The sequence below is a fragment of the Eulemur rufifrons genome, chromosome 27, assembly GCF_041146395.1.
Source record: "Eulemur rufifrons isolate Redbay chromosome 27, OSU_ERuf_1, whole genome shotgun sequence".
Taxonomy (NCBI): Eukaryota; Metazoa; Chordata; class Mammalia; order Primates; family Lemuridae; genus Eulemur; species Eulemur rufifrons.
The window spans coordinates 23,344,913-23,489,091 of record NC_091009.1 but is presented as its reverse complement, the minus strand read 5'-3'; the positions used below and the strand labels follow the sequence as shown (position 1 = coordinate 23,489,091).

Below are 144,179 nucleotides of genomic sequence, written 5' to 3'. Positions count from 1 at the left end.
ATCCTAAGCCCTGTGGTGTTGGTATTAGAAGGTGGGGACTTTGGGAGGTTACTGGGTCATGAGGACAGCACCCTCGTGAATGAGATCAGTGCCCTTATAAAAGAGGCCCAAGGGAGCTCGTTCATCCCTTCTGCCATGTAAGGATACGATACAAAGTATCATCTGTGAACCAGAAAGCTCTCACCAGACACCAAATCTGCCAGTGCCTTGATCTTGGACTTCCCAGCCTACGGAACTGTGAGAAATAAATTTCTGCTGCTCATAAGCTACAGCAGCCCAAATGGACCAAGACAGTGGCAGCTAACTAATATTTATGAAAATATTTTGGAAGCTGTAACGTCCTATATAATTGTTATTATTATAACCACGACTGGCTTAGTGAGACCCAACAACAGTCCTGGAAATAGAACTCAAAGGACATGCCCTCCCTCTGGTGACACACCTTAGAGTTTGAAGGGCTGGCTATGTGTTCTCAGCACCTAAAGGGTCTATTCAAGTGTGTGCTTAATGATTACTATTCTGATTCTGACGTAGGTGGAGATAGCACAAGAACCGCAAGTAAGACTGACTGCCTTCCTGCATGTAGTAGTCCTTTCTCATTCTCCTGACATTTGGTTGAATTTGTTAATGATTCTAGATCTCAGCCTCTTCAGAGCTCAGCCTCTTCAGAGCTCAGCCTCTTCAGAAATGCTTGGCAGGAGAATTGCCATACACCTTAGATGCCAGGTTGGAATCTGCCCAGACTCTCAATAAGAGGGCACTTCCAAGCACTCTGCCCAGGCTCCCTTATCTAAGATCCTTTCTTCAAAGGACTGGTAGGAGGCAGGGAGATGGGGGAGGAAGGGAATGGGGAAAGGTAGCAGATGTGTATGTGTGTGTGATCTCCACGGCTGATCATCCACTTTCCCATTTGACTATATTCTCTCCCACAGAGGAAAGGAAAAAAAAATCATAATGGAAGTTTCAGGATACCCTAATTTTTCCTTTCCTGGTCTGTACCTCCTCATTCTCATCTCTTAATTTGTCCCCTTCTTTCCTGTGATCATAGCTACCACCTCTGGCTTTAGTGGTTCTGTTATTTTGTCCTCAGATCTCAAACCACAGGGCTTCTGGGATCAAGTGGCAGACTCCATTAGAGGAAAATGGGACGTGTGCTCTGGTACTGGAGAAGTAACCTTCAGGCTCTCATAGTTGCTGAGAAAAAAGGCCAACAAGTTCATCTGGATGATCTCAAACAGCCTACTTTGGTTTAAGTTTAGGTATAGCTGTTCCTATGTCTTCATGGACTTGTGTTCCTAACCCATCCAAACCCAGTGGAACTCTAATCCTCTTTCAACATGTAGCCATCGGCTATGTCTTAGTCCATTTTGGCTGCTATAACAAACTACCATAGTCTGGGTGGCTTATAAACAAAAGAAATCTATTTCTCACGTTCAGGCAAGTCCAAGGTCAAGATATCAGCAGAGCCAGTGTCTGCTGAGGCCCACCTCCTAATTCATAGATGGCCATCCTCACATGGAAGGAAGGGCAAGAGAACTTTCTGGGGTCTCTTTGATAAAGGCACTAATCCCATCAATGAGGGCTCTACCCTCATGACCTAATCACTTCCCAAAGGCCCCACCTCCTAATACCATCACATTGGGGATTAGGCTTCAACATATGAATTTGGGGGACACAAACATTCAGTCCATACCAAGCTAAATTCATCCTTCACCTCAGGATCTTTAGCTATTCCTCAACAACTGCACCTGGAGTCCCAGCTGTTGGGGAAGCTGAGGCAGAAGGATTGCATGAGCCCAGGAAATTTTTGGTCCTTTACACCCTTTAAGAAAAGAGCCTGTTTACTGCCTTCTAAAGCCATCTCTTACACGCTCCTGAGATGAAGTTCTTGTGTGTTCCAGTCAACACAGACGTTTTTTGTTAGTTCATTTAGAATGGGGGTGGCGGTGCAGGCTCCATGTTGTATTATTCCTTCCTCCTTCTAGAAGAATCTTTGCAGCCCTCTCTGTATCCATGGCGTGAGGCGCTTAACTCAGCATTCTAACATACCCTGCATCCGCAGTTGTAGCAAACAATGATTTTTATGCATTAACCAATATCTGGCAGTGCCTGGGACAAGATCCACAGGAGTGGAGAAGAAACAGGAAACGGGGTTCTAGTTCCAGGAAATTCAACTTGATTCGATCGAGGCTGACCAACACCTGCCATGTCCAGGGCTCTGAGCCTGAGCGGTTGGTGCAGGGTGGGCTGGCAGAAGCTCTTCAGCCTGGAGCTGCACCACTGGGCCGGTGCAGGCCCAGTTAAATGTGAGGAAACTGTACATGTACGTCAGAGATATGTTTTCTCTCTTTCCCTTTGGGAAGATGTTCTTTTGCCAGGAAGTGGGTCACTTCCTGCCCACATGGTGAGGTTTCCGAAAGGCATAAATAGCTTCTCTTGCCACACGGAATTGGCTACAGATGCCTCCGCGTGCCAGAAGGCAGGTCTCGGGAGGGTTCTCTCCAGCATCAGGGGAGGGGAGCACATCAGGGAGCTGAGGGACAGGAGGCCACCGCTGCCAGACGAGCAGCACCAGCTGGGCCCAGTGGGCTCCAGGGCTGAGGGCAGAGGGCAAAGGGCAAAGGGCAAAAGGACCTGGAAAAGTTGCAAGTCTGCTGGAGAAACTGCGGGAAGAAATGTGCTGAGAGTGTGGGGAAGCACACATGAGAAAGAGCTTAGTAAATGACGAGTAAAAGAAAATGTGTTTCTAAGAATCTGCAGAAGGAACAACAAAGGCTCCTAGAAATATCAGTAACTAGTCAGTCTCACAGGGCAAGCCACACACAGACAGGGGTCCGGGGTGCAAAGAGGGGAAGAAAATGACAACTTATAGGGCCGAAGGCTGTGAGACTCCACTGCTCATGCTAGACTGAAGAATTCCCCAAGTGTAGTTGTGGATGCTACATTCAAATTTGTGTTGCACAAACATTTTTTGCGTATAACTTAAATGTGTACTAAATTCTATTGGTAATTTATCCATGGGAGTGACTGAGTTATCATCAAACATGTCCTTCTTTGCTAAAGGTCTCAGTCTGCCCAGGCAAGAGGGACCTCTGCCTTGGGCCTATGCTTTAGACCTTAACTATGCAAAGCGTGGTCCTTGTACCACCGTGTTGGTGTCACCCCGGAGCTTGTCAGAAATGCAGAATCTCAATCCTCACCCCAGACCTGCTGAATGAGACCCCAGGTGATTCATATCACATTAAAGTCTGAGGACTGTGCTTTCTCCAGCTGTGTCTCTCCTCGCTAGACTCCGAGTCCTCAGGGCTGAGATGGGGCCACCCAAAGCCCACCCCCTTCTAGCTCTGCTCCAACTAGCTAGGACACCAGAATCCTCTCCACAAATGGCCCTCTCTGACCCTGCCTCTAGGGTCTTCGTGGCCTTTCTCCAGGCCCATCCTCCCAGGGCTGAACTCACAGCTGCTGTCAGATCTCTGGGCCTGAGAGGTGACCTCAGGGTGGCTGTTTGCACAGATGCGGACAGAGGTTGGGCTGCATGTGAGGCCCCTTGGACAGAACCAGACGCAGGAAGAGAAGCTGAGGAAGGGGGGGTCATCGTGTTCTGTGCCACCACATTCCAGGAGGATTCCAGGGAGTTTAAGATTCTACACTGGAAATTGTCCTTCCAGGTCATTCTGAAGATGTATTTGTCAAGCTAGGGAAATAAAACATATCGTATTTAACAGCTTATTCTCTCAGTTCATCACTTTGAAATATTAATATTTAGACATATGGGACCCCATTTATGCTTTTGCTTATGGCCTGCAATGTTTTTGTTGTACTCCAAATACACAAATCTGGGGGGAGAAAAATGACGATCTTCTGTTTCCCAAACAGAGCGGGACTGTACCCAAATGGGTCTGTCTACAACCCACCTACCCAGGTGGTAATAAAAGGAGCAAATATGTTTCATAACTTGAAAAGGGGTGTTATAAAGGAAAATACAGATTCTAGAAGGTGGAGCAAAAACAGATGAAGACCAAACCATTATATAATTTGAAAAGTGCTGTAACAGAGGATAAGTAGAATATCCTATTATCCCAGAGGAGATAGAGATTACCTCAGCCAGGGCGGTTTCCGGTGTGAAAGCTGGATGAAAGGTTTTTTAGAAAGTGGCCACTTCAGTAGGAATCAGGTGGGAAAGGTCAGCCGTAGCTCAGTCGGTGGGAGGACCCAGTGTGTAGAGAGCACCGAGGGCCAAATCTGCAGAGGTGGGAGGCACCAAGCCGTGGAGGGTCTTTATTTAGGAGAGCGACATTTCCCAAGCTGCTCTGCAGTCATCTGTGTGCCAAGTGAAGTTAATAAAATATTGCCAATATTTTTCTTCTAAAATTTATTTAAACATTTTTATAAAAAATGATGTTCCGGGGGACAAATGGTTGTCCGCATGCACTAATAGAAGAATCTAGACACAGACCTTCCTTACAACCTTCACAAAAATTAATTCAAAATGGATCCTAGACCTAAATGTAAAACCCAAAACTATAAAACTCCTAGAAGATAACATAGGAGAAAATCTAGATGACTTGGAGTCTGGCAAGGACGTTTTAGGTGCAACACCAAAGGCACAATCCATGAAAGAAATAATTGGTAAGCGCACCTTCAATAAAATTTAAAAGTTTTGCTCTACAAAAGATGTTGTCTAAAGAAAGAGAAGACAAGCCACAGACTAGGAGAAAATATTTGAAAAGAGTCGTCTAATAAAGGACAGTTATCCAAAATATAAAAAGAACTCCTAAAACTCAACAATAAGAAAACAAACAACCCAATTAAAAAAGGGCTAAAGACCTAAACAGACACCTTACCCAAGAAGATATACAAATGGCAAATAAGCACATGAAAAGATGTTCAACATCATATGTCATTAGGGAATTGCAAATTCAAACAATTTGCAATTAGAATTTTTTGCAAACAGAATTTTTGCTGTGAGAATGGCTAAAATTTAAAACACTGACAACACCAAATGCTGGCAAGGATGTGAAATAATAGGAACTCTCATTCTTTGCTGGTAGGAATGCAAAATGGTTCATCCACTTTGGAAAATAGTTTGGAGATTTTTTACAAAACTAAATATACTTTTACCGTACAATTCAGCAATTGAGCTCCTTGATAGTTGTCCAAATGAATTGACAAATATGTCCACACAAAACCTATACATGTATTTTTATAGTAGTTTTATTCATAATTGCCAATCAAGCAATCAAGATGTCCTTCAGTAGGTGAATGGATAAACTATGATACATCCAGACAGTGGAATATTGTTCAATGATAAAAGGAAATGAGCTATCAAGCTGTGAAAAGACACAACTATGTCTTTTCGTGAAAGAGGCTAAGTGAAAGCCAATCTTAAAAGGCTATATACCATATGATTCCAACTATATGGCATGTTGGAAAAGGCAAAACTGTGGATGCAGTAAAAAGATCAGTAGTTGCCAGGGAAGAGGAGGAAGGAAGGGATGAAAAGGCAGAGCACAGAGGATTTTTAGGGCAGTGAAATTGCTCTGTATGATACCGTAAAGGTGGATGCATGTTATTATACATTTGCCCAAACCCATAGACTATGTAATACTAAGAGTGAGCCCCAATGTAAACTATGGATTTAAGTGATAATGATGGTGTCAATGGAGTGATTAGTGGTGACATACCATGTGGGAGTGGGATGTTGACAGTGGGGAAGGCTGTGTGTTATAGGGAGAGGACAGGGAGTACATGGGAACTCTTTGTATTTTTTTTCCAGCTTAATTGAGGTATAGTTGACAAATAATTGTGTATATTTAACATATACAACTTGATATTCTGAGATACCTATACATTGTGAAATAACTACCATAATCAAGCTAACCAACATAGCCATCATCTCACATAGTTACCTTCTTTGGGGGTGTGTATGGTAAGAACACTTAAGATCCACTCTCTTAGAAAAGTTCAAGTATACAATACAGTATTAGTAACTGCAGTCACCAGGCTGTATGATAGATCCCAGAACATGTTCACCTTGTGTAACTGAAACTTTGGACCCTTTGGCCAATATCTCCCCATTTCCCTCCCACCCCCAGCCCCTGGCAAGCACCATTCCACTCTGCCTTTATGAGTTCAACTTTATTAAATCCATATATAAGTGAGCTCATGCAATATTTGTCTTTCTGTGTCTGGCTTATTTCACTTAACACGATGTCCTTTGGGTTCATCCATGTTGTAAATGGCAGGATCTTCTTTTTATAGGGCTGAATAATATTTCATCATATTATATATATATTCACACACACACACATCCATACCATATTTTCTTTATCCACTCATACATATACAGACACTTCAGGTTGTCTCTATATCTTGGCTATTGTGAATAATGCTGTAATGAACATGGGCATGCAGGTAACTCTTTGAGCTATCTATTCCATTTCCTTTGGATATATACCCAAAATGGGATTGCTGGATCACATCATAGTTCAATTTTTAATTTTTTGAGAAACTTCCATAATGGCTGTACCAATTTACACTTCCACCAACAATGTATGGGGTTCCTTTTTCTCCACATCTTCACCAACACTTGGAATCTTTTTGTCTTCATGACAACTGTTGTAACAGGTATGAGGCCATATCTCATTGTAGTTTTGATGAGTTTCTCTGATAATTAGTGACGTTGAGCGCCTTTCATATGCCTGTTGGTCATTTGTATGTGTTCTTTTGAAAACTGTCTCTCTTCAAGCCCTTTGCCCATCTTTTAATTGGGTTATTGGATTTTTTTTTTTTTTTGCTAACTCGTATTTTTTTACTCAGCTTTGCTGTGAACCTAGAACTGCTCTAAAAAATAAAATTTATTAAAGAATAGATCCTCCCCTAAAAAGATTTTTGTGAATAAATAAGTAAATGGAGAACAGCAAGTCTCCCCAGAAGAATTCCAAATATTTTATGTAGATACTCCACCCTCAAGGAGGGGAGCATAGATCCTCACTCCTTAAGCGTGGGCTGCATACAGTGACTTCCTTCCAAAGGGTAAAGTATGGAAACGGGGAGAGGGAACAACTTTACAGGAGAGATCTGACAAACGCCACCTCAATCAGGTGGTCAGGCTCAACCAAAGTCAACAGTGCTACATCATGTTGATAGCATGTACCCTTGATATGATGTGATGAGAATAACACCTTACCTCTGTAACCTTCCACCTAACAAACCTATAATCCCAGTCTAATTATGAGAAAAACATCAGACAAATCCCAATGCAGAGATATTCTATAAATTACCTGACCACTACTTCTCAAAACTGTCAAGGTCATCAAAACCAAGAGGAGCTTAAAGAGACACAACTGAATGAGTTATGGCATCCTGGATAAATCCTGGAACAGAAAAAGGATATTAGGTAAAAGCTAAGGAACAGTGAATCCAGTGTGGATGTTAGTTAATAATAATGTATCAATATTGTTACATTAATTATAACAAATGTATGATACTAATGTAGCATGTAAACAATAGGGGAAGCTGAGTGTGGGTATGCGGGAACGTTCTGTACTATCTTTGAAATTTTTCTGTAAATCTGAAACTGTTCTAAAAACAATATTTATTTTAAAAAAACATATTGAACACACTTAAATGGTTTTTACCCTACAGTGTCGACTTGCCTTTAGAAACGGTGAGTCTACACAAACATGGTGGGTGATGCACCCACGCCTGTGCATGTTGGGGGCAACACTTATCAGTCAGGGATCATCTCTCATTTGGCGTCGTGTATTATGATTTCAGCACATATGGTTAATGCTAGTCAGTGTTCATTATAGCCCAAACATTTACACACCCGTTCCCTAAAATTCTGTTGGGGGGTAGAAGGTGGGTGTAGAGTATTGGTTATTTTAGTCCACTTTGCTGCCTCAGCAAAATCAGCTGGGTGAATTAAAACAACTGAATTTATTTCTCACAGTTCTGGAGGCTGGGAAGTCCAATACCAAGGGCTGACAAGGTGGGGTTCACTCTGAGTCCTCTTCTCTTGGCTGCCACCCCTCTGTGTGCTCACGTGACCTCTTCTCGGAGTGCATGTGCAGGAGTAGGGGAGAGTGCTCAGGTGGCTCTTTTATAAGGGCGTTAATCCCATAGTGAGAGCCCCACCCTCATGACCTCTTCTAACCCTAATTACCTCCCAAAGGCCCCATCTCCAGATATCACACATCAGGGGTTAGGGTGTCAACATATGAATTTTGGGGGGACACAAGCATTCAGTCTATAACAGTAGAGAAGGCCTCTAGGCTTTGCAGTCAAACTACCTTGATTGAAATTCTGACTTCACCCCTTACTAGTTCTGTGAACTTGAACAATTTACTCTGTGCCTGTGCTTCCGTTTCCTCGTTTGTAAAATGGGGGATATTAACAATGCCTACCTTGCAGATTGCTTTGAGGATTAAATGCATATAAAGTGCTTAGAATAGTGTTGGCATGTATCAGTGAACGCTGACTATTATCATTATTATTATGATGTAATTCATGAGCTCCAAGTAATATTTTTCTTTTTATATAAAAAGTGTTGTGAAGTCAGATATGTTGGAGAAATGGTACAACAAACAATGGGGACTTTTTTTTTTTAAAGGTTTGAGCAGGGAGGGTCCGCCTCTAGAGTTTCACTTTCTCCACAGATGTGCCCATCAAAGACACCCGGCCAAAGTTGGTCATTTCCTTCCTTTGTTCCATACTTCATGTGTCTGGCTGGAATATTATGTACTTGGCACATTCTGATTTTAACTTAGGGGAAAAGGATGAAGTTACATATTCAACTATATAATATTATTGTTCTCAGTTCCACTTCATAATTCTTTTTTAGAGAATATATAAATAAATGCAGACATCTAATAAACATATCACTTAATTATACATTCAATTCCATTTGGATTCCAAGTACAATTTTAATTTTTTAACAAATGCCTACTTTTATTTCATGATTAATTTTAATGGTCCTTTTTCCCCCCTTTCTTGACTTGTGCATATCATAGTTTTAACCTGTACTTACCCCTCCGTGAGGCTTAGTCCAGCTTCCAACCTAAGTTTGTGATTTCACAATTTCCATTTTCAACTCGCTACGCTTTTTTAATGCTTGGTCTCATACACAGATTGGTGGGTTTTTAATTTTTATTTTTAATTGTGGTAAAATACACATGCCATAAAATTTATTATCTTAACCACTTTTAAGTGTACAGTTCAGTATCACTGTGTTTTTATTGTTAATGCTTGTTTTATGGGCCTACCTGCATTTAACTTGTGGATTATGTAAATACAATATATATATTATATCTACTTTAAAAAAAAAAGTCCTCAGAGGCCTGGTAACCACACCCAGAGGGAGGCTATGGAAAATTTTTCTTTGCTTCTTTTTTTTTAATAGTTCAGCTCTGTTCAACAGGAAAAGGTCTAGTTTTCTAAGAAAATTCTAATAATGTGTATAATGATAATTGCTGTCATAACCCCCCTAGACAACTGACACTCCATTATACCTTGTCTTTTGTATAAAAAGATAAACATCTCTTTGGTTATCTCAGCCTTCTGGCGAGGAAAGAAGTAGCACAGATCAATGCTGATTCCGCTCTGTCCAAGAAGGGAGCCTGGGAAGGAGTCGGTGACATTGGGAGCCCCAGGGCATGCTGGGAAGGAGAGCGGAGAGGCCTAGAACATGCTAGAGAGTCTGCTCTCCTGGGTGCCTCTTGGAAGCTGTGGGTTCAGCTCAGCTAAGTCCCTGTGACTCACACAGCTCTGCCGGTGAAGTCTAGTCAGGAAGGTAAAATGCACATATACATTAATAGTATATTTTAAAACTGCTCATGCCTGTAATCTAAGCACTTTGGGAGGCTGAGGGGGGAGGATTGCTTAAGGCCAGGAATTCAAGACCAGCCTGGGCAACTTAGCAAGACCCTGGTCTCTGTAAAAAATAGAAAAATTAGCCAGGTATGCCTGTAGTCTTAGCTACTGGGGAGGCTGAGGTGGGAGGATCACTTGAGCCCAGGAGTTGGATGTTACAGTGAGCTGTGATCGTGCCACTGCACTCTACCCTGGGTGACAGAGCAAGAACCTGTCTCCAAAAAAATAAATAAAAATAAAGAGCAGTTCAAGGCCATATTCAACTGTGTCAGCAGATGAACGATACAGATAGTAAAAGCAGAAATGCTGTGGGTTGGAGGGTTAAAAAAGCTTCCCGGGAGTAGAATTCCTGACACATCTTAAAAGATGGGTAGATTGTTGGAGAAACAGAGGGACAGTTAAGGTCCCGCTGCCAGGGAGAGGAAGAGGAAATGAACATAGCATGGTGGGAAAACCTATATCTCCCAAACCATTTTATTATTCGTTTTCATCATCTCCTGAACTTTGGTTGGTTGGATTGGTCTTTGCCATTTTGCTACCACTCCTCAAATCCCTAAGGCAACCTCCTGCATTTATCTTTCTATATTTCTGTGGGTGAGAAACAGATCTGTCTTTTTGCCTTATTGGTTTCCTGAGGGCAGAGTTCATGAGTGTGATGTGCAATGTGTCTGGGAAAAATACGAGGATTACTCCTTGGATTCGAGGTTACATTTCTGTCATGGCAAGAGGTGCCTGGGAGTAGTGTTTGACAGCAGTCCTACCCGCAGACACTTCTGGGGTGCTTGGGACTCGCTAACTTGGGGGTAGGGGTCTCCCCTGTCACCGATCTTGAGTTTCTTCAGAAAGAGATCACACGTGGAGTTTCCATGACTGTGTTTACTCTACAGCAACACTGACCAGTCTGGCCTCAGAATCAGGACTGGCTCAAATCTAGACCCTGTAGACACTGATCAATTTTGTGGTCTCTCCTGAGCCTCTGGGGTCTCGACCATTCATCTGGCTGCTCAACTTACCCTGGCCATGTGGTTTAGCCAAGAAGAAAGGGATTCTGGGCAGAATGCCAGCAGGAAGGTTGTCCCCCAGGAAACAACACACCCTTTATTTATGGTCTTTTGCTTTTCCCCCATCAAATCAGATTTTGCTTTCTCCCACTACTGAGGTGAAAGAGACAAAGACCTGTGTTTAACATGCAAAAGCAGTAGCTCACATCCAAATTGCTATTATCCCTGCAAGAAGAGTTCTTTCAGTGCTTTAACATTCTTCAGCTATTTACTTTCATTGCGTGGGTTACATTTACCTATTTTTTGTTGCAAGTTTTATATAGCATAATCACAAGGAAAAGGAAGCAGTTCTATACTACTGTTTTTTTTCCTAACCAGTCATCCCATTGAATTTTTATTAAAAAAATTCTATCTGGATGTGAAAAAATTTCATGTAAAGGAATTTCAAATAAGTATAAAATATGGGTAAAATTTTATATTTTATCTTATTTTCCAAGACAGACAATAAAATCACTGATATATGCAAATATAAAAGTATTATTTGCGTTTCATTTCTTTTGGTTTCCTCATCTGTAAAAGGAAAGGTTTGCCCTGAATAGATTATTTTTAAGTTTTCTTCTAGTTTAATATTCTGTGGTTCTACAGGAGGATAATGGTGCTACTTTTGTTGGAAATTCGAGATGGTAACATCATACAAAAAGAGGATTAGATAGAGAAACAAAAATTTGGCCTGGAGTAAATTGGTAGCCAATACTTAAGACCCTTTTCTGTCTGGACAGGATCTAAGAATGGTCAACATTAGCATAAGTGGAAGGAAGAGGCAGCAGTTGTTGCATATCTACCTGGAGTTTAAAATTTGCAGCCAAAGGTTGCAAACTCAAATGCTTCCAAGGTTTTGAGGCTGGTGATATAAATGTGTGAAGTGGTGACCTGGGTGTCCAAGGGGAGTGGTAGGAGCCACATTCTGTAGGGGAGCAATTGTTCCCTCCCTAAGAGTATGTAAATAAAGAAATAATAAAACACTGTGGGCCCATAATCCTAGCACTCTGGGAGGCTGAGGCGGGAGGATCCCTTGAGCTCAGGAATTAGAGACCAGCCTGAGCAAGAGTGAGACCTTGTCTCTATCAAAAAGAAAAGGGGGGAAAAAAGAAGAGGAAACAAAACAAACCAAAACAAAACACTGTGGTGGCCAAAACACACAAACAAATCTGTGGCTATATTTGGCTCACAGGCTACTAATTTCCCACCCTTAAATTCTAATCCAGCCAATCTCTTTATTTTTTAAGTAAAGAATCTGAGGTCCAGAATTGGGCAGTAATTTGGCCAAGGTCACACAGCTCTTTGGTGGCACAGCATGGTGCAGAAGCCAGGTTTTTTGCTTCCCAAGTCAGTATTCTTCCATTGGATTATCCGTGAGCTCAGATCTGCTCCAGCCGAGCAAGCCTGCTGATCGTCCAAACACTGAATAGGTTGTGGCCTTGCTGCCTCACCTGAAAATTGTTTATGACAATACCGACTTCATAAAGGCAAAAGTAGATTGCTATGATTTGAATATGTCCCTCAGAAGTTTATGTGCTGGAGATTCGATCGCCGGTGCAAGTTTGGGAGGTAGGGCCTAATCCAGCTGTTTAGCTGCAGAAGCTTTTCTCTTTCAAACTTCCACAAAAGGATTAATGCCTTTATAAGAAGGGCTCATGGAAGTGGGTTCCCCTCATTTCTCTGTCTCTGCCTCTCCCCCCTCTGTCCCCCTCCCCCACTCTTGCCTTCCACCTCCAAAGGATGCAGCAGGAAGGCCCTCGTCAGATGCCAGTACCTTGATCTTGGACTTTCCTGTTCCAGAACTGTGAGAACATAAATTTCTGTTCTTTACAAATTACTCAGTCTCAGGTATTCTGTTATAGTAGCACCAAATGGACTAAGACATAGGTCTGTGTTAAAGTCACTTTCAAAAAGTGTTGATATGTTGTCATTATGAAATCATGAACACTCGAGAACAGTGCTACCCAACAGCCACATTGGTAACTTTAAAAGGCCAGTAGCCACATTAAAAAAAAATAAAATCAATATGCCAAAAATATTATCATTTCAACTTGTAATAAATATAAAAAATTAATGAGATATTGACCTTCTCTTTTTCAAGCAAATCTTCAAAATCTGGTGAGTGTTTCATAATTATAGCATGTCTTAATTAGGACAGCCACATTTCAAGTGCTCAATAGCCACGTGTGGCCGGTGACTACCATATTGGGCAGTGTGGTTCCAGAAGGTTCTTTGTTGTCCCATTCTTACCCCGTTCACACCCAACCAGGGAAGAGAGAAAGTCTCCAGAGGCTTGTCTCTTTCAAGCCTTCTATTGCTGGTTAATCAAATCCCTAAGCAACGGCTGAGTCACTTGCAACTACTGAAGACAATTTAAGGAATCTGTCTCAAAGCCAAGAACGAAGTACCAGGAGGGGAGACAAGTCCGTTGGGCTCGATGCCTTGAAGGAGGAAGAGTCTTCACTGAATCAGGTGCCCCTGTGTCAACAAAAAAGAACCCAAAATCTATAAAATAATTTAAAGAAGTTTATTCTGAGCCAAATATGTGTGACCATTGCCGGGACAGCCACGCCCAAGAAGCCTTGAGCAAGTGGTCTCACCGTGGTTGGGTTACAGTTTGGTTTTATACATTTCAGAGAGACAGGAATTACCTGTGAAGCCATAAATCAATACACGGAAGGCAAATGTTGGTTTGGCCTGAAAAGGCAGGACATCTTCAAGCAGGTGATTCCAGGTTATAGGTGGGTTTAAAGATTCTTTGATTTGTAATTGGTTAAAGAAAGGAAGCTTTGTCTAAAGGCTTGGAATCTTTTAAGATAAGAAAATCTGTTAATCACAGACAAGGACGATACAGGACATATACCCAGACTCAAGTGATTGTTAAGTAAATTGATGACTTGCAGGTGTGGTTAACTTTTGTCTTACATAGCCTTAGGCTTGTGAATGATTATATATCTTATGGTTACAAAAAAATAACTCCAGAAGGGACAGGGCATAACTAGGCATGTCTGACCTCCCTTCTCCCTGTGGCCGGCAACTCAGCTTTAAGGGTTTTGGTTTTTTGGGGGTAGGGGGAGGCTCCCTTGGCCAAGAGGGGCTCCATTCAGTCTGCAGGGGAGCTTAAGATTTTATTTTAGATCACACCCATGTGGGAGGGAAGGAGATAAGTCATTGCCAAGGGGATGGAGAAAAGTTGAGAAGAGAAATGGGTCCCCTTAGGGTCGTTTCCCTCCAGAGCCACTGTGAAAGAGGGTCTACAGTGCTTTGCTCACGTCCTCACCAGCCCTCTCATTTTATAGAGAGGAAGATAAGGCAGGAGACGTCATGCACTTGCCTGAGGTCATGTAGCCAGTAATCAGCAGAGCTGGTGCTCAACACCCAGGTCTGGCTATGTTGAGAGGGTCTCACACTACTGCATAAAATGCGCAGGAGTGTTTGGTGATTACATAGAATGGTTTATTGTCTGCATGATCGAATGGTCTATTTTCAGGCAATTTTTAACCTAAAACAGTATCAGTGCTTCCCAATACAGTGGTTGTTTCTTAATCTTTCTCTTTGCTGTTCCTTTTCACCCTCTCGATATTTCTGGTGGACTCCTGTGAGCAAAACTGTATGGGGTGGAGGATGGGAGGCTCAGATAGCAAAGTAGTAGGAGGTGAATGGCAGGAGTCAGCAGGGTGGCTGCCCACATAGGAGCTGGCTTGTCTGTGGCATCTGATTTGGGCTGGGAAGGGAGGGAAGTGTCACATGCTTTGTCTCAGCATATCCTACCAACCTCAGTTCTGTGGTTGGTGAGTTCTTCCCACTAGGTAATTTGTTTCACCGGAGGGAAGGCATTTTCTCCAGCACACCCTGTTATAATGAAGCAGGCCTAAGCAGGAAGCCAGATGGTGTAGCGGCTGGGCCTGCGGTCTTGGGGGCCTTGTTGCCTGTGTCTGACACCCTGGCCGCCACTTTCCAGCTGGAGCACGTTGGACAGTTTAGTGACATTTCTCTGCTTGCCTCAGAGTCTTCATTTAAAAACTGGATATAAACATCGTTTGACCTGATAGTGTTTTCAGGAGGATTAAATGAGAGGAGAACTAGCAAGTGGCGGAGAGTCAGCCCTCCTTAACCCCAGGCTGCACACGGCAGGAATGCCTAGCTCAGCAGTCCTCACCCGGGATTACCCATCAGGATTACCAGGAGAGTTCATTCAAACACAAGGGCCCAGGCTGATTTTCCCAAGAGGGGGAGGGGTTACAAACAAGTCGCAATTGTCCCCCTGCCTTGGCTGGCGCTGGTGTACCAGAATATTAAGTCTTTATCCGAGCGGTGCCAAAAATACCAAAAGGCCAAGTGATGTAGTGGGAAAGGCACAGACTTTGGCGTCGGACAGGTCTGTGATGAAACTCGGGCACAGTCACTTGCTGGCTAAGTGACCTTGGGGAAGGCACTTCATCTCTCTGAGCCTCAGTTTCCCCATCTCTGTGGTAGAGGTCATTATAGCTTTCTTTAAGCTTGTGGCAAGGATTAATCTAGGCCCAGCAGTGCCTAGAGGTCACCAACGTGGTCAGCATGGAGCCCTCTCAGAAGATGGGAAGTGGGGCTTCTGGAAGCATCTCTGGTAGCAACTGGGCCGTTCAGCCATGCAGCTGGCATTGAATGGAACGGAACTTTCTGTAGGAGGAACAGCTGCCAGGTCATGGGTGGGCGGGTCACGGAGGATTGGTGCCAGCTCAGTCGTGGGGAAGCTGAGTGGGGCAGAGATAGGTAATGGAGGGGTCCCTTGGCTTCTGCCGTACTAAAAAATAAACTCCTTCCATTTCCTGGAGCCAGCATCCTTCATATTAGCCTAAGGGGTATTCATTCCCTCCCTGCCAGTGGAACAAAAACATCCCACCCAGGCCGAACCCTTCCGAAGACACAGGCGAGCCCTGTGCGTGGTGGAGGTGGAGGTGGAGGTGGAGGTGGAGATACTCCCTCCCACCCCACCAGGGCAAGACTCTCTTTGACATCTCCCTCTATTCACTGCCGATTTACAGTCTCATGATGGAATGATTTAACTCTCAACATTAAATGCACAAACAGATTCCCACACATTGTGATACAAAACCAACAATGCACCGGCAAACCAGAAGTTCCGAGCCTTAGTCTAGAGACGAAGAGATGACAGACACAGCGATTCTCCCCTCCTCTATTTCCCGTATTGTACCCTCCACCCCACCCCCAACACCCAGAAGTGGGTCCCTCATCCGTCCAGGGGAGGAGGAAGCCCTCAAAGGGGAGATGTCCCCTGCTGCTTCTCAGGATAGGGCCAGGCATTATCAAGTTCTCTCTAGCCACAAGACAATCTAACAGGGGGTCCCAGGAATGGGGGCAGAGGAGGGCACTTTGGAAGTCAAATTCAGCTTTCTTTGCAGTTGTCTCTTTGCAATTCGCATTGTGACTTTTCTTGTGCTTGAGCCCTTGTTGACGTTTTGCCTTTATTCTGGCCATGGCTGCCTCCTGGCCTGTTTCCGGAAGTACACACGCCCCATCTCTCTCTCAGGGGTGCTAGAATGTAGTTCCTCGTCTGACTCACACCTCTTCCCATCCTCTTCACTGGGCACCGAGTCTCTCCTCTACCACAGCTGCTGACCCTGTGAGCGGCTTGTTACTACACGGGCAGGGAGACCCGCTTGGAGAAGGGCGGCTCTGTTACAGTTTCCCTAAAAGGTGACTGTGTGTCTCTGGCTTGACCGGGCAGAGGGCAAACAAGGGGCAGTGGGGACAGAGGCACCACCAGCTTCCCAGCTCCTTCCCCAGGCAATGGGGAACACCTGAGGTTTGCAACCTGAAACCCGAATTGAAGAGACAGACCTTTCACTTACTATAACCGCATGAACCTTGGGCCATTCAGTCAAACCCACGAACCTCAGTTTGTGTATTGGTTTATTTCCTGGAAAATGTAATAAGATTTTCCCTCCCTGCCTTACAATCTAAGAAGTAAGTTGTGACAAAGAAATAAGATTTATGAAAATGCTCTATAAAGAAATATGTGAATGACAGCTATTATTTTTCATAGTGTTCTCCCTGGTGGGTTCGTAGTGCTGTGGTTCAAATGGAACAGGCATCTGCTCTGTGCCAGGCCCTGCACTAGGGCTTTCAGGAAGTGCATCATTGGGATGTGAAAAGAGTGTTGTGAAGGCAGCTCAAAGAAGGGAGCCTTTCATAGGCAGCACCCCGCCTGGGGGCGTCCTAGGTGTTCCTGTTGCTAAAGCAGTGTGCAGCCTTTCATCTTTGAAAGTTCCAAGTAACACGGAAGTCATCCTCGTTTGGCTTCAGGACGCCCCTAGGCCAGTCTGTGAATGGCTCCCTTCTTTGGGCTGCCCCGGTTTGCACCCATTGGTGCTGGCCACCAGCTCCGGGAATGCTGAGAAATAATCAGATGTAGTCTCCGCTGAAAGCCTCGCATGGATCATGGAGACTGTGTGATTTCAAGTATCAGTATCCATTCTAACAGTAGGTATTGTAGGAGGAAAAAATGATAGTGTTAGCTAAAACTTGCTTTTCTCCATAGGCCTGGCACTATTCCAAGTGATTTACGTACACTAACTCATTTAATCTTTACAAGAACCCCACCAGGTAGGTCGTATTATTATCTGTATTTTATAGATGAGAGCACTGGGGCAGAGAAGGTTTAAGTAACTTGTCCAAGCCTCTCAGACTTGAGTGGGGGTCCATGGTTTGAACCCAGGCAGTCCTGCACCAAAGAAAACTGGGCATGCTGCCGACCTCGAGTGCATCCTCTAGGATGGCACCTGGACTCTGACCAAGAGGGGCAGCACCCTCTGACAGTGTGAGCTCTGAGTGGCCTCTTATTGGTGACCACCTCTTCCTCAACTTGCCCTCCAGAAACACCAGGTCATTAGCAGTTTTCCAAGAGTTGAGGAGGAAGGAGGCTCTTTATTCTAGCTCATGATACTTCTTGTTAAAGGACAACTTTAAAAAAAACAAAAGGTAAATTTATGACTCTCCTACAGATATAAAATGAACACGTTGCTATGTGGTTTGAATGTGTCCCCAAAAAGACATATGTTGGAAACTTAATTCCCAGTGCAACAGTGTTGGGAGGTGGGGTCTCATGGCAGGTGTTTAGGTGACGAGGGCTCCACTCTCATGAATGGATTAACAGTGGCTATAAAAAGGCTTGAGTCTGCAAGTTAGGTCTCTTGCTCTCACCACGTGGATCCCTCCGCCTTGTGACACAGCCGGGCCTCTCCAGATGCGGCCCCTTGATCTTGGGTGTCCCAGCCTCCAGAACCAGCAGCCAAATATATTTCTCTTCATTATAAATTACCCAGTCTGTGATGCTCTATTGCAGTCGCATAAAATAGACTAAGACATGTGTTAGAGATTTAAAAACCTCATTATTAACAAGAGGACTAGGTGGATGTTACAATTGGTTCAAAGGAATCCAAGGGACAGACACATTTATAGATCAGGAATATTGAAAATAATTTGCAAATGAATATAAAACTGGTTTTTCTAGGGTGAGGAATGGGGGCATTCTCACTCTACTGGACAGAATTTATTTGCATGTCTAGAGATAAGAATTATTTTGCATTGCTATCAGTTCTCTACTAATTACAGAGTTGTAAAATAGAGCAAAGGCAATGAAAAGCTAGAATCACATAATCCTAAAGGATGTGCCCTAAACAACGCATAGACAACTGGTAATTTTTTTTGTAGCTTATTTCAAATTTCCTTACATTCAGCATTGCTAGAATATTTATAACATGCTTATATCATTGTATTATTTTAGTAATTAGTATATGATATGTTAACTGTATTTTTTTAAAAAGCATATAAGCTCGACACTCCATTCTTTCACCTTTTTCCTGACCTTAGGACTTCTTTCCTTTCCTCATTCCACTGACACTAACTTTACTTAATTTATATTCTGGTTTGATAATTCTGATATCTGAAGTATTTATAATCTGATTCTTCTGTTTGTTGTTTCTGTTGACTCTCACTCATGGTGCTTTGTTTTCTTACGTACTTTGTGATTTGTTTTTGAAAACTGTGAGTTTGTATGGTTGGAGACCACCAGGAACCCCAGAGTTGATATAAAGATAATTTTAAGCTGAAGACATTTGAGATTCAACAGATGCAGGGAAAAAAAGCCTTCTTGGAGCTTTCTTTATCCTACTAAAAGCAGCAACTTCTGGGAAATAAGGCTGCTATAAATTCCTCTTCAGGACAGATCTACTCCCAGAAGGGAAAATGTGAATAAAACCTCCCCCAAATCCCTTCTCCAGGGCAGTTTTATGGCCCTGAAGGGGCCAAAAGGACCACTGCGTAAGTATTAATAAATAGACAAACATTATCACTAGGTTTCTTAGCTCCTGGTGCTCTCCTGAAAATCTGTCTTTCCAAATCATCATTTGTTTTCTGTAAGCACCTTTCTCCCCCTCCCTTTCACCCATGAAGATGGGATATAAGCCCCAAATTCTAACCACTCCTTGCAGGTTACTCATGACTGAGTTTTGCCATGTATATGGGTGTTGCCCACAAAAATACACTCTGCTGTTTCCTGCTGTCAATCTGTCTTTTGCTGGTTTAATTTACAGGCCTTCACCACCGAACACAAGAGGGTAGAGGAAAAATGTTTCCTCCCATACAGTATTTCCTTGATCTTTACCTACTGAAATTTTTCGAGCCCTGATGGAGGAAGGTATGTTCAGAGAGGATTTACATTTTTGCTTCTCCTGGGCACCCGGAATGATATATATCCAAGATCAATTGAAATGAAATTCTTGACTTGAGGTTTTCCAGAACATGCAAGTAGAGTGAATTTGGACCCCAAATCTGAGTTGAGGGCCGGCTTCTGGTCACACATATCTCAAGGGGAATATTTTTCCTTCTCGCAAACTGAGAACCAAAACAAGTACATTCCTTTAAGTCCCTTTGCGAGGTCCCCAGTCCCACTATAGCTCAGCCCTTTAGAAGTCCCAGCTTTGTGCCGGGGTCTCTGATCTGATCCTTCAGCTTCTGTTGTCGCTGGAAATTGATAGGTTCCCCCTCGGAGTGCCTCTGGCTTTAGCATTCACTTACCTCTCAATTTGTGCTATTATTACTTTGATTTTTTTTTTTCCTTTCAGTTTTCTTCTGGTCTCTGTGTGTATGTGCGTGTGTGCACCAGCTCAGCAATACATTTTAAAAGTTTTAAAATTTTTATTCACGTATTTTTAGAATTTCTAGTCTTCGTATTTCTGGACATAAAAGTTATCTGTATCTATCTATCTAAAGTAGTAGTATGGGGTAATAAAACTAGGATTTGGGGGATGGCTACTATGTGCTAGGCACTGTCCTAGACACTGGTGAACAAAATTCTGCCCTTGCCCTCAGGGGAGGAATCCCGGTCCAATCTCCTTCACGAAGTCAAAACTGGGTTGAATTTGGGCTCTGCTGCTTCCCAGCTGTATTAACTGAAATGCATTTCTTCACCTCTAAAGAGAATATCAATACCACATGGACAGCAGTAAAGATTAAGTGGACTAACCTACGGATGTCAGTTAGGATGATCGCTGATGCAAGTAACGGAGCCCCCAGCTTAATGTGATTTACGCAATAAGAAATCATTGTAATCACATATTAGGGAGTCCCAGGCTCCAGGGGAGAGTATCAGGACCCTTGGCTCTGCTGTCCTCTAGGTGTTGACATTCATCCTTAGGCTGATAACAAGATTACTGCAGCAATTTCAGGAATCTCATCTAGATGCAATACCCAGAGAGAAGGCCATCTCTTTCTGCTTCTGCTTCCTAGAACCTGCCTTTCTCAGAACTTTCCTTCCTGTTTCATTGGCCAGAGTTGTGTTATGTGACCTTTCCTCAAGCAGTTCTTGGCAAGGGAGATGGAAATATCACGGTTGGCTTAGACTAATCAATACTTACCTTTAGAACTGGGGACAGGATCATCTTTCTCCAAGCCTCAAAAGGGAAAAGCAGATGAACAAAATTGGGGTTCCATTAGCTAGGAAGAAGAGAGAAATATAATAGAACTCAAGCAGGCCTGCCACGGGTCCCACCGCAGTCTGCAAATGCCAAGTACAAAAACTAGCAGCTGGCAGGTATATGCCCAGGAAATGTTAGTCATCAGTTTTCTCAGTTGCACCCAATCTACACAAACTGGTTTGAAGGCAACATCTTAAAGCAACTCTTCACTTAGAAATCAAGTCATTTGACAGGTGCTGATGAAAATTGTTTCAAAAACTTTAGACGGACAGCGTCCAGAAGTAACCGCTGCCTCTTCCTAGCTTGCAGCACGTTGCACAGCATAGCTCATTGCCAAGCAGGTGTTACAGGATTGCATAGTTGCTCCTTCTGCTTTGAGACCCCAAGGATCTGGTGTTTCTCTCTTCTGTGTTGGCGGATCCTCTGAACGTCCACACAGCCTTCATTCCACAAATGGCAAAGAGGTCTCCCCCGCGTTAGAGCCCACACACACTTCATGCCTGGGGAGGGACGACTCCCAGCCCTATCCTTTCACCTCAAATGAAATATAATAAATATGAAAGTAAAACAAAAGACAGGCAGACAAAAAACAGACTCCAAAGACAGAATTAGAAAGACCATATACTTTCACTAAAGCAAGCGAGAACAAAAGCAGGCAAACGGGAAACATCCCTCTGTCTACTGGGCACTGAGAAATCAGGATTTTTTAAACTATATTTTAAATGTAAAGATTTATTTCTTATCCTCTCCTTCTTGGAAAGGGTACGCAATCAGCAGTCCTCTTTCCAGCAGTTTCTTTATTCATCTGGAGGCAGGAGATGACCAAAAGATCTTTCCTCCTTAAGAAACACCCCCTCCTTCCTCAGCTCCACACCCCTGCCCTAGGAATCCATGACTCCAGGAAACAATTTCAGATAAAACAATTCCAGTTACTGGAAAATCATAAGGCTTTCCTCTGTGCGTTTACAACAGCCTGCCCTCTGACCCACCAATAAAAGAGATTTACTAAGTGAGTGTAGCACCTTTTATGCAATCTCAGTGTGACCAGTCAATGCATCCGTCTCAACTCAGACTCCTCGATCATACGATGATGAAGGCTGAAACGGAGAAGTGGTTTTCAAAGTGTGTGTGCGTGTGTGTGTGTGTGTGTGTGCGTGTGTATGTACATATGTATTTACTTAAACAACAGAACATCATTTCCAATGATGACCTCTTATGTGGAACTTCTACATAAAAATAGGTAAAACAAAGGTGCTTCGATTGTGGAAAGGTGGGCATGGAAAGGGTGGACTGAGAGCAGGAGGGTCTTTGATGTCCTCATCGTCACCCCAGCCGGGTTTCCCAGGCATTTTGGCAGCCACTGGCCTACCTGTTCACTAAGGCACCTTCAGATCTAAAACACTAAGGTCCTGCTCTTTCTTTTTCAAAAAGAAAGTCTAATTCTTCTCTTCTAGTTCTACCCAGTAGCACGATACACCTTGATGTAGAAGGAAGACACGAAGTAGGAGAGAAAAAAAAATTCCCTTCCTAACCTCATTTCTCTCTCTCTCTCTTTTTTTCTTTTGAATTCTGAAAAAAAAAAAAAAATTTAATAGTGAGCCATCCAGGGAGTAATATAACTCACACCTACCACTCATAAAATTACAACCTGACATATTTGTCTCAAATAAATTTTTTAAAGTCAAGAAATAAAACCTGGCAGGTAAAGTTCTCTTAGTTCGTCTCCCTAGTCCTGTTTTCCTCCTTTGCTCCTCAGATAAACACTATCATGACTAAATAATGGTCCCCCTCCAAAGATAGCCATGTCCTAACCCCTGACACCTGTGAATATGTTGCCATGGCAAAGGGGATTTTTGCAAATGGGCTTAAATTAAGGATTTTGAGATCGGGAGGTTATTCTGAATCAGCCAGCTGGGCCCAATGTAATCACGAGGGTCTTTATGAGAGCGAGGTGGGAGGGTCGGAGAACAGGTAGTGATGACGAAGCAGCGGCTGCCGTGATGCGTCCAAGAGCCTAGGAACGGAGGCAGCCTCTGGAAGCTGGAAAAGGCAGAGATTCTCCCCGAGAGCCTCCGGAAGAACATGGCCCTGCCTGCCCGTGGTCCACTTCTGTCCTCGAGAACGTGAGAGAATGCGTCTGTGTTCTTTCACGCTGCTGGCGTGGGCTCATCTGCTACAGCCGCAACAGGAAACTAATCCAACAAGTTGGGTGAGCTGCCATCTGGCCCACGTTTTTATATTTCGACCGGATAGATAGGTATATAGAAATAGAGAAAATGATTTTATTTTACATATTTTCTACACTCGAGATGTTTTGAGTATATGCATTTGATGCGTAAATGTCTCGTTCATCCGGCTTCACTGCTATATGGTATTTCCTCCTATGACTATACCACAGCTTATTTATATAGGTCTCTAAAATGAGCATTAGGATACCTCTAATTTTTCATAGCAATAAAAATCCTTGTAAATATTTCCTTATACATGCATCTCCTTGTGTATATCTGCAAAATGTCCACTGCAACATATATCTAGAATTTGCAGATTCTGGTTTTACTCCAGCCTCCAGATTACATAATAAAGTTTTAAATCCTTAGCACATGTGCCCAGACTGATAACAGGGACTGTCTCTGGGAAGGGAATAGGATTCAGGTGAGGCAAGGGGAGGTAAACTTTCACATTCACCTTAATCCTTTGATGTTGTTTGGATTTTTTTACAGGCATATATTACTACGTTAAAAAAAAAAAAATGTTAGCCAGGCATTTAGGACTCTAAAATCGAGGTTGAAAACCATTGATCCTCAGGCTGAATTCAAACTTGTTTTTGTTTGTTCCACATGGGATTTTAAAAATATTGAAATATTCATTTATATGAAATAATTAGGAGATTTCCCATAAAAACCCAAAATTCTGAATTCTCTTGAACAATTAGAAGAGTTGGAAACATTGGACCTGCATTTTCATGTGAAGGTGAAAGATGAAGTTGGGCTGTTCCCACGTGAACAGGAACGAGTGTCCTCTCATTTTGCTGTGGTCTCCACCTCTCTATTGCCCACACACATAACTCATTTATTTTATCCTCTGGCCTCCTGTAGGCATTTGAATTTGCCACTCTAACTAGAGTTGCTAGATTAAAAACACAGGACTTACAATTAAATTTTAATTTCAGATAAGTAAATTTTTTGGTATTAATGTCCCAAATATTGCTGAACATCCTGCATTTTTATTTGCTAAATCTGGCAAATCTAAATCCAGATCCCCAGCTCTCAACAGCCTTGCCTCCCCTCATTCCAACTTTATCACTCATTGCTCTCATTTACAGGCCCTGAGCTCTGGCCAAATCAGATTGCAGTTTCCTGAACATATTTGCATTCTTCTCTTATCTTGGAGATCCTACCTTTGCTGCTCTCTGGTTACCTAAGATTAAATTAGTACCCTTCAAGACCAAGTTGAAGTTCCAGCTCCTGCAGACATGTCTCTGCCTTGGGAATCCCAGCTTCCTCCCAATTCCCGTTGCGTTATTAATAGAACTCACTTATTATTTATCATTTTGAACTGCAGTGTTCCTTATCTTTTCACAGATATCTCCCCAACTAGATTATAGCCTTTGGATTTTTACTTATCATGGTATCCCTCATGCCTAACAAATGATTTGTAAAGGGAGGTAACTGATAAGAGTGTGTTGATGTAAGGATGATGTGTAAGTTAGTTTTTCGTAACAAACCACCCCAAAACTTGAGGATTTAAAATAACTGTCTTAGATAACTGTTTTAGTCAGATTGGGCTGCTATAACAAAATATCGTAAACTAGGAGGCTTAAATAACTTACTTCTAACAGTTCTAGAAGCTGGGAAGTTCAAGATCAAGGGACCAACAGATCTGGTGTCTGATTCATAGACGGTGCCTTCTAGCTGTGTCCTCACGTGGTACAAGGGACACATGAGCTCCCTTGGGCCCATTTTATAAAGACACCAATCCCATTCATAAGGGCTTCATGCTCATGGCCTCATCTAACCCTAAGTACCTCCAAAAGACCCTACTTCCTAATACCACCACATTAGGGGTAGGGTTTCAACATATGAATTTTGGAGAGACACAGCATTCGGTATAGTTCATGATTCTGTGGAGTGGTTGTGGTTCTTCTGGTCCGGACTGGTTTGGTTGGGGCTGGGTGGTCTAGGAAGGCCTCCCTCATACATCCGGGGCCTCATGTGGAATCCTGGGACAGCGGGTATGGCTGGAGCTTCTTTCCATGAAGTGTTGCTCATCCTTACAGAGGCAGGAACGGGCTTGTTCACACGGCGGCAGAAGGGTTCCCGCCAGCAAGAGCCTCTGCTTGTGGCATTTGCTGTTGTGCCATTGGCCAAAGGTCACATAGCCAAGCCCGGATTCGATGAGTGGAGAAACAGACCCACTGCTTGCTGGGAAGCGGGATGAAATCCCACTGCCAAGGAGCATGCAGAGAGGCAAGATCCAATTGGAGGCTGTTATTGCAACACTCTGACTCAGATGATAATGAGAATCCAGCTTCCATTGTGCTCAGAAATTTCAAAACTCATCTCAATTTGGGAAGTACGCTTGGTCTCTGCATGTCAGTGAAACTGAACTTTTCTTGGTCGGCCAACTCCTTCCCCCAGGGGCCTTTCCCGTGTGTTTGCTCTGCCTGGAATGCTCCTCCCATCTCTGGCCAGGCTAATTATTACGTTTCCTTTAAGTCCCTTCCTAAAGTCACTTCCTTAAGGAGCCTTTCCTGATTCTCCAGCCCAGGCCAGTTCTGTTCTGCACACTCAGGGCACCCTGGTGCCGTGTTACTAGCACTTGCCACCACCGTCATGGACGACTTTGTTGTGTAGTTATTTGTTTAATATCAATCTGTTTCTCTCTCTCTCTCTCTCTCTACCGAAAGAGCCCCAGGGCAAAGACTGAGTCTAGTTTGTTCGCTAGTGAATTCCCAGCATCTAGCGCAATGCCCAGCATAGAGCAGGTGCTCAGAATCGGAGGAATAAATGAATGAACCTGTGAATGAATGGCCTACTATGTGTTCAGTGTGGACTAGGCCTATTCATAAACCTGTCAGAGTAGAAGACATGAAAAATGTAACCTGCTGGGGACCGGGTAGCACAAAATGATTTGAGAACAGCTCAGGACCAAATAGAGAGTGAAATACCAGACGCTGGGCTGTGAATGCCGGGGGAGACCAGGAAGAAGGGAGCCAGATAGGCCAAGAGGTCACCAAAGGCTTCGCATAGGAGGCAGCACACGAGCTGGGTCCAGAGGAGGAACGAGATTTGGATGCAATGAAGTCGGGGAAGGAAGCTAATATGTTAAGGTCGTGAGTTTAATCCTCCGTAGCTCCTATTATGCTCGTACCCTCATAAACCATTGATCACAAGACAAAGCAGGCAGGAGAGTAAGTGGAGATGGTTCCGGGAGCCATTCCTGCTATGGTTGAGACGGCTTCAGGAGGTTATGTTTCAGAAGAAACTGCAAACCCAAGGCCGTCACACGTATAACAAACAGCTCATTCAGAGAGCAGATTCCTCTGAGCCATTTACACAGAACCACGGTAAACATCTGCTTCTACTCGTCTGGAAACATTGTGGTCTGGATGTTCTCTCTCTTTCTTCTCTTTCACTTTTAATTATTTATTATGAAAACTTCCAAATATACACAAAGAAAAGAGCACAAGAAATCCCATCACCAACTTCAACAAGCATCAGTACTTTGCCATATTTGTGTCATCTCTCTCCCTTCTCAACCTGTTCTCTCTCTCTGCTTTTTTTTTTTTTTTTTTTGCTGAAGCTTTTTAGAGCAAATCCTAGATACCGTAACACTCCTAAATACTTCATCTCTAAATACTTCAACAAGCATCAGTACTTTGCCATATTTGTGTCATCTCTCTCCCTTCTCAACCTGTTCTCTCTCTCTGCTTTTTTTTTTTTTTTTTTTGCTGAAGCTTTTTAGAGCAAATCCTAGATACCGTAACACTCCTAAATACTTCATCTCTAAAAGAAATAAGGGCATTTTCTTACATAACCACAATACCTTTTTCGCACCCAACAAACACAGCATAATTCCTCAATAATCACTTAATACCCAATCCATATTCAAAATTTCCAGATTGTCTAAAAAAAGGTCTGTTGACAGTTGGTTTCTTTGAATCGGGATCTAAACAAGGTCCTCACATTAACTTAATTGGCATGTCTCTTAAATCTCTTTTAATCTAGAGTAGGGATGTTCTCTTTTAACTGAGACTTCTCTTCGCCAACAACCTGCCTCAGCCCTCACGGCCTTTATCTCAGCCCTGGACTGGCAGGGAGCTGAGAGATCAGAGGCAGGAGGAGTGAAGTCAACGTGGGGAGAGGGGAGGGGAGAGGGCGGGAGGGATGCAGTGAGTGGCAGAGTCCTCAGATCTTATGAAAAGAAACTCCTAATCAGCTTCAGGAGAAACAGATTAGAATAAGAGACTCTTAAGAACTGGAGTTGACCTGCACGCTCTCCTAACACCTAAGAATGACGAGAATTTACTGAGATTGTAAGAGGCTGATTCCTGTGGGCAAGAGAGGGAGGGAGGGCAAGAGAAAGGAAATCGGGATGAATCTGATGGACAACATACAAGCACAGGCAGGACCCGCGGCCTAATTTGCAGGGCTCAATGCAAAATAAAAATCCCAGAGCCCTCGTTCGATAATTATTAGGAATTTCAAGATGGTAACAACAGAGCATTGGACCAAGCATGCGGCCTTTCAAAGCACAGAGACCTATGTGACTGCACAGGTGACGTGCCCACCCCAGAAGCTGACCCAGTGAGTGCATAGGTGGCTGAGTCCAGAGGCCCCAGGGAGCTGTTCTGCAAGGCAAGTGTCTCATTTGCATTTCAGAGACAAGCACAGGCAGTGGGTATTGTTCCCACATCTGGTAGCCACCAGCAGCATTTCAGACTTGTCAGGATACTCAGGGGTGGTGAACGGCTTCCAGAGGGTCCTAGAGATCAGCACTACATAGTTCCAAACCATGGATGTTGTTGGGTCTGGACCCTCTGGCCTGTGTGCTCGTCTATGTGAGCCAGAATGCCCGGCTCCATAACCAGGCTCTGTCACTCACTGCTACTGCGTAAACTTGGTCAGTTATTTGACCTCTTTGTGCTTGTTTCCCCATCTAAAAAATGGGGTTAATAGAAGAACCTACCTCAGAGGATTGTTTGCATGTTGAATCGGTTGATACTTGCTGGTACATAGAAAGCACTATATGCTTGTCAAAGCAAAGTAAATTCAGAGGCTAGAGCTGTAAGTGTCCAGACAGGTGTCTCGTAGTGGTGATATGTGCAGGACAGACGGACTCTGCTCTTCTAGCGGTGGGAGGCTGTGCCTGGCATCTTGATTCCTGCTCCCCAACAATTACACAATGGTCATTCACTCAGTAAGTGTTCATCAAGTGCCTACTATGTACCAGCCACTCACTGACTGGAGAAAGAGCCAGGCATGCTGCTTGTTCTCGTGGTGCTGACCATCTAGCATAGGGGCTCCACCTGCAACATCAGTCCTGCCCAGGTGTAGGACCAGGCTTGGCTCCAGGTAGGAGGAAGAGGAGATTCCCTCAACCTGCAGCTCATCGATAAGGCAGTTCTGCAGCTGGTAAGCATGGTTTGACTTTAGTATTCTGATTCCCTGCTACCATTCTGCTTTGTGATATTCTGTTTTAATCAAACCCCTGCCTGGTAATTCAGCATTCTCCGTCAAAGATCTAATGTTTTATGTCCTGTCCCAAAACCCAGATGCTCCCAGCCTGGGTTCTAACACCTGCTGTGGAAACCTCCAAGATGTTGTTACCTGTTTGGCTGCCCCTCCCCTCTTTGGAAGGGTTCTCAGGATCTTGGATTTGGTTTGGGCCACTCTTGGTTAACAATGATTATGTCATTGTTAGGGCAGACAATGGGGAAGGCCAGGGCACAATGCCAGGACGTTTTATGGCCTTCTCAGCCTGGCCTGGGCCCATGTGTGTCCATCTCTCCAGTAACTAGTCCTAGCCTTGCCCTCTTGTCCTTAACACCTGGCTACTCCTTGACTCTGCATAGCTGCGTGGACTTAGATGCCATCTCACCAACATTCAAGCCTGGGATCTTAAGGATTTGGTCAGAGGAGGTTGTGGGAGCCCTTACGAATGTCAGTCTGACATTGAAACAAGATTGTTTTCCTTCAACTATCAAATTCTTGGCCCTCTGCCAAGGCCTCCAAGGGGTGGTTTGTGGCAGGATGGCCATGAGGGGATAAGGCAGGATGGTAGAGGTGGAAGGAGAATGATAGATAAAGATGCCAGTAACTTTCCAGTGGCCGGCTCCAGCCTTGAGGCCATTCTGAATGCTGCTCTGCCCAGCAGCCTGGGGACACTGTCTAGAACACCACCATCCTGGCCAGCAGCCTACAGGCAACTGGACTCTCAGGTAGCTAGTGATTTAAAAAAAAAAAAAAGTGGCAGATGGAAGCCAAGGGAGAATTTTTTTACACATCCTTCTTCTTCCCCAGTCTGCATTTTAGAAGTTCTGAAATGGTAACAACTGGGCAGGGGCAGTGAAGCCGGGGGAGTTTTCCAAGCTCACTTTGAAAGAAGCAATCAATGCGTGTTTTCCCCATAGAGCCTCCAAGCCATGGGAGGTTAGAGAGCTGCAGGTCCCGCTGATGAAGTATTATCGGAACAGCAGAAAGCCAGACCCTAGGAGGGTGACGCCAAGAAAATCAGAGAGGACTTTGATGTGTAAATCTGGGATTGCCTCTGAAGCCTTTGGCCCTGGGAAGGCAGAGCAGAGCCTGGCCTGGGAAGAGGCCAAGCAGGAGGACAGACAATGGGGAAGGTGGCCAGGGCACAGTGCCAGGACATTTTATGCTGTTAGGCCATCACATCCCTGCATCTTCCAAATATACAGCCTTCATTCATCTTACAGAAACTCTAGGCTTCGAAGTGGGGGACAAATCAAGTCAGTTTTTAGGGTAAACTTTTTTCTATAAACTAAGATTTTATAATAATGGATGTTGATGTCTTAAAGGACCAGTAGACAAAGTAATTAACATTATCTCCTAAACAACAGCCAAAAGCCTGTGGAGGGGAGGGAGAGAAGAAAAAGTGTGACTTCCCTAAAGCATATTATAATTTAGTAGGACAAAATATTTTAAATCTTAGAAAGCACAAAAAATCTACAAGAAGAGAGAGGTGACACTTTACAGGCAATGAAGGATGCATTGTTCTGAGGTAGCAGAAATCCTTCCTATGGAGTGTCGGGGAAGACTGGGAGAAGGTAGAATTTGAGCCTGACCTTGCTGATTGGAGGATTTGGATTATGAAGCAGCTACTGGGTGCTAGGCACTTTGTGTGGGAATGCAAAGATGAGCCCTTCGGGGACTCTGTCCCCAAGGGCGTGCTCACAGCCTAGCGTGGGCAGCAGATCTGTGAACAGCAACAGAGCGGAGCCCTGGAAAAAGGTGCGATCGTTGTATGGCTGGGGAGGTAGGCAGGGGGCATGGGGCGTGGCGTGTGCTCACGTGCATGTGTGTGTCTGTGTGGGGGGAGAGGTGACGGGGGAGAGTTCTGGCTCCACTGAGAATGTGGCATTTGAGCTGAGTCTTGAAGCCTCGTTTTACTCTGAGGACTAGCAGGACGGGCATTCTAGACGGGGGTTTAGGGGTCAGGCGGTGGGAGCAGAGAGTGAAAAGGCACAGACAGGTGCCACATAGCAAAGACGGGGAGAGCTCAGAGACGTCTGTGCGACTGGGGTAAAGGACACACGTGGGGTGTGGTAGCAGACGTGTCTGGGAAAAGTGGGCAGGAGAGAGATCATGAAGGCCTGTGTGCCAACACCTTACACAGTGGTCATCACTCAGTAGGTGTTCACTGAGCGCCTACTATGTACAGGCACATAGTAGATAAATAGCCGATAAATAAAGAGTGTGCATTTTATCCTATAGGGGATCGAGAGCCAGCCACAACTTTGACGCAGGAGAGGACTGTTCATGCTGACCTTCCGGAAACTCGCTCCCTGGGAGGAGGGATCTTAGCACTTCAAGAAGCTGGAGGAAGGGAGACTAGTTAGTTGGGTGAGTGGGTTGGTCGGGGGTTGGGGCACTGAGGCTTTTAGGCAGGGACATAGCGGCAGCTCATGCTGTGTGGTTTGCAAGATGGATTCGAGGCAGGGGTACCATTTGCAGCTGGGGGACCTTTAGAGGAAAATGTTCTGTGACAGGTTTTTTTTTTTTTTTTTTAAATACTTTCCCATTGCTCTGGGTTTTCCCCCCTTCAGAAGCACCTTTGATTTTAGAATGGTGAAAATGTCTGTCATTTCTGTAGCTTTCTGAAGTTTGGGTAACAATTTCCTTTTCTCCTCCGTCAAAATGGATTCTGCTCACAGGACTCATCAGAGCTGACTTTGACTATCTTGTCTTCTGAGACCTGCTTCAGGGTGTGCGGCCCCTGGTCCACGCTTGAAGGAAGGTCTGGGATTATCACAATGCTGTGAATTTTCTAGAAATGTGGACTGAGATCGGCTGGCACAACTGTGTGTGTTTAAAAAAAACAAAAGCAAATACCTCAGGGGCAGCACCCCCCCTTCTGCAGAAAGGGTCCATCCTGCCTACTCAACACCTGACTCCCTGGCGGGTTGCAAGGTGGCTGTGTCCTGACGGGAAAAGCTGCACCCCAAGGAAAGGGCACTGAAGGAAGTGACTTTTGTTCTAACGTCAAATCCCTGGGAGACTGGTGCTCGAAACGTTTACATGCTCCTGACTTTTTACATGATTTCTCCAATTCTTACATTTCATGCACCAAGAGCAAAATGCAACTTGACCCGGTGGCTCCTCCGGGCTGGCTGTGCAACTCTGGCTTTGCCACGTGCTCGGGCCGGTTGGTCAGGAGCCGGGAGCAGAGGGCAAATGAGGTCTAGGTCATGGGTGAAATTCCTATAGAGGCCAGTTGGCTGGGCACACCTGGCCCGTGCTCTCTCTGTCACCCGGTCAGAAAGGGGACCGAGGGAAAGGGTGTGGGTGGCTCCACACAGCCCAACCCACTCTCGAAAATTGCATGGCAAATTGCATCGTGTGGCCTGAAAGGCCAGTCAGTAATGCGGACTTCAGACGTGGCCAGACCTTGCTTAAACAACTCTCTGGAAGAAAACATCATTGTACCTTTCAGCTGCGATTTTTTCCCAGCCTTCATTAGTGATGTGGAGCAGCATTGATTGCAGCGCCTTTTCTACCAAACAGGAAACATTTCGTCTGCTGCTCTCGTCAAAAATACCTGCTTCCCAGATGTAATTTGCCCCCAAACAACTGCAGGTCCACAGGTGAGGCCAGTTTCCCGTCCCCACTCACCGGTGGCCTCTTCTCCCCTGGCAGCCCCTGGGGCCGTTCTTCTCCCTAGCAAAGCAGGAAAAGCTCTTATAATGGTTGTTTGGACTCACAGGTTGACATAGCCCTCATGACAAGGATTTCTGTCACCCTTACTTCAACCAGACGCTGCGTTTCAGAGCTTTTCCTAGGAGGCTGTGAACAGAGGCTGCCAGTTAAGAGTGGGAAGTTCAGAACTAACCTGGTGATGGTGTACAGTAATTAAAAGGACAGTAGTGCTATAAGCAAGATTAGTGGGATGGAAGAGAAAATATTAAAATTTTGAATTGGAAAAAAGAGTGGGAAGTTCAGAACCAGATCAAAGCCAGGTTGGGATCTGGCCCTGACAGTTACCATCTGTGTGACTTGGCATAAGAATGTCCCCTTGCCAAGCCTCAGTTTCTCTCTCTTAAAGGATAGCCCATAATGCAGCGTTGCTCTGAGAACCGAAGGAGAAAATGCATGTTAGCTCTCAGCATTGCCTGGCACACGGTAAATGTTAGTTATGATTACTTATTAGCTAACTGGCACACAAAAGACTTTATTATAATAAAGCCCTTAGTACAATACCTAGCAAGCAGAGAGAATTTTTGTAAATTTTTTTACTATAAAAAATTTCAAACATGTAGCAAGGGTGAAAGAATAGTACAGTTGGCACTCAAATCCCTCACCTAGATTCTACGCTTCTTTACATTTTACCATACAGAGATTTTTTTTCCCGAGCTATGTCAACATAAGATATAGACATCACTCCTAAATACTTCCATACACATCTTTTGAAAATGAGGACATCCTCTTACATATTCACAGTCACCTTTTATTACACTTAAGAAAATTAATCATTATTTAATAGCACCTCATTCCCAATCCATAAAAAATTTTCTGAAATGTTCCCCAATATGTCTTCTAACAGATGTTTGCTTCAAAAAAATCCAATCAGAATTCTTACATTGCATCTAGTTGTCATGCCTCTTTGTTCCCTTTTATGCTAGAGCAGTAAGTGTGGGAAAGTTTTAAGGACCACATTGTCACTAAAGTCAACTGTTGGCTGCCAGGTGGAAAAGGCCATCGCCGCCACTGGGGCCTGGCCACATTTATTAACATGGGCCTTGTGATACAGTTGCATAGTTTGGTTACTGAACTTGTCGGTTATTAGCTTTACTACTTAATAACTGGAGGTTAGGGACTCTTATCTTTATATTTCTATGACCTGCATAGCACCTAACAGACAGGTGGTCAATAAAAGTGGATGGAAGGAAACGAGGAAGGAAGAGAAAGAGAGTGGGAAGAAGGCAGGCACAGGCAGGCACCTGCTTCCATGCCTGGTAGGTGCCTGGAGGGTGTACCCTGCTCAGAGGGTTGACTCAAGGAATCCCAGCAGAAATGCAAGCTGAACTGAAGGAAAGAAAGATCACCCTTGAAGACGGGTGCATGACACGTGTGTGATCGGGGTGAGGAGCCATGGAAGGGGAAGTGGGCAGCAGGTAACCAAGATGTGAGTGAAGACTGAGGGTTGGGGCGGGGGGAGGACTCCTGGCTTCCTAAGCAAGGCCTAACGTGTGCTGCAGGATTTCCTGAGAAGCACCCACCCTCCTTTGGTTTGGGCTGAACAATTCCCTGCTGTGGCACGTGCCTTTGTCCAAAGACGCCGCCTTCCCTCACTCTCTCCTTTTCCCGTCTCCCACCTTCCTTCTCTGAGCACCAGCTGCGCTCCCTCAGACCCTCTGCTATTTTAATTTCATCTCTTCCTGGAGACATGATTAACATCTGACATCATTTAAAAAGTAATCTGTAATAGGTTGCCTTTTCCTACAACCACACTCGTTTCCCCAATACCCTGGAAGGTAACTCCCACGTGATTTCTATCTTCAGTAATGAAATTCTTGACACCAAGTGAGTCACGAGGAACATCTGCTGCGTTCAGAGAGGTGGCATGGTGCCCATGAGGGGCACGCCCTGCGCGGGGAGCTGTCCTCCAAACACAACCCACAAAGTTTCAACGAAGGCGTCAGGGTCAAACTATTGCTTCTGTTCTTTGTAGAGAGAACAATGATCGAATTGGCAGGAGTCGACCGAAGTGTGTCTAGTGAACTTTCTCCATACCTCATCTCGAATCCATCTCTAAAAGTTTGACTTCAACAAAATTCTGAGCTAAGCAAATTTTGAGTTGAAATTTTTGGGAAGACATAGGGAAGGGATGTAAGAAAGTCTCGATTATCTGCATGGCGGACTGGCTAATTTTCATTCCAGGCTGACCTCGTCGATATGCTGCTCTGTCACCTCTCCTTGCTGGGCAGTTGGCTTCTATTCAAAGTACACAAGGCCATTTAATTATTAATCTGAGCAAAACATTCTTAGGGAAGTTAAACCGTCAAGCGTGTGTGTATCTGTGCACATGTGGGTCCTTTGATTACCTGGCTCTTTTGTTTTGCTGTTCACCTTTCTGAGCCCCTGCTCTTGTCCATCTGTGGGGACACCTATAAGGTGATTATGAACACTGAATTTGCAGAGCTCTTGGGTCCCCCTCCCCTTTTCCTCGGACGTGTGTGGAAATGTTTGCCAGCTGTGGAGGGCTCGTGTACACACGGAACGACTGACCTTGGCCACTGAGTGGAGTGTGTCTCTATGACCAGGAAAAAGCCCGGTGTTTGTGTCTGGTGATGGCTTCATGCCCTGCTGTCAGGAGAGCGTACTTTGCAGGGGTTGCTGATGGCCCAGGGCTCCAGGAACCATCATGATTATTTAGCCAACGATTTTAATGGGCTCATATAAACCCGTTCTATTTTTATACTAATAACAGGGAGGGAGAAGTTGGAAGATTAAATACAGAGGAGGATGTGTTTTAGCTTCACTGCTCAGGGCCATTGGAAATTCTGCTACAGAATTAGATCCAGCCTGTTTTCATTATTTCCTTCTTCCTAAGGCCATCACTCTCTCCTTATTCTTCCTTCCTCTTATTCCTTTTCTTCTTCTTTCTTGCTTCCTATCTTTCTTTTCCTTCTTTCCTTCCTACCTCCCCCCACCCTTCTTTCTTTCTTTCTTCCTTCAACATGCAGTGCATGCTCCCTGGGTATTAGGCACAGTGCTAAGTGCTGGGATGCACAGAGGACCGACACACGGCCCCAGCCCTCCTGGGACCCCAGTTAGTGTGGGAGGCAGAGGGAGACACGGATCACCCCGATGCAGTGGGCAATGCTAGAGGAGAGCTAGGATCCGCACAAAACCACCGGACTGTCGCCCTCCCTTCTTGCTCTGGGAGCCCTCCATGGGTGTGAGGGAGGCACGGATAATCTCTAATAAGCTGTGTGGTCTCCCAGGAGTTTGCCACAGGGCGTCTGGTGTGTGTTCAGAGGAATTGCAGCTGTGGACCCTTGAGGTTGTGCAGAGAGGCATACTGTAACAACAGACATGGCTTGGGAGGGGGACACCAGCCTGCCTCAGACTTCCTTTGCAGCCGGTCCCCCTCTGCAGAGGGGCTGCACTGTTCTCAACTAGGGGGGGCTCATCAAATCCTCAGGTAGGAGGAATCTGCAAAGGTCATTTACCCCAGTATTTCCCAGTCTATAAGGTTCGTGCATCTTACCTAAGAACGCTGTGAAAGAGGAGATTCTTATTTAGTAGGTCGGAGCCAGGACCTTAGAGGCTGCATCATTGACAAGCTCCCAGGAGAGTTCGTTGCTGGCCTGAGAACCTGACTTTGAATAGCAAGGATTCACTCTACCCCTGCATCAACGCAGGCCGAATTGCAATGCCCACCTCAGTCGAGGCAGCGTCCATCCTGCTATGGAAAAGGAAACTCCCTGGTTTAGCAGCTTTTGCCTTCTGACCTTTGAGAAGTTCTTACTTAGCAAGCCCAGATCCCTTTAGTTTGGGGGCCCATTTTGCCAAGTTCTGCTCTCAGCGGAGTTGGAGATGCAAGGTAGCCCTCTCCCATATCATAATTTGTGGTTATTTAAAGACTACTAAGTCAGATCTATTTTTAAAAGCACCGCTTCTCTCTCTGTTCTTACGCCGGCAATACCCAGTTCGGTCAGAAGGAACGAAGCTCTTGGGGCACTTGTGGCTGAGGTTCCGGCTGGAAGCAGAACCCTCCTCACCCCAACACTGTCAGCTCTCGGTGCTCTACAATAAGGGGACGGCAGGAGTTATAAAAGTCAAAATCTGGAGAGAGAACGAAAACGTCAGTTTAACCTTTAGTCTCATCCCCACCCTTCTCAGAACTCGATCAGGCTGTTGTTCACAGGTAACAGTGACCTGGTTTGGGTTTTCTCTTTTCTCCCTGGCTCTAGATTTCTCCCAGTCGAGAGATTTGGAAGCAAGGCTTCAACCATCTACTGTGGCCAAGTAGAGAGGCCTGAATAACCCACAACCCGAACGAGAGTTACTAGGTTGTTTAAGGACCTAAAAGTCTGTGACAGGTGCCAGGCCACTGCCATCTCTGTTCTCTCCCCATGAACTCGGATTTCTTTTTGCCCCTTTGTATTTTGAAATCTTTCTCTCTGAGTATGGAATGAGATTTGTCCGTTGTTACAGAGGCTAACTGGTCACCTAATGACAGGTTATTTCATGTACCTGCCTTAGATGGCACCGAGAGGCTGACATAGACATCACCTGCTAGAAAGAAGGTGCCGCCACTTACGGGATACAAGGGGATATCCCGGAAGGGGAGGGATGGACTATTCCAGGAGAAGGCAAGGCATGCAGGAGGGGACAGCCAGGATGGCCTGTGTAGTTTGCAGGTTTCCGGGGTGCAGGGGTATCCAGAGGCCTGCTGTTAGCCCAACCCCACCCTCAGCAGAACTTCCTCCACCGTTTCAGAAGGTACAATGGGACTGGCGAGCAGGCGAGGAGCTGGTGGCTTCTGGCCTACCCTGACAGCCCGTGTGTAGGGTGCTCTGCCTGGGGAGGATGACTCACCAATCTTGGTCATGACTCTGGGCCCAGGATTCACAAGTGTTCCGAAATTAGCAGCCAGCCGTGTACACCCACGGAGTAGTTTGACACTTCCCATTGAAAACACTCAATGGGATAAATACACAGAGTAAAGGAGAAGGTTAAAAGATCTGTAGGTTATTACAGCTCTTCTGGGTAGCCTGCAGAACATACTCCTATCTGCCTGGCCATTTGTATTTCTCGTTCTGGAAAATATATTCCTCTTTGCTTTGCCATTTAGTACCCATTCATTCACCCATTTAAGAATTTTTTATGAAACATCTTCCCTATGTCTAGCACTGTTCTGGGGCTGAGGGAGGCATCAGTAGAAGGCAAGCCTTACCCCCAGGGACCTCACCGTTCAGTAGGAGAGCCTTGGGCAAGTGAACTACTCTCTTAAAATGTCCTCATCTGAGAAATGGACTTAATAATGTACCTGATTCGTTGGATTCATTGGATAATGACTATAGAGCACTCATCAGAGCACCTGTCACTTAGTAGACATTGAATCAGTGTTAGCTCTTAGCTTCTGTGGAGAAACAACTGGTTAGGACTGAGATTATCGGTGTCCTGATGTGCATATGCCTCTATCGGTCAGACTCGATCTAAAAGGCACTGGGTAATCAAGTAGTGCTTGATGGTGCTGATAAAGAATCTACCTAGAGTATAATTCGATTTTATAGTCATCATTCATTTCCTCTTTAGTATGGGGACCCACCCTCCACTCAGACAGCTGCTTAATGAAAATAAAGGCTGGGAATGCCGAGGCGTGTCGAGGTTGTAGTCCCACAGCTGGAAAGAGGAAAGTCAGATTGCAAAGCCAGCGCTGACTGCCTTCGTAGGGAAACCTTGCTGCCTCCCAGGCCAGCGGCTTCTCTAGGCCTCAGTTCCTTCCCTGGGCCTTGTCCTTGGTGAGGTTTCTGGACCCCTGCAGGCACTGACAGTTTCTGGTTTTTACGCTCATATAAAACTCCTTACAAGTATACGTTAACATAATCTTATGGTATTGTCATTATTTACTTGTAAGTTCCTTGATAGATCTTGTTTATTTCTCTATTCCTGGTGACCCTTCTAAAAGCCCCTTTGGGTTTGGAAAAGGCAGGGTAGACCCTCTGGCCCTCCTCAGTGAGGACCTGGGCTGGTGGTCGTGGCAGGATCCTTAAGGAGGCAGCTTCCGCATCAGCCTCCATTGTGTAATTCCAGGCAAGGGCCTAAAATTGCTCTGCCACTACCTGGTCACTCAGCCCTGTTAACAAGGGCAAACCTTTCTCTTCTTCAGTCGGGGGCAAAAGGTTTAAACGTATGAAAGAGGCAGCTGTTGCTTTAAGTAGCCTTAAAGCCGACAGAGGGGCACGGAATCGTCTCTAAATTCCTTCAGGTTGGTGATTCTAGGATCTTAACTATCTTGAGCTGAAGATAGTTTGAAGCTGGGCTGAAAAACCCTGGGAGAGGAGAAGAGAAAAGAAAAAAATAGATGGCTTAGAAAGTGAGACAAGTGTTGAGATTTTTCCATTTGAAATTTGGCTGCATTTAGAGCCATTTGTTCAGCATTTCCAGGTTCACCTTTCTAAAAGGCATTTAGAAATCTGCCACTGTCAGATTTAAATCAGCTCCCCCATCTGGCTAATTGGTGGGGCTGGAAAGTAGCAATGGGGCAGGTAATCGGAGGTCTGGCCTTTGCTGTGCCTGGGTGCTGCCTCCAGCAGACCTGATTTGCACGTTCCCAGCTTCTGTGGTCTTGCGGTGGCCTCCTGAGCATTTTCCTGTCCCTTTGCAGGGTCATCTCTCTGTGTCAGGGTGTGGTGGAGCCAGACAGGCCCGGCGTGATATCCACCACTTTTTAGTTAAGAGACTTGAACATCGTTAACCTCTCTGAGCTTCAGTTTTCTCATCCATAAAATGGGACCACATTAACCTGGCTCGTAGAGTTATCATGAGAATTAACTGGGTAAAAATACACATGATCACATTTAAACTTTAATAGAAAAGCATTTGAGTAGGTGTCTTAGTCTGTTTTCTGTTTCTACTAATATAACTGAATACCTGAAACTGGGTAATTTATAAAGGAAAGAAATTTATTCCTTACAGTTCTGGAGGCTGAGAAATCCAAGGTTGAGAGGCTACCTCTGGTGAGGGCCTTCTTGGGGGTGGGGAAAGGGGGACTCGGTAGAGTCCCAGGTGGCATGGGGCATCACATGACAAAGGGGCGCACAACAGAGAGCCAACCTGGCTTTTTACAACAGACCCCCTCTCAAAATGGCAACCCATCAATCCATTAATCCATTAACCCATGGACCACCTCTTAAAGGCCCCACTCCCAATACTGATACATTGGGAATTGAGTTTCAACATGAGTTTGAGAGAGAATACTCAAACCAGAGCAGTAGGGATTATGTGCATGTCCGGCTGTGCCATTTAATAGCTGTGAGACCTTAAACAAGTTACTGTACCTCGGTTTTCTCATCTGTAAAATGGAGATAATATACTACCTATTTCAATGGGTTTTGATCATGATTAAATGACTTAATATGTGCAAAATGCTTGGCACAGTAATCGGCAGGTGGTGTGTACTATGCCTTCACTGTTAATATTACCATTATTATGCAACATACCCATTGTAATGCCCGGCACAGAGTAGTGCTAAAAAAAAGTTACTGAATCCCTCTGCATTGACAACTTTAGTTTTAAATTGGCGGCTGGTCCTCTGGAGCTCCTTCCTCTGTGGTTGGCTCGTTTAGTTGAGCCTCCCTCTAGCTAACATGAAGCTGGGGTCTTGGTAGCTGCTGGACCATCGGGCATTCGAGGCCCATGTTTGGTGGCCCAGGTAGGTTAGCAGGTGGGTCCAGAGGAGGTGGAAGGGGTGAGAAGGACCGAGAACTTTCACTGACTTCACTCCATTTTTTTGTCTGGGGTTTTAGCCACAGGGACACACTGGAGAGGGAAGCCAGAGTGTGTGACTCAGGGCCCTCTCAGGAAGCAGGACTTCCTAGGGGGAGGAGTCCCCAAAACAGATGGCACCTCTACAGTTTGTCAGCTCTGCCACAAGCTTACAGAAGCTCGGGGTTAGCTTCAATGGGGATGTTTTTCTAAGGCTGCAAACCAAAGTAGGTGACATTAACTTCCAGTCCCAAGAATTGGACTCTGCATTTAATATAAAGCTTCCACTTGCTGGCGAGAGCGGCTGGTGCTTTGCCCTACTTCGGGAAGGCTGCCGTGGAGGGAGGAGAGCTAGGCTGCTGGGCCAGCTGCCCACTGCACTGGCCCAAACTGGCTGTGCTGGGTCTACAAGGAAAAGACTCTCACCAATCGGCAGAATCAATCGCAGATTGAGCAAAGGCAGAGTGGAGGGCACATTGGAACTTAAGACCAAGCCCATGCCCTCAAGGAGTTCCCCAGGCTGGTGGAGGAAACAAACACTTGAAGAGTAAACTAATAATAGCAGGATATCTGAAGTCACCAGTTTGTCCTTGCAGATATCAGTGACCTGTAAGACTCTTTAAACTCCTGAGATTCTAGGTAGAACAAACCTTCCCAGTAGAGGCATAATACTATCTATTGCATACTAGGCATTCTTCTAAAGGCTTTCATATGTATGAGTTTATTTAATTTTCACAGCAACCTTTTGCAGTAGGTGTTGACATTCGCATTTTCAGATGGGGAAACTCGGGAACAGGGAGACAAAGGGACTAGTTAAAGATCATACATGTAAGAAATGATGGGGCCAGGATCTGAACCTGCCTCTCCGGCTCCAGAGGCCATGCCTTTACCCTCCTGGTCAAACCACCTGGAGGCAGGGAGGGCAGCTCTGGGAATCAGACTGGAAAGGATTCCTTCCGCTTTCGGGTTGTGGAGAACCCACTGGTGACTTCAGTGGATGGGTTTAACCCATGGATCCATCATGGTGCCCACTCCTGCCCTTGCCGACTGAGGGCAGCGAGCATGTCTTGCATTCAGTGCTTGAGGGAGAATCTGCTCAGCGTGTCCATCCACCACCCGGGATGGGAGTCCCTCTCAGGGCAGGGGTCTCCTGCTAGACCCCTCACAGGCTCTGGCCCATTCCAGGTGGCTGCCCTTGGGGGAGAAAAGGATGCCAGTCCAATCACTTGTGACCAGGATGGTGGGGGTTGCATGGTACAGAAGAATCAAATGGTTCTTGGCACCCACCAGATTGCTAGGAAGAGCTTACCTAATGCACGAATCCACAAAGGGGTGTGTGACAGCTCTACCTCCCTAACCATGCTGCATTGCAGCTGGTTTCTCGCTCAGAAGCCATAAGAAAACACACGTTTGCACATAGTATATTTATAAGAGTGTTAATAATAGTGAAAAATAAATCTATCCAACTATCCAGCCATAAGGGATGGTTAAATAAATTTGGGTGCATCTAAACAACAGATTACTGTATAACTATTAAAATCAATGCTATACACGTGTGTTTATTCACACAGAAAGATGTTTTTCCAGTATGTTGCTAAACATCAAAATCAACTTGAAAAACACAGTGAATAGTCTGATCCTGTTTTCAGAAGGAAAAAATGTATATGAGTATATAGAAAAACATTTTCATTTATACACACAAAATATTAATAGAAGCTATCTCTGCTAAGAAAGATTCTAGGTTATTTTTGCTTATTTGTATTTACATTTTTCTATAGTAAACATGTATTTCTTATTAAACCTGTTATTTAGAAAAAATCTAATGGTATATTAGAAATAACTTGAATTTTGTAAAAAGAATCATCTTACCTTAAATATGGGAAAACATAACATCTGGATTTCTTGTTCTCTCTCTCTCTCTCTCTTTTTTCCCCCTTGTTTTTGGTTTGTTTTTGGAAAGCAAATAGTATTCAATGTGGAGAATGAATATAGGCCAGTAATTTACCTTCGAGTCATGGCATATGAGGGCTGGAGGGGATTTTGAGATCCTGCCCAATTCCTAGGAATCCTTTAGCCCGATTCCTTATGTAGCAAAGGAGGAAACTGGACCCAGAGGCTTAGCTAGTCCAGTAAGTTCTGGGTAGTAAAACCTTGGTTGGAATCCAGGTCCTCAGACTCCCAGACCAGGGCATTTTCTACACCATCATTCGAGACCATTACATTTGCCTCGTTGACACACAGAGGATTGGCATCATTTAGCGTGGAGTTGACAACTAAGCACAGGAAAAGAGGGTGATCAGCCACTATTCTTCAGCTCAGAGAACATGGGGCTTGAGTTACTGCAGATCCAATAGTGAGAGTTAAGATACTGTGATGACTGATGGGAAGATAATTCTTACAGTCTGTTCTGGAAATCTCTTCCCTGGAAAGCCTACATGTGATTCTACTTGAGGGCAAAGGCCAGGCCATGGGCTTCTCTCTAGGTCCCTTCCTCTTCTTCCCCTGTTAGGTCATGAGTGCTGCTTGGGATATTTTCATTCTTCTTCCCAACACTTGGTGATAGCTATTCAAAGCCAGCATACCATACACACTGCCCTTACTTCTTTGGGAGACACATTTTGAGATGCTACTCTGATAATATTGCTTTGTGAACTTCCCTGGAGAATCCTTGGTGTTAGCACTAGTGCTTTAGTCAAGACTTCTGGTTGCACACAGCAGAAAACCCACTTGAACTAGTTTAGGCAAAAGAGGGGCTGTAGTAGCTCTTGGAATCCATGGAAAGGCTGAGCACCCAAACTCTCAGCAAAGGCCAGGGGAACATGGAGCTAGGCCTTGGCAACCATGGGCAGCAGGGACCTCAGTGTGCCAGGCCTTTGTCTCTGCCGCTCCTCCGTTTCCCACTCATGGTTGCTTCACTGTCTTTTGCCGCAGACAGGCTGTCTCCGTTTCCATGCCCGTATTTCCATACGACAGCCTCCATCCCCAGAGATGAAGTTAGCTGATGATCTCTCACTTGTCCCAAATTAAGAAATCTCCTGGCTGGGCCAGTGTGGATCAGCTGTGACTAGGTACAGGGTCATGTAAGAACACGGGAGGAATTGGACGGCGGCCAGGAAATCCTCTGCCCACACCCCCTCCTTAGAGATAATGAGCTTGATGAGAAGAGACTGAACCCTTGGCTGGTGAGTGAGAATCCTTAAGAAGTCAAAATAAAAAACCCTGAGAGTAGGATGTGCCTGGCCAGGGACATTCTTTTTCACAATGTTTTGACATCCAGTGAAAAAAATCGCTGTGAATCTCTCCTTGACTTGGCCCCTAAAAAGGCGCACCTGGGTATTTTAGGCCCCGAGTCAAGTTTGAAGTACTGTGCTCCCTCTCCCGAAAGCTCTCCTCGGAGAACTCAGCCGCGGGGGTAACAGTCCTATAATTTTGACTGTATTTATAAATCCCTGATCCTTTAGGCAGTGCTTTTTTCTACTCTGCGCTTAGTCTGAATGTTGCTATTTTCACAGAGGAAATCAGAGGAAAGAGACTGTAATTATAGGTCAAACACCAGCTCCGGAAACAACGAAGGCAGCGAGAGCCCACGGCTCCCGGCCCTCTTCCGGGTTACACCCTGGACGTCACCCCCCTCTGTCCCTGAGCCCAGGTCAGTTCCTTGCCTCTTTGTCCCCATATCTTTGCCCTCTTCTGTTTGCCGGTTCAGCATATCATGAGACAAAAGGGGCAAGAAAGTTAGAATCAAAAGCCAACGAGTTAAAACTGTATGATGCTGGGGCAGGCCTGCCTCTTGGAGATAATTCAAATGGAAAAGAAAAGACAAAAAAAAAAAAAAACCAACCAACATTTCAGGTCATTGGCCTTTTTAAACAGACCGCCGGCAATATTTACTCCTCCTGAAATAGCACAGTCACATGAAATAAAACTGTGTTGGGTAAAGCCCACAAAACAAAAGGACAATTTGCAGGCTGGAGCACTCACGCAGGGCCCTGCTTCTGGCTCTGCTGGCCACCCTCTGCGCAAGGCCTGCAGGAGATCTGTGGGGGGGGGGGTGGTCAAGGTCAGATTGCCTTGGGGACCCCCCCCAACTTTTTTCCCCTTAAATAATTTGGAAAGGTAGCCTGAGGGTTGAGAGCAGAGCTGTGTTGGGTATGTGGCAAATGTGGGCTCTTTTGCAGAACCAGCCCAGGAAGCCCGGGTTGTGGACATCACAGGAGCTGCTGCTAATGGCGTCCATCACTTTCCAGCATGGCCATCTCTGTCACCTCTACTCCTTCTTTATCCATTTACACCTCCCACCTCTCTCTTCTCTCTCTCTCTCATCTGCTTTCCTCCATCCCACTTCCCTTTCTTATATTCCCCTTTTGCCTTCTCTCCTGACCTCTTAGTTCTGCTGGGCCCTTCGTGGGCCTCTACTGGTTAACCCAGCTGTTGCCGGGAGGTCTGAAGTAGCTCCCAATGGCGGGATCTGGAGTCATGGAGAATTCCCACTGAGACTAAAACCTCACTGAGGACTCAAGGGAACCTTCTCCACCTCACTCTGAATCTTTTGTTGCCTGAATTGTTCCTCATTTGCCCGGTGATGATTTGGGTCATTAGCATTATGCGAGGCACCGTATATGTATAACTCAGTGGTAAATGAATCTTACAAGTTGAAAGAGGTTGCTTGTATAGATCGCATACTGTCAAACCTCTGTGGCTGTATGTGGTGGCCCCGGCCAGTGACATATTTCTGTGAACTTCTCTAACACTTACAGCCCAAAATAGAATGTTGGGTACTTTTTTTCTAATTGTTTCATGAGTGCTCATCTCATCTCCCTCATTACAATGTAAACTTCGGAGAGTGAGATCATGTATTTTTAGGCAAAGGAATTCCTTCTTCCATTCCTGCCCTAAGCTGAGCACAGGTAGGTTCTCTTTGACGCTGTTACCTCCCTTCCTGTCTCCACGATGAACGTACACCTTATTTCTGTCCTGATATTTCTTAGCATCATTTGATCCCTTCCATGGGGGCTGTATTAATAAAAATCCCTTCATCAGATTTTTCTTGGCCACGTACACTCCAACCTGGAGTAGGCTGATTATGATAATACATTTGATATGAAACTACAGCAGAATCGAGGTCTCAGCCCTGAGGCCAGTTGCAAAGTCACTACAAGTTTCTCTTTCAGTAGCAGAAAAAGAAATTTCCAACTAAAATGTAGGATGTGGCTCCCTCCATCTAATACCTCCTGAATTTCCAAAGCTTTGGGAACTAAAAATAAATCACTTTCTGACAGTGGTTAGTTAGTTCCTTTTCCTCTGAAAACCACGGTCAGAAAGGTAGATAACTTCCTAACGTGCCTCTGTGGCTTGTGCAGAGGGGCCAGGCCCCCTCCTCACCTTTGCACTTGTCCCCTGTGAGAGCCATTGCACAGCCAGTTCTCCCCTCCATGGCCCGCATTGCATAAGGGGGTCCGTCTCCAGACGCTGGGCTGGGTGTGTACTTGAAGGCCTGGGCGGACAGGAATGCTTCCTTATTCCAGCGAGGCGGAGCCTGCTCCCTTCTGCTGGCCTCGAGCCACAGAAGGCCCAAGGTCTAAGTGTCCCCACTCTGCGGGCACGTTCGCAACACCCCTGAGCCCGGGTCACATCTGGACTCAGAGTTTCTGCCTCCTGGGGGAGTATATGTGTTTGTGTGGTTTTGTGTGTGTGTTTGTGGGGTTTACATATGCATATTATGGGTTGGAGTGCTTCTGTGTCCGTATGGCTGTGTATATTTGGGGAGCTGAAGTGGCTAAGTATATATAAAATTCAATATTTATCGTGAGACAAATAACAAAGAAAAATATAAGTCAAAAACCACTCAATATCACCTTAGTGAACATTTTCCAAGTACCCCTATATACATGTGTATGCACACACACACATACATACACACACATGTAGATGTAATTTCCCATGACATCTTCCAGTAAGGGAAGGCTGTTTTCTACGCTAAAAATAATAATGGATATTTAGTGAGTGCCTTCTGTGTGCCAGGCAATGTGATCCCTTAACATGGATTAATTTCACTTAATCCTCATGGCCACTCTGCAAGGTTGGTACTAGCGTTATCCTCACTTTACAATAAGGAGACTGAGCCCTGGAGACTGCAGGTGAGGGTAGTCTCCAGTGGATGGCCACACAGCTAGCAGGGAGGCAGAGCCAGGGATTAGACTCATCTGACTCCAGGACTCTGCTCTTGACCACTGCCTGATCGAGCCAGGTGACAGCAGGCAGCACAACTGGGCAAGGGTCTTGGAGTTCTTTCATTCAATCGTCATTTACTGAGAGCCCGACCTAGGTCATGGGGGTAAAAACATAAACAAGACACAGATCTTCTTGAGACTCGAAGTTTTTTGAGGGAGACAAATGTGTAAGTAAATTATTGCAATTTAAGGTATTTCAACAAATTACAAGGAGAATAAAGGAAAAGCCATTACTACTACTTGGGGACACTGTAGAGGTAACATTTTAACTGAGTCTCCAAGGGAAAAAGAGAGAGGCTATTTGTCAGGGAGTGAAGGGTGGGTGGAGTGGGAGGGGGCGAGGAAAGGCCACTTCAGGCTGAGCAAATAACTCGTGCAAAGGTACTGGCAAGCTCACACGTGTGGCGTGGCTACAGGTAGAGAGTAAAGGAGGTGAGGGTCACAGAGGAGAGTGCAAACTGTGAAGGGTCTGGATGCTCCACTGAGGACTTTGGCCTTTACTGTATGAGCAGAGGGAAACCAATGGAGGTATTTGAGCAGGACAGTGGCACCATGGCTGGTGTTTTAAAATATTAAACAAAAACTGGACAGCAGCCTGGAGGAAGGTTTGGCGTGGAGGGGAGCTGCAAATAGAGCAAGTGGTCATGCATGGGGCAGCCACGCAAGGGTTCTCAGCCCTGGCTGCCCATGAGAACCACCTGAGGAGGTTTCTTAAGCTACTCACGTGCAGGCTCAGCCCTCAGAGATTTTGATTCAATTGGTCTGGGGCTGGGGCTAGGATAGTGGCAGTCTCTAAGAGCTCCCCAGGTGATTCTAGTGTGCCACCAAGGCTGGGACCACATCAGTACAGGGTAGTGGTTAAGAACACAGGCTCTTTGCACCACGACTTATGAGCAAACAGGAGAGCTTGGGCAAGTGACTTAATATTTCTAAGCCTTAAGTTTTCTCTTCTGTAAAATGGGATGATAATAACTACCTTGCTGGCTTGTAATTGTACCAGATAAGGTATATATATGGTTTGAATGTCCCCTGCAAAACTCATATTGAAATTTAATTGCCATTGTAACAGTATCAAGAGGTGGGAACTTTAAGAGGTGATTAAGTCATGAGGGCTCCACCCTCATGAACGGATTAATGCCATTATCAAAGGAGTGGGTTAGTTATCAAGGCTCCTGATAAAAGGATAAGTTCAGCCCCCATTTTTCTGTCTCACATACTTTCTTGCCCTTCCATCATGGGATAACATAGCACAAGGCCCCACCAGATGCTGGCACCGTGCTCTTGGACTTCCCATCCTCCAGAACCATGAGCCAAATAAATTTCTGTTCTTTATAAATTACCCAGGCTGTGATATTCTGTTATAGCAGCAGAAAACAGACTAAGACAGTACATGAGGCTTTGAGCACTGTTCTTGGCACAGAGTAAGCACTTGATACATAGTAGCTATCATTATTACCTTGCAATAATTCGAGAAAGAGATAATGAGGATTAGAACTAAATCTAAAGGCAGAGGAGATTGCAAGAAGATTTTGAATTATAAAGATATTTCAAGAGTAAAAACATGGGGCTTAATAAACAATTAGAGAGTAGGTGAGGAAAAGAGAAAAATTGAAGAGAAGTCCCTGATTTCAAGCTTGAACAACTCAAGAGATGGTGATGCCATCACTGAGTTTGGGAATGCAGGAGGAACAGGGATATAGGGGACAAGGCAAGGGGAAGGGACAAGAGATAAGTGCTGAGATGGAGAAATTAAGTTGGATGCGACATATTGAGTTGGAGGTGCCTGTGGGCCCTTAGGTGGAGACAGCCAGCAGAATGTCGGTGTCACGGTCTGGAGCTCAGGAGAGAGAAGTCTGGGCCAAAGATAATTTTTGGGAGCCATGAACATATAGGTGGGAATTTGGAGATATAGAAATAGATGATGTCTCTCAAGGAGAGTATATTAGAAGAGATGATGGTCAAGTTTAGAACATAGGAAATGCCCAAATATAAGGGATGAGTGGAAGATACGGGCATCTGCCCTCCAAGAATAAGGCAGGGGATAGAAAGCATAAAGTAACTGAAGTTATCATAAGGAAAATACTAAGAAATAGCTAGCTATTATCTGCAGGAAAAGAAATAAGCATGGGATAGAAAAAAGTCTAGTTGAGAGCATTGAGCAAAATATCAAGATTTTTTATTGTCATTTTGATTCTAGGATGCTCTTAAAAGACTTTCAAGTTTTCTCATTTTGCCCACTTCTTCCAAAGGGCGTCTTTTCCTTCCATATCTGGATGATAGACACTAGAGCAGGAGAAGTGGCAAAAAGCCTCAGTCACGTCATACCCTGTGGTAACCCTGTGCAGGGCATGGTGTGAATCACCACTCGAGGCAGAGCTGCGGGCACAGCCTATATTCCCAAGACCCTTGGCTTGCAGCGCCCAGATCTGGCCTGGGGAAGGCCCCTGCTGCCCATTTCAAACTTTCTGTGACTCACAGAACCCAGCGGACCCTCCTCCCTGCCTCCTCTACCCCACTATCACCTCCCTCATCTTACCTCTCTCCACCAGGAGGACGTGGCTTCAGAGGAGCTGCTCCCCACAAGAAGGTTCTGACAACAAGGCTCCTTGCTGAGCCCAGGGAGGCCTCAGAAACGGCAGCCTTGAGAATCTGTGCTGTAGAAATTTCCAGGCACCAGGGCTGTGGGAGACTTTTTGAAGCTCATGTCTGATATTTTGATATTAGTGCTTCTCAGAGATTGATCCCTGGGCCAGCTGCACCATCCTGGAACTTGTTAGAAGTGCTAATTCCCAGGACCCATCCCAGACCTGCTGAATCAGGAACTCTGGGGTAGGACCCAGAAATCTCTGTTTTTAGCCAGCCCTCCTGGTGATTCCGATGCCCGTTCAAGTTTGAGAGCCACTGTCCTGCATAATTGACAGAACCAGAAACACTGAAGGACTCAAGAAGGACTCTGTCTCCTTCTTTCTGTGTATCTCTCCCTAATATACAATTCTGTAGGTAGTAGAGCTTAATAAATGTTATTCAGCAGGTATTTATTCAGGATCTAGTGTGTGGAAAACTCTTTGTGATGTTGAAGCCAAACACATACGTGCACGCACATACACACACACACACAACAGACTGTCTCTTCAGGAGCTTGCACTTCTGCTGGGAAGCAGCAGCGCTTATGTATACAAAAGTCAGGTCAAAGACAGGGCAAGGCAAGGTATAAAGGTTGAGCAGACTACAAATGATACCACAAGGAGATAATCGGCAAATCCAGAATGTGGGACATTCTACGGGACAGTTAACTTGGTTATTATATATTTACTTAGTCAATGGCATGGGGGAGAAAGTAGAGGAGAGACCATTCTAGTTTAAAAGATATTAAAAGAGGCCTCACAGACATAATCAAATACAATGTAGTAAGGGACCTGACCTTGTTTGGATCCTGATTGAAACACACTCTAAAAACATCCTTTCTTTTAAGACAATTTGGGAAACTTGAACATAGACTATGTCATAGATGATAAGAAGGAATTATTATCAATTCTTAGGTATGATAATGGCATTGTGGCTATGTAAGAAAATGTCCTTTTTTGAGATGCATGCTAAAGTATTTGGGAGTAAATTGATATAATGTCTAAAATTTGCTTTAAATTGCTCCAGCCGAAAACCAAAATGGCAGGTGGAGGTGGAGGGAGGGTAGGTGAAATACCAATGGCAGAACTTGATGGCTACTGAAGCTGGCTGATGGGTTCAGGAGGGTTTTTTATGTGGGTTTGGAATTTTCGTAACAAAAGTTTTTGGTTTTGCTTGTTTGTTTTTTAATGAGTGGTGCAGACACCGATGGTGGAGGAGTTCAGAGGAGGTTGCTAGGAGTCAGGACTGGATCCCCTGGAGGAAGATTTGTGGAGGAGATGGAGCTGTGTGTTTCCTTCCTCCCTTCCTCCTTCCCCCTCTCTCTCTCTTCCTATACCTTAGCATCTCCTACATACCAGTCAGGGTGCTGGAGTAAACAGCTGGCGGGAGAGTGGGTGTCTTTGGAGAGGTGGGGGACTGCCTGGGGAATGTGGGGAGTCGCAGGCCAGGTGCCTCCAGGTGCCTGGCTGGACCTTGTACCATCAGCAGTGATGAGGCTTCTGTGCACAAGAGAGTGACGCAATTTGCGCTCTGGGTGGGTAATCGAGAACACGCTGGGCACAAGCCCAGGAGGTCTGGTAGGGGACCGTCACCCAGGCCCAGGCATGAGGAAGTGATAAGAGCTTTGACAGTGACTAGGGACATTTCAGATGAATGAGTCAACAATCAGCAGAATCTGCTGGTGACTGTGCAACTATCGGGGGCAAAGCAAAGATGTACTTGAATGCCTGGGTAAACGGTGGTCCTGCCTAATGGAAATGAGGAAACTGAGCTGGTTTGGGAGATGAGATGAGGGGTGGATTCTGAATGTGCAAAATCTGAGGTGAGGACACAACGACCAAGCTGAGGTATTTCACACAATAGACTGTTCCAAACAATAGGCCATTTCAGGGGGGAAGTGAGGAGACTCAGATGATTTAGCGCCCCAGGTTAAATCTTTCACGCTCTCCGCTCTACCCTTCCCAAAATCAAACCTGAATAGAGGTGTTTGGTGTTTTTTTTTGTTTGTTTGTTTTCTTTTTGAGACAGAGTCTCACTCTGTTGTCCCTGGGCTACAGTGCCATGGCATCAGCCTAGCTCACAGCAACCTCAAACTCCTGGGCTCAAGCAATCCTCCTGCCTCAGCCTCCGGAGTAGCTGGGACTACAGGCATGTGCCACCATGCCTGGCTAAGTTTTTCTATATATATTTTTAGTTGGCCAGATAATTTCTTTCAATTTTTTTTTTAGTAGAGACGGGGGTCTCGCTCTTGCTCAGGCTGGTCTCGAACTCCTGACCTTGAGCGATCCTCCCGCCCCGGCCTCCCAGAGCGCTGAATAGAGTTTGAAGACCAAAGCCTAAAAAAGAATATGACAAGGCGAGTGGGTTAACAGAGATGAGAGGTGAAACAACGGCGAAGGCGAGAAGGCAAGTGGGCGTCTTCGCAGGCGCTGAAGAAACCTTGCTTTTGAAACCCGCTGTCCTCTGACTTTGGCTTCCTGTTGTGCTAGGAGAACCTTCCCAGTGTCCCCGGGGGCACGGCTCTCGTGGGTCATGCCGTCTGCGCTGCGCCGCCTCTCGGGTGGATGACCGCGTGGCAGAGGAAGGACACCGAGCGTTGGCCGAGGCCCCCGAGGGTGGGGACAGCTCTGTTACCCCCGTCCCAAGTGCACAGGAAAGTGTGCTCTTTCAGGACACATCCACGAAGGTGCCTGTGACCTCCCGGGTCCATACCCCACAGAACTGGGGGACGGTTGTGTCACGACTATCTAATTACTGAACTCACAAACAAGAAAGAAAAGTCACATGGGGCAGGATTTCAAGAGCAGAGTTACTTCAGTTGCCTGTGGAAATAACAGCGGTTGTGCAACAAGACTTTTAGGGTGAAAAAGCCACATTAGATCTGGGTCTGCCGGTCTGAGCATCTGAGAAACACAGCCCACTGTTTCTTCTTGGGAGCTGCAGACAGGACAATGACGAGGCCTCCCCGCCCCCAACAAAAACACAAAGAAAGGCCTGATGTTTTGTGACACCCTAGAAGCCTTGCTTTGATTCTTTTCCCTGATTCTTTATTTTCAGAAAATGTCACCAAAAGGCCAGTAAGACAGAAAGTGGATTTTTTTTTTTTTTTTTTTTTTTGCTCAACTTTCCTTCCTGCTAAAAATCTCTCAAGCTCCACCCATCCCGTCTTTACCCCGCCCCCTCCCCACCGCAAACCCACTTCCTCCCCAGTCCCAGACTGCTACGGACACCTTCTTTCTCCCCTGCCCCTTCTGCTCCCCTCCCAGGCAGCCTGATGCTGGCTGAGATTCTCACCTCGCTCAGCAGCCCGGGACAGAGCTGGCACCTCCGAGCTGGGTCACCTTGGGAGAAGGCAGGCAGGAGTGACTGGGGGTGTGTCCTGAGAGCATGGAATGTGGATCTTGTTGTAAACACTTAAAATATGGCTTCTATTATTAATATTAATACATGAAGAAGAGCCACCAGTGAGCGAGTACCTACTGTCTCCCAAGCACAGTGCTAAACACGTTCCTTCCGTGCCTTTTCTCACCTGATGCCCCAGCAAACACATGCAGTGGGGTACTATCACCATCCCCTCTTTAAACATGAGGCAATAAGGTTTAGAGAGATTGAGCAACCTGCCCGAGACCAGAGAGCAGCGAGCGGCAGCGCTGGGACGCAGACTCAGATATGCCTAGTTCCTAATGCCCTGCTCTTAACCATCGTGACACACTGCTTGAAAGCCATTTATCTTGACTTATTCCCACCTGCTGACATAGGAAGACCACTTCAAAGAAGAAGCCGTGGGGGCTGGGGGGAAGCTAGTCACCGGGATCTGGGGTCAGACTGCCCCCAAAGCCGCAGGATCTGTAGCTCGTTGTCTGGAGGGGAGCCTGCTCTTTCTCAAGGGAACTGTGGCCAAGCTCCATCTTTGCCAAGCCGCTGGGCCCACATCCTAGTTGGTTCAGTGGTAATAGGACCAAAGTCACGAATCTGATTCCTCTGTGGGCCAGTTCACTTCCAGCCACCCCAGTGCCCCAGGTGGCACTCCTCATTTTGGCCAACATTTCTCAAGTGCAAACCATGCGGTGAGAATAAAAATGGTTTAGCACAGCCCTCTAATTATTTTTTATAAATCAATAACTCATAAAATCGTATACCCTGCAGATGGATGGTCAATAGTTACAACCTTATATAAAAGTAGCTTTCTCTCTGGAATAGAAGAGACCTAATATCTCAGTGAATCCCAATCCCCGAAAGGCCAAGCTTCAAATTTACCCCTTCTCCCCGCAAAAGGCATGCTGAGAAATTAATAGAGGTATTCCAGCTGAGATATCACATTTTGTTGAATTGTTCTGAGCTTGGTTGGGTCACAATTCACTACCATCTCATCAGAAATCCCTGAGACAGAAGTGAAATGTTAGCGTTCAGTAACTCGGCACAGATCCAGTACAGGGCTCAAAATACAGTAGAAATGAAGAGCTATGGGGAAAAGTTGCACTAATTGGCCTCTTGCAATGATGGCTATGGACTGTAGGGCCTGTGAATTATCCACAGGAGGCTCTGGGCCAGTGAAGGAGGCAACTTCCACTGTGCACACAGCACTGCAGTGGGCTTGCTTGGTGGAAAGTCATGGCTGGACTTTGATCAGAATGGAGGAAACGGGGCACACACTCATGCATACAAAAACAGACATAGAAACATGCACCCAAAACATAGCATACGAAATGATGAGGGAGCAGAGACATGAAGGGAAAAGAACCAAGTGGGCTTAAACAAGGAACAGATTTCCAAAAGGGGGACAGCATGGAGCTCGGCGTTGAAGAGTTCAAGTCTAAATGGAGAGAATGATGTGTCTGCATGTAGATGCAAGACCCATTCTGAGGGTGCCTGTGGAGCCGCAGACTTGTGCCCAGAGGAGAACTGGAGATGAGACCGGCTATATTCTATGGCACTGTGTCAGTGCCAGTTGGCTGGGATGCTTCTACTCCCAATCTATACCTAACTAATTAATTCATCAACATCTATTGAGCTTCTACAAGTGACTGGCATTGCACAAGTCACCAGAAATACAATGATAGTTAATATATAATCTTACCTTCAAAGTTCCAGTTTAGTCGGAGCTAAAGACAGAGCTAAAGATAGAGCTTTAGACAGAAAAGCAAAGAGATGATCACAGTATCCTAGTATCCTACAACTGAGATCTGTCTGGGATGATCAGAGGACACAGAAGAGGGAGCTCAGGCTCAGGAGGGTGTCAGGGATTATGGCACCTGAGTTATCTTAAAGAACAAATAGGAAATGGAAGGTGAAGAAGGTGGGAAAGGGCATTGTGAGAGAGAGCTCAGCCAGGGCAAAGGCACTGAAAGGAGAGAGCACTCTGGGAACTGCAAAATAGTATTTAGGTGTGGCAGGGAGTGCTGAGAAAGGCATTTGAAGATACAGGCAGGACCAAATTTGAATTTGAATGTCAAACCTAGGATGCAATGGAAAGCTTCCTTGGGCTGAAAGGCTTTAAGCAGGGAAATAGCATTTAATCCTGTAGTTGTAGGCATGGATCTGGGGCGAGAAGACAGAATAGCTCTTATGGAGAATAACTATGACACCTCTCCTCAGTGCCCACCCTTCCTCCCAACACTCCGCCTACCTCCAGCACTTCCCTCTCCCCTTGCCCTTGTGCTGTTCCGCACATACACCAAGAACGCTGGGAAGGGCAGCCCGATTCTACAGCCACTAAGGAATGTCAGCAGGCCTGGGGTAGCGCTTAAACAGTCTCCACATGAATTTTTAGCATTCACCCCAAAGTGCCCTCCCAACTTACCCAGGAGACGGAGAAGCGATTTGCTAGGAAGATGCCATCCAAAGTCTTACAGACATCTCTTTCCTGCCTCTCCAAAATCCCAGGAAAAAGGCAGGCTCTAGGAGCCAGCGTATTCATAACCTTTTTGATATTAGCCTAGAACAATTTACAAATAGGTAGGATGGATGGATAGGATGGATGGATGGTAGGTAGAGAGAGAGAGCGAGACAGAGAGAGAGATTAGCCAGTACTAGTTTTGGTTTCACTATCATGTCCTGCTACCCAAATTTCTCTTTGCAACAGCTACCCTTTCTGTTGTGAGAACTTTAACCCATTTACATCTGATTGTTTGCCTCTAAAATGGTTAAGATGCCCATTTGATTTCCAAGACGCATTGGGTATTGGGGGAACAGACTAGCTTTTTAAGTGGATTTGTCTCTTTCAAAACAGGAAGCAGCATTGTCCAAGTTCATTAAAAATCAGCATCAGAGAACACTTACTGAATGCCTAATTATGTAATCAGATTTTGGCCTGAGGGCTGGGAATGAAGTTAGAAAGAAAGAGAGAGGAAGAGTCTGGCTCAACCTGGTTGAATTAAAAAAAAAAAGAGCATGAGTGAGAGATCAAACCAGCTGGGTCCCTCACCAGGGATGGTCATCTCTGTTAGTTCCACGTCCTTGAGCCGGATGGCCCCGGAAACCAGACGTGATATGTCCTCCTTCTCCGAGTCCAGTAATTGGTGATCCTTTTCCCTGCGTAGTGTTAATCCCCTTCCAGGTTGATTGTCATTGGTGCATCATGCCTAATGACAACAGTCTAACTTTACAATAACAGCACTTTGAGGCGGTAAGGCACATCTGTATTTTCCAAACCCCCATGAGTTGACAGCCCCCTCAAACTCACAGGGCAATTGGTGACGAGAACTGAATCATGCCTCTCCTGACTCCCACTGTGCTGCCTCCCTTTGTCCTTGCCAGTTCACCATGATCTTGAAGCCACAAAAATGCAAAACAAACCTGAACCTTGTGTTGGGAGTTAAGCCCATGAGTCATAGTTGAACAGTAGCTTCTTTATCTCCACGTTAGCTGTGTTTTTCCTCCACGGTGGCCCAAACAGGAATCAACTTTGTGACATTAATTCATTCAGGGGTTAGAGAGTACCTCTTATGCAGTAGGCCCTGTGTTTGGAGATGGTAGATTCTGCAACGACCCAAGTGGTAAGATATCTTCTCCTGATTGAGGGCCCACGGTGGGGCCAGGGGGCAAGGGGCGCGTTTGTGGGATTTATGAGTTCAGAAGGCAGGAGAGGAAGGCACCCGACTTCATTCACTTCCAGGTGGTCAGCAAAAACTTCTTGCAGAAGGAAGGATTTCTGAACATTTTAAATACCTGGAGGTAGGGAAAGCTCCCAGGGCAGGAGGAAGGAAGCTCTCACAATAAGCTGAGATCAACAAGAGAATTAATTGGATTTAGGCCTTGTGTCACTTTCTAAAACTGAGTGTGGCTAGACATAGCTGTTGGGGAGATTATGGGAAAGAAGGAGCTCCGCCTTGAGTTCTAGGACTGTCCCGTAAGGGTAGGGGTTTGCTCCCTGACATCTGCCCTGTCCTTAGCCACCACCTCTGTCCTTCTCAATTGCCACATCAGCTCTGTTCAGCCCTTCATGCTTATCTCAAACTTTTAAGTAAAATTTCTTCTCTCCAGTGACACTTTCTGTTCTTTGTAGAGGGTACCCAGATCTCTAGAATCAAAGTTCTTTTTTTTCCCCCTAATTTTTCCCAATGCTCCCATGTCATGGTCAAATAATTTTAGAGCAATTATCATGTGCTGTTGGGAAATTCACAAATTATAACGCATTCACCCTAACCAGACCAGGAACACATACACATGATAACGTTAAACAACAATACAAGGTAGTATAGGACTAACTGCTAAATATATACAATAGGCGGGAAGTGTTTCAGGCATTTAGAGGATTGAGAGATCGCATTGGGGCTGGAGTCCACACTGAGGGCCTCAGGGAAATGTGGGCCTTCAGTCTAGATGGTGAGCGGACTTAGGGAGGCTCCAAGTATGGCAAATTTAGGGAACATGTACTCGCAGGAGGAGTTTCATGGTGGAGAATAATAAAAATAATGTTTAACAACTAAAGAGCACTTACAGTTTACAACTTCTTTCACACACACACTATTTCATTTAAGGGTGGCAAGCTGAGCCAGATTACAGACACTTCTGGAAGATTCTGCAAGTTTGTTGTGGTCACCTACTTCCCGCCAAGCAATTCTGTATATCTTACCTCTTTTAATCCAAGAATTAATCTTGTGAAGTAGATGTTGTTATTAACATTTTACACATGAGTAAATTAATGGTTAAGAAACTTCTCAAGATCACATAGTTAATAATAATAATGATAATAATAATGGCAATTACACATGGTAATTACTACATGCCAGACACGATTTAAATATTCTTATAACAAACCTAGGAGGTAAGAACTATTGTTCCCATTTTTAGACGAAAGAACTGAAGTGTGGAGACATTAAAACACTTGCCCAAGGTACACAACTAAGAAATGTCAGAGACTAGGCATTTGCATTCTGGTTTCAGAGCCCAGCCTCTCAAGTCTCTACTCCAGAGCAAAGCTGCCAATGGAAATATAATGTGAGCCACAAATAGGAGCCATATATGTAATTTTAAATGCTTTAGTAGCCACATTAAAAAGTAGAAAGATAGCCAGGCACAGTGGTGCATGCCTGTAGTGCCAGCTGATCGGGAGAATCAATTGAGCCTAGGAGTCCAAAGCTAGCCTAGCAGAGGCAACATAGTAAGAACCTGTCTCTTATTAAAAAAAAAAAAAGTAAAAAGAAACAATAATTTTAATAAAATATTTTATTTAAACAGATATCTCCAAAACATTATTTCAGCATGCAATCACTATAAAAATTATTAATTATATATTTTACATTGTTTTTTAATGTGAAACCGTCTAAATCCAGTGTATATTTTTAAACTTACAGCATATTTCAATTAAATGCTAAATTCGCATCAGAAATATTTGATCTGTATTTATATTTCACACAATTTATAGTTGAAAAAAGTAGATTCACATACCCAAGTTATTCCAAACATACTTAAAAGTTTTCCAATAACGAGTTGAGTGCTAAAAATAATTTCCTTTTAATATTTGCATCTACATTGTCAAATACGATTGCTTTATTTTTAGAAGAATTGACTTGGCTTTGAAAAAAATACCACCAGTTCCAAAATTATGTATAAATGACTCTTGTGTCAACTTAGTATTATTAATATTGAATTCAAAGGGGTATTACATAAATTGAAGGTAAACTATGAATTTGTCAATATTGATGTTTTCATATTTTTCTTAGTTTTTGCAACAAATCTGCATAATGCCCTTGATTATAATGAAAATCTGCATATTAAAAATGTATAAAATTGTTATCGATTTGTATTATGAAAATTTTCAATTTCAACATAAATTCTTGTACTTGTCTAGCTAGGTCGCAGACAAGATTTTCCTTTCCTTGGATCTTCAGATTTAGCTCATTCATATGCAGTGTGACATCAGTGAGAAAATGTAAACCACACTGCCATTTTTCTGTCTTTAATTATTGAATATTTGGCAATTATTCCTTTTGTTTCAAGAAAATGTTAAATGAAAATTACCAGTACAATAAATCTTTGTAAAGATCCTCCACTACTCAACCAGTGGACACTGGAAAAGAGCACAAGATCATTACATTCATTTTCTTTTATCTGTTTCTACAGTTCCACAAGCTAATGATTCATAGCATTTGCACATGTATAGAACAATTTTAACAACTATATCCATGACACTGTTCAGAAAACTGAACACAAATATCTTCAATATGTATCATATAAAAGGAACAAAGCAATAAAACAAAGAGCAGTTTCTTGCTTTAAAATTGCAATCAATCCAGACTTTTGACTTAACATAGCTGGAGCACCCTTTGTTGTGATGGAAGCTATGTTTTTCATCTGGCTGAAGATTTTCTTTGACAGGCATAAAAGACTCAAAAATATCTACACCAATGAGTTCAGTTTTTAGGCTGCAAAATGACAACACTTTTTACAAAAAGTAAGTTAGAAAGTCCTTTGAGACAAAACACAATGAAAATATTAATTGAGCAATATCTCTTACATCACATAACTCTACTAAAGTGAATGAAAGTCCTTGCAATTTTTCAAAATTTGAATCAATTGAACGTTGGTATTATCAGAAAGATTTTATATTCAATAGGCAATTGTTTGGTGGCTTAACTGAAGAGCTTTCAATTGCCCCCCAGCTTTATTGAGTTACGGCTGACAAAAATCATATATGTTTAGATGTGTACAATGTGATATGATGTATGTAGATTGTGAAATGATTATCACAATCAAGTTAATTAAGATACTCATCATCTCACATAGTTGCTGTTTTTGTATGAGTGGTGAGAACACTTAAGACCTACTCTGTTGCCAAATTTCAAGTGTACAATACATTATTATTAACCGTAATCACCATGCTGTACATTAGATCTCCAGAATGTATTCATCTGATAAAGTCTGTAGACTTTGACCAACAACTCCCTATTTTCCTCACCCCCAAGTCCCTGGTAACAACCGTTTGACTCTCTGTATTTATGTTTGACTTAGATTCCACATATAAGTGAGATCATGCACTATTTGTCAGAGTGTCTAGCTTATTTTATTTAGCATTATATCCTCTAGTTTCATCTATGTTGTCACAAATGGCAGGATTTTCTTCTTTTTTAAGCCTGAATAATATTCCAGTGTGTGTATAACATTTTCTTTATCTATTCATCCGTCAATGGGCACTGAATTTGTTTCCATACCTCGGCTGTTGTGAATAATACTGCAATGAATGAAGTACAGATATCTCTTTGAGATACTGATTTCATTTCTTTTGAATAATACCCAGAAGTGGGATGGCTTGATCATATGGTAGTTCTATTTTTAATTTTTTAAGTAACCTCTGTATTGTTGTCCACAATGGCTGTACCAAACTTTCACTTTTTGTGAAATATTTAAAAAATTTTTTCTTATACTTTTCCAACAAAATTTCAATAACTGAAATAATAATTTACTTTACTACTTCTCTACCTAAAAATGATTTTTTCTTTTTGTGTGAGAATCCAATCTTGGATTCTTGGATTTTTCAAGTCATAGGTGGCAACATTATAAGTTTAGATCCTGCTTAAAATTGTTTAAAAATATTTGTTGGGCATTTAATTCTAATTGCAGGCAACTAATATTGATTCTCTTTTAACTGTTGATAGGAAATGCCTTATCAAATTCACTGTGTTTTTGCTGAAAATGTCTCTTACTGTTACCTACTTTATTACCTTTAAAATTTTTTTTTACAAAACAAACAGCTTTTTCATTTTTCTCTGCTGCAGAAAATTATAGTTGCCATTCGTTTTGTCATCTGTGACTTGCCTTATTCCACTCTCTTTTCTTTACTGTTCCAGTCACAGTATTTACTAGCATGTGCTGCATCTTTACTCTGTTCTGTGTCCGTAGTAAGCCTTCATTTTAAATATTAAAAATTTTCCATAGGCTGGGCATGGTGGCTCACGCCTATAATCCTAGCACTCTGGGAGGCTGAGGCAGGAGGATCGCTTGAGCCCAGGAGTTCAAGACCAGCCTGAGCAAGAGTGAGATCTCATCTCCACTGAAAATAGAAAAATTAGCCGGGCGTGGTGGTGCGTGCCTGTAGTTCCAGCTACTTGGGAGGCTGAGGCAGGAGGATCGCTTGAGCCCAGGAGTTTGAAATTGCAGTGAGCTATGATGACACCACTGCACTCTACCCAGGGCAACAGAGTGAGATTCTGTCTCACAAAAAAAAAAAAAAAAAAAAAAAAAAAAAATTCCATACTTAACTTTTTTATTTAAAATTTCAGGATATTATGGGGGGTACAAGCATTTTCATTACATGTTATGACTTTGCCACACCCAAACCATGATTTGAGGCATGCCCTTTCCCCCCTACAACACTCACCACATCCATTTGTTGTGAGTTTACCCACCCCCAACCCCCCAATCCCTGAAGAATATTACTACTGTGTGAGCACCTTAGTGTTGATCAGTCAGTGCCAGTTTGATGGTGAGTACATGTGGGGCCTGTTCTTCCATTCTTGTGATTCCTCACTTCGGAGGATGGGCTCAAGCTCTATCCAGGAAAATATAAGAGGTGCTAGATCACCATCATTTCTTATAATTGAGTGGTATTCCATTGTATACATATACCATAGTTTATTAATCCACTCATGGATTGACGGGCACTTGGGTTGTTTCCACAACTTTTAAACTAGAAACCTAATTTATTATATCATAATTAAAATTAAAATAAGCATTTCAATTTTATTACCAACTTTGGTTTATATAGATATCACTGTAACTTGCATTGTCTGCATAAAATATTTAAATATAATGTTGTATCAGTGTGTAAAAAAACCATTCAAACCAATCTATTAATACCATCTAGATCAGAAATGCAATTATATGTATACTAGAAACTATGAATGCACCCAACACATGCACTACAATACAGTACTCTTCACACTATGTTTTTTTTTTTTTTTTTTTGAGACAGAGTCTCACTTTGTTGCCCAGGCTAGAGTGAGTGCCGTGGCATCAGCCTAGCTCATAGCAACCTCAAACTCCTGGGCTCAAGCGATCCTCCTGCCTCAGCCTCCCGAGTAGCTGGGACTACAGGCATGTGCCACTATGCCCGGCTAATTTTTCTATATATATTTTTTTAGTTGTCCATATAATTTTTTTCTATTTTTAGTAGAGATGGGGTCTCGCTCTTGCTCAGGCTGGTCTCGAACTCCTGACCTTGAGCAATCCACCCGCCTTGGCCTCCCAGAGTGCTAGGATTACAGGCGTGAGCCACCGCGCCCGGCCTCACACTATGTTTAATGGAAAAACGATTTACAGTATTTCAGGTTTTAAATTAAAATCAAATTGAATTAAAATTAAATAAAATTTAAAATTCAGTTCCTCGGTCACACTAGCCACATTTCAAGTGCCCTATAGCCACATTTGGCTAGTGGCTGCTGGACTGGACAGCACAGCTCTAGACTGTCTCTCAGTGGCAGAACCAGAGCTATGATTCAAACCCTGATTCGAAGTCCAGCATCGCTTCTTCAACCCCTCATTGCATCTCAAGCAAGAAGGTCTGGCTGCAAGAAGTCATACTTGCGGCCTCCCAGGTTCAGAGTCTATAAACGGGGGTTAAGAAAGCTAACACAAATTTTAACAGCCAGGACTCCAGGCAAGTAAGAGGCTGAGAGGACAGGTGTGGGTCTTTTTGCAAAAGGAGGCAAATGAAGCATAAACCACTTCTAATAGTTCTGGTCCGGAGAGACACAGAGACCTGGGCTCAACAAAAGCAAGAAAAAGGAGGGCATATCTGCTTAATTGTGAGGAGGCATGGTCTACTCCCATGGGAGTCTTATCTGGGGGTGCTGAGGGTACCAATTTCCCTAAAGATATCTGGCCGAGAAGCGATGTGATGCTTCAGGTTAAGGAAGGCCACTCTGGCAGCAGTGAACTGTAGGATAGACTGGATAGAGAAAAGAATAGAGCTTCAAGTTCAGTTCTGAGATGACTGCTGTCCAGAAATGAGGCATGTGGACAAGGAGACAAAAAGGAAGGGATGAAAACCGGAGATGCCACTCTGCCCTCTCTTATTCTCATGAGTATCCTCCTTACTCTGCAACTGGTCTGCACCTTTCGGTATTGGGTTCCTCCAGATGGCCCACCTCTTCTCTTTTATTGTCCTTCTGAGTTTTTGTCTCCTGGGCTGGTTTCTACTTTCTCACAAGTTGTACAATGCCTTACATTTTACAGAGCATTTCCTCTCCTCCCTGGACTAGTGCCTTTAGGTCCCGGTCCATTCAGAAAGTCACTCCATTATTGAAAATACTCAGAATGCATTTTCTATTTCAATTGATTTGTATCTCACTTGGGGTTTGTTGGATTTATTGAATTTGTGGGTTTATAGTTTGTGTCAAGTTTGGAAACTATTCTGCCATTATTTCTTTAAATATTTCTCCTGCTCACCCCACCTTCCTCTGGGATTTTAATTACGCTGTGTGAGACCATTTCATATTTCGTCATGGGTCACTGAGTCTGTTTTGTTTTGTTTGGTTTGTTTTTTGCTTGTTATCCCAGTTTTCTTTCTCTATGTAGAATGGATAGTTTCTCTTGATATATTTTCAAGTTCACTGATCTTTTCTTCTACATTGTTTAAGCAGCTGTTATGCCTACTTGATGAATTTTTCATTTCAGATATTTCTCAGCTCTAGAAGTTCCATTTGATTCTTTTTTATGGTTTCCATTTTTAATCCTCATTATTTTCATGTTTTCCCTTAAATTCTTGAGTATATTTACGATAGCTTTTTCTAGTTTTTGTCACCCAATTGCATAATCTCTGTAATTTCTGGGTCTGTTTCTATTGACTGATGTTTTTTCTTGTGAATGAGCCACATTTTCCTTCTTTTGTGCATGTGTAATAATTTTTGATTGAATGTTGGACATTGTATTCCTACATGGTTTGGTATATGGACAATTAAGTTACTAGTAGATTGGTTAGATCTTTTTTTAAGGTTGTTTTTAAGATTTGTCAGGGAAGGTCTACAGTAGCCTTTATTTCAGGGCTAGCTTAGCACTACCACATAGGTGAGGCCACTCTGAGGTCTCTTCAGAATGCCACAGGGGTTCAACAAGGTCCCTCCATTCTACCTGGTTGGAACTTGAATGTTTTCCAACCCTGCAGGAGCTCAGGAAATTGTTTAATGTACAGTTCCCAGGAGTTTTCTTTGTTGGGTCTCATGGAATTGCAACTTATGTAGGTTAACATTTAGCCTAAAACTCAAGTAGGCTCAAGATTTCTGGATCACTTTCTCTGCTTACCTCCCTCTTCTCTGGTACTCTCCCTCACAAATTCCAGCCAACTCAGCCTCCCCAAACTCTGATCTTCTTGTTCTCATCTCGGCAAAATTGTCATGTCTACTTGGGTCCCCTTCCTTGTGGTGTGGAAAGTGCCCTAAGGCAGAAAGCCAGGAACATGGTAGGGATCACTTTGTTTGTTTCTCTTTTCTCAGAGATCACAATCCTGCACTGTGTGTTCTCCAATGAAAATAATTGTTTCATACATTTTGCCCAATTTTCCAGTTGTTTATGAGTGAGAGGGCAAGTCCAGTTCCAGTTAATTTGCATGTCTGGAAGGGGAAGTTTCTTCATAGCAATTGCTTTTTGCACTTCTAAAATTGTTCTTGCTAAAATCAATACAAATATTTTTCTGAACAAGTCAAACTGTCTTCTCTTACTAACTCTCTTCCCTGCTGCCACTGACAGCCTGTTACTTCCTTGTCTATGCTTCTTTCTCCCCAGGAATCTAAGGAATTGCATTTCTCTTGTTTTTGTTTTAGCAACCCATCTGTTCCTCTAGCTTTTTCTCTGTTGGTGCTACCTCAGTGTCACTTATCGTGGGGAGGGTACACTCTAGGGTGGTGCTTTAGGGGCTTTCTCTTCCATTATCCATCTCCTTTTTGGGGATCTCTGGTGCAGGAGGGTTGGCAGTCATCTGCTGGCTGGATCAAATGCACGCTGCAAAGGATTCTCTCCATATTTGGTGTCCTCTTTTGTAAATGCCTAAATATTAGCCCGAGCTCACTATTTCTAAAATACCGAGACTCTTCTTTCTTCGTTCCAAAATTTAAAAATATATGTGTACAAATATATTATCTCCTACATACAGACCATGTAGAAAATAATATAATAAACACCCACCAATCCAACATCCAGCTAAAAAAATATAAATCATTACAGATATAGTTGAAGCCCTCAGTGTGTCTTTCCCATTTGTATTCTCCTTCCTACCCTCCTTCTAGGCAGTAACCAGTTTTCCAAATTTGGTGTTTCTAATTCCATATATATGTGTATGTTTATGTATATGTATGCACATGTGTATGTATATATAAAAATATATAAATATAGAATGCTATTTGCTGCTTAGGGATATGTATATATAAAGTTGTGTGTGTGTGTATATGTTTGTACTTGCTGTGTATCCCTAAACAATAAATAGTATTTTACATGTTTTTAACTCCATTCATTCATCCATCCAGGGTTATAGCTTTTCTGAGCTGCTGTGTCTAAACACAGCAGACAAAACAAAGAGACACTCCACAGAACTCTGTTTACCAGAGGCTAAGGGTTCCCCCAGCAGAGTGCTTATCTCAAGAGAAAAAGAAGCCAGTATAACTACTTGACTCAATGTACATCCTTGGTCATCTTAGGAGAGGGGCACTTCTGGCTACAGCAAGGGTTTGCCATTTGAGTTTTTTCCCCTGAACTCATGGCAGAATTTTGGGAATAATAAAAAGGTTACAAGGAAGAACTAACTGTACAATTAGTGCTGATGCTACCACCATCACCACTACTTTGGTCTCCCGTGCTCATTATGAATCAGGAACTGTGATAAGTGTTTTTCAAAGCATTTTCTCTGATTCCCAAAACAATCCTCAAAGTAAGCATTCTTGTCCCTGCTTTATAGATGCAGAAAGTAAGGCTAGAAAGACCTTAACCATACCTTCCACCTGAATATCAGACCCTCATTCCAAGTGTTAGTAAGCATCTTCATTGGGAGAGCCCACAGACATGTTAAACCCAATACATCCAAAATTTCTCTCTGCCTGTAGCTTCTCCCCTCTTTATTTCTCCCCGTTAACAGCTGTGGGATCAAACCTCCTGCATCCAGGTCTGATTAATCACTGTTCTGCCCCCAAGTCTTCAATAGCTTCTCACTGTTTAAAGAATTAAGTAAAAATTCCTCACCCTGACATTTAAAGTCCTCTGTAGTAGGCCCCTAACCTGTGTTCCCAGCTTTATCTCCTACTGTTCTCCTACACCCCAGCCAAACTATACTGTTTGCTGTTCTCCAAACATGCCATGCACATTCCTATTTCCATGACCTTGCTCATGCTGTTCTCCCTACCTGAATGTCCTTCCCCTTTCCTCTACATATCTACCCACTGAACTTGTATGCACTCTTCAAGGTCAATTTTAAATTTCCTATTCCTCCCACTTGTTTTTCATTCCCCAATCAGAATATTATTTTTCCTGCTTTAACCTTAATTGCATTTCATTGGTACATCCCTTATCTTCCTGATTTCTACTGTGATTCTCTGTGTGCTTTTCTTCCCCATGAAACTATAAACTCCAAGAGAACATACGCTGTGTCCTCCTCATCTTTGTTTCCCTAGCACCCACCTAGAAGGAAATAGTGCTATATTAAATCATTGAATTGATGTAGTACTTTCTCTCTTAAGAAGAGCAATACTCAGCCTGGCGCAGTGGCTCACGCCGGTAATCCTAGCACTACTGGAAGGCCGAGGTGGGAGAATTGCTTGAACTCAGGAGTTCAAGACCAGCCTGAGCAAGAGTGAGACCCCATCTCTACAAAAAATAGAAAAATTAGCCAGGCATGGTGGCATGCACCTGTAGTCCCAGGTACTCAGGAGGCTGAGGCAGGAGGATCACCTGAGCCCAGGAGTTTGAGGTTGCAGTGTGCTAAGCTGATGCCATGGCACTCTAGCCCAAGTGAAACAGAGTGAGATTCTGTCTGCAAAAGAAAAAAACAGAAGACCACTAATACTCAAATAATTCATGTTGAATTATAGAGTCCAACATGTGCAAAGACTGGAATTGCTTCTTACACGAGTTTAAGGTCATTCTCCAGTCCTATCCATATCCTTTGCCCAAAGTAGGCTACGAAGTACAACCATTGTCATTCAGTGTGAGGGACTGGGACTTAGCCGCTGGCCCGGAGAAGAGGCCTTAGCCAATCAAGAAGCTGGGAACGCTGGAAACCCTGCACAGGCCTCGCAGGGAGAGGGAGCCGCGCTCAGTTGGTAGGTAGCTTTATGCTTCCTTTGTGAAGGCATCGTGAGAAGGTTTAGTGATGGTTTTGTTTGGAAAGAGGTCAGGAATGAAAACACAGGGTGAGAGTGTGTGCGTGCATATGGCGTGTCCAGAGTGGTCACTCGGCCCTATTTGTGATTAGGGACGGCTGCCTTGTGTCTGATCTTTGGCCCATTGGCACAGTGGATATGGGGAGTTGCCCTGGGCCCTGGTGCTGTCCTGTCCAGTCCTACTGCCCACTTGGCACCGGAGAACACTCAGGCATTTGACAGGCCACACATCTTTTGCTCATTTGTTTCTGTCATGATTTTTTTTTTTCCTTAAAGAGGAAAAAGAGGCTTGTATTGTTTGTGTAATCTCCTTCTTTGCGCTGGCCTACTCCAGGCCGTCAGCCCAGTCTAGTCATCTTCTTTCTCCAAATTAATATACAACATGTCATCACCTCTTTTTAAAAATAAAGATCCTGCGCTCCAGCTTCCATGACCTTAAAAAAACTCTACTAACTGAACATGTGTAACCTCAGAGTCATGTTGCTTCACTTGTCCTTCCTTCTCCTGACACCCCTCTTCTCCTGACACCCCTCTTCTCCCTCTCCCCCCAAAGGAAACTGGCGCAGCTTCTGGACTTTTTGCTAGAGGACCCCAATTCATTCGGCCACCCAATTTAAAACCTTGGTATCGCTTGTAATACTTCTCTGTGACTTGTCACCCCCTCCTTCGTCTTTAATCACATTGCTCTAGTGTTTCTTTCATAATGTCGCTCACATCTATTCCCAAGGTCATTTTTAGTTTAAGCCACTGGTCACCAAGGCATGGGGGGATGGGATAAGGGTGGGGTTTTGGAGTACCACTTGGGAATTTTTTCAAAATGCACATTTTGCCTCTCCCACCCCAAGATTCCTATTCCCCCTGGGGAGCTAGGGAGGTATAGCTTGGAAAAGCTCTATGACACACTGTTTAGCACCACTCATTCAAGTGCTCACCGCCTGGACACCTGTAGTTGTCTCCAGCCAATCTCTTTGGCTTCCACTTCCCCCACCCAATGCTCTTAAAACACTTCTTTCCACATGACTCCATTGTAACATTCTTCAGCATCTCCCCACTGACTTCAGGATTAGGCCCAAACGTGTTGATACTCCATAGTCTGATACCTTCCTCTTTCTCTGCTGCTTCCCCAAATATGGGTACCCCAGAGGTTTGCTCACCCTCTTTCCTTCTCATTCTAGACACTCTGCCCTGGAGAACAAGGGTATTCTTAGAGTTCCATCTGCTCTCTGTGGACTAACGACTACCAAATCTCTGTCTTCAGCCCAGATCTCTTTCCTGCAAGATCTTTTCTCCAACTACTCACTGCACATCTCTCAAATTTAGTGTCCAACTTATTATTACATGTCCACCTCTTCCTCCCCTCCCTGTATCACCACATGGCATCACTGTGCACCAGTCACTCAACCTAGGTCCCCGGGAGTCATCCTTTCCTCCTCACTGTCACTTATCCCTATACATGCCCAATAATTAACCAAGTCATTTTATTTATCTGCGATATCTCCCGAGTCTGATCTCTCCACCCCACCGCAAATGTCTAATTCAGATTCTCGCCTGCTGGTCTCCCTTTCTCTGGCCTTGCCATCTGTGACCATTTCATCCTCCACACTGCCAACAATGTGATTTTTCTAGAAAGCAAATATGATCATGCTACTTTCCTGCTTAAAATCCTTCAGTGTCTCCCCACTGACTTGAGGATAAAGTTCGATAACTGCACACCAAAGCCCTTCATGACCCACCCTGCTCTCCTCAATAGAATCATTTTTTGCCGGCTACAGAAAGCTCAGACCAACTCCCTTCAGTTTCCTGATGTATCCTTGTCTCCCAGGGTCCTTTACCTTACACATCATGTTCCCAGTGCTTGGAATTATTTCCTCTTTTTCCATTTTCATAACTCCTTCTGGTTCTTCAAGTCTCAAATCTAGAGCATCTTCCTCTAGAAAGCCATTCTTGCTCTCCGCCCGATAGATTCCATACTCCTCCTTCGTGCTTAACTCAGTCACAGTGTTTATTATATAATACTGTATTATACTACTGATGGTGGGTTTTGGTTTTTCCTGTTTGTTTGTTTGTTTTTTTTTTTTTTTTTTTTTTTGCTTCCCCCTCCAGACTTTCTGAGGGAAGGAACTGTATTTTTTTTTTTTTTCCCTTTCTACACTTGGAACCTAGACCAGAAAACAGCCAATAATAAGCACTGAATGCTTGTTAGGTAAATGCATTGAATGTATCTTTTCCATCTCTCTCTCCCACTTCTCCTTCCAGAAACCATTTTCTCTAGTCAACACATCTTCTAATTTCCCCTCTATAAACCACCTCCACACCTTCATAACATCTCTCCCTTTGCTGACTGGTGGGCAGTGATGTAGTGAGAGAGAGGGAGGAGAGGGCGAACATACTAAGTTGGGTACTTCGCATTTGAGAGACGTTCAGTAGGCTGGTGGCTAGCTCTCCCCTTACCTCCTCTCTTTTTCTCTACTTAAGTAATTACTCCTGAACCTCCTCCGGATGCAGCTTCTCCACCTCACCACAAACACCACCTGTAAGCTCCCTCCAAATTTATTATCATGGCTCTCATCAAATACTGTCCTGAATGAGGAGTTATCTTTTCCTGAATGCATGCCTTGTCTCTTCCCTAGAGCCTGTGCTCCCTTGGGTGGAAACCACAATGTTTAGCCATGGGCTTTGCTTGTAATAGACCTTTAATAAGTATGTGGTGTTGTGTGTTTACCTCATAGAGTGACCAACCATCCCGGTTTGCACAAGACTGAGGGGGCTCCTGGGACATGGGACTTTCAGTGCTAGAACTGGGGAAGTTCTAGAAATAGAAATACTATACCATAAAGTATTTCTGCAATCACTGCTTTTCATGATATACCAGAGGACAGTCATATGTGTTGACATTAATCTCTATTTTTTCTTTGCCCATCTACTTCCAAGTCAAATTCTAGCACAAGGTGTAGCATAATATATTCTTCTGTTGCAATGAAACTTTATTTTTTGGTAATGTGTGAAGTTAGTAAACTTGGTGAGATGTAGAAATATTTAAGGTGATGAAGAAATGTGGGTAAACTCATTTCTTGAGTGGCAGGTATTTTTCTTCTTCTTCTTGTTCTTTTTTTTTTTTTTTTTTTTTTGACTTCTCCATATGAAAACTGTTTTGTTTAAAGACTCACTTCAAATGTTACTTTTTATGTTAAATTTTCTCTGACTCTTTCTTCCCCAACCAAATTTGATGTTCTTTTTTCCACTGTTTTCCCACAACACCCCAAGGAACCTCTGTGATAAGGTTTTTGTCTATTTGTTTATATTGTCCCATCTCACCAGTTGATCCCAAGGCCATGCTTTATCTCTTCATTCCTAGTGGCTGGCATACTGCCTGACACACAGAAGGCACTTGGAAAAGGTTTACAGGGTTGAATTTAAGTGTGGAGAGTTTGCCAACATCCAGCTTTTTAGTCCCACTCTGCAAGGATGATGGCATATGGCATGAGCTGAACCCCTTCAAACTATGTCCTTGTCCCTCCTCTTTACAAGTAAAGGACTGGGTGGACCAGGGACTGTTAAACATTTATGATTCCAGCCCATTTAGATGGGCAAAAAGACTTCATAGCTATGGAAAAGGGATTCAGGCCGGGCGTGGTGGCTCACGCCTGTAATCCTAGCACTCTGGGAGGCCGAGGTGGGCGGATCGTTTGAGCTCAGGAGTTCGAGACCAGCCTGAGCAAGAGCGAGACCCCATCTCTACTAAAAATAGAAAGAAATTATATGGACAGCTAAAAATATATATAGAAAAAATTAGCCGGGCATGGTGGTGCATGCCTGTAGTCCCAGCTACTCGGGAGGCTGAGGCAGGAGGATCGCTTGAGCTCAGGAGTTTGAGGTTGCTGTGAGCTAGGCTGACGCCACGGCACTCACTCTAGCCTGGGCAACAGAGTGAGACTCTGTCTCAAAAAAAAAAAAAAAAGAAAAGGGATTCAGTGATAAGTACACCAGCATGTTTTGGAGGATTAATAATACCTCCGCTGCACCAACAGCCCACATTCAATCCATTTGCAATTCTGTGTATTTCTTATCCAAAATAAATCTCCAATCTAGCCATCTCTACTGTCGTTGATCTGGTCTAAGCTCTCGGTTGACCAACACAACAACCTGTACAATAATCCACAACAAACTGAGTTAATGATGATAAGCTTAACTAAAAGAAGTTTATAATTAGAAAGCAAACATGGCAGCAGTTGAAAACCATGACTACTGATATTGCCTTGTTAACAAAGGAGGCTTCCTGAAAACTGCAGGAGTTCTAATTATCTCAATGTACACTTGTGCTTGTGAAGTGGCCAGACAACATGGAATTACAGTCCTTGAAAAAAATCTAGAAAAGAGCTGAGTTTAGTTTATGAAAACCAAATTTCAGTAAGTTTTAACAACTCATATTGTAGGTTATGAGTCAGAAAATCTTGTTGCACATAGAAATGAAAGTCTCCAATAAGACATGGGGGGGAAAAAGGACTTTCTGATGTGGATCAGTTTGAGGCCTATGAGAAGGACCTCCTTGGTCCACCGGGAGTTAGGTATCAACTTGACCATCCCTGTCCTAATCAGCCTTTAAGGTTCCTTTCAACTTTCACATTCTGTTGATGCATAGGATGCATTTATAAGTATCTGTTACATGAGTAAATGAATGAATAAAATAATGAATGAATATGAAGAAGCCTGTACGGGCTCTGGAAAGGTTCACTGAAGTCTAGAGCAGTGGTTTTCAAACTTCTTTAGGTAGTTCACTAACTATAGGTAGTGAACTACCTATAAGTCATGCAGCTTCTTCATGATTTTTTTTTTTTTTTCTTAGAGATGGGGTCTCGTTCTGTCACCCAGGCTAGAGAGCAGTGGCATGATCACAGCTCACTGCATTCTCAAACTCCTGGGCTCAAGGGATCCTCCCACCTCAGCTTCCCTGGTAGCTGGGACTACAGGTGTGCACACCCACACCAGCTTGCTTTTTTTTTCCCTAAATAAATGTTATTGTGTATATTTAAGGTTTACAACATGATGTTATGTGGGGTACATATAGACAGTAAAATGGTTACAATAGTGAGGCAGATTAATATGTCTGTTAGCTCATACAGTTACTTTTTGTGACAAGAACAGCTAAAATCTACTTATTTAACAAAAACCCCTAATATAATATAATTTTATTAACCTTAGTCCTCCTGTTGTACGTTAGATCTTTAAACTTCTTCATCTTACATATTTGCTATCTTGTATCCTTTGACCTACATCTCCCTATTTCCTCCCCCTACCCCATGGTAACCACTGTTTCATTCTTTTTCTCTCTGTATTTGAACTCCCTTTTTAAAAAAACTTATTTCACATATAAGTGAGATCATGCAATATTTTTCTTTCTGTGTCTGGCTTCTTTCGCTTACATAATGACTTCCAGGTCCATCCATGTTGTGGCAAATGTCAGTATCTCCCTCTCATAAAGCTGAATAATATTCCAGTGTATACATATGTGTGTGTGTACAAAATCACATTTTCTTTATCCATTATTCCACTGATGGACATTTAAGTTGTCTCCATATCTTGGCTATTGTGAATACTTTTGTAATTAACATAATAGTGCAGATATCTTTATGAGGTGGTGATTTCATCTCCTTTGGATATATATACACACACAGAAGAGCGATTGCTGAGTCATATGGTAGTTCTATTTTTAATTTCCTTAGGAATCTCCATACTGTTTTCCATAACGACTATACCAATTTACATTCTACCAACAGTGTGGTAGGGTTTCCTTTTCTCTACACCCTCTCTAACATTTGTTATCTCTTGTCTTTTTGATCATAGCCATTCTTACAGGTGTGAGGTGATATCTCATAGTGGTTTTGGTTTGCATTTCCCTGATGATTAGTAATGTTGAGTACCTTTTCATACACCTATTGGCCAATTTTTATGTATTCTTTGGAGAAATGTCTGTTCAGATCCTTTGCCCATTTTTTAATTGGGTGATTTGTTTTTCTGCTATTGAGTTGTAAGAGTTCTTTATACATTTTGGTTCTAACCACTTATCAGATATGTAGTTGTAAATATTTTTTTCCCGTCCATTGGTTTCATTTTATTGATTGTTTCCTTTGCTGTGCAGAAGTTTTCTAGTTGTTCTTTTTAAAAAAGGAAAATGGCAAATACTTAGTAAGAACATGAAGCTTTTGAGTTTAATGTAATCCCATTTATTTATTTTTGCTTTTGTAGCCTGAACTTTTGGCGTGATATCCAAAAAATCATTGCCAAGGCCAATGTCGAGGAGGTTTTCTTCTATGATCCCTTCAAGGAGTTTTATGGTTTTAGGTCTTACATTTAGATCTTTTATCCATTTTGAGTTGATTTTGACGTATAGTGTAAGATAAGGGTCCAATTTCATTATTTGCTTGTGGAAATCCAGTTTTCCCAACACCATTTATTAGACTATCCTTTCCCCATTGGGTTCTCTTGATGCCTTTGTCAAAAATAAGTCGACCCACACATGTTTGGATTTATTTCTGGGCTCTCTATTCTGTTTCGCTGGTTTATGTGTCTGTGTTTATGCCAGTACCATATTGTTTTGATTACTATAGCTTTGTGATACAATTTTAAATCAGGAAGTGTGATGCCTCCAACTTATTCTTTCTCAGTATTGCTTTGGCTTTTTGGGTTTTTTTTTTTGGTTCCATGTGAATTTTAGGATTGTTTTTTCCTATTTCTATGAAGAATGCCATTGGAATTTTGATAAGGATTGCACTAAATCTGTATATTGCTTTGGGTAGTATGGACATTTTAACAATATCAATTTTCCTGGTGGTCTAGTGGTTAGGATTTGGCACATTCTTATGTAGATTCTTAAAATGTGAATTTGTTAAGCCATAAGCAATTAAACAAATTATATCTCTGGAAACATATATAAGAAACTGATAGCTTGGTTGCCACCCAAGGGTGGAACTGGATGTTGGGAAACAGGGGTGGCAGTGAGACTTTTCCTGTTACCCTTTTAACTCCTTTTGAATTTTAAACAATGTGAACATATTTAAATAAAGAGGAATGTGGCACTAAAAATTAACATATTTTATGATAAATCAGATACTATATTGATTTAGATTCTAGTAAAGTCATAAGAATCAAACATTTTAAAAGAGATATAAGGGAGAAGTTTTATTTTTGTAAATTTGGAAAATACCACTACTATTTGATTCTGTAGATAAAGCACTTTGGCTTGGTGTTGTATTGGAGCAGTTTGGGAACCATGGCTCTTAAGGAAAGAGAATGTTGACACTCAAAACTTTGCTTGGATATGCTTTAGAGAACTACACAGTGATTTGAAAAGAACACTCTGATGTACTCTAAAATCATTAAACAATCATGATTTTGATATTGTGGATATTATTGTTGCATGAATCATTTTTCCCAGCAAAAGAATAAGATCAGTAAGCATACATGTTTATGAACTAAAGAAGTCAAGTCATGTGAGGACAAACAAATCCAAGGAATTTACTCTAGTGATAAAGTTTTGGCTACTGAATTGCTCTTTACGCAGGATCTTCACATATGGGAAGGAGTTGGAATTCTATGGCATGGACTCAGACACTCTTCCTGCTTCAGGGGCACATACAGTTAAGTATCGACATTTTGCAGTTTTCTGTTAGATGATTCTTAGCAACCAAATCACTGCCTGGGACGCAGATACTTTAATTTACTCAAGACAGTGGGTGGAAAGTAAATGTTTGATCAATACATACATGTACAAAATTATCATCTGTATAATTTTCATTTCCTTGAGTGTTTTCTTTCACGTGTCACATTTAAAACTCACGCCAACTCTGTGAAGAAGGCTGTTCACTTACTTTTCTCTGAGGTACAAATGTGGAAAGCAAGGCTCTGACAGAATGAGTGACCGGAGAGGATCACACTTTTGATAATTTATATAAAGTCAGGCCTTTTGATCCTTGGGCTACTATTCTTTCCTCCCTAAAATGTTTGGTGACTTGAATCTAGAATACCATCCTCTCTTTTCAGGTTTTGACTCCATTTTTCTTTAAAATTGTGCTTAAAATTCTTCCCCAGGAAGCTGTTTCAGACAAAGCCCAGGTAGTTTTGTTGGTTCCAAACCTCCCAACCACTTGTTTTCCAGAATCTATTATCTATCATATTCCAGTATGAATTTTAGCTTTATTGGATTCGTTTGCTTTCTGCTATGTCTCCCCTTATTTTATGTAAATTATCTCTGTTATAAATAGTACTACTCATGAAATCTAGACATTTACAATCTATTTTTAATAACATCCAGATGACTAGAGAATAGTCGTTCCAAACTTTTGTGTACACAAGAATAACCTTAGGGAGCTTATTAAACATAGATTTGTCAGTGCTTTTCCCAGAGGTTCTGATTCTGTGTTATCAGAGGTGATGTCCAGGAATCTGCATTTTAAATAAACACCCCAGAGGATTCTGATGCAGGTAATCCAATAATCACATTTTCAGAAACCCTGAGAACTAAAAATTTGACGGTTATGTACTGCACATCTGTCCTGTGCTCAGTGGGGACTACAGAGGTGTAAATACCTGAGTTCCTGTTCTCTTGGTGTTTACAAACCTTCAGGGGAGAAAGAGCATACTGCCATCTCAGATAGTATGTGATGACAGTGAGTGATGTGGACAATAAATACAATAGGAATACAAGAAGGGAGACATCACTTCTGCCTGGATTGTCATGAACAGCTTCAAAGGTGACAGGGGTTGAGCTGGGGTTTGAAGAAGGGTTTCAACAAATGGGAAAAAAGTGGATTATTTCAAGGTGGTGTTGGAACAGCAAAGACTAAGTGTCGGAGGAACCACAACTACTTTTAGGTGATCAGTATGTAGAATGATGTGCCTGAACTGAAAAGGGTTTGTGTAGACACATGTAAGGATTTACACTTGGGAAATTAGATTTAAGAAAGCCTTGGACTTTATTTTGTAGGTACTGGGTGGTTCTTCAAATGTGTAGAGGAAACAAAAGTGGCATTTAAAAAGACGGATCTGGCAGTGAGTTTGAAATCCCTGAACTATATGTGTGGCGGCTGGTTGTACAAATTTGGAGAAAGGCCTAGTTTTGAACGTTTGTGAAGGTAGATTTAACACGATCTCAAGCATGACTGGATGAGAAAGAGCAAAGTGTCAGAGATGCTGCTGAGGTTTGAACCTTCTTGACTGGGGGAGGATTGTGGACAATTTCACCATCCAGTGAATCTGAAGGAGGAAATGCTTTGAGGATAGTATGTTTGGTTCTAGGTCTAGAATTAAACTTCCCGTCTTAAGTTGGAATCTTCTGCACATGTGCATCAGGTAGCTTTGCTTAAATATACGGCAACTATTTTTATTCTGTAGAAAGGAAAAGGTCTGGAGCTTGAGGGGGGGGAGGACTGCAGATTTGGGTCCCACTTGTGAAAAAGGAGACAAGACTGTTCAGATTACTTATTAAGTATCATTACATGGAAAGCACTGCACAAAAAACTAAGATGACTTTTGTCCTAAAGAAATTTAAAGTCTAGATGGACTCTCTAAGGAAAAGATCCTGGTAAGAGTACATGGCAAGCCTCCAAATCCACAAACCACTGACCAGGGAACTCATACTCTTCTCGTTGCTAGTAGTTGAAGGCCTTGGGCTCAACGAGGAGTGAAAATTAGCAGAATGCTAAATTAGGAACGAGAAATCTCTTTTTGGTGGGCGGGCACTTGCAGAACTCTTTGAAGTAGTAGAGGCTAGATTGCCCAAACCCCACGCGGGAGCAGCTCTCAGGCAGCTGCGGAGCTGAACCACCGAGAGCTACAAATTTATTTCGCAACTACTAATTATGCGGTTTGGGGCCAGTGGGGCTCCGAGACCCGCCCAGGAGTCCTGTAGCGCGAAACGATTGGACGAGCTTACGTCCTCGCCTTCCCCCGGCTCTTTCGCCGGTCAATCCCACAGCTCGTGCGCCCACCCGCCTTGCTTCGCCCCTTTTCAGTGACGTGACACCTGGCGCTCTTTCACGCCCGAGCCCTCAAGCTCCCCACCAGTCGCTTCAGTTCCCCATTGGCCAGCAGGGAGAGGAAAGGGAAGGGGCACTATCTTTTGCTTTCTGAACTCCCCCTCGCTAGTTTTCCGGTCTTCTGGTCGGCTGTCAGGAGAGCAATTGTAGCTGGAGCTGCCGCGCAGGCGTGCAAAAGTGCCCGCTGGTGGAGGGGCACTTCCCTTCCTTCCCAAGAGATTTGTTACACTGTAGTGACGCAGACGGCACCCCGCTCGCCGCCTTCACTTACGATTGGCTGCGGGCAAAGTCCGTCACACAGCCACGCCCCGCTCTGTCTCACCGCCCAGCTCCCAACGCTAGGTAGACCGCCGAGGAGGCCACGCCTCATCCCGTGCCAGCCGCGTAGCCCTGCGATTGGCTGAGGGAGCTGGCATGGTTTCCCGCCCCCGACCCCCTCCGCCGCACCGAGAGGCTGGCGGGACCACGCGGAAGTTGTCAGTCAAACTCCTTCCTCCCCACCCCCCACGAGGCCCCTCCCCCGGGCCGCGCGCCTTAGCGCGCGCGCACGCACACACACTCCCCCCTTTCCTGTACCAACCACCTTCTCAAGTTGTAGCGGTCGCTCACCGGGGGTTCTCCGTGGGCGGCCGACGGGCGCGCGGGGGAGGGGTTCGGACCGTTGAGCGCCGAGAGGAGCCAGGTTGTGCACGCGGAGGGCCGGGGCGGCGAGTCACAGCCCCGGGCGATGAGGGGCCGGCGCTGACCGGGAAGAGCGGGTACCGAGGCTGCGGCTCCGAGGGGACCTGCAATGGCAGCGTCCCGGGAGGAAGCTCCAGGCAGGGCGGGCTGCGCGGGCAGCGGCCGTTGAGGTGCTGGCCGGCCGGCTGGCTGGCGACCGGGGCGGAAGGCACGAGAGGCGCGCTTGGCGTCTGCACCCCCGCGCCCTCGCCTCAGTTGTCTAAACTTCGGGCTCCCTTCCACCCGCCCTCCGCGCCCGGAGTCAACAACTTCTTCACCCCCCTCCGCCCCCGCCCTTCCCGCCGTCAGCCCCGGGAGCTCGCCGCGCGGCGGGGACCAGGAACCTCGGGCGCTGAGATGTGGCCGTGAGGCGTTGGCGGGCGGCGAGGAGAAGCTCGGCGGCGTCCCGGAGCCGGAGGGCGCTGGGGCTGGGGCGAAGGGGCGCGAGCTCTCCGCGCCTCTCCCCCTCCTCCTCCCGCCGCCGCTGCCCGTGCCCTGCAAGCTGCAGCCGGAGCTGCCAAGCGCCAGGGCCGCGGAGATGTCGTCTTCGTCGCCGCCGGCGGGGGCTGCCAGCGCCGCCATCTCGGCCTCGGAGAAAGTGGACGGCTTCACCCGGAAATCGGTGCGCAAGGCGCAGAGGCAGAAGCGCTCCCAGGGCTCGTCGCAGTTCCGCAGCCAGGGCAGCCAGGCGGAGCTGCACCCCTTGCCCCAGCTCAAAGGTAACCTCCGAGGGCGCAGCCCGGAGAGCGAGCGCCGGGGCTGGTTCCGCTTGCCTCTGCGCCAGCAGAGCCATTTCCTTCTGGGGCTTCGTTCTCCTGCCCAGTTGGGACTCGTAGTGTGTTCCCCACGATGCCTTGCCCCCCTCCTCCTTTAATCAAACAGGTTTGATGTGAGGAGTCTCCCTGCTTTTCTCACTCCTCCCTAATTCACCTTAACTCTTCCTAGTTTAGGGGAGGCCAACACCCTCCCCACCTGCGCGCTTGCTTAACCGGCCCTTCCTACTGGGGCTCTTCTGGCGTCCCGCGAGGTGGAGTTCGCTCGTCCCTCAGGCTTGCCCTTGCCTGGTCTGGCTTTAACAACCGGACTTATCTTCCGACCTTCACTTTCCCGAGTGTTTCCCTCTTTTCGGCTACTCTTAGCTAGTCCTGTACTTTCCCAATTATAAAGCCGTCTGCACCCACCCTCTTCTCAACTCCGTTTCCCGATTGATTGTTCCTAAGAGTCATCAGGTCGGGAATCCGAAGGCAAACGACGGTTACAAGTTACCTGGCCTTTAGTTGTACTTATAAAGAAAAAGCCTGAAAATCGGACCAGTGTAGTATCTTATTTACTGGATTGTTAGGTTGAAATGCTATCCTTTAGCTCAAAGAATAGAAAGAGTTAAAATATTCTATTGTCTGAGATGATACACACTGTCTATTTGGAAGTACCAAGGAGTAGATAATGTTTCTTTGTAATGGAATGGGAACTTAGTTTGCCAGGCAGTGATTCCAGGGACTTTGTAGGTTTGTACAGTAATTCAGATTGGTATCCGTGCCTAATGCCTTGCAGGAGAACTTGGCACTTCTTATGGCTCACTTTTCCCACTAGGTTTAGAGGATTTTCAATAAGTTGTTTCCTGGTGTTCTAGTTTATTCTTTGTGTATTACTAACTTTTAATCTTATCCTTTCAATATCTTTGCTTTTTATGAGATAGAAATCATCATGGAACAAGATAATAATGTTCTTAGACATTTATAAAATTTTTGCAACAATAGAAGCCTAATAGACGTCTAAATCATCTGTTTTGTAAGGCCAGGAAATTAAAGGTTCATCCTAAAATAGATAAATGTTCAGCAGATTTTTCAATCCATTTGAAAAAGCTCCAGCATCCCTTCAAGGCCAATCTGGTTCTGATTTGTCTCTGGGCCTGTGAATCCAGCCTTAGTTTGGCAAATACAGGAATACTGTATTTTCATGCCACTGAGCTGCTCCTCTGAGTCTAAAGAAAACCCCAGATCAAATCGCAGTTGATTTACAATAGCTCCGGAACCCCGTTCAGACCCTATGCTGCCCTGACTCTTGAGGTGCTTATAAGTCAAGGACATCGCACAGTCAGAATCAGACTGGCTTTTGAAAAGAAGTTTTAAGATATGTTTAGTCTGTGCTATGGCATTTATCATTTCATAAATCATTTAGAATACAAATATTGTTACCATTTACATGGGGAAATGGTAGACCACGGTGGTAGGCATTGCCAAGACTTTAATTCTAGAGTGATATCATAGCTATAAAAGGGTATCATCTTATTTATTAGGACATTGAATTGCTATTGATAGATTTTAAATTTTATACCTAATTAAGACCTTATAGTTTTTTATATTTTTTTCATTAAATTGTCAAATTATTTTTGTAGTTCGAAGGTTTGGTGCTGGCATTTTTCTTTCATATGTATTTAATTTACTTTTTAGTAAGGTATTCTAGTTCCTTAGTATTGTATTTGTTAATATTATTTCCTATCGTTTAATGAAAATAATTGAATATTAAACATATGGTTGGTTTCAAGCTGGGAGATGCAGCTTTGATACATTTTGCTTTTAAAAGCCTGGCAAAAATATACATAGCATCAGTAATCACCTAAGTTACATGATGTATGGTTCAACAAGTTGAAGGTGCCATAAATGTTTTATTTATAGTATTTGGTCACTAGTAGAGAAAAATAAATTAGAGCTTTATATTAATTCTAGATATTTGCATGAACATATAGTATTCTCATAAGGAAAGTTATGTATTCAGGATAAATTTGCACACATTTTATTGAGGAAATAAGACCCTCACTTGGATCACACACTAGTAGGAAAAACTGCTTTTACTCCAGATGCCAAAATGCTTGAAAAGTGATTTTTTTAAAAAAATTCAGTTGCTTCAATTGGTACTTTGGCAGTGTACTTGATACCACAGTGTTGTGTGTTTTTCTGCCGGCAGTAGTTTTTTCCATTTGTGGCCTTAACAAAAAACAGTGGAAAGCCCTTTAGTATGTGTATGAAAGAGAATTTTTCTTCCTGCTCTGAAATGTAATCTTACTGTGGAGTGATTCAGATATCTAGGGGCATCCAAGATCTTTCAAGTGTTTATACCAGCCTGCTTATGTTACACTTTGTCCACATGGGTCTGAACTGGAGAGGTGCCAACTAGTTTTCCTCAAAGCATACTATGAGTAAGGATTAACAAAATAATACAACCTTTTCATCTGTAAGAAGTTTATTTGAGCAAAATCGTTTAGTTAAATAGGTTGCAGGATTTTAATGGCAAAAATGTTCAGAATAAGTTTGTTTTATTGTAGAAAGTGTTTAATAAACAAACCTTGTTGAAAGGTTCTTTTAAAATGAGAAACTGTTATGTGGGTCCTGAAGATTAAACTGCCTTATATTGTAAAGCTTTAAAAAAATTTTTTTCAAAACACTTTTTTATCTCATGTTATGTATATTCTATAAGCTGCTGTATTACCTGAGAGCTAGCTGTTAGAAAATAAAATTCGGAGCATTTTATCAATCGTTTTTTTCTATATTTAAAATTTATGGCCGGGCGCGGTGGCTCACGCCTGTAATCCTAGCACTCTGGGAGGCCGAGGCGGGTGGATCGCTCGAGGTCAGGAGTTCAAGACCAGCCTGAGCAAGAGTGAGACCCCGTCTCTACTAAAAAATAGGAAGAAATTATATGGACAACTAAAAAAATATATATATACAAAAAAATTAGCCGGGCATGGTGGTGCATGCCTGTAGTCCCAGCTACTCGGGAGGCTGAGGCAGGAGGATCACTTGAGCCCAGGAGTTTGAGGTTGCTGTGAGCTAGGCTGACGCCACGGCACTCACTCTAGCCCGGGCAACAGAGTGAGACTCTGTCTCAAAAAAAAAAAAATAAAATAAAATAAAATTTATGTTAGCATAGGACTTCATTTTTCTACCTTAAACTTTTCATCTGATAACCAACAATTAGGAAACTTCTAAAAAATCTGTTACTCAGTATAGGATCTGTGTAGCCTATTTTGTTTAAGACTCTGGAAGCATTGGTTTGGTAAAGTAGTTGATACCTTACATTTATGTAACTTTTGCATTTTAAAATTATTTTATCGTTTTCTTTGTGAAGCAGTCCAAAGATGTGTGACCCCTAGCCCCTGTTATCTGCTTTTTCACACCTAATGAGGTAATGCTGTTGTGTGACAATCCACAGCTTAGTGTATTTTTAAAAACATTACATTTTATTAGGTCATCCCAGTAGCTTTTTGCAAGAGCAATATTATTCCCATATTACTGATGAGAAAGTCGAGGCCTAAACAGATTAGTTTCAGCCTCGTTGTTACTGCTGTTGCAACTGACACTGGGACCTAGGTCAAATGATTTCAGTATTTTTGCTGTTTAACCTGTTTGATGTAAATTTGAAGCAGTGTGATAGAAAGAGTTGGGTCACTGGGGTTAGTCCTGGGTCAAAGGTAAATTTTTAATCTTTCTGAATCATTTGCCTTATCTGTAAAATGGGGATAATACCTTCAATCTCCCCAGGCTTGTGGGGATTAAGTGAAATAATTTAAATGCCTAAAAATAGGCAAGGAATGTTAGTTCTCATTCTTTTTGATATATGAAAATCCAGATTAAAAATATTTTTAAAATGAAGGATTATTAATAAGCTTACTAAAATGGTAAACTTTCCTAGTGTTGTATTTAAAGTATGATTTTATTTATCAGTTTTCATACGTGATTTATGTGAAGTGAGGTGAACCTGTAATGTTTTTCAGCTTGAGTGTAGAAATGGTAATACAGTAAAGTCAGACTCTTTAAAATATTACAAGTCTGTAGTAAGATTTTTTTTTTTTTACCAAGCGAAGAAAGAAGAAATCGAATTAACCAATAAAATTGTTTAGATGTGTATTCCCCATAGGGGACAGCCGTTAAATAGAAAGAATGGACTGGAACTGGTTTTGAGATTGAAGTCCCCTTCAGATGAAGTAAAGAACTTTCCGAGTAGCAACTCAGATTCTTTGCTGGTCCATTCTTAGAAACTGGGTCCCATTGGAAGTATTGAGGTCAGTAACAGTGGTGCTGACTGAAGTGCCTTGCTCACCTTTAGGGGGAAAAATGTGTTGATTTTCTTGAGGTATATGGTCCTTTAAGGTAATTGTGAAGCAAGAACACGGGCATAATACCGTGTTTTGTGTTGGAGGAAAACACTACTTCTCACTCAACTTTTAAGGTTTATAGGTCTTCTCAAAGTTAGTATCATTCCATCTAAACACAAAACCCCTTTTTGTAATTGGGATGGCACTAAAGAAGAGTTCAAATTTATCTGAGAATGTTAAGAAAAATGTTTACAACGGGATATAACATATTAATCATTTTCAGACTATTTTCTGGAAGTACTATATGTCTTCTGGAAGATTTATTTAAAAAAAATTTTTTTTTACATTTTTAGGATATACTTATTAGAGAAGTTGGTAAATACAGTGTCCATTGTTAGTCTTCATTTGAAGGAAAAACTTTTTCTAGTCTAATGTAACATCTCCAGTATTCCTTTTTAGGATCATATCTGCATTTTATTACCTTCCCTGAGTCTTAATTCAATTTTGGATTACTTTATGAAGTGGCTGTTATTGAAGTGCTAATCAAGTAAAATGTATTTGGTTAAATAGTGGGACCATAGTAGACTGAAGTGTCATCAGTTGTGCTTCTCAAACGCTTTGGGCTAGTTGTTTAACCCCTTTGAACTTCAGTGTAATCGTTTTCACCTGCAAGAGTAATATTTTTCCCTTGATAAAATCACAAAGATGAATTAGCATTTAATGAGTTATTGCCTCTTTGGATTTCAAAGACAACTTTATCAACAAAAATAATACATTTGGGAAATAATTGATTTTTGTGCTTCACTTTTTAAACTGTAAAAAGCTGGGGATAGAGACTAGTTTATTTTTATGTGTTTAGCATTCTGGTTCTCAATCTTGGCTGTATACTTGGAGAGCATTAAAAAAAAAAAAAAAACAGTACCTGGGCCCACCCCCAAGAGATTGTAAATTAACTAACTGGTCTAAGGTAGAATCCAGTTGTATGTATTTTTAACAGCTCCCAGGGTGATTCTAATGTGCAGCCAGAGTTGAGAATCACCGGTTTAGCATTATCTGTCTATTGATTTAATTCATTAATTGAGACTTTGTCCTTTTCTCTCTGATACTCATGGCTCATTACCCAGCCTGTTAACATTTCCTGCCCTCACTTCACCTCCTGCTATTTACATTTCACTCTTCACTTTGCTGCCCCCTATGGCTAATCAGCTGCTTTCCTGAACGGGATGGTGCTGTTAGATTCTGGAGTTTAGGTGTGATACGATTCTATTGGATTTTGTTGTAGTTATCATAATTAAAGCCCAGCTGTTATCATTTGATGCCAGGTGGTCAGTTTTCTTTTCTCTGTGATTTTTGGAATGGAGGCTGAGCTGGCAAGTAAAATTGAGAACATATAATAGAGGTTTGCCTAGTTTTGATCTCGTCAGTCAGGGTAACAGGTGATGAGTCCTGTTTGGAATCAAACAGTGATGATTACACTTTGGAATGTAAAACTGATTTCTCTATATGCTTAGAGCACTATTCTGTTTCTTGAAGATCTTGGCCTAATATTAGTATTGTATATGTTGAATATAAGATATTGAACAAGTGAACTATCCTTGAACTTAACTGTGGTTTTGGTCATGTCTTACATTTATTTTGCATCAAGAAATGTTTTTCTCCAGAGTCTTTTCGTGTCTACCATGTTATTAATACTTAACTACAACTTTTTACTGAAAGTAGGACAGTGAGGACCCAGGTCCACTTACATTCCATATTCCTATTTTGTCTTTGGCTTTTCTGCTAGCCGGTTTGAATAATATTTTATTTGTTGATTTGGGTGAGTATTCAGCTGTTATGTAGTGATGTTGTTTTTCCAGAATGAGATGGTACATTTTTGTGTGAGAAAGCAGAAGTCATTATCTGTTTTTTCACATCCATTATGATACCAAATACAGTATTGTGTGCATAAATATGGTCATGTAGATTTTAAGGAAGAAATGACTTACTGGTTATCTTCTAGTTCCCCCTTCCCCCTTTATTGAATGTGCTGCTTTCTTTAGGTGATGTTTGGTGCTATCTACCAGAGATTGATTTTCTTCTGTTTTGGTTGGTTTTTTTTTTATTTTTTTATTTTTTATTTTTTTTATTTTTTAAGATGTTTTGGTTGTTTTTAATATATTTATGCTTAAACTGGTTCAAGGTTATTTAAAGTAAGTGAATTCTGGGTTCTTAATACCTTGATAGTAAATAGTAAATGTAGGTTTAAAAGAAAAGATTGTTTGCTCTTTTATTTTGTATTTTGCCAATGACCAGTGTGAGTGACATGTAACATTATTGATAGGTTTGTTGCTAGAAACGTTATTATGTAAGATTTGTGTGGAGAAGTAATACTAGATTGACTCCCAGACATAGACATGTGTGATTGAACATTGAAAAACTGAAACAATTTGTTTGTAGTAATTTCTAAATTGGAGGTGCAATCTTTATTTATAAGGATGTCCTTGAAGGAGATGAAAGGAACAGATTTAAATATATATGATTACTTTTAGTGCATTACTATGTAATAAGAAACCTAAATGTTTTGCTGAAAAAGTTGTACAGGACAGGCTGAGTTTATGCAAAATAGATTCTACTTGTTGGAGCAGAATATTGACTTATAAGACGTTTCACCCCTATTTTTTATGTCTGTCTTTTTGAAGTCTTACCTGCATGAATTTGTTTATGTGGGCTTTTAGAGTGACTAATGAGGAATTTTATAAATCCTGTAATTTTGATCAGGTTTCCTAAAGAAACCTGCTGGGATTTTTATTTATTTTATTTATTTATTTTTTTTGTAGTCGGCTGAATATGATAGGCTCACATGATGAAATTCAGAGAACCTATTTTAACTTAGATACTGAAGGCAACGGATTTCTTGGAAACACACTCCTCCTACTGGAATGGTGATGCTAATTGCAGCTACTATAACCTTACTGTTACATCTAGTTGAGCCTTCCAGTGCCGAATGGACTTCAGAAGTCATTCTGGCTTAGCCTTCATTGGGAATTAATTTCACTCTTGTTTTTCTATTAATAAATAGTTACCTTATCATTTCATCAGAGAAGTTTCCTTTAAGGTAGGGAGGGAAGTACGGGATTTTTAAGTTCTTTCAGGATTTGCTTAGTTAATGAATAAATTGTATTAGACAATAACTAGAGAGTTTAAATTCCTGAAACAAGAATTTTTAAATGAATGGGCTTATTAGAACTTGCAGTTCAGGAGTGTCAGATCTTAAATATAGCTCCAAAAATTGTGTATTTTGTCTGTTTAATTGGTTTTGCCTTTGTTTCACACTTGTATAAAGGATATTCTAGAATTATAGCTGTAATCATAAATTGATGATTATTTGGGCTCATTGTTAATTCCCTGCCCTAAATTGATAAAAGTGAACAAGATGAGAGTTTTTGTTATAACAAAATTTTGATTAGCAAAACTGGGTGGGTTTTTTAAACATAACTTTTCAGGTGACTTTTTCTGAGGATAAACATCTGTTGAAGTTATAAGTAAAATAAGATAAATTCTGTAGGACTGTGTATTGATTTTTTTTTTTTAACTTGTGCTCCATTCTTCTTTTAATTGGCCAGAGGAAAAAGATTTTGTTTGCCTGCCGTGAAATTGGACACATACTTTACTTTCAGAAATCTAGTACTAAAATATTTACCTCTCTTTGGTTTCCATAGTGCTTAAAACATGCGTGAACCAATATAGAGATTAAAAACTTTACTCAGTAAAGTAAAATGATGAATACTTTTTCTTTTGATATTAAATGTCGTTAGGAGCTTTTAAACTCCTAAAGTGTGTATGTGGGTCGGGGGGAATACAGACTTCTAAGCATGCAATTTCAGTTAGCGTGATAAGTGTTGTGGTAAGGGTAAGCCCTAAAATGTTAGGGGATTATGTGAGGGACCCAACCCAGTTTTCATATGGGAGGGGAGAGATCAGGGAAAGCTTCTTGGAGAAAGTGACAGTTAAACTGAGACCTAAAAGGCCAGGTGGTGTTAGGCCAAGATGGATAGGGTCTAAGAAGTCCACCTAAAGGACAGTATGTGCAGACCCAGAGGTAAGTGAGCATAGCATATTTTGGGAATTGCTGACAATTTAAATGGCTATGATATAGAATATAATAGGGGACTGGCTAGAGAAGAGACTGGAGCAACAATTAGGGTCTAGTTCAGTCTCGATGCTTTGTAGAGGTGTGGGCATTCATAGAGTATATTGGGAGATGAAAGTGAGTAGCTAGTTGGGATGCTGGCGTGGTAATCCAGACAAGAGAAGAAGGTGGCCCTTCTCTAAATAGGGATGGGGTAGTATCACAGGCAGGACTTAGTGAGAGGGAAGAATCAACAAGGATGCATTTCTGACTTGGGTAACTAGATGTATGATAACAGTTTACTGAAAGGTGAGAGGGGAGACAGATTAGATTTGGGAGGAGAAGGTAATGGTCCTTTGGAGAAGTTGAAGTGCCTGTGGAAAATCCAAGTGAAGCTACCTAGTAAGAAGTTAGATAATTTGGGTCTGGAGCTAAGTAAAGAGATATGTGTTAGAGATGATATTAAGTAATTTGGGAGTCTTACAGGTGGCATTTGAAGCGATGGAAATAGAAGCAACTGCCCACTGCAAGTGTGTAGAGTGAGAAAGAGACCTGGAATTTAGATGATGGTCAAAGGAAAAGGAGCAACTAGGAGGCAAGAGAGAGCTTGAGTGGAGGCAAGGTGGTCAAGGACATAGTAACAGAGTGAAGAACTGTGGACAGGTCAAATAAGAACTGAAGGGTTTGGTAGCTTTCCGTCAGCACTGGCGACTGAGAAGTGTTCAGAGGATTCATAGACTTGAAATGAGACTGCTGTAAGGTGAGGAGCCGTGGAAAGTGTGAAAGCTGAATCAGTAAGTATCGACAACTCTTTTAGGAACTTTGGCACTTTAAAAAAAAAAATTACTATAGCTACAGGGTGGAGAATGGATTGTAGCAGAACAAGATTTTTAGGAGGAGGACCAGTTAGGAGATTATTTTAATAGGCTAGGTAAGACATGATACAGCTTTGGCTAGGGTGGTAGCCCAAGATAGAGAGAAAGCGATATACTTGAGAGATATAGGACTTGCCAATGAATTGTTTGTGGGGGCTGGTGGGGGGGGGCGTGATGGAAAGGGAAAGGTAGGAGTCAAGGATGACATCTCGGTGGATGGGTATGTACCACTACTGAGAGAGTACACTAGAGAAGGAACCAGGTGTAGAGGAAAAATCCAGAGTGGTATTTTGGAAATTTTAAATTGGAGATGTCTTTGGGGAACCCAGTTATAAATATCATATAGAATAGACTATTGGATATTTGAATCACGGAGTTCCCATTTGGTGATTTCTGTGATTTCTAAACATTAATTACATTCTTCATTTTAACTTTTCATGACCTACCAAGACTTTCAGATTTGCTTGTTAGAAGACATCCATAGTTTGGGTTGCTGGCCACTTGGTCTTCTGGCCAAATTGGGATTATCTGTTCCCTACTCAATGGAATGTCTTCTGTGTACACCAGATGGCAATATATCTTGGTGTGTGCATGAGGGAGATCACAAAGTACCCTGGGACAAGTACATGAATAAAGTTACTTAATTGTCTACTTTTTGCCTTTAGACTGTAAGTTAAGTGCCTTGAGACCTGAGATCCATATCTTCCCATACAGCATTTAGGCAGTCAGTGCTCAGTTTTATATTTAGTGAATGAAAGAATGAAGCAAAAGTTATTGAATTGATTTAAAGAAAAACATCATTTTGTATGATGCAGTAATTCACAGTTTTATAATGATTTATAACTGAATGTTTACATGCAGTGCCAAACTTGTTAGCATCTTATAGATAAAGAAACTAAAACCTAGGTAGGTTATATTCTTGTGCCAGTCATTTATAGCTTGATCTTCTCACTTGGTTATTGAATCATCAATAGTGTTTAAACTGAAGATGTATATTGCCTGCACTGAAGCAAAATTGACTATCTTATTTCCTAACAGTGCCAGAGAGAAATATTTGTAATTGAGAACTGTATCAAGAGAAATGCTGGTTTCTTTTAGGTGCTGGGCAAGTAGGCCAGTATTGAAGATAGATTTTTCTAAGAATCTTTAAGGCAAGGGATCTTTGTTTCTTGAATTCTTCTGACATAAAAATATTTCAGTGATCTTTGTGGTCTTCCTTTTAGCACTGTTACCCCCTTCCTTTTTTAAGTAACCTAAAATTGTTCTCAAGAAAAAGATCTTACAGTATTTGTTTCATGAATGAGTACAGAGAAACAGGATGAAGTGAACTGTTAATCACTCAGCACATTTGTGTCACAGCTAGATTTATACTTTGGAGTCACTACTCAGTTAAAGTTAAAACGATCTGTAATTAGCAGCTTGGAGAAATTCTTATAGATTATCAAGTACTGATTAGTAGACTCTGTTTATTTTTGCTTCTCTTTTGGAAATGCTAAGTATATTTTGGTTCCCCTTTACAGGAAGTTTTTGAAAATTTTTTTTGCTACTGCACCACATTAGCATAGCTCTGCCTTTCTGATCGTTTTTTTCTCCATTTGAAAGAGGAAAATCAGTTGGGAAAGATAACTGAGGCTTGGATGTAAAAGTCAGTTGGGCTAATTCATCCATCACTTTACTGATTTTATTCTCCTACTAAAACCTTCAGACAAGCTGAAATTAGACATCTCCTTAAGTAGTTTTCCAAATGCCATCGTGTTTCCAGCGAATTAACGAACCTAACTTTGAATCCAAAGTAGAAATAAAGTAGCAAATATAACAGTGAAGTACTTTTAAGATGCATTTATTTCCCATAGTTATATTTTCTTCATAGGAAATTTTGATTATTCATGTCTGAAGGGTAAAAATAACCCAGCTTTTACCTAGCTATCAGATATCCAGGCGCTGGTTTTGGTATGTTAGGTATTTTGATAATCTGTTTTTAATTTGGCTCACCTGGATACCCTACACGTAACATATTTTGAGAACTGATTTTTTTTAAAGATCTTGAGAAGTAGCTTCTCCCATGGAATAGGAATGACTATTTTAGGATACAATACTTGCTGTGAGTCATAAGTGAATCTCAGTTTTCATGGTTTTCTAAAATAAACTCATTTAAAGAATACGTAATGAGAAATGTCATATTCTTAACTACCCTATTTCTTTTATAATGGCTTTATTATTTTTGTAAAAACTTATAGACTCTCTGTGAAAAACAAAAAAGAATCTTATAATGGTAGAAAATAAAAATTCCCATCCAGAGGAAACTTCTCTTAAATTTTTGAGTATTATCCCTTACTTTCCCATTGGTGAGATCCTATAATATATGCTGTTCTATAACCCATTATTTTCCCTTAGTAGCATATTACAAATATTCTTTCAGAAATATAAATAAATATTTCTGAAAGAAAAATTAGAATCAATTTGGAATTGTTTATGAGTAAAGTATTTCTGGAAATACTGAATCAACTCATTTAAAACCTTGGTTATAAATTCCTTATGTTAAAAGGAGAATAAATAATTTCTAAGAGTACTGGTATTTAATTTTAGGGAGGTTATATATGGATCTCTTGGGATATTCAATTTAAGGAATGTACCATCTTAGAAAACATATACAATATTTTATATATTATTTCCACGGTTCTTGAATATCCCCACCAAAGCTCTGTGGTGTTGGGGGAGGAAACTGGAATGTCTATAGAGCTTAGGTCCTGCTCTGGAGAGTTGAACACCTTGTCAACAGTAGGCAATACCTTTTCTTAACACAGTAGCAGGCATTTCCTAGTAGTTACAGGTAGGAGTAGCAGCAAGATGGAAGCTCATCACAGCCATCAAAACTGAAAATAGCGATCACCCTCTATTTCATCTATAAAGATCTGTTTAGTTCTTCTTGTTCCCAAAAGTCCCAAATGAGAAACAAAGGTACTTCAAAAAACTTATTTAATGAATAGATTTTATATTCAAATTGAATTAAGGAGATGACACAAATATTCCATTTATTCTCTTAGGAGACTGTTTTTCAGTATTCTTCTTGAAGTCCAAGGTTCCATCCACATCCCAAGGAATCTGTATAACATGCCCCTATGAGCTCAACTTCATTCCTTTTTCTTTTTTGCTTCACCAGAAGTGGTTTTTGATGCGACATACAGTTAATTTTTTTGAAATAAAAATTGAACAGTATATTTTAATGCTTCTATACTGCAACAGTTGTGGATATATTTATAGTTGAATGGTCATTGATTAAAGCATGGAAATACTTATGCTCTTGAAAGTTTTAGATAGTATTTGAAGGGTTTTCTTAAAATGACATATATTTATGTTAGAACATTATCAAACTGATAGTGTACATGTGTTCAAATTTCCTAAAATATGTCTACAATTTTTTCCCACCATTTTCAATTTTAATTAAATCACAGAACCTTGACTAAGTCATATTTAGTCACAATGCTGTGAATCATTTGCTAATAAATGTTTCCATTGTTACTTTGTAATAGCCTGCTCGCTAAAGTTTCAAATAAAAGCTGATTTTAGATTCTTGGTTATTAATGTTCTAGGGATATTGCCAAAAAAAGCTACATGTCCTATATTCTGTGCCAGTTTCTTAAATTAGAATCTTGGATTGCATCCTCAGTGTGTCACTGTAGTGGTATTGCTGGGTTGCTATGATACTGTGCTTGTTCTATAATTTGTAGCATAAATCCTATATGAGATCTTACTTTAGATTTCAAATATGTTGGTAGCAGTAACTGGGAATATGAAACCTTTTTCCTTTCAGGGAAGGCATACCTATAAAACTATTTCTGTTACAAATGTTGATACCTGCTACTTCAAATTATTTATCCTTAAATATACAGCAGTGGTCCCCAACCTTTTTGCTACGAGGGACCAGTTTCATGGAAGACAATTTTTCCACGGACCAGGGGGTGGTTTCGGGATGATTCAAGTGCATTGCATTTATTGTGCAGGCAATCTCTCAGCTCCACCTCAGCTCAACAGGCATTAGATTCTCGTAAGGAGTGCGCAACTTAGATCTCTCGCACATGTAGTTTATGATTGGGTTCACGCTCCTGTGAGACTCTAATGCCACCACTGATCTGACAGGAGGCGGAGCTTATGCTGTGATGTGAGTGATGGGGAGTGGCTGTAAATACAGATGAAGCTTTGCTGGCTCACCCTCTGCTTGCCTCCTGCTGTGCGGCCCGGTTCATAACAGGCCACAGACTGGTACTGGTCCACGGCCTGGGACCGTAGACTAGAGGATTTACAATGCACAACTTGAAATAACTTGGTTATCCTCTCAGAAGTTTATCACATTGCCTTTTATGAAGATGGGCAAGAAGAAGGCGGCTTTATGATAATGAATATATTAAAACTTCAGTGTTCTTCAACTTGCTATTTGAGATATTAAGAGGAATGAGTGAAGACTAGATTTTCTGGTAAGACACATTTAAGGTAGTAACAGCAAAACCACATTACAGGGAAAAACTATGAATCATCTTATCGTACTAGATTTTTTTTTTTAATTCAGTGAACTGTTCTTAAAACTAATCCTATCATAGCCATCTTAATAAAATATTATTACCTCTTTTACTTTCTTTATTTTCTTATTACATCTTTTACTTTCTTTTTTTTTTCTTGCAACAGTCTCATTCTGTTGCCTGGGGTAGAGTACAGTGGCGTCATCATAGCTCACTGCAACCTCAAACTCCTGGGCTCAGGTGATCCTCATGCCTCAGCCTCCCAAATCACTGGGACTCCAGGTGCATGCCACCACACCTAGCTAATTTATGTATTTTTTGTAGAGATGTTGGGGGACATCTCACTATGGCCCTCAGACTGGGCTCAAACCTCAGGTCTCAAGTGATCCTCCCACCTTGGTGTCCCAGATTATAGGCTTGAGCCACTGTGCCTGGTCCTCTTTTACTTTTATGTGTAAGGTTTCATTTAACATGTCCTTTGAAAAATTTTAACAATCTAATTTAGTATTATTAATTATAGGCAGCATAAAGCAAAATGACTGGATTGTAAGCATGTGTTGTGTATACATTTATGGTGGAATAAAGTTTATGGGATTATTGGTTGGTTGCATTACTCCAGTTGATCTCTAAACTTCCAGTAATGTCTTGGGTATTTGATATGAAAATATTGTAGAGATCAGGACTGGACTAAATTTTTTAAACAGCTTTATTGAGATATAACTTACATATCATACAGTTCACCCATTTAAAGTATACAATTCAGTGGCTTTTAGTATATTCACAGGTATGTGCAATCAGCATAGTCAATTTTAGAATATTTTCATCATCTCAAAAAGAAATCCCATACCCTTTAACGGTCACCCCTATTCCCTCAGGGTTCCTCCTGCCCCCAGCCCTAAGCAACCACTAATCTACTTTCTATCTCTATAGATTTCCCTATTCTGGAGGCTTCATGTGAATGGAATCATTTCCCTATTCTGGAGGCTTCATGTGAATGGAATCATTCATGTAATCATATCATATATGAATGGTCTTTTGTGACTGTCTTCTTTCACTTGCATAATGTTTCACTTGCATCACTAGCATAATGTTTTCAAGGTTCGCCCATATTGTAGCATGCGTTAATAATCCATTCCTTTTTATGACTGAATAATACTCTATTGTATGGCTGTACTATGCTTTATTTATCCATTCATCCCTTGATAAATGTTTGCATTGTTTCCACCTTTTGGTTATTATGAATAATGCTGGTATAAACATTTGTGTAGAGTTTTTTGTGTGGACGTATATTTTCATTTCTCTTGGGTATTTACCTAAGACTGGAATTGCTGGGTCATATGGTAATTCTAGGTTTAATCACTTGAGGAATTGTCACAGTGTTTTCCACAGTGGCTGCACCATTTTGCCTTCCCACTTGCAGTATATGAAGGTTCTCATCTTTCCACATCCTTAGCAATACTTCTCATTCTGACTTTTTGATTATAGCTATTCTAATGGATATGACATGGTATATCTTTGTGGTTATAATTAGCATTTCTTTAATGACAAATGATGTCAAGTATCTTTTAATGTGCTTATTGGCCATTTGTATATCTTCCTTGGAGAAATGGCTCTTCAGATCCTTTGCCCATTTTTATACTTTCTTTTTTTTTTTGAGACAGGGTCTCATTCTGTTGCCCAGGCTGGAGTACAGAGGCCTCATCATAGCTCATTGAAACCTCAAATTCCAGGCTCAAGCAGTCCTCCTGCCTCAGCCTCCCAAGTAGCTGGGACTACAGGCGTGTGCCACCATGCCCAGCTAATTTTTCTGTTTTTTATGGAGATAGGGTCTCCGGCTCCCAGAATGCTAGGATTACAGGCATGAGCCACTGCACCTGGCCCTCCTTTATTATTTTATTTTTTAGGATGAGCTTTCTTTGCCTCACTGGAATTTTTTTGTTTGTTTCAAAAAATTTAGGGGATACAAGTGTTTTTTGTTATATGGATACATTTTATCATACCAAAGTCAGGGCTTTCAGTGTACCCATTACCAGAATAGTGTACATTGTATGTGATGGCTAGATTTTTATCCCTTCCCCCTTCTTAGTTGACGGTGTGTATTACTGCTCTTTATGACCATATATATCCTTCATGTAGCTCCCACTTACAAGTGAGAACATGAGGAATCGGTTTTTCCATTCCTGAGATACTTCACTTAGGATAGTAATCCCCAGCTCCATCCAAGTTGCTGCAAAGGACATTATTTCATTCCTTGTTATAGCTGAGTAGTACTCCATACTGTGTGCGTGTGTGTGTGTGTGTGTGTGTATGTGTGTGTACATACACATCACATTTTATTTATCCACTCATCAGTTGATGGGGGCACTTAGGTTGAGTCTGTATCTTTGCAGTTGTGAATTGTGCTGTGATAAACATTGTGGTGCCAGGAGTCTTTTTGATAAAGTGATTTTCTTTGGGTAAATGCCCAACAGTGGGATTGCTGGATCAAATGATAGGTCTACTTTTAGTTCTTTGTGGACTCTCCATACTGCTTTCCGTAGTGGTTGTACAAATTTACATTCCCACCAACAGTATATAAAGCATTCCCTTTTTACTGCAACCAAGCCAACATCTGTTGTTTTTTGACTTTTAATGGTGATTCTGACAGGCGTTAGGTGGTATCTCACTATAGTTTTAAATTGCGTTTCCCTGATAATTAGTGATGTTGAGCATTTTTGCTTATGTTTTTTTGGCCGTTTGTCTGTCTTCTGTTGAGAAGAGTCTGTTCATGTCTTTTGCCCTCTTTTTGATGGGGCTATTTGTTTTTTGTTTTTTTTCCTTGCTGATTTGAGTTCTTTGTAGATTCTGGATATTAGTCCTTTGTCAGATGTATAGTTTGCGAATATTTTCTCATTGTCTTTTAACTTTGTTGATGGTATCCTTTGAAGCACAGAAGTTTTAAATTTTGATTAAGTCTAAATTATCTTTTTTTTTTTCTTGTTGCTAGTGCTTTTGGTGTCATATATAAGACTCCTTTCCCAAATTTGAGGTCATGGAGATTTACTCCTATATTTTCTTCTAAGAATTTTATAATTTTAACCCTTACATTTAGGTCTTTAGCCATTTTTAGTTAATTTTTATATAGGATATGATATAAGGGTTCATATTCATTGTTTAGCATGTGGCTATCTCATTCTCCCTGCACCATTTGTTGAAAAGACTATTCTTTCCTCATTAAATGGTCATGGCACCCTTGTCGAAAATGTTGGCATATGGTTTTGTTTCTCAATTCTCAATTCTGTTCCATTGATCTATGTGTCTATTCTTGTGTCAGTACCATACTATCTTGATTACTGTTGTTTTATAGTAAGTTTTGAAATGGAGAAGTCTGAATCTTCCTACTTTGTTTTTCTTTTTCAAGATTGTTTTGGCTTTTGGGGGTCACCTACAATTGTAAAGGTTAGATTATTGGTTTGTGATCTTTGTTCTTTCTTACATTAGGCATTTACAGCTATACCTTTCTCTCTAAACACTCTTTAAGTTTCAGTATATTGTGTTTTCATTTTCATTTGTCTTAAAAGCATTTTCTGATTTTCCTTTTGATTTCTTCTTTGACCTATTAGTTAAGAGTGTATTTAATTTCCACATATCTGTGAGTTACCCATATTTTTTTGTTATTAAGTCCTAATTTCATTCCTCTGTGGTCAGAGAACATACTTCGTATTATTTCTATTCTTTTAAATTTTTTGAGGTTTGTTTTATGACCTGTGTTCTGTCCTGGAGAGTGTTCCATGTGCACTTTAGAATATATTCTCCTATCATTGTGTGGAATTCTGTAGTAGACATAATTCTCTAGTATTCTGTAGAAGCCTGTTAAGTCTAAATGGTTTATAGTGTGTTTGTTTAGTCTTCTGTTTCTTTGTTGATCTTCTGCCTCATTATTCTGTCCATTATTGAAAGTGGGGTATTGAAGTCTCCAACTAATACTATTGTTGAATTTTCTATTTCTTCCTTCATTATTGTAGGTTTTTGCTTCATGAATTGTGTTACTATCAGTAGGTACAAATATGTTTATAATTGTTACATCTTCATGATAGGTTGACTCTTCTATCGTTTTTAAATGCCCTTCTTCATCTCTAACAACATTCTTTTGTCTGATATTAGTATAGCCAGTGTAGCTTTCTTGTGATTGTTTGCATCATTTTCCATCCTTTTACTTACAATCTATTTGTATCTTTTAATCTAATTTGTATCTTCTGGAGATAGCATATAGTTAGATCATCTTTTTAAAAATCCAGTCTGACAAGCTCTGCCTTTTGATTGGCTTATTTAATCCATTCACATTTAATATTGTTGTTGATATAGCTGGATTTATGTCTGCTATTTTATTTCTTGTTTTCTCTGTACCTTGTATCTGTTTTGTATTCTTTCTTTACTGCTTTCTTTAGTAATAAGTGAATATTTTCTAATACAGCATTTAAATATGATTTTTTTCACTACATATTTTTGAGTTTTTTAGTGGTTGCCTTTGGGCTTATCATATAAATCTTAACTTATTAGAATCAGCTTCAGATTTATACTAGCTTAGTTTCAATGAGATATAGAATCATTCCTATATATGTCTGTTTTTTTCTCCCCTTTTTGTGGTATTATTATTATTATGTAGTAATATTTATTACTGTTACAACACCAACAATACATTGTTATAATTATTACTTCACTATCAGTAGTTATTTCTTTATCATGGTACAGCTTTGCTCCCACCACCTCCTTTGTTCTGTTATTAGCAAATATGTTACATTTCTGTATGATAACAACCCAATGATATGTTATATACATACTATTTTATAAAATGACTTTTAAAATCAGTTGAGAGAAGAAAGAAAAAATACGCATTTATAATGTATTTTTAATTACATAATTGCCTTTACTGGTGCTCTTTGATTTTTTTTATTTCGATTTGAATTGTCATCTGTGGTCACAGGCTTTTAGCCTGAAGGAATTCCTTTAGTGTTTCTTGTAAGACAGGCTAGCTAGCAATAAATTTCCTCAGTTTTTGTATATCTGGGAATGTCTTTATTTTGCCTTCATCTTTGAAAGATAGCTTTGTTGGATATAGGATTTTTGGTTGACAGGGTTTTTTTTTCTTTGAGCACATTGAATATGTTACTCCACTGTTTTCTGGCCTTATTTATTTTAGCTAAGAAGTCAAATGTTAATTGCAGCCCTTGTAAGTAACTAGGTGTTTTTCTCTTGCTGCTTTGAAGATTTTCTCCTTGTCTGTGATTTTCATCATTTTTACCTATGGTGTGTCTGTTTGTAGATTTTGTTCACTTTATCTTTCTTGGAGTTTGTTAATCTTCATAGATGTGTTAGGCTAGTGTTATTCCTTCTCTGTGCAGTTCCTTTCTCTTTAGTACTTCCATATGCAAATTCTAGCCACCTCAGTAGCCCTGAGCTCTGGTCTGTGTTTATTTTGCCTCAGTAAGGCTGCTTGCTCTTTGGGGCTTCTCTTCCCTGTACTTTCTGTATCTGGAAAGTGCTACCAGATAGAGAGCTGGTGCAGTTGCGAGGTTCATTCTGTTTCCCTTCTCTCTGTGATCACAGTCCTGTACGACCTATTTTCCAACATCTGAAAATAATTATTTCACATATTTTGTCCAATTTTTAGTAGTTTACGGTGGGAGGGCTAGTCTGTAGGAAGAAGTCTTGCCCACGTTTCTTGTCATTCTTGTCCAATGGGTATGAAATGATGTATGAATTTTACATATAAATTCATATATACAGTTTACATATACTTACATTTTTCTGCTTACCAGTGTGGTTGAATATCTTTTCATAGGCTTATTGATCATTTATGTTTCATGTGATCTTTTTGCCTATAGATTTTGTTTTTTTTTCTTAATGATTTATAGGTGTCCTTTTGTATATTCTGTATATTTTGTATACCAATTCTTTGTTGGTTATAAAACTCTAAATGCTTTACAGTTTTCCTGTTCACATTTAGTTTTTTAGTTCTCTTGGAATTAATTTTTATATGTGAGGGAAGGATCTAATTTTGAAGAGTTTGAACTTCATTTTCTAGTTATTAGAAGGTCACTGAAAAGTAGGGAGTATGATCATACTGATTCACATTTTAGCAAGATTTTAGCTTTTGAACTAGTTTAGAGGATAAGCAATTAGGATGTCATTGCTTTAGCATAGACAAGGGATGATGAGGGTCTCAAATGGCAGCGGGAATGACAAGGATAGATTCTAGATATGTGAAAGAAACAATCAATAGCATTTAATGATAGCTGGGTGTGGTGGTGTGCATCTGTAGCTCAACTATTTGGGAAGCTGAGGCAGGAGGATTTTTTTTGAGCCCAGGTATTCAAGTCTAGCTTGGGCTACATAGCGAGACCCCATCTCTTAAAAAATAAAAATTGATGGTGGGTAATGAGAGAGAGGGAAGAGTCCAGTATAAATCCCTGAATGATGGGATTAGATGGGTAAATTTCTCACTGAATTTCCGAAAGACGTTTCATGTATGTGAATAGCTTCTAAAAAATGAATATATAAAGGTAACTTCGGAGTAGGTTATGTCTAACTTTTTTGGTTTTTTGTTTTTTATAGATGCCACTTCAAATGAACAACAAGAGCTTTTCTGCCAGAAGTTGCAGCAGTGTTGTATACTGTTTGATTTCATGGACTCTGTTTCAGACTTGAAGAGCAAAGAAATTAAAAGAGCAACACTAAATGAACTGGTTGAGTATGTTTCAACTAATCGTGGTGTAATTGTTGAATCAGCGTATTCTGATATAGTAAAAATGGTAAGCCTCTAGACTTATGTTCCTCAGATTTATATAAATTCAGATAAGATCTGAGGTATAATTATGAATTAATGAGACTGATTTTTAGTAAATATACAATAATTAATACACATAAAAGAACGTTTTAAAAATAGTTCATTTGAAAGATTATCCATCCATTCCACTGATGCTGTCATTGCTTATAAGAGTTTGGGAATTCAGTAACCACAGTGGCTGGTGGCTCCCATATTGAATAGTGCACATCTAGAGCTTAAGGGAAAGAGGCAGGCTCAAGATTGTACAGATTGACAGGTAATTAATGTCATGGAGGTGAATAGTCACTGAGAACTTCCAAAGGGTGAAGAGAAGACCCATGAAAAACTAGGGATCTCCATCCCTTAAGCAGTGGATAAGGGAGTCAGGTGTAATGCTTTCATTGAGACTCAGAACCTTTAAGAAGTAACATAAATAAATGTTTGGAATATCTGATGTGAAAAATTAATTACTGCTAACTTTATTGGAGTTGTTTAGAATATTTGCTATTAATTAGTAATTTAACTTTATTATCCATCAAATAGAAATTCATTTATTATTTGTGATTTTTGTATTTTGTTGCATGCTAACAAAATACAGAAATTGAGTTGGAATAATTAGAGAGTTTCTGAGTACATAGTTTAAACTTACACCGTGGTGCAGAAGCCAATAGCCAGTATAACCTACAGTTGCCTTCATTTCCCTGCCCTTGCTTAATATATATTCTGGAGGAAGAATCAGATGCGTAGTGGGAAAGATAAATTTGGTGCTAATATACTAGTTGGGTTTTCTTTCATCACATCATAGTAGAAGAGACCTGTCAAAAGGAATTAGGAAATTTTGGTTGATATATTTTTTTTTTTTTTTTTTAAAGAAACTAGAAGCCTTAAATTTTTTTAAAGATTAGCTATGGAGAGAACATTAATCAAAATGAAATTGGCTTCCTAAACTCCCCCAGATAGTAAAAGGGAAGTGATAGTTAGAGAATATAAATATTAAATAGTGATGGACTTACTATTTTGTTATACCATTATAAAAAAGTTCAGGGGGAAAAATCAGTATTTCCCACTGTTACTGATTTCAAATGGTTTGTATTTAGGAATTTTGAAAATCCTGGGGAAGATATTTTTAATCTTTATAAAGTTGTTGACAGATATTGAAAGTACTCAAATAATTTCTATAATTTGCTATATATTAATAAATTCTAGGATTTAATTTCTTTGCCCAAGTAAGAGGTTTGTTTTCTTGCTCTTGTTTTTAAACTTCTGGGTACTTAATTTCCAGAGAAGACTTGAGCCATCCCACCTACTTCGTCCTTTAAAGCTCTTCTGAATGTTTGTTATATAGTTAATTTTACTGGGGGCTACAATACTAACTTTTACTACTGACAATAATAAGTATAATCTCAAGGACAGATTATGCCTTCTTGTGGGATATTTTTCTTTTTTCAAGTTCTGTCTATGACTTTCTGGTATTTGTGAAATTGATGTCCATCAGACTGTTTATTGGCTTTGTCCTCAAGTACTGGCATTGAGTTCTGGCCAATCAAATTCTAGGTTAGTACTTATTAAGTCTTATGGTTATAGTAATTGATTATTAGCAGCTATTTGCTCTATCATAGATGGCCACTTCATAACAATAGTTGGAAATTTGCTTACACCATCATCAAACAACCCTTGTCTCATCCTCTACCCCCTAAATAGTTTATCTCAAATGATCAACCCCGTAGCAGTTTGGCCTTAAATGTTTACTGAACTATTTGGTCTGTCAGACTGTTCATCATTCTTAAAAGCATTGTGGGTTGGGACCATAATCTCTTCTTCCCTAAAGAAAAAGGATATATAGTTATCTTGGTACTAAAGTAATGTGAAGGCTGAAATTATAAAAACTATATTTCATTGAATCTAAAATGAAGACTCTTCAAAGCACATCCCACTTTCAGAAAGATTAATGTTTTTTAAAAGTCTCAAGAGTAGATGAAATAAGTCAATTAAATCATCAAGGGCTATGATAAACTGTCTATAATAACAGTGAAGGCATTCTGCCTGCTCCCTCCTCTCCCTTAGTGTGCTTGTATGTATAAGAATGGAGGTATTTTCCCAAACTCTGAGTTGTAAGGTAAGTATAGAATATGGCCAGGTTAGAATATGGGAGGAAAGATGAAAGGAATCAAGTTAGAGATGGGTAGAGTTAGTAACTCTGTCCTTTTCCCTCCCAAATTCCTTCTGCTCCTCTCCCCGCTACTTTCCTCCCCTACTTTCTTTTTAAACAGAACTTGGAAAGAACAATTTGTAATTTAAGAAAGAGAAATTTAGAGGTAATCTGTATTCTTCAGTAGCTTGGGGTCTGAGGAGGTCAGAGTTATTGGATAGAGAAAAGAAAGAAACAAAAACACCTACTTTTGTATCTTGAAGAGGTTTATAGGTTTTGAACTAAGCTGACAGCCACAATTTAACGTTTTTCATCAATACAGTGATCTTTAAAATATTCATTTTGCATTGTTGAATTCAGTTACACAACAAAGAACATAAATTTAAATTTATTTTTATTTACAGATCAGTGCTAACATCTTCCGTACTCTTCCTCCAAGTGATAACCCAGATTTTGATCCAGAAGAGGATGAACCCACACTTGAGGCCTCTTGGCCTCACATACAAGTATGGAACATAATTATGTATTGACAGTTTTTATATTTATGATATTCTGGACAAATCATGGTTCTCTTTTAGATTCTTGATCAATTTTGTTATTTTTTTGTATGTGTGTACCCTAGAGCAAAATTATGTATTGTTGGTTGATCAGAAAATTATCCATGAATGAAAATTTAATGGATAGCAACTTCTGTTTTTTTTTTTTTTTGTTATAACACAAAAAGGTAATGTGTTAGACCAGATAAGGATTGCTTCTTTTGCATAGTTTGGCAAAGGTGCATCAAACAAAACTGTATTTACTCAGATCCCAAAACTGTTGTTAGCTTTAAGATGTTATTGAACTCTACATAGTAGTAAAAATTTGTTGTCATTTGGTGAATAATAGGGCCCAGATCTGGTAATGCTTCTTATGCCATAAAGTCTGAATTTAATGTAGCACTCTTTTATTCTCTCTTCTACATCTGACCTTACTGGCTGCCTAAATGTTTATTGAATGACTTATTTTTACTTTGGGATCGAATCCTCCTTTTTCATTTTAAGGGTGCTAAATTAATAAAGTATTGCTTAATGGCTAATAAATTAAGGTACTTAGGGGGCTAAATTTCTGCCTTTTATCGCTATTAGGCTTATTAGCGATAAAAAAAAAAACCCTTTAGTTGTATTTGCCTTTCTCTTTGAAAGTAGGTGTGATGGTGACAGATTGAACTAGGCATTAGTTTTAATTCTGATTTGTGGTAACAAGGGAACATTTGCTACTACTTTTAGGATGCCTGGCACTTGTTAAGTAGAAGGCCTACTATGACTTCTAGTTTATTTGCTGTGATGCATAGACATTTCTTCCCTAGCACTGTACTTAAATAATTTGGTTCATTATTTCCCAAGTGAGGATAGGATGTGCTGGTTTTGATTTAATTAGTTTTCTCACTGTAGTTTTATAGAAAGACTTGAAGTTTTTCATTTCTTTTTAAAAATTGTTATTGATACACTGCCCCTCTTATCTAGAGGTTTCTGACCCTGTATTTAAGGAACTCTAGAGATTAAATTGAGGTAGGTTAGTAGTCCACTGGGGAAGGAACATTATTGTTCCTGATGAGTATGGATTATAAAATAGTTTGAATTAAATATTTTAAGGGGATTGTCATTATTTTCTAGCTCCTGTAATTTAACATTTTTCAACAAGTAATGTAAAGCAATAAATAAATCTCACAGTTTACCAGCTTAGGAAACTAAATTGTGAATATAGAGTTTTTAAAATCCCATATTTTAAAAAACTATTGCCAATTCATTACATTTTATAACGATATCTGAAATCTCCCTACTAAGTCGGTAAGGGAGGTGTGATTTTTACAGCAAGTGATGACTTAGGGTAGTATTTTATAGGTATCATCTTAGCTTTTATTTGACTTTCTCTCATAGTTGGTGTATGAATTCTTCTTGAGATTTTTGGAGAGCCCTGATTTCCAGCCTAGCATTGCAAAGCGATACATTGATCAAAAATTTGTACAACAGGTAAGGAACTCTCATGTCTTAGATTTTCTTATCTTCATCTTAGCAATGGTTTATTAATTTGTGATTAAAATAATCTTTCAAAACTTAAATGGTTTATTTCTATTTGACAGCACTTAATATTCTTGCCAGATAATTAGGATACAAGTGAAGTAGCTCTGAGAATATAAGAGTATTTTTATCAAGGGTGAACTTCTAATAAAGTCTATCAAATTATCTATCTAATGTTAAATTCTAAGACCCGAAAAGCAAGCCTTTCTGTAGTATCTGAGAAAATTTGATAGGACCCTTCAGTCTAAGGGCAGAACTTTTGTTTTAAATTGTTTAGTCTTTGAACTTTGTATATTTTAAGGACTATGACTTTGAAATGACAGAGGGGGAAGAAAGGAAATGGAATTATTGGAGGAATCTGGGCTTTAGGCTTCTTTCCTATCATTAAGTATCGATTACCATTTCCTTTTCCTTTCCTCTTCCCACCTTAGGCATCCTATCCACCCAATTCCTAAACCACAGATAAAATGGCATCAGTAAGAAGAAAAGGAGGTAGAGTTAAACATATGTGATACCTTCTTTCTTTTTATAAACTGGCTGTTAGCTGTTATTTTTGGAACCTACATATTCACAATTTCTAAGAATGTGTTCATTTTAATTTTTATTTTCAAAATATTTTCAACAACTTAGAGGCCTCTTTTTAACTATATGGAATTGGATGGCCCTAAACAAAATTGTAAAGTAGACCAAAACTTTCTAGGTCCATTTTCTTTTTTGAAATACTTATCAGTATGTAAGTCCTCATTAGGAATTTGATGCTGAGGCCTGGATTAAAATCATTAAAGGACCTTTCCAACCCTTCAGACCACCTTTGTGTGTCCCATAGGATAAAGATCCTACAAATGTGAGTTCCACATATTTAGAGCTCATTTTTGGTCATTTGTAACTACTCCCAACCTCACATAAAGTATTCTGACTAGTTGTTGTGAAGTATTGATAAATGAAGAACCTTGTCAGCCCAAAATAGTCCCTTCAGCCATTCAAGTAGCTTTTCTTAAAACTATAAATATTAGGTGTGTATTAACAGTAAAATGTACATTTCAGTCATGAGTAAAAATCAGTCAGATGGAGTTATGTTATTTTGGTAATTGCAAATGGATGCGTATTTATTTCCTTCTGTAGTTCTTGTATGGGATATAGGATTATAGTAGGGAACTCTAGTAATGCCATATTAAATTGTATTTAAGACAATAGCAAGTCGAGGGGAACAACAGTTGGCCTTAGTGCTTCCTCAGTCTGGAGTTTGAGGTATTTCGGCTGCTGTATTGTTCTGTGGGTTTCAGGGACGCAAGAAGAAAACTGGTAGGGTAGAACCCATTTTCTACCTTCCCCTTGGAAATGCCCGAATTATCTGAGAAGCCAACACCTGATAATTTTTTAGCAGTTTATGTGACTGTTCTTTTACAGATCACTTCTGAGGTATTCTTAGGTGTTGCTTTAATAAATAGTATGTATGAGAATTCTCAGCTTTTGTATTTTGAAATGAGTTGGTAGGTGGTAAGTTTTAAGAATTAGAACAGGAGAAAAAAATTGTTAAAACAATTGTAGTTCTAATTTATGTTCAGATCAGGGAATTTCAGAAGAAAAAAGGAAACTAAGATTTACTGAGTGCTTTTTTTGTGCTGGGCACCATCCTTATGGGCTTTTATATAAAGAGCTAGACCGCATTCAATTTTATAGATCACTTCTCTGCACAAAGAGGATTTGAACTAGGCTCTGTGACCATGATAGTACCTTCTCTTAAAAAAAGAATAATTGGTTTCAACCTTCCTCATTTTATCAATGAATAAACATAGGCTCAGAGGTTATGAGTTACCCTTAAAAGCATTTGGATATTAGTATCAGAGGCAGAATAAGAAACATAGTTTCCTGATTACTAGTTTTGTGTGTGTTTCATTACCTGAATAGTATATTTCTAAACAGATTATAGTATTTGAAAATAGATTTGAAACTTAGCTAACAACTGCTCTCTAATTTAGTATTTTCCTCTGGAAATCAACTTGCATTAAATTATATTTGTTCTTGAATTAGACATGATGGCCTTAACAATTAAGGGCCCCTTTTATTAATCTAAAAGCATGTCTTCCAAGTGAACCCCTCATCGGAAATTTGAATTTGAATGTCTTGAGTAGGGTAGCCATTTTTAATTGGAATAACTTGAACTGAATTTATTAGCTATAGTAACAGAAGTTCTCATACTCCATAGATTTTTTTTTTTTTGCTGGCACCTCATGCAGTGCCTTAACAATCCAGCTAACAAAGAATGTAGACTTTAAGCAAGTCACTTGTTTTGGGGGTATGTAAATGTGACTTAAGAGATCCACTCTGGTTTGAGATGAACATGTAAGCAACTATATATAATTCAAAACAAAATGGAGTAAGAACTGCTGATGAGGTTCACAGCTTGCCATCTTTAGTGTAATGATCAATACTAAAGTTCAGAACATAAAATTCCTTGACAACTTAGATATTTATAGTCTATAAAGAGAAATTTTATATTTTTTCCCTTTTTTGACTAGGAGAAATTAAGTGTCTTTATCATTTTAAAATGGAAATTTGAGCTTTTTCTAAGGTCTCTAAGGCTTTGTTGAAGAGTTGTGTAGAGGTGTAGAAGAATGCTGATTGGGCCTATTTGAACTGGTTTAAAATTTTTCAGCCATTTGTTAAGCTGACTTTATATAGAAATCTATGGCCTCATCTTTTATTTGTGTTATTTCATGTATGATTTCCACTCTGTCAGTATGTCTGATATTTTATCCTAATAACTGAATATTAATCTTTGAGCTGTTGGTATGGTGACCATCTTGAATTTTTTTTATTGTAAAATCATTAAAAGAAGCCTTAGTTTATATAAATCTTTCTAGTAAACTAGAAATATACATTTACACATGGATTTTTTAAGCTTCATTTATCTGACAATTTGCAATCCTTTACGATTTTTTATGTAACTTTGACTCACAAAAAACATTAAAAATCCCTCAAATTTTAACATTTTAAGATTGTGAGCTATGTTCAGTAGTCGAGGGTAGGAAAGAATTTTAAAATCATTGGCAAGGCAGAGAAAAAGATCCACTTTTGAAGTGTTTCTATTTATTGAGTGTCATATTTTGAAATAAGGGAAAAGAAATATTCCCTAAGCTTTTCTTTAGCTTCATTATTTAGCAAGAATAAAATCAATCTGGTAAGGCAAAATCTCTAAAAATTTTTTAAAGCTTTCACGGATCTTAAAATAAGAATAAAGTGAAGTTTTAGCTCGATTATTTTTTAAAAGTAATTTCTCAGATTTCTTTTAAAGCTCCTGGAGCTTTTTGATAGTGAAGATCCCAGAGAACGTGACTTCCTGAAGACTGTTCTACATCGAATTTATGGAAAATTTCTTGGATTAAGAGCATTCATCAGAAAACAAATTAACAACATTTTTCTCAGGTAAATTAGTCATTTATTTGTATATAGCACTCTACTTTTCTCCCCCCTACATATCTTTTTATTCAAGTTCTCTTTAGGTTAATTTTTAATATCTGAAATCTGCATATTTGAGTCATCTTTAGCCTATTTTGTAGCTACCATTTGATTGGATCTAACTTTTTAGAAACTAGTAACCTTAATCTAAACGACAGTAGTAATGAGGGCACCTTTTTTTTTTTTTTTTGCAAGTGTGAAACAAAGTTGATTGAGGAAGGACAAGATAGGTTTACAGACCAAGAGCAAGATAGATTTGCCGCAGAAAGACAAACAGGCCCCTTGTCGGGCCCATTGTAACAAAAAGGCTTAGGGCAACCTTTAATAGGCAATACCAATGTTAGTCATGTTTAAGATTTATTGAGAAGAGAATTTAGCTAGTTGTCTGTTTCTTTGAGTTTTTTGTTTAAAATTTTTATTTATAAATACTATTTAAAACAATAGCTCTTGGAAGTACTTTCATTTGCTTTTCTGACAAAGCTAATTAAATTTATATGGGGCCTACCATTTGACTGGTCTCTGTGGGGGATTGGTTTCAGGACCCCTGCTGATACCAAAATCCATAGGTACTCAAGTCTCTTATATAAATAAAATGGCGTAGTATTTGCATATAACCTCCACATATCCTCCCGTATACTTTATCTTTAGATGACTTATAATACCTAATACTATGTAAATAGTTGTTATGTTGTTTTTTTATTTTTTATCTGTGGTTGGTTGAATCCATGAAGATAGAACCTGCAGATACAGAGGGCTGACTGTACTTTATAATTGTTAATCTGTTAAGCAGTTGCTTCAAATCAGGGGATTTTACATTAACACCTACATTTAAGGTTTGGTTTGTTTGTTTTGATTAATTGAAGATCTGGCAAAATTGGGCTAGCACTCCCACATTGCAGCAATTACAGATGAGTAATAGCTGCCTCCTCTAGCGAGAGCATCCTTCTGTTCTGTCATCTCCTAAATCCACTTCAGCCATGTATGATACCTGCCCTCTTCTATAATCATTTATGTCCCTCTGCTTTAAAGGTGATCCTAATCTTGGAAAGCTAAACAGCCTATGTAGTTTGAGGCTTAGAGAAATTCTCAATAAAAGTGGCTTTATTACCTATCAGTCCTTTTCTCTTGGCTTTTCCTATGAGTAGAGGTTTCCTTTTTGAAAAGCAGTTCTTTGAGAAAACCCATCTTAAAAATTAAGTAAATAAACGGGCCAGTCACGGTGGCTCATGCCTGTAATTTTAGCACTTTGGGAAGCAGAGGTGGGAGGGTTGCTTGAGGCCAGGAATTCAAGACCAGTCTGGGCAACAAAGCAAGACTCTGTCTGTAGAAAAAAAGAAAAAATTTTAAAAAATAGCCAGGCATAGTGGTACACGCATGTAGTCCTAGCTACTAGGGAGGCTGGGGTGGGAGGATCGCCTCACTGGAGCCCAGGAGTTTGAGGCTGCAGTGAGCTATGATTGGGCCACTGCACTCCAGCCTTGGTGACAGAGTGAAACCGTGACTCTAAATGAAAACAAATAAAACATTCCAGGTGAAGTGATGTTCTGTTTTCTTCACATATGGCAACTTTTAGTGAAGGCATATGTGACTTAATAGGAAATAGACCTTCTTTTGTAAGATTCCTATGAATTAACTGATTTGGGGCAAAGTAGCTTACAAAGAAAACCTAAAGCATGCTTGTGTATTTCTTACAGTGGCTCTTTGAATTCTTCATTTTCCTGTTTCTCTTAGTGTTCTAATGTTTGGTTTTTATTACATCTATCTTTATTTTAAATTCAGGTTTATATATGAAACAGAACATTTCAATGGTGTTGCTGAACTCCTTGAAATATTAGGAAGGTAGGTCAGGTTTTTTTTGTTCTTTTTAAGAATTAAATAACTTTGTTATGTATTAAAATCTTAGCTGGGGCTGGAGAAATTATTTCACATTTTAGAGTTTAAAAACAGATCATAAGATATAGTTTCTCAACTGAATTCTTATAGGTTTTTAGGGGGTCAGCATAGTAAAAGTATTGCCATATAAGATAATCTGTTTCAAGACCAGCTTCTTGATTTTGAAGCTGTGGCATGTTTTATGCCTGATCTTGCAGGCTGCCATAGAAATTTATAGGATCTGATTGGGAAGAGATGAAATAAGCTGTGGTGAAATCTTTGAGGAAGCTATAAGAATTCTTGTCAAATGTTGACCATTCCTAATCTGATTATCTCTTCTTTTTAGAAGAATCGATAGTTTTTGGTTTTAGTTTATATGAGCATTTTGCCTTGCTTATTTACCACATAGCAGTATTAACTGGAGAGAATTTTAGAGCCCTCTATTAGTATTTAGAGAATTACTTTGGTCTCTTTTATTAATATTTAGAAAATGATTGTGGAGAGAACTGCTACTTAATTTCAGATTACCCAACATTTACTTCAGAAAATATTGAAAATTCTATACAATATCAATATTGTGATATTGACTCTCCTGTGACTTCAGGGAGGAAAAATAATGGCAACAATGCATAAAGTGGCAGGCATTATACAAAATGAAGATAGAAATTACTTACTGGGGCATTACTTGGCAGTCCTAATTTTCTTTTGGGATTACTGAATGACTTAGAGGAACAGCTTTCTTAGTAATAGTCTTCTTAAAGCAGTTCGAAGACGAGTAGTCATTCACCATCAGGATTGAAGCAGAGCACTGTTCCTTATGTACTCATGGATATTATAACTTTTAGAAGCAAAGTAGTGACTACTTACCCTTTCCCCTGCCTTTTTTTCCCTCCAGTATTATCAATGGCTTTGCATTGCCACTGAAAGCAGAACATAAACAATTTCTAATGAAGGTTCTTATTCCTATGCATACTGCAAAAGGATTAGCTTTGTTTCATGCTCAGGTAAGTTGCAGAAAAATTTCAAATGAAATGAATATTGTTTCAAAGGCAAACAAATATAAAGGCAGAGAAATTGAGAAATATTGAGATGACAATTTTAAGTATAATTAAGCAATTTGTTTACAAAGTTACCCAAAGCAAATTTTTATTATGATTTTAAAATATTTAGTTATTAAATAAGACCTATGAACTTGAAGTATAGATACAGAGAAGATAATACCAAGTTTTCTTATACTGTAGTCCAGGCCCTGACCTAAATAAATAACTGTGCAACTTTTAATAAATCCCACATATCTGCAGAATGTTCCTTCTAGCCATGATAACCTAGTGAGAGAGATTTTGGTCTCCTCTATTAATATTTAGAGAACAATAATACATCAGCATAGGCATACATGCAGGAACATGCTAAAAAGCTAAATTGTTAGCTCTAGTCATAATTGATTTAACCGTATAGTTAGAAATTACTACTAAAAAACTCTTCCTTGAATTAGAAGTTATTTTCAAGGTCAAATTTACACAATTGCAAATATATTTTTACAATTGAAAATAAGTATATACTCAAAATTGTGAATATATTTTCATATATTGAAATAAAGTTTGTCAAAACAATGTAGTCATTTTTGTTGGCTAAATATAAAAAAAAATCTTGTCATCACTGTTATTTCGCTCAGTAATATTTATAAACTGTGCCTTGCCTTTTAGCTAGCCTACTGTGTGGTACAGTTCCTGGAGAAAGATACAACACTAACAGAACCAGTGAGTGTCATATGTATTTTCATGTTTTTGGTCTGCATTAATAGTATTTCATTATAGCTTTCTTTGTAGCCCTGCAGAGTTATTAAACAGTAGTAATAATGTATCTTAAGCTAAAACCATTTAGAAGGAATGTGATGTTAATCTGCAGTCAAACAAGGGGGTTGGGAGGGGAAAGTTAAGTAGTATTTACCTAATGATCACGGCCATTTAATATATCCTGAGATTAACCAGCTTCGTTGTTTAATTCATGCTAAACTTTTCTCATTTTTTAGGTGATCAGAGGACTGCTGAAATTTTGGCCAAAAACGTGTAGTCAGAAAGAGGTGAGTTTCGTTAGAATTTCTCAGTCCCAGGGGTATAAATACAAACCATGCTTCTTTGGGTTGGCTGCATTCATTGCTGTTGTGGAGCAGGAGACGTATGGAGACTTGGTAGAATATCGTACCGTCCGGACCTTTTCTTGCCCCTTGTAGAATTTGTAGATTAACCTTCTCACTTGTATGGTTTCTATATTGATATCATATAATTTATGTTTCTTAAAGAAAATTTTTTTAACCTAGGTGATGTTTTTAGGAGAAATTGAAGAAATCTTAGATGTCATTGAACCAACACAGTTCAAAAAAATTGAAGAGCCACTTTTTAAGCAGATATCCAAGTGTGTATCCAGTTCTCATTTTCAGGTATGATGTTTTCAGTGAAGCCATACTTTTTTATTGTACTATTTCTTTTCTCTTGTAGTTTTGACATTTCTAATGTCTTTTTTAGGTTGCAGAAAGGGCATTGTATTTCTGGAATAATGAATATATTCTTAGTTTAATTGAGGAGAATATTGATAAAATTCTGCCAATTATGTTTGCCAGTTTGTACAAAATTTCCAAAGAACACTGGAATCCGTAAGTATCTTTTATATTGGTCATGTTTTTCTTGTATCTTTAAGCTTTTTGTCAAATCAGACATGAAACTATACAGATTTAGAACTTATTCTAAGGTTAACAACATCACACAGTGTTATTCTGTATTTTATATAATACATATAGCTTTATAAAGTTGTAAATGTTATGTGTCTGTATTTTCTTTAGCATATGGTTTTAATGTCAATTTAAAATCGTAACTTCTCTGGAGGTAGGACTATCTGGTATGACATTCTGCACCGATGTCTAGTCAAACACTGTTGGGGGGACCAACCACATATCCGCAGAGGATACACAAACTACTCGCTTAATGCAGTTGTTTTGATCTGCTCCCAGTATATAGTCTCACCTGTACAGAGAGCACTGTCTCGGGGGAAAGCCGATATTTAGAATGTATATATTCTAACTTCTATAATATCCTTATCCTGCTCGCTAATTTTTTTCTTAACAAGTTTTGGTAGTTGGATCTTTTTGATCTTCTTTTTATGTTACTCAAGGTTTCAGACAGGAGACTCTAGAGCAGAAGTGAAGATAACCAGTTTTTAGCTAGAGTTTACTGTAAGAATGATGAAGTGGGAAAGATGTAAGTTTGGGAGTCAGACAGACCATCTCTACCACCACTGGCCATGTGACCCTGAGCCAATTCCACACCTCCTGAACCTCAGTTTTATCATCTCTAAAATGCATTAAATGAATCAGGCAACATTTAACCCTATTTTAGAGATGATAGTGTTACATTTCCTCTCTGTTAGCAGCACCAATAATCCAAGACTGGCTCATTTTCATTTCAGGACCATTGTAGCACTGGTATACAATGTGCTGAAAACCCTAATGGAAATGAATGGCAAGCTTTTTGATGACCTCACTAGCTCATACAAAGCTGAAAGACAGAGGTATTTGATATTTTGAATTACAAAATTTATCTATACATTTTCGGTTAGCTGAATATGATTCAGTTCAGAACGATATCTGTTAAAATTATATTTTTTAAAAATCAGTTACATTACACTAAGCATTATAATTTGAACATCTCCTAATGCCTAAGTCATTTCCAGATAAAGTGGCCCTAATATTTTTATAAATTTATTAAGCATAAAAAGTAGTAACGTTTATTATTTAAGGTTTTTATATATATTTTCCTTAAAGGTTATATTATGATTTGAATGTGGATCATAAATCCTGTTTATCTCATTCTGAGCCTTAGATATCAGTCTGGTAGTATCTGCACTGTGAAATACAATTTATGCTGGATTTCAAATACCAATTTATATAATTTGATTTCTTACCCTTGTATTTATGAAAGTTGTTTTTGTCCACAAGGGCTTCCACAGTGAGTTTAACTCTTCAACTGTTCTTTGCATAGAAGTTGATAGTTCTTATGCTGCAGATTATCAGAAGGTAGTATTTTAAAGCCAACATAGTTCTCCTTTGGGAAAAGGGAACTCACTATTGCTAAGCCATAAACATTATGTATGTATCTTAGAGAATAAATGGTAGCACCCATCAGCATTTAGGAACATGGCTTAGTGATTACTTTTTGAGAAGTTCATAAACTACTATAAAATAATCACATCTTTCTCACACATTTATTTTAAACCTAAGAAGGGCTTTCTTAAACTTAAGCGGGCAGTAACCATTGTACCTGAGCCCACCCATCATCTGAAGATAACAGCTACTATTTATTTCTAATAAGCATATTACCTGTTCTGTTTAGAAAAGCTGATCTATTTTGACTACAAGTTCCTAGTCCTGGTTTTCTTGTGTCAAGTTCAAAAGGATTTGTCCTTTTAAATTATATATACCTGCAGAAATATAAGCCTGTGTTTTACACCTCCATATAGGGCCTTTCAGAATAGTCTGGTCCAAGTTAAGTTATTCAGAAATGTTTTCCTTACTATTGAAATTAAGTAGTTGAAACTATTCCAACTTTAAAGTTTTCGTTAGACATGTAAGAGACAGGAGATGGTAGGATACAAACTGGTTAATGGCTGTGGGTGTGGGGCCAAGAGCAGTGGCTTCTGCATGGTGGAGGAAGGGCAGGCTTCAGCCTGACCTCATGGACGGCCCCTTCAGGCTTTGTGTAGCAGTGATCGTGACGACCACAGCAACTGCAAGAAATTTAGGTGAGAACGTTAATGTCAAAGTACTTTGTCAAGTATAAAACACAAATAATGTTGTGTGGGTAGTGGTAGCGATAAAATATAGGGAAAGGAAAGCAAGCGGTAACTTCCAGCTGGTAGAGATGCACAGACTAAGTGATTACATTTAAGACGGTGACAGGAAGAAATCAGGTGCTCCAAGTAATTGGACTCCAGTGCTTCAGCAGAAGGATTTAAATGAAATAAAAAACTTCTGATTACAAAAATTTTGGTTTATCTACAGAGAGAAAAAGAAGGAATTGGAACGTGAAGAATTATGGAAAAAATTAGAGGAGCTAAAGCTAAAGAAAGTTCTAGAAAACCAGAACAGTACTTACAGCATGGACAGTATTCTCAGCACTACAAGTGCTGAATAAAAAAAAAAAAAAGCCTACCACCACTGCTGGATAGGCAGTTTTGTATACTTTTTTGAAATATGTAAAAATGACAAAACAAACCTCATCAGTATAATTAAAAGGCCAATTTTTTTTTCTGGCAACTGTAAATGAAAAAATATATGGACTAAACATAGCCCTGTGCTCTATCATGGCCACAGTATATTGTAACCTTTGTCTAATCATTGATGTGTCACTTCTAAAGTTTCACAGAAATGAATGAATTTTATCGTCTATGATATGAATGAGATAATTATGGGAGTGGTAAGAATTATGACTTGAATTCTTCTTTGATTGTGTTGCACATAGATAGGGTAGTCTGCTCTGTATATTTTTTTCCTTTATCATGTGCTTTTCATATTGCTGCAGACCTTAGTTACATCCTAGGAACAAGAATACTTCCTAAAATAAAACTAAGGAATCAGCCTTATCCTTCCCTTTGTGTCTCTCAGAAATAATGATGGGAGGAATTACCTGCCCCAAGCCCTCCCTCATTAAAGATATTACTGTACTCTGGAATTTGAGCAAAACCTTAAATCTCCAGGCTTTTTAAAGCACAAAATATAAATAAAAGCTGGGAAAGTAAACCAAAATTCTACAGATTGTTCCTCGTGAATATCCCCCTTCACCTGCAACTTCCCAGACTGATGAACAGGTGAGTAGAGGCAGCTCAGGTGAATACTCAGCTTGCCTCTCGGTTCATTCCTCCTCTTCCTCTCAAAGGCTGAAGGCAGGGCCTTTCCAGTCCTCACAACCTGCCCTTCCCCCAGCCCCTCCTAACCCAGGGATGGAAGCTTTGAGTCCCACGGTGTGGTGATACGGAGCGCTAGTTGTCACTGCCTGGCTTTATTTAAAGGAAATGCAGTAGGCTTCCTCTGTAGAGTTCTGAAAAAGTTGACTATATAGAGGTCTTGTATGTTTTTACTTGGTCAAGTATTTCTCACATCTTTTGTTATCAGAGTACCATTCCAATCTCTTAACTTGCAGTTGTGTGGAAAACTGTTTTGTAATGAAAGATCTTCATTGGGGGATTGAGCAGCATTTAATAAAGTCTATGTTTGTATTTTGCCTTATGTCATCTTTGCTTTTTTTTTTTTTTTAACTCTAAGCTTAGGCATACAGGAGAAGCTTGCCCCCCTTTATAGATACATACATGCGTGTATTTATACAAATTTTTAAGACAAATAAGAAGATCATGTGTTAGGGTTGAAAGTTCCAGCCATTTATATCTGTTTTATAGAACACATACTGAAAAGTTCTAGGCTATCCTCCCTGTGTGTTCAGAGGCTAGGTTTAACTTACTTATTATAAGCTAGTTTTAATTAAAATAGACCCCAGAAGGATAAATCTCGTAATCCCTATTAAATAACTGCACACTAAATGCAATACACTTGAATCATCCCAAAACCATCCTCCCTCCCCACACTCCCCCATAGAAAAATTGTCTTCCATGAAACCAGTCCCTGGTGCCAAAAAGGTTGGGGACTGCTGCTCTATACTAACCCAAGGCCAGACAGTAGTACTGCTGACAGCTGGGGACACCAGTTTAAAGGATGACCCTACTAGAAAACAGAGACTGAAAAGGCAAGCCTTTCTAGAAAGGCCTTTCTAGAAAGCCAAGGTTGGTTAGGTCTAAAGTCTATTTTATAGAAAGTGTAGCCACAGATTTCTTTTACTGAAGAATAGCCAGAATGAACTTTGACAGGTTGCAGCTAATAAAGCTTTTTTTTTTTTCTTTGAACAGGTAAAAATGTTCACTTAATTCCTAATTATCTACTTGTACTAACAATACATTTTATAGGTCTCTCAACTTTCCACAATATAGGAAGGAAATACAGTTTTTGTACTTTCACTGAAGCATATTTTATTAGATGTTTAAATATTAAAGTGATATGTCATTTTTACAGATGCTTTAAAAAACACACACCTGTTTTCCAATACTGTTAATGTAAGCTTTTATGCCTGGCTTTGCATTTGTCCTACAATAGGTTTTATAAAGAGACCTAGGCAAAAATTTGAATTCTCATGCTTCTGTGAAGCAGGGAATGTGTCTTATATACAAGTTCACTTTTAATAATTCAACCAAAAAAGTTTCTTTGCGTAGTTAGACAAGAGCTAAAAATGCCCTACTCATACATTTGAGTTGTTCTCTTTGGATTATCTAAAGCCAGATTATGAAATTTAGGAAATGCTACCAAGTCCTCTATGGATGCAGTGGGCATGTAAATAATTTAAAAGTCTGGAAACCATTTTTTATAACCTTAACTCAGTCAATGTAAGAAATAGCTAGATGGCTTTTTTAAGTACTGATTTCTGTCAAAAGCTAGGCCGAAAGCTTTGAGGGTCATACCGAGGGCCCCTTTCCCAGACAGGTGGTTTTGAAGGACATGATAAAGACTTAACACAGCTTACTCACGGGGCACCATACGTTACTCTTCCTGGCCACCCACCGTCAATCGCCGTGCCCAACCTACCCTTCCCTGGAAGCAGTTAGGACGTACCTGGGGAGTAAGAGCCATCCATCCATCCTGGGAATCCAGACTCATGCTACCTTTTGTTTTTGGAGGTCCCAGAATCAAAGGGTATTGGTGCCTGCTGATTTAGCAGATATTCATCCTGGCACACTCGTTCCTTTTCTAGTAACCTAACTTTTATTTACCTGTTAATGAAATCATCAAAATACACTGAGTGGGCATCTACTATGTACATCTGTCCCAATGCTTTTGAGCACTAATGATGCTAAACTCATACTTGTATCAACAAATACTCTAGCCAGACACATAGGTGGCCAGTCAGGACATAAGAAATTTAATTACTAGTTTTTTAAAGTCTCATGTAATATTTAACAAATGAGAGAGCTTGTCAGAGGCTAGATAACATCAATGGCAAGTGATGCCAAAGTCATGACAGTTTTACCTTTGTTTGTGTACAGTGCATAGGTTCCAAAGCATGACCCGCATATCTTGACAGTTAAGGGTTTTTGGAAAAAGAAAATTACACTCTCTTCTGTCCATTTCAGAAACCTTAGGGAAAACGTAAGGTAAAAAGTAGAACCTTAATTATCCTGTAGAGCTTAAACTATACAACCAACCGAATGGGAAGAAAGGCATCTTCCACAAACCATATTCACAAGTCATTAGACAGCTCTTTAAAATGATTACTAATAATTTAAACACTTAAATAACTTTCAGGTTACCCATTGGATCTTTTCTGTTAGGCTCTAAACAGCCTCTTTGGGCCAGGTTAGAAGTTGCTGTTCCTCCCAGCAAGGCCCCATTTCTTCAAGTGAGTACAGGATTGCTGGTAGCTCAGTTTATCAAAGTGGAAGTGGTAAGAACTTCCATTAACGTTGGCAGTTAGTTCCATGAATAACACAAGGCGACTTCAGCTTATGTGGTTTGTTGCCTGACCTCTTCTTTTAAGGTATCTCTTTCTAATTTTGATCATCCATTTCACACTCAGTTTGGCAAACTCTGCTGCTTTAAATAATGCCAAGAAGGCCCCACAGAGAAGAGCAATTGTGTTCCAAGGATTGGCAGTGATTATCTGTGAAATGGAAACACACAGGATTAAGCGTTTGCTTCAATCTTCATTCTTAAGTCATACTAGTGTTATTGTCAAGAGCCCCTCCTAAATTATTAAGGCCATAAGAAAAACACCTGGGTTCGAAATTGTCATAATTCTACACTTCAGACTGTACTTTCAATGTCCACAGCTCAGTTTGAAGAGAAAAATACTCTCCCCTCCCTATAATAAAGTGATGCTGAAGGAAAGAAACTTGTTTTTCAAAAAAAACTCTTCACAAATAAGATTTTCAATACTGGGTTTTAATTTGTAGCCTAATCCAACAATCAGTGACATTGCTTTGAGATAAATTTCCCTAAAAATTCCCAATCCATAAGAAAGTCAGTTACTCTCGTTTTCCTCCCATCTCAGTTACCTTAGTTTCAAACTTTTCCTATCTAGTCCAATGACTCTCTTTCCTCCCAAACCCACCTTGTGGATTCCTGTCCCCAGGCCTCTTTCTCCTCTTATTTCCTATCTGTGAAGTGTCCTGTTTGTGACACTTTCCCCCTGTCTAGATTTACTAATCCTTCCCAAGCTCAGAGCTTTCTCTGACCATTAAGCCAAAACCCTCTCTGGATTTCAGCCGAACTACTTATCCTACAAACTCCTTTCACCGTTACTTATGGTCAGAATTAATAATTTAAAGCAGTGATTGCTCCCTCCACTAAATGTTACTCTTTAAGGCAGAGGTCTTATCTTGGATTTCTGAATTCCCAGCCTGGTAAAAATAAAACACTTTTAAGCCCAGTTTAGCTGGGTGACCTTAAACAATGTGAGCCTCAGTGTCAACATATGCAACATAGAATACCATTCAACCATAAAAACAAATGAAATTCTGTCATTTGCAGCAACATGGACGAAACTGGAAGTCATTATGTTAAGTGTAGGCAGGCACAGATAAATATTGCATGTTCTCACTCATTACATAGGAGCTAAAAAAAACTGATCTCATGAAGGTGGTGAGTAGAATTACAGAGGCTGGGAAGGTTAGGGGGAAGAAGGAAATAAAGAGAAGTTAATGGGTACAAAAACATAGTTAAATAGAAGAAATAAGTCCTAATGTTAGATAGTACAATAGGGTGACTATTATAATAAGAACTTATTACATATTTCAAAATATCTAGATGAGAAGATTTGGAATATTTCCAACACAAAGAAATTAGCGTTTGAGATGATGCATATCCCAGTTACTAATCTGATCATTATACTTTGTATGCCTATATCAAAATATCATGTGTGCCCCATAAATATGTACAATTATTATGTATCAATTAAAAAAAGAATTTGGCATTGATACTTTGTCAATTTTTTTTTTGTACCTTTCTGCTCTGACTTACCATAAATACCTTTCCTATGGAGAAACATTAAAAAAGAATGACTTCCAATGGCAGTAATATACATAGTGACAATGTTCTCTACTCAATTTATTCAATGAATATTACTAAGCAGTAATATTGCTAAGCACTCTGCTAGATACCAGATAAATTATGGTGACCAAAATAACAAAGTCCCCTCCTTCATAGAGAGTAGTCTAGTGATGAAAACAAGACCAATGAAACACAAAGTATACATAACATCAATGTCATAAACGTAGATTACAAACTGATTCGATTCATGCTATGAGAGATGAGGACAGGTAGACTTACCAGTCTGCAAGAATGAGCCAAAACTGCTTCAGGGCAGGGATTTTGTTCTCATAATCTTAAATAATACTCACATCTTGGACTTTCTGGATGAAAGGATCTTTCCATTCAAAGACCACAAAAAACAACTGAGCACTTTTTTCGGCAGCCGGCCTCTGGTCAATGTAGTTAACCACGCTCGTCTAGACATACACAGAGAGAGAAAGCAGTGTTACCATCTCTGTGTGCCCCTCCCTTGCCTGGGCCCCAGGAAAGGCGAGTAGGATGGGAAACTCGGACCTTGGCTCTCCTCACACCATCTTTTGGGGTGAGAGTGCCAAAAATCTCATATATACAAGATCCTGACACTGTACCAGCGCAAAGGCTTTACCTTGGTTTGTATAGTTCTTTGGGGAGACACACAGGATCTGGGGTGTACAACAGGTGTTTTAGATTGTCCCCACCATCTGTCATTAGGTATCACAGTTAAATCATATTCAAACTACCATGCAATACTCAAAATCACAATTAAAAGTAAAAAAAGGCCTGGTGTAGTGGCTCACATCTATAATCCTAGCACTCTGGGAGGCCAAGGCGGGAGGATTGCTTGAGCTCAGGAGTTTGAAACCAGCCTGAGTAAGAGTGAGACCCTGTGTCTACAAAAAATAGAAAAATTAGCTGGGCATAGTGGTGTGCGCCTGTAGTCCCAGCTACTCAGGAGGTTGAGGCAGAAGGATCACTTGAGCCCAGGAGTTTGAGGTTGTAATGAGCTATGATGATGCCACTGCACTCTAGCTGGGGTGACAAAGCAAGACTGGCTCCAAAAAAATTTAAAAAAAATAAAATCCCAAATTTCAAAACACTTGATCTACTTAATCTTATGAGCTGGGTATTTCAACCCTTCAAGTTTGCAGGGACAAAGTATAGCTGCATAAATCCACACAACTGACCATTCTCGGTAAATATTTAGCAGGTTTGCTGGGTAAGATCTGGTTATCAATTACTAAAGAGGCTGTGTGGCGTGATGGAGAGCAGGAAGGTTACAGAGGCGGAAGCCAGCCCCCAACCCAGAGGCTTGTGTCTGTCATCTGATCTGAGCCTCAGCTTTGCCACTGGTAAAAGGGAACAAAATGCCTCTCTCACTGCAGTAGAGAGAAGAGCAAATGAAACAATCTATGTGAAAGCATTTTAAACTCTAAAACTTCATTTAAAAAAACGTTTAAGTTTTATTCAAAAGAGCTCCTGACACTGCCAAAAGACTTCCCATTTAGACATTAACAAAAGGCATAAAAAATTTCTCAAATTTATGAATACACTGGAGTTGAGCATCGCGGACCTACCAGGAAAGCCAGGGTAGATGGGGTTGCACCTCAGTGTAAGGTGGACCCACTTAAGCTCCTTTCTCTGAACTGCTGTGGGGCCAGATGAGAGAGGACTTGGAGTTCTTGGAGCAAAGTGTGCAGTAAAAATCCAGGAGATAACAGTTATCTTACAAAATAGGAATATTTTAAGGTCCTATCTCTAGGAGGGTTGTCACCTCCTGAGGCACAGAAACTAGCCTGTCTCATGGCAGAAAACTGGCTTTGAACCTCTCCCAAAAGTAACCAGCCTAGAATAGTCCTAGGAGACAGAGCTCGTGAAGGGGCAGTTTAAGATTAACCCAAGACAGCCCCCAATTGGACTACTGCATGACTTCTGGCCAGTGACGGTCCAGTTGGTTGGAGTGGGTCTTTCTACTCCAATCCAGACCTTTCCTAATGCTGACCCTCGGAGTCCAGCCCAAATGGACCACTTCCAAGGAGGAACAGAGAGCAAGAGAACAGATCCGTCTCCTCTCGCTTCCTCTGCTGCACCTGGCCACTTATGCACAGGATGGTCCGGCTCTCAATGTGGATGCGGGAGGAGAGCAGAGAGCCGCTGCCTAGGTAGAAGCCTTAGAAGCAGGGATGGGCCTTGCTTTTGCTGGCGACTTACCCACAGCTCTACTGAGGCAGTCAAAATCTCCCATCTCCATCCCCACTGCCAGATCTTTCCCAAGGTCCTCGCCGTCTCTCACGGGCACCACAGCAAGAGACACCTAGCATATCTCCTGGCCTCTAGGCCAGTGGACTGAAAGCTTTTTGATCAGGCTTCCTATTACTAAAAACGTTTTGAGCGTGCACTCCATATATTTATAACTTTATAGATGATATATAATGTACACTTACTGTTCTAATGTTATACTCATTTTACACATTCAAAAATTGAAATGTTAAAAGGATGAGATAAAAATAAAATACAAAAGCAAGCTGGTCTTTTCCTCCAGCATCCTGGATCATCATGTGCATGACACTTAAGAAACCACTGCGTCTGGACTAGAAGCCCCATCTCAGGAAAAAAAAAAAAAGTAAGGAACTACTGTGTCTAGAGTCTGCCCTGCAAATAACAGGTTTGCTATGCCAGCAGCTCTCAAAGTGCTGCTGGATGCAGGACATCAGATACAGCTGGGCAAGTCACCCATCTCTCTGCAAGGCACAGTGATCTCTGCTCCGCAGGTGTGTTCTGTGAGGACTGGCCAGGATAGGCACTGCCTATAGAAGAACACAGGCTCCCTGGCATGGCATATGGAGCCCTCTCCCGGGGTCCCTTCTCATCCTGGCCAAGGTCTACTCACCCTTAAGACCCTGCTTGAAGGACCCTCTCCTCTGCAAAGCTTCCCTCTACACCAGACTCAAGTATGGAAAAGTCACCAGCAGTTTCAAGCAAACCAGAGCCACCTACCTCCTGCCGGAACTCCACTGCTTCCCGCCCATCCTCTTCCTTGGTCTTCACCAGTGACATCTTGACCCAGGTGCGGAAGCCCCCAGAGAACTTCCAGCTGGAATAAGCACTCTCACAGGCCTGCATGAAGCCTACCCTGTCTGGGCTTGGAGGACAGAGAGAAGAAAGATCCAGGTCAATTCAGGCCTGATAGCAGGATTCAAACACGGCCAGACTCAAAACTCCAGCCCCCACTGCAGGCTGGTTTCTTTGCTGGCACAACCAGGATGCTGCCCACTCCCTGCTTCCTCTCCAAATTCTGGTTGTCTCAACAGGGCTGTTTGTCAGTCACCAGCAAAAGCAAGTCCCATCCCTGCTTTCTTTCCATTCAGTTTCCAAATGGAGGGGGAGCTGTCACCAGCCTGAAGGTAACAGCGTGATCCTGAAGCTCACAATGGGAGAATTCCTCCTCCCTCCCACCTCATCCGTCCTACCACCTGCTCCCAAAGCAGTCGGCACTGATGTTTGCAGACACTCCCCACAACACGGTGCCGGCTCCTCTGAGAACTCTGGACTTAAGCAGCCTGAGGAAGCCCCCAGTGGCCTGTCAGCTCCATCTGGAAAGCCCAGAGAGGGGAAAAGGATTCCTTGGGGAGGTCTCAGCCAGATGAGACACCCACAGCCTCTGCCCCAGGGTGACGTAGATGCAGCGGTATCAAAGCACACCTAGGCCAGCAGAAACTGCAGCACTGCACTAAGGAAGCTCATGAAAGGAGCACAGAGTGGGGGTGGGATCCTTTGGAAAGTCTTCTAGGGGGAAGGCAAGACAAGCCAACTTTGAGCAGGGGAGGGAGAAGCAATTCTAGGTGGCAGAAAGGATGGAAAATGCTAAGGCAGAAGCTCTGAGCCCCAGGGGAGGAAGGATGGAGCTTGCTTCCTGTTCAGCTGGGGAGCAGCCTCCCTGCTCACTGCGAGTGGAGCCTCTCGGCTCAGTAAGACCCAGCTGGAACTGAGTCACCCTCAGCTCAGGCACATGCAGAAAATGCGCCTGCCCTTAACGGCACTCTGGGCCCCAGAGATGGCACCACAGTGTGACCCTGAAGCAGCACGTGTGGAACAGACAGGAACTTTTTAATGGTCAGGGGACATTTATCGCTATAAGCGAAGACCAAAGGCAGTCAGCATACTCAAGATACCACTGACCCTTGAACAACACAGGTTTGAACCGTATCGGTCCACTTTTGCATGGATTATTCTTCTGCCTCTACCACCGGACACAGCAAGAACAACCCCTCCCCTTCCTCCTCCTCAGCCTACTCAGCATGACGATGATGAAGATCTTTATGATTATCCACTTCCACTTAATAGAAGATATATTTTCCCTTCCTTATGATTTTCTTGATAACTTTCTCAAGCTTAATTTTATTGTAAGAATGCAGTAAATAATTCGTGCAACATACAAAACGTGATAATCAACTGTTATGTTATTGGTAAGGCTTCTTGTCAATAGTAGGCTATTAGTTAGGTTTTGGGGGAGTCAAAGTTATATGTAGGTTTTTGACTGCATGGGGGTCGGTGCCCCAACACCCGAGTTCTTCAAGGGTCAACTGTTTCTATGGCAAACACACACTGAGCCCTCACTAAGGGCAAAACGTGGTTCCCATGCACACTACACGGGAAACCAAGACACCAGGTAGGGACTTGCCCGCAAGAGGGCTCACAAATCGAAGGCAGCCGCCCAGCAATGGCCAGACCAAGTGATCTCTCCAGAACCACCCAGCACTCTGTGCACGGTGAGCCAGAATGCTCCTCCACACCAGACTTGCTGAACTTCATTACTGTAAGAGGTTTAATGGACCGGCCAAGCTCATGAGGTCCTTTCCTGGCCCAGTGGGTCACCTGGCTACACTGCTTCCCTGCCCCTGCCCTCACCCCTGCTTCCCAAACCTAGGCATGTGCAAGGCTGGAATAAGATTTAAGAGGTAGACAGCAAGCCCACTGTGAACTCTAAAAGGCCACCTTTGCAGGAACTCCTGGAAAGATGAGAAGAGGAGGTAATCAATGGCGCTGAAGTCCTCGCTACTTTTGTTCAGGCGGAACTGGAGGAAGACCAGCTCCCGCTTCTTCACTTCCCGGGGCCCCTGGACAATCAAGGCGGATTTCTGCAGGGAGACAAAGGACAGAATCTCAGTCCCGGGAGAGCTGCGTGGTCCCTCTCCACACTCGCCTCAGACACACAGAGGCCTCTGGGTCTGCGGGCAAAAGCACCGACTGGAAAGCCCACAGCTCCGCGCCCAGCAGCCTCCAAGTGGCCTGCTGGCCAGACCCGCCTGCTCAGGAGGCGCAGGCCTGCGTGCAGACCATGCTCAGGCTTGGGGGCACAGTGCCCAAACCAGAGCCAAATGCAGCTCATCCTCTGTCCACTCTTCTCATTGACCGGTTGAACTACAGAAGCTCTTTATTTACCAAGGACGATCACTTTCATCTGTTACATGTGCAAATCTTTTCTTCCAGTCTGTTACTTTTAACTTTGTTTCCAACGTCATTTGTTACATGGAAGCTTTAAATTTAATATAGTAAAAACTGTAAATCCTTTTCTTTATGGCTTCTGGGTTTTGCTTGCTAAGAAAAGCTGGAATTGTATCAATATTCTCCTATATCTCTTTATAGCACTTTTTAGTCTTTTTTACATTTAGATATTTTACATACCTGGCTTTAAGTTTTATAAACACTGTAAAATAGAGCTCCAAATCCCACCCTCCAAACAACAGAGGTTTTAAATTCCCCTTTCTCCTTTATCCTATACTAAACTCAAGTAGAGAACTAACATATATGTCTGCTCCTGGCCCTAATATGATCCACAAATTTATTTGTCTATCTCTGTGCCAGTACTGTACTGCTTTGATTCCTGTGGTTTTATACTGTTCTGCTGTCTTACTGAGCAGGTCCCCTCCATGTGACTCCTCCCATCCCCAACCCTGTCTTGGATATTTTTGTACATGTGCTCTTCTAAATGTACTTTGAAACTAGCTTATTGAGTTCCACAAAAAAATCCATAGGACTTCTAACTGTGCTAAAACTGAATTTATGGATTAATTTGAGAAAAAAATATCTTTTTCTTTTGAGATAGGGTGTCACTCTGTTACCTGGGCTAGAGTGCAGTGGTGTCGTCATAGGTCACTGCAAGCTTAAAACTCCTGGCCTCAAACAATCCCCTGCCTCAGCCTCTGGAGTAACTGGGACTACAGGTGTGCAATGCCACGCCTGGCTAATTTTTTTCCTTTATTTTTTGTAGAGACAGGGGTCTTGCTGTTGCCCAGGCTAGTCTCAAAGTCCTGGCCTCAAGCGAACTTCCCACCTCAGCCTCCCAAAAGTGCTAGGATTATAGGTGTGAGCCACCACACCCAGCTGATAAAAAATATCTTTACATCAACTTTTATAAATGCTCTACAGAGATTTAAAAAGAGCATACTGTCAGGTACAAAGTTGTACACACACACATATACACATACACACTCTAAATTTATTAATTGTGCTATTCCATTCTTACTTATCCTTATTCCTTTTTGTCTATTTGATCTGTGAATTTCTGAGAGGGGTGTTAAAGTCACACTCTAAGGTGCTGATATACTTTATTTCTAACAGGTTTTCCTTAAAATTTATAAATGACATGCTGTTTTGTACATAAAGATTTATGATTGTTAACTCTTAGTGGAGAGTAGTGGAGTTGAACCTCCTATCAATATTAAACAGCCTTCTTTTAACCCTTTGCACCTGGAATTCCCTATTGACTCATGTTAATACTGCCACTCCACTTCCGGTTATTGTATTATTCTTCCAAGAGATCTGTGTCCATCTATTTATTTTCAACCTTTCTTATTTTAAGTGTGCAGCTGAGAAAGCTGTCCCCAGTTTCCATTATCCGTTTCTTCCTTTAGTACCAGAACCACTTCCCAATCCCAGATTTCAGCTGAATACAGTGCCCCTGCCATAGCCATGTGATGAAGTCCTAGAATGTGTGAAAAAGCGACTCATGCAACTCTGTGTCATCCTTCAAAGGGAACTGCTTGTCCTCTACTGCTCACCTTCTCAGGAGTGCGCATGTGCACACAAACTGACCTTGTGGACCAGAACACCCAGGGGACAGCACAGTGACAAGACAGAATTAGAATAGATTACAATTGAATAGAATGGAATGGGACAGAACATAATGGAATGCAATAGAATAGAATGGAACGGAATGAGACGGAATAGAATGGAATGGAATTAGATTATAAGTCCAACTGAATTAGAATACAATTAGGACTAGAATACAATTGGAATAAGAGTACAATAGGAATAGGATTAGAATTAGAATAAAATCAGTATTAGAATAGGAATAGAATTGAATAAAAATTAGAATTAAATAGGAATAGAATTAGAATAGTTAGAATTAAAAGAGGACTACGAGAGAAATAGGGTTAGAATTAGAACAGAATAGAACAGAACAAAAAGGAATAGAATTAGAATAGGAATAGAATTAGTATAAAAACAATAGAATTAGAATCAAATTAGAATATGAGGACTACAACTGGAATGGGATTAGAATTAGAATAGGATCACAATTAGAACAGAAATAGCTTTAAATTGAATTGAATCAAAATAGAACTATAACAGGAATAGGATTATAATTGGAATAGAATTGAAATGGGATCAGAATTAGAATAGGAATAGAATTCAACAGAATTAGAATAGAATGAGAATTAGAATTAGATTAGAATTGGAATAGAATTAAACAGAATGGAACACAATGGAATGGAATTAGAAGAGAATTAGAATAGGAATAAATTAGAATTAAAATAGGAATAGAATTAGAAGAATCAGAATAGAGTAACATCAGAACAGTTCAGTACAGATCAGAATCGAATAGATCAGAATCAAACAGAATATCAGAATTGATCAGCAGAATAGATCAGAATAGGACAGAATGGATCAGAATAGAATAGATCAAATAGATCAGCATAGATCTACAGATCTGTTCTATTCTATGGTGGTCTGTTCTATTCTGGAGTAGGAATCATTTCAGCAGGATTTTAGAAGGAAGCCATACTAACAAAAAATTCTTAGTGTGATTCTTTCATCCTGAAACTCACTAATAGCTCCCTGTTACCCAAAGGAGTAAGCCTGGTCCACAGCACAACAATGTGCTTTTACCTTCTGGCCGTTACTCTGTCCAGCTTCATCTGCCATCACTCTGACCCTCCAAAACACCATGCACGCACTGTAATTCTGTCCAGAGGCAAAAGCACAACATATTGTCTCTTCCCTTTAGGCCCTGGTGCGCAGTTTCCTCTGCCTAGAAAACCTTTCCTTCCCTCTTGATCTCAAAAACTATTGCAGCCCCTTTAAATCCTTTCTGAAGCAAGGACATGAGATGAGAAAAGATAAGATGTAAATTCATACAAAATTCCCACCCTGCCTTCAAACCCTGTGCCTCTGATGCTCAGAGCCCCATCCCTCTGTCATCATTCCCAGCAGTACCGTGCGTGACAGCAGAGCCAAGCCAGGGCCCACGAGTCCTCGTCCCCAGACCAACACTCCTTCTTTACGCTGCCATATTTATTTCAAAATACGGATTCTCAGGCCCTGTCCTCAGGAATTATAATCTAATTTGCTTCACATGAAGCCTGGGAATCTATATTTTCAAAAACTGTCCTGGTGAATCCGTCAAGGGTCAGGTATGAGACCCACTTTGTTACGTCACACCAGCCCTGCCCTTTAGCCTTGCCGTTCTTCCATCAAGGACAGGGTCTCCTCACACTGCCAGGATCCCTGAGGATCACTCAGCAAGGGAAAGAGGCCTCACTGTCCTCCCTGAATGCAGGCGAGCCAGCCACAGCCACATGTCCACCTGGCACCATGTCTACTCGGGGACCAAGGCCCCACACCCAGTAAGTGGGAGAAGGCCTCCTGGGAAGAACATTTGGGCCCTTGGGGCATGGGGCTAACAGAGCACGCTGCCCAGATCCAGCTCTGCGAGACAGTTACCATGGTCTGATTGGAGAAAGGGTCCGTGTAGTTGATCCTCTGGGTGGTACAATTCATGTCACCTGGCTGGCCAGGGTTCGTCAGAGGGGGAATGACCTCGTAATGGTGCTTACAGCTGAGCAACTGGGCCTGACCAGGATATAGGGCAATACCTGGGGGCACAAACAGGGAAAAGCAAATGTCAGAAGTGACAGTCCCTGACCACACCCCTGAAATCCTCTCACACCCACCAATGATCTATGTTCTAGACTCCCTGGGTGACTGCAGAGAAGGGAGAAGAAAAAGCTTACAGGGGAGGGGAGTTGCATCCCTGCCCTCAGAAAGCCCTACTCTAGTGGGGGACACAAGCCCCCTCCTCAGTAAGCCCCTCGCTGGCTTAGGATACAGCCACGCTGACGCCCACACTAAAACCTACTCCACCTCAAAGCCCCACTGCACACACTCTGAGAGCCTTCCTTGATCCTTGACTGAGCCCAACTGTGCCCATCCCTCTGGCCCGTCCCCCACCTGCAGAAGGCTGGGGGGCTCTAAGCTGTGGGATTCCCCAGAATTCATTTCATCTCTCATTTCTGCGCTGATTGGGAGCTCCAAGTGTGGGAGTTGCATCGCAATAGTCCCTCCCTCTCCCCCAGCCCAGGCACCTCGCTCAAGGCTCTACTGACAGTAGTTGTTCCATCCTCAAGGGCAGAAATGCTGAGAGGGTAGCACATGGCATCAGAGAGAGAGCTGCGAGACCAAGTGACCAGACACAGAAAGTAGAACCCAAAGATAAAGAGGGACAAGCACAAGACAGGCAAAGATAGGCTGACGAGCCATGACCAGCACACGATTGTGCTAGGGGCTGTCAAGAAGCCCCAGGCAGAGGGCACCTGGGCTCTGGCTCTGCCCCGTGAGCAGGCCCTCCTGAGGGTTGCTCAGGGGCATCCTATTGACAGAGCCCCTGGCACATATCGGGTGGGCAGAGCCTGAGCCCACAGAGCTCGTGCCTCCCCCATTCACTCTGTGGCCTCCAAAGCACCCAACGCTAGCCCCACTACCCGGAGCAGACAGTCTGGAACAAAGCTGACTCCCTACTCAGGGACCAGACACCTCAGTGGGGCAGGAGAGGTATACACAGTGTGGCCTGGGAGCCCCTCTCTCCAGGCAGGGCCCCTGTCCACCTCTGAGTGGCCTTACCTCCTCTGCCAACCCCCCTCCCCACAGTCCAGCCTTGACTCTCACTTCCCCTCACCCCTGGCCTCTGGCCCAAGCCAGGCTAGTCTCATCCTTTCCCAAGAGGCCCCCTGCCTCCCTACACTCCCCTTCACTCCTGCTGATCCTCCTCCCAGAAACATACTCTTCCTACCTATGTGCTTTCCAAAGCCCAGCTCAAATCCTACATCTCTGCAAAGCTTTCCTTGACCACCCCAGTTCTGCAGCAACCATTCCAGGCTGTGCACATAAAACACTCTGCTGGGTCCTGTCAGCAGCTCTTTGGGTGTGTACCCTACACCGAGACTGCCCTCCACCCTGCCTGTAGTGCCCACCAAGGGCCAGGAATACAATGGCGGCCCAGGGAGTTTCTGGCAGTCGAGGATGCCTGGTCCACGGCAGGCTCTACCTGGGGCATCATAGCGATCCACCTCTTTGTAAGACACAGACATGACAGGGTGCTTGAGTTTCTCACGAAAGTCCGTGATGGTCTGGTAAACCAGGAAGACGGCCACGGCCATGAGCAACAGGTAGATGAAAATAAGCAGGACCGAGAAGACATTCTTCAGGCAGGCCTTGCTGAAGCGGATGCTGCTGGAGACGGACTCGCTGTCCAGGCCTGGCAACAACAAAACACCATGTGACCCAGCACACAGGGGCAAGCTGCAGCCAGAGACATCCAAAAACCTCCAGGTACTTACTGCCTTACCAAGGAGGGGGTCACCCACGCACCCAACCTTTCCACCTCACCCTCCAAACTATAACAAAGAGCACCTGCAAAAATTTACTACCAGGCAGAGGGCACCAAGCTGAAGGAGACTCGTTTACTGTCTTTAAGGAGTTTACTTTCTAGAAAGATAGGCAGTTACAATCCAACAACAGAGCTGGCCCCCAACCCACCACTCACTTTATCCCCCTCACTGCTCCACTTCCCCAGTTCCCCCAGCTCCACTAATGGACTTTCTTATCTTCCAGAATGCCCTTCTCAACCCTGAAGCCTGGCACATTTGCCATTCCCTATGCTTGAATTGAAGCACTTTTTTTCCACAGCTGGCCCCTAACTCATCCTCCAAGTTTCAATTTAGAAAGACATTTCTTTGCGTAAGCCTTCCCTGACACCTTACCTTTATTTGGATACCCCTTCATCAGCGTTCCCAGGAAGCCCCATATGTCCTCTACTTCATCACTCTACAATATCACTGTCTGTATGTCTTTTTATCCACCCTAGGTTGCGAGCTCCATGAGGGCAGGGACAGGGCCAGTCTTACCCACAACTGAATCCCTTGCCCTTCACGCTGTGCCTGGAACAGAGCAGGCATTCTGCATTTACATGGTGACTGATTAAATGTGTCCTGATGCCATTTGTACAACACAGCTCTGCCTCCCCTCCCCCCACACCATCCTGAGCCTAGAGTAATCACTGTAAAGGATGAAACTACATCTCCCATCAAAGTTCGTATGTTGAAGCCTGACCCCCAATGTGACTGTATTTGTAGACAGAGCCCTTAGGGAGGTAATTAAGGTTAAAAGAGGTCATAAGGATAGGGCCCTGATCCAACAGGACTGTGTCCTTACAAAAAGACGATGACACACCGGGAGTGCGTGCACACGGAAAAAAGGCCATGTGAGTACACAACGAGGAGGTCACCATCTGCAAGCCAAGGAGAGGCCTCACCAGAAACCAACCCTGCTGGCACCTTAACCGTGGACTTCTGGCCTCCAGAACTGTAAGAAATAAATTTATGTTGTTTACGCTATCCAGCCTGTAGTATTTTGCTAAAGCAGCCTGAGCTAAGATGCTCCCACAGGGTTCCCTGTGCCCCCTCTGCTCCTCAGTTGAAAACAGGGCTCCCTGAGGAAAAGCCCTATTTCATCCATAGCACAGCTGGACACAAGAACAAGGGAAGAGTCTGAATGTAAGCCCAGAAAGGTAACTGCTTGGCTTCTGGCTTCCACCAATGACAAAGTAGATTGGTCATACATACCACCCTCCCACAGATAACAATTAACAATGACAAATTTCAACAATATATTTAAAATTATTTGAGAGCATTGGAGAATGACGGAAAGCAAGCAGAAACTGGAAGAGTCTATCCTTGAAAGAAGAACTGCATCTGGTGAGATTTGTAAATCCATAGCCTTTTGCCCAAGGGCACATGCCAATCCCTTTTAAGGCAGGCTCAGGGCGGCTGAGGATAGAGTTCAGGGCTGGAAGGGCAACCAGAAAGTTAATAAGAAATCTTGGAAGGGAAGGAGTCACATAGGGGTGAACCTCCCAAATCTGCAAATGCTCAAATTCTTGGCGAGAGACCCCAAGGGGCCCAGCAAAAAAGCAGCAACTGGTAAACGAAAAAACTGAGCGGAGATTTCAACTACTGCTAATGCAGGGGAGATACAAGTTTAGACCCTAAGTCTTGCCATATTAACTACCTAAGATAAAAATTCTTCAGAAGACCGTAACAGGCCGGGCGCGGTGGCTCACGCCTGTAATCCTAGCACTCTGGGAGGCCGAGGAGGGTGGATAGCTCGAGGTCAGGAGTTCGAGACCAGCCTGAGCAAGAGTGAGACCCCGTCTCTACTAAAAATAGAAAGACATTATATGGACAACTAAAAATCTATGTAGAAAAAATTAGCCGGGCATAGTGGCGCATGCCTGTAGTCCCAGCTACTCGGGAGGCTGAGGCAGTAGGATCGCTTAAGCCCAGGAGTTTGAGGTTGCTGTGAGCTAAGCTGACGCCACGGCACTCACTCTAGCCCGGGCAACAAAGTGAGACTCTGTCTCAAAAAAAAAAAAAAAAAAAAAAAAAAGAAGACCATAACAGAGTCCAGTATCTCTATAATGTATCATTCGTAATTTCCAGTGTTCAATCAAAAATCATTAGACATGCTAAGAAACAAGAAAATGAGACCCATACTCAAGAAAAAAGCAATCTATAGAAACAAACACCAAATGATCCATGTGTTGCAATTAGCAGACAGGAACTTGACAGCATTTAAAGGAAAATATATAGATAAGGAATAAAGGGAGGGAAAACAGAGAAATAGAAACTATTAAAAAAAAGCGCCAAATATATAATTTCAGTTTTGCAGGATGAAAAGTGTTCTAGAGATGGAGGGGATGATGGTTGCATAGCACTGTGAATGTACTTAATACCACTGAACTCTACACTTAAAATGGTTAAGATGGTGAGTTTTACATTATGTGTATCTTACCATAATAAAAAAAGTTTTATTAAATTTTTAAAAACAAAATGGAAATTCTAGAGCTGACAAGAAATAAAATGAAAAATTCACTACATGGGCTTAACAGTAGCAGATGGCAGGAAAAAAAGTCAGTGAACTTGAAGTTCAATGAATAGAAATTATCCAATCTGAAAAAAATATTAAAGAAGAAAATGGAGCCCAGATAAGTATGTGACAGTATCTAGCAGTCTAAGGCATGTAACTGGAGAGAAAAAAATGGGTCACAAAAAATATCTGAAAAAACAATGGGCCAAAACTTCCCAAAACTGTAATAAGACATCAACTTACAGATCCAAGAAGCTCAATAAATGCCAAACAGGATAAATAAGAAAACTATTCTGAGGCAAATCATAGTCAGACTGCTAATGCAAAGACAAGAGAAAAATCTCCAAAGAAGTCAGAAAAAAGGGACATATCACATATAAGGGACTGATACTAATGATGACTAATTTCTGAACAGAAATAATGGAAGTCAAAATGCAACAATATCTTTAAAGTGCTAAAAGAAAAAAATATTCTGTCAACTCAGAATTCTACATCTAGCAAAACTTCAAAAATAAAGATGAAATAAAGATACTTTGAAACACAAAAGCTCAGAGAAAAGGTGCAGACCTGCACTACAATGCATGCTAAAGAAAATTGTGAAAGCTAAAGGGAAATGACACCAGATTATAACTCTCAGATGTAAAGATTACTGAAAATGTTAAATGAGGGAGTAAACAGAAAAAGCTACTTTTCTTCAAATTTAAGATGAAAGCAAAAATTATTCAACAACATCGTAAGGTTTATAATTTTCAAGAAATAAACAAGAGAAACCAAAAAAAGGTGAGACAAATGGAAAAGAGCAAAATGGTAGAATTGACTCCAGCTATATCAATAATTATATTAAATGTAAAGGGGCTAAATACTCCAATTAAAAGGCAGGGACTGTCAGCCCAGATTAAAAACAAGATGCAACTATACATTGATAGGAAATGGACTTTAAATACAAAGACACTAAAGAGTTCCTGCTCATAATTATTTCATTTTCCTTTACTTAAAAGCACAAAAACAGGATCAGCAAGAACTATCAAAGTGCCCTGGGCTGGTAGAAACAGGAAATAATTCACTCTTTACTTCAACATATATCAAACACCAAGTCTACACATAAGACTTTGTACTAGGTGCCTCAGGGAGATATCAGGAAAGGAGGCTGATGATCTGTGCTACAGAATTCAGAAAGATGTGAAGATATAAAATGTGAGGTCTCCTTCACCTGGAGGGAAGAATAGGGAATACAGGGAGAGGGGCAGAGATCAGCAGAGACTGTGTAGTGGAGGTCATATTAGTCCTGTACCTAAAGCACTAAAATTTTGAGGAAGAAAATAATTTGGTTTTCATTATTCATTTATTTTCTGAACTGAAAGAGCAGATATACAGCCCAGTGGTTAAGAACATGAACTTTACAGTAAGAGTCTTGGGCTCCAATCCCAGCTCTGCTACTAACTATTCTGACCCTGGACAAGCTACTCAGTGCTCCTAAAACCTAACATTTTTCATGTGAAAAGGAAATCATTGTTGCACTTTTATAGGATTTTTGAGAGAAGTAAATGTGAGAATGTTGCAAATGTATTACATAGTGCCTACTCAATGGTAACAATTACTATTACCAAAGAAACAGAATGTACTTCAGTATATACTCTACTCAAAAAAATGAAGTGCTCAGTGACAAAGACAGCAAAAATGAAAACTACAGAATTATAATATCTTAAAAGCAACAAATTTGAAAAAATATATGCTGAAAATAAAATGGTGGTGGAGCAGAATACAGTGCCTTTCACATAGTAGACATGTAATGTTTCCATGTCTGTTAAATGAATAAATAACTCAAATAAAATTTACTCTTTTAAAATGAATATATTCAGTTTTTAGTATATTCCTAAGATGTGCAAACATCACCATTATCTAATTACAGAACATTCTCACTATCCAGAAAGAAACTCTGTACCCATGAGTGGTTACTCCTTCCCTGGCAACCACTAATCTACTTTCTGTCTCTATGGATTTGGCTATTCTGGAGATTTCACATAAATGGAATCACACATGTGGCTTTCTGTGTCTCACCTCTTTCACCTAATATAATGTTTTCAAGATTCATCCAAGTTGTAGCATGTATCAGTTCCTCATTTCTTTTTATTGCCAAATAACATTCCATGTATGAATATACCATTTTATTTATCCATTCATCAGCTGATGGTCATTTGGATTATTTCCATTTTTGGCTATTACAAATAATGCTACTATGAACATTCATGTACAAGTTTATCTGTGCACATGAGTTTTCACGTAGATGCAAGTTTTCATTTCTCTTGAGCATATACCTAGAAGTGGAATTGCTGGGTCATACGGTAACTATATTTAACCTTTTGAGGAACTGCCAGACTGTTTTCCAAAGCAGCTGTACCACTTTACATTTCTACCAACAGTGTATGAGGGTTCCAATTTCTCTACATCCTCACCAAAACTTGTTATCATCCATCTTTTCCATTATAGCCATTCTAGTAGGTGTGAAGTGATATCCTATTGCAGTTTAGATTTGCATTTCCCTGATGACTAATGATGTTGAGCATCTTTTCATGTGCTTACTGGTCATCTGTATATACACCTTATTTGGAGAAATGTCTATCTGGATTCTTAGCCACACTGATCTTACTTAAATCCCCACTTTACTCCTCTTACTGTCCTGCTCCAATCCCTTTAAATACTCCCTGCTCCCTCAAGTCCAAACCCTGACACTCAGATGCCTCCACAATCTGACTCCGTCTATCATTCCCACCTCATCTCCCTCTACCTCCCTCACCAAGCCTCTGCTCCAACCATGCTGCGCTACCCACTGTCTCCATAATGTCCTATTTTATTCTCACCTCTATACCATTGCTCATGCTAACTTCCCTCCTTGGCCAGCTCCTTCTTTTTCAACCACATGTTACCCTTCCTTCAGAGTAATCCCATTTCTTTCACAGTCAGCCTTCCTTCATACATTTCTGAAGCACCTGACTCTAACATTTCTTTGGCACTCATTCATTCATTCCGGGTGGCTCAGTCACTCCTAGATGAGATGCTTTCCTGCTCTAAATCCCCTCGCCCTCCCCCAGAGGACAAACACTACTAAATACCTACAGTGGGCCAGGCACTCCACACCAGGCATTGGAATTACAATAAAGGAGGAAAAGACAAAATCTTTGTGCCTTACAGAACTTGAGGGCAGGGCCAAGAGGTTGATAACATTTAAATGAAGAATTATACTCCATAAATGTGACCTATCAACCGTGCTAAGTACTACGATGGAAAGCATGTAACAGTGAGAAACGGACCTCATCAGGGAGTTCAAGGAAGGCTCAGGAGGAGGGACAAGTTCTTTGGGTAACCTGTCTTTTCTCTCTACATGTTTTGAGTTCCTGGAGGTAGGCCATTCCTCACTCACCTCTCTCCAGCTTCAGCACTTGGCAAAACAGGTGAAGGAGTCCATGAGAGACTCTGCTGGAGGCAGGGGAGGATTTGGGGGAGGAAAGCATCTTATCTAGGAACAACTGAGCCAGAATTGGAACACCTTGGGAGGTAGTCCTGTGTGTAAATTTGAGCCCTGTCACTTGTTAGATTGGAACATGTTACTGAACCTCTGTGTCTCACGTTCTTCAACTATAAACTAGGACTAACCATTTCCTTCAGAGTGGCTATGAAGATTACAGGATTACTTCTATATAAAAAATCCATACAGGCCTTTAAAGTACCCCAAAAAATGGTGGTTACTATCATGATTACCATTATTTTTATTATCAGACGACTCAGAGGCAAGAAATGAGCTCTGAGAGTTGTATATCAGGCCATCAAATTCAGGCCAAGTCACTTCTAAGACCAGCCAGATGGACTTCTGAGAACTGGATCTTCTACTGTCTAGAAAGGAGAGGAGCCCAGGAGGGGTTTCCCAAAAGTAGAAAAGGTTCCTGCCAGTTGATAGAGCTTTCCAAAATTTGCTCTCCCTGGGGCCTAGCTTTCTATTCTGATAGACCTCAGGCTTTGAGGCCCCAGGAATCTGAGGAAAATAGAGGCTGCTAAGGTCCAAGGTCATCATGGCAAACTCCTCATTTACCTAGGCATTTATCTATAAAAGGAAACACAAAGGCAAGCCTCATCTTTCCAAGTCCACCCCACCCCCTTCTCTTCCTGCTGTCTCCATCTATCCTCTTCTTGTGGGGGGCAAGAGGATAGTGCAGGGCATGGTAGACAAAATAAAGGCTCCCAAAGATGTCCAAGCCTTAATTCTTAGAACCTGTAAATATGTCAAGTTACATGGAAAAGTAGATGGGAATAAGGTTGCTAATCAGCTGACTTCAATATAGGGAGATTATCCTGGATTATCTGGGGGGGCCCAAAGTGAACACAAGGACTGTAAACATCGAAAAGGGAGGCAGAAGAGTCAGTGACAGAGTGATGTGATGTGAGAAAGACTTGACCAGCCGCTGCTGGTTTTGAAGATGGAGGAAGGGGCCACAAGCCAAGGAATGCAGGAAGCCTCCTGAAGCCAGAAAAGGGAAAGAACAGATTCTCCCCTAGAGCCTCCCGAAAAGAATTCAGGCCTGCTCCCACCTTAATTTTAGTCCAGTGAGACCCATTTTGGACTCCTGACCTCCAGAACCATAAGATAATTTGCATTGTTTTAAGCCATTAAGTTTGTGGTAATTTGTTATAGAAATAAGAGGGCACTAATATGCAAGGCTTTCAAACTGCTCTCCCTGGAGCCTTAGGGCTTCTGAGGTAGGCCTAACAGAGTAGCAGATAGCCATGCCACTGCCTTTTACATACTGGGCTTTAATAAAAAAATGCTTAAAATATTTTAGAATCACTGGTACAGTAGAAAGAATTTGGGGTCAGACAGAGTTTGATGCAGTCTATTTACCAACCATGTGATCGTCTCATGCTTTACCTAACCTCCCAAGCCTGGCGTCCTTATCTGTAAAAGGAGGATGGCCACCTCACAGGATTGTTACGAGAATTAGATGGGGCATGGGTGGAACAAAGTGTGGCACAGAGAAAGCAGTTAGGAAACATTAGCTGCCCTTCCAGCCTCCTTCCTTCTACATAGTCTTCTCTGACTAAGGAGCAGGCAGAATCCCAGAAGTTCCTATCCTACTCCCCTCCCCCACAAATAGAGGCAACAGGAGGAATAAAACTCCACCTCCGTCAATCCACCCTAGGAGCTGGAGTCAAACGGGGGCTCCATTCACTCATTTATTCACTGAACAAATCTACTGCACGGTCAAGGCAAAAGTGGTGAGCAAAACAAGCCAGTCTCTGCCTTCAGGGGTTTCATTCTAGTAGAACAGACAGACATTAGTCAAATGGTCAAACAAGTATACCGTTCCAACAGCAGTAGCTACAGAGGTGAGGTTCAGACTATGAGAGATAGTGTTGGAGGATGGGAGGTGATCCAGCTGAGGTCAGAGAAGGCTTTGTAGGAAAAAAACGAGTGAGCCGGGAGGTGAAGAATGATTAGGCATTAACTAGGTGGCAGAAGGAAGAACACTCCAGGCAGAGGAATAAAACAAACAAACAAAAAAGGCCCTATAGTGGGAGGAAATGAGGCCTAAAATAAAAGGTCAGCATGGCTGAGGGGCAGAGAAATAAGGGATGATGGGAAGGAAGGAAGGAAGGAAGAATGATTCTAAAATTCAACTACATGAGTGGTGGTGCCATTCCCAGCAACAGGGAACACCGGAAGAGGACCACTCTGGGAATGAGAAGATCATGAGGCCAATTTGGGATACATGTTTAGGATAGCTTTGGGACATCCAAACAGAGCTATCACCTGGGCCATTGCATATGTGGGATATGTAAGTCTGGAGTTTGTAGGTAACCTCTGGGCTAGGGATGCAAACAAGGGAGTCACATGTGAGCAAGCTGTGAAGCAGGCCTGGGGGAGGTGGCCCACTAGAGTGAGAGGAGGAGGCCTACAACAAACATGTAATGCCCAAGAGCTAGACAGTGACTGCAAAGGACCATGGAAAGACTGGCCCGAGAACTGTTACATCATAAAAGCTAAGGAAGCAGAGTGTATCCAGGAGGAAGAAGTAGTCAACAGTGTCAAATGTTACCACAAGGCTCTATAAGATGCCATCTGACTGACAGGACCCTGCTCACCCAGCTGGGCAGCAATACTGGACAGGCCTGGTATCTAAGAGGTGGGGCCTATCAATTCTCCTCTCAGAGGGTTCTGGGCAGTGACCTGGATATTACAGACTCATCTGCTAGTAACTTCCTAGGGAAGGAGGAATGGAAGAGCAGAGACCCAAAGCATTTGCCACTGTATCCACTGACCTGGTCTCAGGAACTGGCTCACGCTGAAGCGAAGAAAACAGCAGATACCACCCGGACATATTCTCTGTCCTGAGACTGATTAAATATGTATGGCTTTAAAACTAGGGCAATACTTGAGATCTGACACCGGGGTACAGGGAAGGAGGTTCCTTCTCTCCCATAGTTGGTGAAGTGCCTGGTCTGGGGCCTCCACCTGCAGCAACAGCACAGCACTGTTTTCCAGCACTTCCACTTCCAGCACCAAACCCACTCACCTGGTAAGAAACCCGGACCTTGGACTTTGATCGTCTCGTTGTCCTGCTTGTCGGGCTGCTCTGAGTTCTCAATCACCTGGTCCAACTCCTCACTCAGCTAAAGGGAGAAGCAAAGAGGGCAAACAGGTGAGCTACATCAGCACATCAGCCTTGCTTTTCTACAGTAGAATAAGAAAGCAGAAGCTGTTTCTCATTTGTCACAAAAACCCACATGATGTAGGGTGTGTTATAGCACTTCTACGGATGAGGATACTGAAGCTCAGAAAACTCAAGGAACCTCCTGCTTCTTAGTTTCTTAGGACCACTGTAACAAAGTACCACAAACTGAATGGCTTAAAACAACAAAAATGTCTTCTCTCACAGTTCTCGAGGCTAGAAGTCTGAAATCACGGTGTTGGCAGGGTTGGTTCCTTCTGAGGGTGGTGAGAGAGAATCTGTTCCATGTCATTCTCCTAGCTTCTAGCAACAGCTGGCAATCCTTGGCATTCCTTAGCTTGTAGATGCATCCAAACTCCAATCACTGTCTTCATCTTCACAAGGTATTGTCCCTGTGTCTGGGTCTTCACATGGTCCTCTTCCTTAAGGACACCAGTCGTATTGCATTAGGAGCTCACCCTACTCCAATTAAGATCTCATCTTAACTAATTACACCTGCAACAACCCTATTTCCAAAGTCACAATATGAGGTACTGGGGGTTAGGACCTCAACATATATTTTCGGGGAAACACAACTCAAATCACAATATTTCCCATGGCCATAGAGCCACTGAAAGACAGAGCCTGGAGTCAAATCTAACTTGGCCTAGTTCTAAAGGCCACGGTCTTAACCACTTCCCAAAGGAAGAGGAAATGCAGCTTACAGTCTGCTGAGAGAGAAGAGGGAACAGTGAAGTTGGTGTCAAGCTCTCCAGCACTCTGGCTAAAATAGGGCTGCAAATGGCAGAACAAACAGGGAGCGGTCCATCCCTAGTACAGGTGCTAATTAGCAGCCTGGTCCCAGGCAAACATAACCTCACTTCATCAGTGTTCTCACCTGTTAAATGGGGGGAAATAATGCCACTGATAAGGGCAGAAGGGCAGAAAGAGACCATAATAGTCCATAAGTCTCCACAGGATTAGGGAGGAAGCCAGAAAAGGCCAAGACCAGAGTTTAGAGGAGAAGCCACCACTGAACTAGGAAGTGGGGAGGGAACAGCTTTCCTAAGTGTTTTCTTGAGCTCATTGTGTCAACACTTACAGTTTCAAGACATTTTCATTAAAAATTCACCTCCAAGGGACTTGAGTTAAAAAACAGCTCTTATGCATCTATTATTCTTCCATCTAACTCTCCACACCTCCACTCCTGCCCCTTAGATTCAGGCAAAACCTCCAATTTAAAGCCCTGGAAGCACAAAAGAAAAGAAAAACGAGTAGGAGAGGGCTGGGAGGCTGGAGATGGCTCCCTGGGATACAGGCCACTAGTGGGAGCACAAAGAGGTCCCCAGAGGTCTCACTGGCCAAAGGAAGAGGAGGGTATTAGTCCTGGGAAGGCTCAACGTTCTCTGATCCAAGCCTCATCCTCACCCTGGCACAGGTGGTAACACCCTTTCTGATTGCCCACAGCCATAATGAGCCCACCTCCTTGCCAGCCCTTGGCCACTTCTCGGTATACCCCACCCCCCAAAGCCAAAATCTCCCTTCAGCAAAGCAACCTAACTTGGAGCTAGGTCCACTCTCAGAATGATCCAGGCAAGAAAGACGCAGGCCATTGTGTGGGCAGCCTTCTTTCTCTGAAGAAGGTGAGGGACAGGGACTTCACAACAGACCTCTGGGAAGGCAAGGGGAGAGGGCCCTTCCAGAGTCTTCCACCATGGGCCTGCCCCCAAAGGGCAAATGACTCCACCTCTGGCCTTATCCCTGTAAGCAGAACAACTGCTATATTTTGATAAACGTCTTATGAGCCCTGCTAGGTGAGGAGATCCTGTAGGCTCTGTGTGGATGGTGAGGGACATAGTCCCGTTAAGCCAGGACCCCAAAGCTCCCTAGAAATAGGAGCTGCCCACACCCTGTTAAACAAGAGCTATCATTCACCGAGGGGTCAGTACCTGCCAGGCACTGAGCCAAGCACTTTCCACATACCAACTCATCTAATTCCCACAACAACCCTAGGAGGTAGGGACTACCATTATCTCCATTTTCAAATGAAGAAACTAAGGCTCAGAAAGTTAAGTGACTTGACAAAAGTCACACAAATGGCAAGAGGCAAAGCCAGGACAGGAAAGTGGCTTTTTGACTTCAACGCCCTAGTATTTGCCCACTACGTTCTACTCCCTTTACGCCTGAAAACTTTCAGAGTTAGGGAAAGACATCTCATTCCCCAGGTTTGCCCCACCGTCTAGGGCCCACGGAATCCACAGCACTGGTTAAAATCCATCAAGCTCTTAGATAAAGGAAACATGGGATAAACGGGGAACGGGAGGAGAAATATAGAAATCTGTCCAACGCCAGATTCCAGCCAAGGTTCTAAACTAAAAAATGGCAAACCTTAGGCCAATCTCATCTGCCTTCAACTTGGCCTCCCCTTCTACTGTGGAGCTAGGCCTCCCCCCTCCTTTATATACTCCACAAAGCCCTTCTGTGAATTATAATCATTTACAAAGGGAGAGGTGTACATCAATAACCACTAATCAAACCAGAAAGCAGCAAGTTCACGTGAGAAGGACAGGCAGATTCAAGACTGGTCTGCAAAGTCAGCCCCCACAGAGCAGGTGGGACCCGAGGTGGTCCTTGCCTAATGGGGGCATTTTACCCAGCAGAGCTTGGGAGAGGGTTAAAGAAGAAATGGTTCGAGGACGAGCATAAAGCCAGAAGCACGTTTTAAAATGGTGAGTTTCCAGAATGGTCGGAAACTAGGTGGCTGAGGAGATGGCAAAGGCAATGGGAGAGAGATCCAGCTGCTGAGCTGCACAGAGCTTTGAAGGCTCTGGACTGGTCCGCACAGACCAAGGGCAGCATCAGGTCTACGAAAACAGCAATGTTCTCGGGTCAAGGCAGGGCCTCAAAGCAAATCTGCAGAGTAAGCAGAGCCTGAAGGGAGCGGTGGTAACACTGTATCCCATTCAGGTGGTCCGAGCAAACACAGACTGCAGGAGGACTATGGGGAACGGCGGGACCTCGGCAAGCAAAGGGGCACAGGAAGGGAAGGTTAGCAAAGATGAACAAGGTTTGACTCCTGAGAAGGGGAGGAGGAGGCCGGTTTCACTAAGAAAGGGGGCGTCAGGAGGAAGAGCTGGTCTGAAGCAAAAGCTGGAAGCGCAGCCTGTAGCTCAGGACAGACAAAAGACAAAGAACTGGAAAGTGATAAAGTTGTGGGAGGGGTGACACAGGCGGGAGGCATGGAGAGGAGAGAGAACCATCAATGTCGGTGAAAGTACTTTTTGGAAGTTAAGCGGCCACCGAAACCTGAGATAATTATCCCTGTCACTAACTCCCCCGGGGTGGGGGGCGCGAGGCCTCGGGCAAATCGTGCATCTGCTCTCGCTGGCAGGAGGGCGCGGGAGCTTCCACTTGTTGCAGACGACGCCAGGTTCCTCAGAGGGTCCCGCTTCTAAGGTGGCTTTAATCATTCACCTGCTGGTTACGGGTCGCGGCTCCGGGGACCTGGCTCCATCCCTCGGCCAAGCGACCGGCAGCATCCGGAGAAGGCTGGGCGCCCGCTCCGCCGCCCCGCTTCCTTCCTGCCCCCTCCGCCGCTCCCCTGCACCCGGGGACCCCTCCCGGGACGCGCTCCCCGCCTCCCTCTCGAGAGCCCTCGGCCGCGCAGCCCGGACGCCCCCCACACCCCACCCGCCCAGACGCCCGGGACCCCGCTCCTCCGCCTCACAAGAAACTTTCCGTACGTCTCCCACTCCCTCGTACCTCCTGGTAGGATGTGGAGCGCTCCTGCCGGATCATGGCACTGACCAGAGGCACGGCACACCTGAGACCGCTACAGCCCCAGCCGCCGTGCCAGGACCTGCCGGCTCTGCGAGGCAAAACCGGTTTGCACGGGCGTCCGGGAGACCAGGCGTGGCGGCACAGGGCGCATGCGCCTCGCTGCTGCCGCCTCAGGAGCCGCGAAAGGGCTGCTGGGAAATGTAGTCCGGGCGGGGCGACCCTCAGCGCCCGCGGAGCGGCGAGGGCCGAGAGGTACCCCGGGCCTGCCAAATAACACTGGCTTAGGCGCTCGTGCCTCTTCCTCTCTCACTTCCTCTCTTTGTTGGAGGGGGAGGGACGGAGAAAATGGGTGAAAAGTGGAACAAAGTCAGGTGAGTAGGAGCGCCTAATCTATAATTGCAAGAGGAAGCTTGGCCTGGTGATTTATAACCGTTATAAATTTCTAGAGAGCACTTTATATGTTACAGAGCGCTTTCACTCACATTGTGCCCTTGATCCTGCAAGAAACCCTGTAAGAAGGGCATTTTTCTCCCTATTTTACAGAGGAGGAAACTGAGGTGCTTTGTGTCAGAAAGGACGGGGGAAGGGCGGTAATCAAGTGGAGTTTATTTCCTCCAGGTGTGGACTACAGAATCCACGTTCTTTCCATTATTCCTGGGGCAGGCACTTGGGTCAGAACCCCTAGGTTCTTGTCCCGATTGTGCCCCTCACCCTCAGGTTTTGCAATGCTGTGAGCCGTGCTCTCTTGCAACTGGTAAATCCTGCCCTGTCTGACAGAGCCTATGACAGCAAAAAGAAGGGATCATGCAGAGAAAACCTAAAGGCACCGTTCAGCTACAGCTTGGCCCTAAATGCGGCAGAGTGGACCTGTGGACCACATCTTCCTCTCCTCCCACTGCCTAAAACAGCTGTTCTGTGTGGCAGCCCTAGGCTACTTAGTGGTGAAGCAGATAGAGGCTGCTTATTATGTCTTGGTGAATGCTGCTCTGTGTCCCTTGCAGCTGCAGCTCTGCAACCCCCTCCACTCAGGAGGCCTCTTCCCTCCTAGCTGGTAAGCAAGTAACTCCAACCACATCAGACCTCCTGGAGCATTAGCAGTGGGACATCCCCATCACTTCTCCTGACCACCCTCCCTCACCCCAGACCCTCTGCTCTTAAACATCTGTTAAATGGGGCAATATATATAGCACCTAACACACTGTAGACACTTATCAAATGTTTGTTGAATTTATGAATGGAACACTTATTCCAGCCATTTCATTTAACAGTTGCTTGCCAAGATGAATAAACAACAACAAACAGCCAATTAAATTCATTACTGTATTAATACAAGGGTGGTTGACAAAACAAGTCACACAATCATAGAATTTTAAAGCTGGAAGGAGCCAGAGAATTCTATTCCAGCATTATTCCTCCCTAGTCTTTACTGGTGTGACCAAACTGAAAAACGCTGGGCTCCCACATTTGAAGGATATACTGGCTAACACAATATTCAACATGGTTTAACAAATACAGTGTGCTGGGCAGTAGGATACAGAAATGAATAAGATACCCCAAGGTCCTGGGGTGGGCTTTTGCTTTTTATCCTGGCTCTTGTGGCTCTTTTGTGCTAGGGTGGACAGACCATAAACATGTAGATAGAATTTTCTGTTTTGCTGTC

General features: G+C 42.0%; 2 protein-coding genes across 4 annotated transcripts; one reads left to right on the top strand and one right to left on the bottom strand.

Annotated features, from left to right (window-relative positions):
- Nucleotides 1-77,301: 77,301 nt before the first annotated feature.
- Nucleotides 77,302-114,670, top strand: PPP2R5A (protein phosphatase 2 regulatory subunit B'alpha). Its single transcript, XM_069459256.1, has 13 exons — nt 77,302-78,194; nt 98,659-98,855; nt 101,423-101,524; nt 102,935-103,027; nt 106,371-106,501; nt 108,314-108,373; nt 109,302-109,410; nt 110,110-110,163; nt 110,436-110,486; nt 110,724-110,843; nt 110,929-111,056; nt 111,866-111,967; nt 113,457-114,670. Exons 1-13 carry the CDS (start codon nt 78,014-78,016, stop codon nt 113,587-113,589), a joined length of 1,461 nt encoding a protein of 486 aa, XP_069315357.1. The 5' UTR covers nt 77,302-78,013; the 3' UTR covers nt 113,590-114,670.
- Nucleotides 114,671-116,991: 2,321 nt separating this feature from the next.
- Nucleotides 116,992-142,537, bottom strand: PACC1 (proton activated chloride channel 1). Of its 3 annotated transcripts, XM_069459679.1 has the most exons (8): nt 142,502-142,537; nt 138,605-138,701; nt 129,163-129,372; nt 127,563-127,714; nt 123,555-123,697; nt 121,557-121,701; nt 118,892-118,999; nt 116,992-117,153 (listed from the first exon to the last, which is right to left on the bottom strand). In XM_069459679.1, exons 1-8 carry the CDS (start codon nt 142,535-142,537, stop codon nt 116,992-116,994), a joined length of 1,053 nt encoding a protein of 350 aa, XP_069315780.1. The 3 variants fall into 3 exon arrangements, with proteins under 3 accessions (XP_069315780.1, XP_069315781.1, XP_069315782.1); XM_069459680.1 differs by lacking the exon at nt 129,163-129,372; XM_069459681.1 differs by lacking the exons at nt 116,992-117,153; nt 121,557-121,701 and having other exon boundaries at nt 118,888-118,999.
- Between the last annotated feature and the right edge of the window lie 1,642 nt (nt 142,538-144,179).

Coding starts and splice junctions, on each gene's coding strand:
- PPP2R5A (XM_069459256.1), top strand. CDS start 78,014: ATGTCGTCTTCGTCGCCGCCGGCGGGGGCTGCCAGCGCCGCCATCTCG. Junction 101,525..102,934: donor CCTCTTGGCCTCACATACAA/GTATGGAACATA, acceptor TTTCTCTCATAG/TTGGTGTATGAATTCTTCTT. Junction 111,057..111,865: donor TCCAAAGAACACTGGAATCC/GTAAGTATCTTT, acceptor TTTTCATTTCAG/GACCATTGTAGCACTGGTAT.
- PACC1 (XM_069459679.1), bottom strand. CDS start 142,537: ATGATCCGGCAGGAGCGCTCCACATCCTACCAGGAG. Junction 129,373..138,604: donor AGGTCCGGGTTTCTTACCAG/GTGAGTGGGTTT, acceptor TGTTGTTGCCAG/GCCTGGACAGCGAGTCCGTC. Junction 121,702..123,554: donor TTCCAGGAGTTCCTGCAAAG/GTGGCCTTTTAG, acceptor CTGTCCTCCAAG/CCCAGACAGGGTAGGCTTCA.